Source organism: Tachypleus tridentatus, chromosome 3 (genome assembly GCF_004210375.1).
Source record: "Tachypleus tridentatus isolate NWPU-2018 chromosome 3, ASM421037v1, whole genome shotgun sequence".
Lineage (NCBI taxonomy): Eukaryota > Metazoa > Arthropoda > Merostomata > Xiphosura > Limulidae > Tachypleus > Tachypleus tridentatus.
This window is the reverse complement of record NC_134827.1, coordinates 113842233-113976415: the sequence shown is the minus strand read 5'-3', so window position 1 is coordinate 113976415 and position 134183 is coordinate 113842233. Positions and strand designations below refer to the sequence as shown.

Below are 134183 nucleotides of genomic sequence, written 5' to 3'. Positions count from 1 at the left end.
AAAGCCAGTTTCTAGCTTTATACGTCCACATACATAACGCCGTGCCACTGAGACATAAGTAATACTTTAAAACGTAAAAATACTGGTTTGTCTGGAATATCTCTTGGGTTCAAAACATGAAATTTAAGTATCTTTGGGGGTGAGTAGTAAAATTATATTTTAGTGAATTGTAGAATTAGTTTATTAATGTATAATAACTAACACCATGTGTGAATGTATCTTTCTTGTGATTACAGTTCAAGTAATAATGTGTACGGTTTGAAGAATAACTTTATGTAACACAAATTTTGTTTCTGGATAGTATGTGTTATTTCTTAATTACATATGTTGTTAAAGTACAGAAAATGACCATTATTCCCTTCAAACTTAGGTTAATTTCTAAATTTCATTATCCAGGTCACAAAACCAATTTTCTGTGTAAAATCGGACACATTTATACATTTGTATTTACATAAAGTCTGAATAAAACAACATATGAATCAAGATTTACTAAAGTTATACAAAAATGTTTAGAAGTGAGTAGTTTTTCGAGATTTGCGACTGTAATGTAAATAATTTTCACGTATCAACCCCCAATATAGTCTCTCATCATGTTTTCGTTATACGCTTCCAGGTCACAAAAGCAAAGTTTGAAGAGAAAAATAGGTCTTTTCCATTTTAGGCATAAGCAACTGGGAAATAACACTTTCTGCCCAGTAACAAGAAAAAGTAATCATTTTACATAGTGTAGTGGAAGTTTACTATAATTGTGAGGAAATTGTACGCGTGTATTCGATACACTGTGCATTCTTCAGATTCATGAAACTTGTATCATCCATGGCACTTTTACAAAGGATTCTATTAAGTTAGTTATCGATACAGAGAGAAGGGGTTTCCAAACTGCCTCAGCCCGAGGGCCCCACCCAACGAATCTCTACATACTAAATACGTGAACAGTCCCGAAAATTTCCTGGACAGCTAGAATATGGCTTGCAGATTTAGAACGAGTTTCGATACCCGTGGTGGGAAAAGTACAGATAGCCTATACTGTAACTTTGTGCTTAGCTACAGACAAACAAATGCCATATGAACGATACAGGAAGTTTGTGTTGGTGAAACCTCTGATACAAGCTCTCGCCTGCACAACAAACCAGTTTCTTCTTGGTCACGCGCCATACAAAGGTAGAATAAATGAACCGGATTAATGAAATGCCTTAAAAGTCCATACAAGCAGTATTTTACACGGGACTGATTAAGGCAGACGTGACCGTGAGCAGTTCGTGATTTGTTATGTCATTGTGACCAAAAAATGACTAACCCCTTCTGCTGTGCAGACTTGCTCTCTGAGCCTAAAACGTGGTTGTTTATATATTCTAAATGAAGGGGCCATGAAATACTCGTTTAATAGAACCTCTGAACGTGCATCTCAAAATAAACTGATGGATACAAATATAAAAAATGAGTTATTAAAATAATATAACAAATAAAATAATTAGATAAAAATGTTCTGTCATCAAAATGTACTTGTAATAAGAATAACTGTTAGGGGAGATGTTTTAATTACAAAATGTGTTAGATTCGGGTGAAGCACGATTATATTGGAGATATTTTTCTTTCACATCACCAATCTAGTTGACTGGACAACGAACACAAGTGTATGCAAATAAATCATACTATAATCATATACTAGACGTATAAACATATAGATCATACTATAACCATATACTAGACGTATAAACATATAGATCATACTACAACCATGTGCTAGACGTGTCTACATATAAATCACTACAACCATATCCTAGACGTGTGAACATATAAATGACACTGAATCCATGTACTAAACATTAGAAGAGTTGGCGGGACGAGTTTTAACCACAGTTTTACGGAGTAATTGTGAACTCTAACAATATAGTTATTGAAAAATAGAAACGACAGTAAAATACTATTGTGACGGACTGAAAGATTTCACGGGTCTGGGGACTGTGCATATGACGTCTACAGTATCCTAGCAACCCACAAAAAGAACACAAAACGTCTACACTCCTAGCATTATATCAGTGAAAAAAGTTCAACATGAAACATCCACAACAGTGGGGAAGTGTATGTGTATTAAACCAGTAATGTAGGTTAGAAATATGGGTATATCGTCGTTTAATGTAGTCTTTCTCAACGGGTAGGAGCGAGAAAATCTGGGTCACAGGTGAACAACATGGACAGGACTTATGGATGACTCACGAGGTTCGTCCACTGAAGGAGAGGATGAAACAAAAAATATAAACATTGAAATAACAATTTACAGATGAAATACTGCTCTCTTAGTTGTTATAAAGTATACAAAATAATGGATAAAAAATCTTCATTACGTACATCTGATTTCCTACTTCTATATATAATCCACACAATTTGTGATCTCTCGGTTCAGGTGTGGCCAACTGACTAGAATTGCCGCTCTGAGAATTTTAGGATCAACTCTTTATGGCTCATTTTTGCTAAATGCACTTAACGCTTTCGGGTCAAGGGTACGTTATAAGAGACGTGGTCAATTCGATCGAAGCGTTAGTAGTGGGCACTGTTGACCAGGCGTTTCATTTTCCTCCCATCCACCAATAGAAAATTAACAACGACTATGCGCGGATAGTCCGTGTGTATTACTGCGTTAAAAAAATTCTAAACAAAAATCGTTTGATCTCAGAATATTTGCAACCTGGAAAAATAAAATGTGTTTACAAAGGAAAGTAGACGCCATTATAAGTGTGAAAGTAACACTGAATTTTCAGCTTATGTTATTTATATCCTGGTCCATTCAAACGTACGAAATGTTCAGGCGTTGTTTTATATTAATATAAGTAAATTTATAAACTTACTATATGAACATGGGATATTTTTGTTAGGTAAACTCAAAGTTGCTTAACAATCTGAATGAAGATCATTTCTAAGAACAGTAATTAAAATTATGGACTAACTCTTAAATAAGAGAGAGAAATTGGAATGCACTATTTTCAGTACTTTAAGCTTCTTAATAATTAATGTTTTTGTTTTTAAGACAAAAGGATATCTGCGCTCTGCACACCACTGGTATCAAAACCCAAGTTCTTCATAACATTGTCCAAACTTAAAAACACAAAAGATCTTGAAAGATAGCTTATTATATCTATTTTTATACGAGTATATACCATTTGCTGGCTCAGTGTAAACTTGAGGGCTTGTGACGACGAAGTTCCGCGTTCGATCCTTGCGATAGGCACAGCAGAGAATGCACGTTGTGTGGTTTTTGTGCTTAACAACACATAAACGAAATGAAAGTGTAAAATGCCTTTATACGATTGAGGGGGTTATTTTGTGGCATTTTTTAGACTCGATATAACCTACACGTTGCCCGTGGGTACGTTATAAGAGTAGCGGTTAAATCATGCTATTGGATTAGAGTAGCCTGAAATCTGATGGTGAGAGCTATGTATCCATTAAAAGTTAGGGAAAGGTAACCTTCAAGTTGTTTTGCACGAAATTAAACAAACGAAACATTACCCGCCTGAAGTGTTTTACAGACTGAACATGTTGCAACGAATAGAATTAAAGGAACATGAGTTTAATTCTTAAAATCACTTTTCCTTCCATATTCGTTGTTTAACTTGTCTTTTTCAAGTAACTCACACCTTTTGTCTTTACATTTGTTTTTGATTCACTTGGCAAGGGCTTAAAATCGAGAGTAACTTAGTCATGCGGTAGAAAAACGTACAACTAATAAATTATTGTCTAAAATTACTCTAGAAACTAGAACTTGTTGCGATTCTGTCGCTAGTTGTTTTTGTTCTTTTTTAACAGATTGTTTTAGAGAATGTTTTTGTTTAGCTGTTTTGAATTTCACGTAATGTTATTCGAAGACTGTCTTTGCTAGCCGTCCCTAATTTTGAAGTAATAAACTAGAGAAAAGGTAGCTAGCTAGTCAACACCATCTACCGCCCACTCTTAGGCTACTTTTACCAACATAAAGTGGAATGGACCGTCACATTATAAATCTTCAAGGATTGAAAGAGCGAATATGTTCAAAGACGAGATTTGAACCTCTAATATTTGCACTGCGAGTCGAGTGCCCGAATCACCAGGATTCTAGAAAAGAGAAAATGCAATATTTGAAGAAATTTAAACACTATGGTAAAGAGAATTGAAGACGTGACCAATAAGCAAACCTTTCTTCTATAATGGCTGTTATATGACCCTTCCCTTTATTCAATAACTGCTCGTGTTTTGTTAAGTGGGACATTTTGAAGATTAACTTATGCTGTTAAGTTCTTAGGCCTTGAATATATGTCTAATTTAACAATAATCAGATTTTTGTGATGTGGAAAGTAATAACTAACCTTATTTCATTGAATTAAATATTTATTTAATTACTTCATTAAATAGTGATTGACATATGTTTTTTGATATTTTCTAGTTAGAGAACACTCTTCTAGGACATCGCCTTGCCCTTAATCTAGTGCGCTAAAAAGTACCACAGTGAGTCATTCACTGTCGCCTCTAGAGTTGTATAAGGTTTTCTACCCCTGCACCCCCTTCAAGCTTCGAAAGAATTTAATAACACGTATACCACAGCTGAAAGTAAAAACAAGAAATGGGCCGTTTTTCTTGTCTCCATTTTTGTTAAGGTCCCTTATCCTTGTAAAGTCTGTTGGTAACTCGCCCCCGCATCGAGGTCATAATTATCAGGTCACGAGTAAACAATGATTTATACACACGACATAGTAAGTAATACGTAAGTTTATAACAGTAACAATAAGATTTTGTAATTCCTGCGAATCAATAGAATAACAACTAATTTTTTTACAAAAATCCATTGTTAACTATATAAATGTTATTAGAGATTTTCTACATTTTCTAAAGTTTAATATCTGGTATTTTTTCATTATGAGTATTGTGAAATATAAGTCGAAACTCGAAAACTAAAAATTGTATCAGAAATTGTCGGGATTGTATGTAAAGTTTAAATTTAAATAATTTCACAACTAGTGTGATTTATGAATGAAAAATTGTATTTGTAGCAAAAGATCCAACAAAATATTGATTTAAACTGAAAATATTTTTTATTGAATGGATGTATTGTGGTAATCGAATTTTTTATTTCATTAGTTTCCTGTACTCTCAATTCAGTTTGTTAAATTATTTTCATTACCAATTAAGTTTATAATTACTTTCCATATCAGTGTTCAAGTTATTTTAATATGAATTTTCCTATTACTATATACGTATCAATTTTTGTTAACAGACGCAACTTAATGGGGAAGTAGATGTCGTCGAAAACAAGTTAGCGGGATTTGTAAGATGGCTTGTAACATAATTGTAAAATTATGTTTTTTGTTTGCTTTTGTAGAGCTAATTTTTAATTTACAATTTTTAAGATATGCCTAGATAGTTTTATTCTATTTCATTTTAACTTCTTATTATAACATGAATAGTTTTTTATCATCTGAGATTATCACCTCTTGTACCAGATTTAGGCTTAAATTTCAACTCTCGTTTGTCGATGGTACGTTTCCGTAATTTTCGTACAAGTAGTTGGATGACAAGATGAACAAGGCATAATTTTAGGTCGCTGAGAAAATGATGAAAGATACACGAACAAACACTGATCGAATTATTGCGAGTCATTGTGGCCATATTTCGTTTATCTTCAATACCCCCGTTACGTATATATGTAAATTTTCCTTATAGGCAATTTATGTTTTCGAAACAGCCACGAACTGGAAGGCATAATTTTTTGAAATAAATGTTTGTTGTTGAAAGAGCAAAATTTGTTAACTTATACTTTAAGGTTAAATCTGACATGTATTACAATCATAATTTCCCATATATTCATAATCCACATGAGTCCAAAAGTAGACATTAACTCCATGACTTTAGATAGGCCTGTTAAGAAGGAATGAAAGGAATCGTCGTAGTCAGTTTATAAAGTTACCATAAACTCACAGCTTAATAATAAATTTAAGTATGTTTATCAACAATTCCTAAGTGCCAAGACATAATTACTGCTAATATTTTGCATGGTCATGTGGTTAGGGCACACGGGTTATAATCTGTAGAGGGTGTGTTCGATTCTAGCGATCTAACATGCTCGTCAGGCGCTATAAAGTTATGACCAATCCCACTATTCGTTAGTAAAAGAGCAGCCCAAGAGTTTGCAGTAGGTGGTATTGACTAGCTGGCTTCCGTCTAGTCTATCACAACTAAACTGGTGATGAGTAGTGGAGATTGTTTGTTTTGAATTTCGCGCAAAGCTACTCAAGGGCTAGCCATCCCTAATTTAGCAGTGTAAGGCTAGAGGGAAAGCAGCTAGTCATCATCACTCACCGCCAACTCTTGGGCTACTCTTTTACCAAAGAATGTTATAACACTCCACGGCTGAAAGGGCGTGCAAGTTTGTTGCGACTGGGATTCGAACCCGCGACCCTCGAATTACGAGTCGAACGCCTTAACCCACCTGGTCATGCCGGGCCTAAGAGTGGTGCAGCTAGACCTCGAGTTTGTTTGTTTTTTAGCGAAGCTACACGAGGGATATTTGCGCTAGCTGTTCCTAATTTAACAGTGAAAGACTAGAAGGGACGCAACTAGCCAAAACTTTGGCTATTATTTTACCAACGAATAGTGTGATTGACCATTAATTTAAACGCTTTCACGGCTAAAAGGTCGAACAGTTTGGTGCGATGGGCCTAAACCTCGAATAGCTTTACGCGAAACTCTAACAAGACTAATATTTTGGATGTTCAAGGTTCTTTTACATGTTTCAATATCTTGAAACACTCTCGTCCAGCATGGCCAAGCGGTTAAGGCACTCAACTTCTAATCTGAGGGTCGCGGGTTCAAATCATCGTCACACGAAACATGCTCGTCCTTTTAGTCGTGAGTTGTAATGTGACGGTCAATCCCACTCTTCGTTGGTAAAAGAATAGTCCAAGAGTTGGCGGTGGATGGTGATGAGAAGATGCCTTCTCTCTAGTCTTACACTGCTAAATTAGCGATGGCTAGCGCAGATAGCCCTTGTCTAGCTTTGCGCGAAATTCAAAAACAAACAAACTTAAAATACGCCAACATTTCTTTAAGGTAATAATATACATCGTAAGGAATTGCAGAAAACTCTAACGTTCGGACGAAAAGTACCTTAAACAGTAAATATTTAGTTCAAACAACACTTTAAAACCTTTACTGTCCTCCAAACGGCATGTTTGTAACTTTATTATTCTCTTACCAGGTTACAACAGAAACATCTTTGTACATATGTATCTCAGATCGGCTGGTATGGATATCAGCACTTTTATTGATAAGGAGAGAACAACGTTTCGACCTTTCTGGGTCATCTCTCCTCAGCAGTTCTGAGATACATATTTATTTCAAGTGGGTTTCTCGTCATCAAGAATCTTTGTACATTGTAGTCAAACTTTTTGTGGAAGACTAAATAAAGTACTGAGAAGGCTGTAGTAGTATTTTAAAAGTCAATTTATTTCTTCTATCATAATTCTAGGGTAACCGATGTTATAACTACGTGTTTCTTACAGATATCTAGTGCTCCATTAAAATGCTTAAATACAGGATGAAACAGGAATTACCAACCACATAACAGAGGAACATTAGACAACTGTAACGTGTAACTGTAACTCAATGCTTTGTACAGTGTACAATCGGTATCTTTAGGAAGCCAACACCTGTATTATATGTGAAGTGAAGGACAAATAAAATATCAATACACATAATATTAAATGTTATTACAAACTTTCGTAGAATAATTACTTTATAAAACACAGAGGTCTCTTTAAAGCGATGTTTTAAACGTAAGTTTTGCTTGAAAACGTTGCTTTCCTATTGCTAACATTTTCTCAAGTGTTAATCGGGGTTTGTGTCTTATTCTAGGCATGCAATTGCCAATTCAAATCTATTGAATGTAGAGATATTTTAAACTATAAATACTCGTTATACTCAAAAACAAATATCCTGCTGCACCTAAACATTTCATTGAATCAATATTGTCAAATAGACAGTGGATACAATTAATCATCATGCACTGCACCAGCTATATTTATCATCATTACAATGTATACAATGAGGGTCTCATGCTGGGACAGCGGTAAGTCTACGGAATTACAACGTTAAAACTATGAGTTCGATTCCGCTCGGTGGACACGACAAATAGTCCGTTGTGGTTTTGTTTAACGAAAAAAAACCCAACAACAACACACGTCTATACGTATAAAGATAGCTACCATCGCAAACAAACATTGGCCAATAATTAAGTATACGAAACAAATTAAGAATTCAGCAACATGCAAACAGAAACGGTAAATAAATAAGGAAACAAGGTTGGAAGCAGGGTACACATTACCTACTTAAACTACAACGTTATTATGGGTCAAAAAGAGACGGTAAATAAAGTAAGGAAACAAGGTTGGAAACAGGGTACATATTACCTACTTAAACTACAACCTTATTATGGGTCAAATAGAGACGGTAAATAAAGTAAAGAAACAAGGTTGGAGTGAGTGTACACATTATTTAATAAAACTACAACCTTATTATGGATCAAATAGAGACGATAAATAAAGTAAGGAAACAAGGTTGGAAGCAGGGTACACATTACCTACTTAAACTACAACGTTATTATGGGTCAAATAGAGACGGTAAATAAAGTAAGGAAACAAGGTTGGAAACAGGGTACATATTACCTACTTAAACTACAACCTTATTATGGGTCAAATAGAGACGGTAAATAAAGTAAAGAAACAAGGTTGGAGTGAGTGTACACATTATTTAATAAAACTACAACCTTATTATGGTTCAAATAGAGACGGTAAATAAAGTAAAGAAACAAGATTGGAAACAGGGTACACATTATCTACTAAAACTACAACCTTATTATGGTTCAAAAAGAGAAACAAGGAAACAAGATCAAATGGATCAAATAGAGACGGTAAATAAAGTAAAGAAACAAGGTTGGAGTGAGTGTACACATTATTTAATAAAACTACAACGTTATTATGGTTCAAATAGAGACGGTAAATAAAGTAAGGAAACAAGATTGGAAACAGGGTACATGTTATCTTCGTAAACTACAACCTTATTATGGGTCAAATAGAGACGGTAAATAAAGTAAAGAAACAAGGTTGGAAACAGGGTACATATTATTTAATAAAACTACAACCTTATTATGGTTTAAATAGAGACGGTAAATAAAGTAAGGAAACAAGGTTGGAATGACAGTATACATTATTTACTAAAACTACAACCTTATTATGGTTTAAATAGAGACGGTAAATAAAGTAAGGAAACAAGGTTGGAATGACAGTATACATTATTTACTAAAACTACAACTTTATTATATGTCAAACAGAGACAGCAAATAAAGAAAGGAAACAAGGTTGGAATGACAGTACACATTATCTACTGAAACTACAACCTTATTATGGTTCAAATAGAGACGGTAAATAAGGTAAGGAAACAAGGGTGGAATAACAGTACACATTATCTACTGAAACTACAACCTTATTATGGTTCAAATAGAGACGGTAAATAAGGTAAGGAAACAAGGGTGGAATAACAGTACACATTATCTACTGAAACTACAACCTTATTATGGTTCAAATAGAGACGGTAAATAAGGTAAGGAAACAAGGGTGGAATGACAGTACACATTATCTACTGAAACTACAACCTTATTATGGTTCAAATAGAGACGGTAAATAAAGTAAAGAAACAAGGTTGGAGTGAGTGTACACATTATTTAATAAAACTACAACCTTATTATGGTTCAAATAGAGACGGTAAATAAAGTAAAGAAACAAGATTGGAAACAGGGTACACATTATCTACTAAAACTACAACCTTATTATGGTTCAAAAAGAGAAACAAGGAAACAAGATCAAATGGATCAAATAGAGACGGTAAATAAAGTAAAGAAACAAGGTTGGAGTGAGTGTACACATTATTTAATAAAACTACAACGTTATTATGGTTCAAATAGAGACGGTAAATAAAGTAAGGAAACAAGATTGGAAACAGGGTACATGTTATCTTCGTAAACTACAACCTTATTATGGGTCAAATAGAGACGGTAAATAAAGTAAAGAAACAAGGTTGGAAACAGGGTACATATTATTTAATAAAACTACAACCTTATTATGGTTCAAATAGAGACGGTAAATAAAGTAAGGAAACAAGGGTGGAATGAGTGTGTACATTATTTACTAAAAGTACAACTTTATTATATGTCAAACAGAGACAGCAAATAAAGAAAGGAAACAAGGTTGGAATGACAGTACACATTATCTACTGAAACTACAACCTTATTATGGTTCAAATAGAGACGTTAAATAAAGTTAGGAAACAAGGGTGGAATGAGTGTGTACATTATTTACTAAAAGTACAACCTTATTATGGTCCAAATAGAGACGGTAAATAAAAAAAGGAAACAATATTGGAATGACTATACACATTATTTACTAAAACTACAACCTTATTATGGTTCAAATAGAGACGTTAAAAAATGTAAAAAAAACAACAACGGTAAAATAGAGACGGTAAATAAAGTAAGGAAACAAGGTTGGAATGACAGTACACATTATTTGCTAAAACAACAACCTTTTTATTGTTCAACTAGAGACGGTAAAGTAAGTAAGGAAACATGGTTGGAATGACTGTACAAACAGTACAGGAACAAAGAGAACGAATACGACACATCATTGAGTATTAAAACGTAAATTGTATAAGCATTACAGAAAAAAAGAGAAATAATGGGACACATCATTAATTACTAAGCTGTAAAATGTAAAACACTACAGGAACAAAGAGAAACAATACGATACATCATTAAGTACCAAACAGTAAAATATACAAACACTACAGGTACAAAGAGAATTAATACGAGACATCAATAATCCGAAAAATGTACAAACTCTAGAGAAACAACGAGAAGTGATACGACACATCATTACATTCTGAACCGAAAAAATGTACAAACACTACAGGAACAATGATTTGTGTGTTTGTTTTGGAATTTCGCACAAAGCTACTCGAGGGCTATCTATGCTAGCCGTCCCTAATTTGGCAGTGTAAGACTAGAGGGAAGGCAGCTAGTCATCACCACCAACCGCTAACTCTTGGGCTATTCTTTTACTAACGAATAGTGGGATTGACCGTCCCATTATAACGCCCCCACGGGCGAGCATGTCTTTTTATGCTAACAATACCCAGTTTTAAAGTGATAGGCTAGAGAAAAGGCAGGAAACCGACACTACCCATTGCCAACTCTTAAGCTACTATTCTAACAATAAAAAGTGGGATTAACTATAATATCATAATGTTTCCAAGGCTAAAAGGGTGAGCATATTTTGTGAGGGGATTCGAGTCCAGGACATAAACTATCAAGATCTGTTTTTTCTTCTAAAGATAATATAATCGCACTTGCGCACTGCTATTTCATCTCGGACGAGAGTTCAAAGAGATACCATCCAAAGCTGGTAGGACATTTGGTTTCAGTACTCAAAGACTACGTGAAGCATGAGATCTGCTTACTTTGTTCTTTGACCAAGTATCTCGATCGTTAGAAAATTACGTGTACTAAATCTCAAGGCTGGAAGCTGCATCAGAAACTCTGACAGACCACCAATTGGAATCATCCTCGTGTTCACTGACTAATTCTGACCACCAATAAGAAGCATCCTCGTGTTCACTTACTTATTCTGTTTATTTTAAATCCACGCCCCAATATTTCATTTTGTTTTATAATTAAGGAACTTGTGAGTACACGTAAACATCCATCCATTTGATCGTGCTACAAAGAAATTAGTAATATTACTAGAGATAACTTAATCATTTTTGTTGAGAATACTTTAAATGTTTAAATGATTGTCTAAAGTTTTTATTATATTCTTGGAAGAATTTAAAAGACGGAAATAAACGCTGGTTAGGCTATGAGATAAGAAGCCTCTGACCTTCACAAATAAACCATATATCTTTTTTTGCTACAGGTTTTGTTTAAGAAGTTAACACACCGGATCACCTGAAAAAGTTGCAACTGGGTGTTGTTGGAAAGCATTTCTCTTTTATGGTATAACCTTATGGCAGTAAGTACAACTGACACAAAATCATTGTTATTGTAGCTCGTTTCTCTGTGGAACCCACCGTGATCTCATATCACATATTCCATGTGGCAGCTATTAGAGTTTTAAGTCTTAAAGGAGTAACAAAGAATTCGCTTGTGTCACATTCCTGTATCAATCAATATTGATTATATTCGGCTCTGAAAAATAAGAAAATGTAAACGGACCCGAACTATTTTAGGCTGGATTATATTTTACACATGTTCACCAAGCTCGGAATATCAGTTCGTTCTCTGGACATGCGCAATGTTTCTTTCTTTTTAAGTTTCTTCGCCTTTCAGTAACTTGTCACGTCTAAGATAAACATGAAATCTACATACTGAGGTATCATCCAATCTTTTTCTCGAAACTACTTGCTGAATGTTACACTACAACATGTTCACGATTATCCGTCAACATAAATATCAATTGAAAGTTATCTATAGCTTCCGAGAATATCCAGGGCCTGGGGCCACGTTATCAGGGTATAAAGTGAATTTCTCTTTTAAAATGTATTATATTTACCAGAAACAAACGCTTTATTAATAACCCTGAATGCGCGTGAGTGAGCTTCACTATATATTTATTTACAATATATTTGTTGTATATAAATAACAACTACATTTTCTGATAATAAACAATGAACATACTTACACATAACTTGGTAAATTATTGTTTGTTTTAGTGTTAAACACAATGAGTCAGTTGTGCTGTGCCCGTCAGCTTCAAGAGTTTTGTTAATTCATTCATTCCAAATGTCATAAATGTAAATCTAAAAATCATCATAACCTTACTATTAAATTAATTGAAATATTTTGACAATATCGAAATCGATATTGATACACAAAACTGGAATACTTTAAAACCACAAGCTCTGAAGTAAGACACACCAACGTAGTTTAATGAAATTTATTTGATTTTAACAGGGCATGAATCTTTAACTTATTGTTTTCTTTGTTTGTTTTTTGAATTTCGCACAAAGCTACTCGAGGGCTATCTGTGCTAGCCGTCCCTAATTTAGTAGTGTAATACTAGAGGGAAGACAGCTAGTCATCACCACCTACCGCCAATTCTTGGGCTACTCTTTTACCAACGCATAGTGGGATTGATCGTGACATTATAACGTCCCCACGGGCGAGCATGTCTAGCGCGACGGGGATGCGAACCCGCGACCCTCAAATTACGAGTTGTACGCCTTTACACGCTTGGCCATGCCGGGCCCTTTAATTTATTACTTATTTCTTATACATAGACTACGGAACCAAGGGCACTTGGGACGTGTATCAAAGTCATATTAATTATAATCATTAATTTTCATTCAGTAACTTTTTCCATAGATTTTTGCAAGGTACCAACTTGTTTACTTGGGTAAGGGAAGTTATTAATTAGCTCATTGAAACACTGGTCTTTGGCTTCAGTGAGACGAAACTGACCAGCGCGGTGACTCAAAAAATAAATAAACAGAACATTAATTCTTCTTTCTCTCTTCCCATTGACGTCTCTTTCTTTCTATTTTTGCGTGTGTGGATGTTTGTTTGGGGGCTTAGTGTTAGGTCTCGAAACATTTCTTCGAGATTTCGCTTTTAATTGTGTCAAATATTTTAACAAATTAATAACCGCAGCGTCATCTTTTTTACTGGGACACGTCTCCAATAATCGAAACAAACGTCCCTTTTAGAAATTTATATTTATTTCACTGGTGTGGTTTACGTTGTCCTAATGACCCTAACTAGACGTATCCATTTCCTGCTTTCTCTGTCAGTGATAGTCGCCTGAGTGTGTGAGAAGTAGAAGAGAAACCACAAAGTCATGAGACAGATGCAAACCGTGCAACCTATATACAGAAACATAAAAATAATGTTCGCATTTGGTTGATGATTTCTACAAATTAGAAATTTTATAATCAACTTGACGCTATAATCCGCCACGCTAAGCCTAAAATTATCACTGTTAGGACCTATGATACGATACAAGTAATGGCTGGTCTTTGTCAAGCCAGATACATCAATGCCTGCATTGAGGTAAGACTTATTAGATATTTCATGGCATAATGGGACATATTTCCTGATAAATTGACATCAGACTGGATCTTAGTGAAATACTATAGTTTGTGGATCTTCTAATGTTTGTTACGTAACCTGAAATGATGGACAACTAAACATACTGATAATAAGAATTTGTGTTGGACAGTTAAATGTAAAGATGACATAAGATGTCTTAAAATTTGGTAATTAATAACAATGATAACGTAAAATGTGTTCTACATTTATAGGTAATATACGATATTTTAAAATTGAAAATATGTTTGTTTTTGAAATTTGAAGTGAGCATGGATATTAGTTGGTTTTCTTTTTTACACGAGGGCTATCTGCTCTAGTCCTCCCTAATTTAGCACCACCCACCGCCATTCTTGGGCTACTTTTTTCACTAACGAATAATGGGAATGAACGTTACATTATAACGCCCAAACGGCTGAAGGGTTGAGCATGTTTGATGTGACGGAAATTCGAATCTGCGACCCTCGGCTTACGAGTCGAGTGTCTTAACCACCGATAAGACATGACAACAGACAACGGACAGTAGACACGATAAGGTTGTACAAGTCCAGGGTTATATAAGACGAATTAAAATTGGATAACTGAAAGGGTAGATGACGTCTTAATGTTGAATAAATGAGTGTATGAATAATAATACAGGTGTGTCACTAAATATACCAGAACTACACACATCATTCAAAGTGTTGAGATGAACATACCAAGTATTGGAGGTTAGGGATTGTGTATTACTAAATATACCAGAACTACATACATCATTCAAAGTGTTGAGATGAACTTACCAAGTATTGGAGGTTAGGGATTGTGTGTTACTAAATATACCAGAACTACACACATCATTCAAAGTGTTGAGATGAACTTACCAAGTATTGGAGGTTAGGGATTGTGTGTTACTAAATATACCAGAACTACACACATCATTCAAAGTGTTGAGATGAACATACCAAGTATTGGAGGTTAGGGATTGTGTGTCACTAAATATACCAGAACTACACACATCATTCAAAGTGTTGAGATGAACTTACCAAGTATTGGAGGTTAGGGATTGTGTATTACTAAATATACCAGAACTATATACATCATTCAAAGTGTTGAGATGAACATACCAAGTATTGGAGGTTAGGGATTGTGTATTACTAAATATACCAGAACTATATACATCATTCAAAGTGTTGAGATGAACATACCAAGTATTGGAGGTTAGGGATTGTGTGTTACTAAATATACCAGAACTATATACATCATTCAAAGTGTTGAGATGAACATACCAAGTATTGGATGTTAGGGATTGTGTGTTACTAAATATATCAGAACTACACACATCATTCAAAGTGTTGAGATGAACATACCAAGTATTGGATGTTAGGGATTGTGTGTTACTAAATATACCAGAACTACACACATCATTCAAAGTGTTGAGATGAACATACCAAGTATTGGATGTTAGGGATTGTGTGTTACTAAATATACCAGAACTACACACATCATTCAAAGTGTTGAGATGAACTTACCAAGTATTGGAGGTTAGGGATTGTGTGTTACTAAATATACCAGAACTACACACATCATTCAAAGTGTTGAGATGAACATACCAAGTATTGGAGGTTAGGGATTGTGTATTACTAAATATACCAGAACTACATACATCATTCAAAGTGTTGAGATGAACATACCAAGTATTGGAGGTTAGGGATTGTGTATTACTAAATATACCAGAACTACACACATCATTCAAAGTGTTGAGATGAACATACCAAGTATTGGAGGTTAGGGATTGTGTGTTACTAAATATACCAGAACTACACACATCATTCAAAGTGTTGAGATGAACATACCAAGTATTGGAGGTTAGGGATTGTGTGTCACTAAATATACCAGAACTACACACATCATTCAAAGTGTTGAGATGAACTTACCAAGTATTGGAGGTTAGGGATTGTGTATTACTAAATATACCAGAACTATATACATCATTCAAAGTGTTGAGATGAACATACCAAGTATTGGAGGTTAGGGATTGTGTATTACTAAATATACCAGAACTATATACATCATTCAAAGTGTTGAGATGAACATACCAAGTATTGGAGGTTAGGGATTGTGTGTTACTAAATATACCAGAACTATATACATCATTCAAAGTGTTGAGATGAACATACCAAGTATTGGATGTTAGGGATTGTGTGTTACTAAATATATCAGAACTACACACATCATTCAAAGTGTTGAGATGAACATACCAAGTATTGGAGGTTAGGGATTGTGTGTTACTAAATATACCAGAACTACACACATCATTCAAAGTGTTGAGATGAACATACCAAGTATTGGATGTTAGGGATTGTGTGTTACTAAATATACCAGAACTACACACATCATTCAAAGTGTTGAGATGAACATACCAAGTATTGGAGGTTAGGGATTGTGTGTTACTAAATATATCAGAACTATATACATCATTCAAAGTGTTGAGATGAACTTACCAAGTATTGGAGGTTAGGGATTGTGTGTTACTAAATATACCAGAACTATATACATCATTCAAAGTGTTGAGATGAACTTACCAAGTATTGGAGGTTAGGGATTGTGTGTTACTAAATATACCAGAACTATATACATCATTCAAAGTGTTGAGATGAACATACCAAGTATTGGAGGTTAGGGATTGTGTATTACTAAATATACCAGAACTATATACATCATTCAAAGTGTTGAGATGAACATACCAAGTATTGGAGGTTAGGGATTGTGTGTTACTAAATATACCAGAACTACACACATCATTCAAAGTGTTGAGATGAACATACCAAGTATTGGAGGTTAGGGATTGTGTATTACTAAATATACCAGAACTATATACATCATTCAAAGTGTTGAGATGAACATACCAAGTATTGGAGGTTAGGGATTGTGTGTTACTAAATATATCAGAACTACACACATCATTCAAAGTGTTGAGATGAACATACCAAGTATTGGAGGTTAGGGATTGTGTGTTACTAAATATACCAGAACTACACACATCATTCAAAGTGTTGAGATGAACACACCAAGTATTGGAGGTTAGGGATTGTGTGTTACTAAATATACCAGAACTACATACATCATCCAAAGTGTTGAGAAGGACTTACCAAGTATTGGAGGTTAGGTGACGTGTGTTACAATTATACAGGTGAACTGTTACAGGTACAATTATACCAGGTAAACTGACGTCAGGTTAGTAAAGATTCGTTGTTGTTGAGATATTTTAATTAGAAGGTACAATTATACCAGGTGAACTGACGTCAGATCAGTAAAGGTTCGTTGTTGTTGAGATATTTTAATTAGAAGGTACAATTATACCAGGTGAACTGACGTCAGGTTAGTAAAGGTTCGTTGTTGTTGAGACATTTTAATTAGAAGGTACAATTATACCAGGTGAACTGACGTCAGGTTAGTAAAGGTTCGTTGTTGTTGAGACATTTTAATTAGAAGGTACAATTATACCAGGTGAACTGACGTCAGGTTAGTGAAGGTTCATTGTTGTTAAGACATTTTACTTGGAAGGTACAATTATACCAGGTGAACTGACGTCAGGTTAGTAAAGGTTCGTTGTTGTTAAGATATTTTAATTAGAAGGTACAATTATACCAGGTGAACTGACGTCAGGTTAGTGAAGGTTCCTTGTTGTTAAGACATTTTAATTAGAAGGTACAATTATACCAGATGAACTGACGTCAGGTTAGTAAAGGTTCGTTGTTGTTAAGACATTTTAATTAGAAGGTACAATTATACCAGGTGAACTGACGCCAGGTTAGTAAAGGTTCCTTGTTGTTAAGACATTTTAATTAGAAGGCACAATTATACCAGGTGAACTGACGTCAGGTTAGTGAAGGTTCATTGTTGTTAAGACATTTTAATTGAAAGGTACAATTATACCAGGTGAACTGACGTTAGGTTAGTGAAGGTTCGTTGTTGTTGAAACATTTTAATTAGAAGGCACAATTATACCAGGTGAACTGACGTCAGGTTAGTAAAGGTTCATTGTTGTTGAGACATTTTAATTAGAAGGCACAACATTAAAGGTTCAAAAACTTTATTGTGAATAAACATTATTTAAAATGTTCATTCTTTTCTGAGACATTTAACTTAAAAGTTGTGATATGAACGTTTTCTCCTTGTAGTTTCGCCCAGATCTTGCTCTTGATTTAGAATCTGGTATGTAGTGTTAAATAATTTTGAAGTTGTGTGTATATTTCAACATTTGTCTCGATACTAAACATGTCCATAAATGATTCTTTCATCTCCGTCAAGGTTTGTAACAATGGTTTCTTCGATTGTAACTGTTTTAAATACGTAAAACTTTTGATACGAACGTCATTTTGAGTATGTTCTGACACCTGGAGGGAACTTCTGGCAGACGACAATTGCAGAGACGCCTTTGGTCGAGTATATTAATGACACAGTATTTAGTATTGATGATTGATATAAATATGGACTTGTTGTTGATTAATCGGAATACTGACTGTACTCTGTGCTTGTCCAAACACGTTTATCTCTATACATAACTTAGTTCATTATACATAACGTACACGACTCCATGGTGAAAACTTGTCTAAAATAATAATTGATTTTATTTACGAACATCAGCTTTGTTTGAAGGCCCTGGACTTGCCAGTACAATAGAATATGGTTGTGATATCCAAACGTTTTGTACCACTACTGTCAATTTCAGCAAAACAAGTTTCCTGGGTTCAAGTGTAAGCCTGAGTCAGCGGAAGATTCGAGCACTGAATAGTCTTTAACTCGTGTAACGACTGGGAGTGGTTGTTACAATGTTCTTCAGAGCACTGGTTTAGCGCTAGTCCATCTTATAGCTAGTCCTCCTTACTTGGTCGGGCTATCAGTACTTCGCTCGACTGCTGGAGAAGTCTCTCGTTGTGATACAAACTACGGGTTTTTAAACACCTCGGACACGTTTGATTGACACTAGTCAGAAGGCCAGTCCGTCACGTGATATCTTGTGTTAAGACTGGCTTGTGCGTGGGCCCATGGGACTGCTTTTCCACACGTGCTAGCGTTTTCAGTTTCAGTTCTCGCGTCTTTTTACGTGTTGCGGACACGAAACGCTTTGAGAGAAAAAAACAAAAGATTACTTACGTTTCTGTTAGTATAAACAATGATAGGTATTGCATAGAGGGCGCTATTTGTATTTTTTGTTGTGGATATTGATCCTTGGAATTAAAGGAATACGTCAAGTTTTGGAAGAACACAGAAAGGACCAACAATGTTGTAAGTTTCATTTTTTTTCTCTTAGTGTAACGGATCGAAAACTGATCTTGATGGAACGAGCGTCAGTGAAAGTTAACCTACAGCGATCACATCAGCTTCGAGAGTTGAAGTGACCCACATACGAATAACACATGGGTACAAATTAGCTGTTAAAACAATTATCGATTCACGAATCTTTTTAATTATTACGGTGACGAAAATAACGTGTAAAAAATATTGAATCTGTGTATTAAAAAGATACAGAAAATAACTTAAATTCGTTAAAATCTGACATAACAGCCACAGCACTGAGTGACGTAAGAATATGTGTCTGTGGGCTGAACTGTTTTTCACTTTGTAGATTCTGGGACAATATCTTGTTATAGTAAATAAAACAGTGTAAACAGAAACTTCTGAATATATGTAAGAATATGTGTCTGTGGGCTGAACTGTTTTTCACTTTGTAGATTCTGGGACAATATCTTGTTATAGTAAATAAAACAGTGTAAACAGAAACTTCTGAATATACGTAAGAATATGTGTCTGTGGGCTGAACTGTTTTTCACTTTGTAGATTCTGGGACAATATCTTGTTATAGTAAATAAAACAGTGTAAACAGAAACTTCTGAATATATGTAAGAATATGTGTCTGTGGGCTGAACTGTTTTTCACTTTGTAGATTCTGGGACAGTATCTTGTTATAGTAAATAAAACAGTGTAAACAGAAACTTCTGAATATACGTAAGAATATGTGTCTGTGGGCTGAACTGTTTTTCACTTCGTAGATTCTGGGACAGTATCTTGTTATAGTAAATAAAACAGTGTAAACAGAAACTTCTGAATATACGTAAGAATATGTGTCTGTGGGCTGAACTGTTTTTCACTTCGTAGATTCTGGGACAATATCTTGTTATAGCAAATAAAACAGTGTAAACAGAAACTTCTGAATATATGTAAGAATATGTGTCTATGAGCTGAACTGTTTTTCACTTCGTAGATTCTGGGACAATATCTTGTTATAGTAAATAAAACAGTGTAAACAGAAACTTCTGAATATATGTAAGAATATGTGTCTGTGGGCTGAACTGTTTTTCACTTCGTAGATTCTGGGACAATATCTTGTTATAGTAAATAAAACAGTGTAAACAGAAACTTCTGAATATATGTAAGAATATGTGTCTGTGGGCTGAACTGTTTTTCACTTTGTAGATTCTGGGACAGTATCTTGTTATAGTAAATAAAACAGTGTAAACAGAAACTTCTGAATATATGTAGTTCAATAAAATTAGAATATATTTATTTTTATATATATTTGTAAGTTATATGGACATTTCATTCGTATTTCGTTGTGCAACACTAAAACACGTCTTAAAAATGTGAAACACACAGAACTATTACACTGGTGTATTGTGAAGTAAGGGGTTCAGTTTCTTTAATAGTGTTTTCGCCTTAACGAGTTTCCCGTTCTAAGTATAAGATATCGTAGACACGTGTGTCTGTAACTAGAAATTATTTGAATAAACGCGAAGCTCTAAACGTTATGTAAACAAAAACGTGGATGCTTTAAGTAAATACATTTGTTATATCAACTACACTATCTTCGACAAAACCGTAGACATTCTGTCGCAGGCTTCAACGATTGATTTAAAACAGATGACAAACATTCATTATGTACGTTCAGAGTCACGGGAGAATGTGACTGATCTAGGTCCAGTGTCACGGGAGAATATGACTGGAACCACTGGTCTAGTCCAGTGTCACAGAAGAATATGGCTGGAATCCGCTGGTCTTCACCACAGCAGTTGTTACCGTGATGACTGTCTGATCATAAATGTTTGTACCAGTAGTTGTTACCGTGATGACTGTTTGATCATAAATGTTTGTACCAGTAGTTGTTACTGTCATTTTTGTCTGTACCAGTAGTTGTTACTTCATTACTTTATGATACTAAATGTCTGTACCAGTAACTGTTACCTTCATTACTTTATGATACTAAATGTCTGTACCAGTAGCTGTTACTTCATTACTTTATGATATTAAATGTCTGTACCAGTAGTTGTTACCTTCATTACTTTATGATACTAAATGTCTGTACCAGTAGCTGTTACCTTCATTACTTTATGATACTAAATGTCTGTACCAGTAGCTGTTGCCTCATTACTTTATGATACTAAATGTCTGTACCAGTAGTTGTTACCGTCACTACTGTCTGATCCTCCTGGTTGTAACAAGGTTTCTGATATTACACAATTATACGAACAACTGATAACTTGAATAACTGAGCACTTTGTTACTGATATTATGTGTTTCATTCTACAAACATCAGCACCAGCGTCCATAACAACGGTCTATGTAGTGGCAACAGATACGAGTTTTGTTATCAGTTAACTTGTTCCATCTATATAAAACAGAAAAACCCATGTTGATACACGTATTAAAACTTAGTTGAAGTCATGAACACGTAGAAAATGTCTCTATTGTGTAAGTTCTTGTAGCAAGTAAATTGAGCTGTTATTTGGTCTGTTAACGGAATGTCCGACAGTGGATGCAGTGGTGATATAAGGTGAACGTACGAAAAGATTAAAATTATATTGCAGTGTTTCAACTGTAAAGTGAAACTAGGCTTAGGAATAGCAACTTTTAATGGCTTCACTCCTACAAGCTGTAAGTTTAGCTGGACATGGTTATTCAGCAATAACGTTTTTTAAGACGAAGTAACTTGGTGTTTAATGAAGCCAGTGTGACGTCATACCAAGGTGCTTATTTTAAGTACCCCCTGCTAGTACAGCGGTAAGTCTACGGATTTACAACGCCAAACTCAGGGGTTCGATTCCCCTCGGTGGGCTCAGCAGATAGCCTGTTGTGGCTTTGCTAAAAGAAAAACACACAAAAACCCATTATTTTAAGTATTATTATAAGTAGGTGCTCATTCTATGACCGAACGAAATTTGACGTCATAAGGTGTTTATGAGCGTTTGTTTGCTTAAATTTAAGCACAACGCGGGCTTTCTTTACTCTGCCTACTACGGGTATTGAAATCTGATTTCTAGCGTTATAACTTAGCAGACATCGCTCTGTACCACTGGGGGCCACTGTAGCGACACGAAGTGTTATATTATAACTAGGTGCGTATTGCAGGATTGAGCGACATGTGACGTCTTAAGGAGGTGCTCATTGTACACTGGAGTGACATGTGACGTAATGGTTGCTTGGGAGCAAGAAGTACAATAACTCTATGTTGTAATTTTAATTTAGCTTTGAGTCAGTTTTTAAAGATATTGTGTTGACACGCTGATCTTTCTACTCGTCTAGTGACCAGTCTTGGTCCGCTGCCCTGAAGCCGCCGACCAGGAGATATGGTGGTAACCGGACTTGTACCGCGACTTCTCACTAAGACAGACCCGTTGGAGAACTCTCCCCACGCGTTTAGTGAGGCAACACGGCGTTGGCGAGCCTGCTTTATCAACATCTCACGTAAGGAAACTGCTAGTGCCAGCGACGACACCGGCCGTCACATCCGAGCGCTCGGAAAGTCGTCCTCCAAAGTGTACTCTAGCCTGAGACGGCGATTGGAGCACGCTGACCGCCAGTGGATAGAAGTGTTTCTCCAGAGTGACGGGCTAGCTCTGCTTCTGGATTCTCTCCATCGACTCTGTGAACGAGGTTACAGTGGGTTTTTAGAGGCTTATACTCAGCTGGAGTGTGTTAAGTGTGTGCGTGCCGTCATGGACTCTCGGATTGGTCTGGACTATATCGTGGAGAACAAGGAATACACCCAGAAGTTAGCCACAGGTAAGACCTGCACAAAAATGAGGGTTAGTTTTCATAAAGTCCGTATCATCAAGAGGTATTTATAACGAGATATAGTTTTCAGAGGATCCATGCTATCTTGAATTATTCATAATGAGAGGTATTTTCAGATGGTCCATGTTATCTTGAATTATTCATAATGAAAGGTATTTTCAGGGGATCCATGTTATCTTGAATTATCCATAATCAGAGGTATTTTCAGGGGGTCCATGTTATCTTGAATTATTCATAATGAGAGGTATTTTCAGGGGATCCAGGTTATCTTGAATTATTCATAATGAGAGGTATTTTCAGATGGTCCATGTTATCTTGAATTATTCATAATGAGAGGTATTTTCAGAAGGTCCATGTTATCTTGAATTATTCATAATGAGAGGTATTTTAAGGGGATCCATGTTATCTTGAATTATTCGTAATGAGAGGTATTTCCAGATGGTCCATGTTATCTTGAATTATTCATAATAAGAGGTATTTTCAGGGGATCCATGTCATCTTGAATTATTCATCATGAGAGGTATTTTCAGGGGGTCCATGTTAAATTGAATTATTCATAATGAGAGATATTTTCAGAGGGTCCATGTTATCTTGAATTATTTATAATGAGAGGTATTTTCAGAGGGTCCATGTTATCTTGAATTATTCATAATGACAGGTATTTTCAGAGGGTCCATGTGATCTTGAATTATTTATAATGAGAGGTATTTTCAGGGTCCATGTTATCTTGAATTATTCATAATGAGAGGTATTTTCAGATGGTCCATGTTATCTTGAATTATTCATAATGAGAGGTATTTTAAGGGGATCCATGTTATCTTGAATTATTCATAATGAGAGGTATTTTCAGGGGGTTCATGTTATCTTGAATTATTCATAATGAGAGGTATTTTCAGATGGTCCATGTTATCTTGACTTGTTCATAATGAGAGGTATTTTCAGGGGGCCCATGTTATTTTAATTTATTCATAATGAGAGGTATTTTCAGGGGATCCATGTTATCTTGAATTATTCATAATGACAGGTATTTTCAGGGGATCCATGTTATCTTGAATTATTCATAATGACAGGTATTTTCAGATGGTCCATGTTATCTTCAATTATTCATAATGAGAGGTATATTCAGGGGTCCATGTTATCTTGAATTATTCCTAATGAGAGGTATTTTCAGGGGGTCCATGTTATCTAGGATTATTTATAATGAGAGGAATTTTCAGGGGATTCATGTTATCTTGAATTATTCATAATGAAAGGTACTTTCAGGTGGTCCATGTTATCTTGAATTATTTATAATGAGAGGTATTTTCAGGGGGTCCATGTTATCTTGAATTATTCATAATGAGAGGTATTTTAAGAGGGTCCATGTTATCTTGAATTATTCATAATGAGAGGTATTTTCAGGGGATCCATGTTATCTTGAATTATTCATAATTAGAGGTATTTTTTGGGGGTCCATGCTATCTAGAATTATTCATAATGAGAGGTATTTTCAGGGGATCCATGTTATCTTGAATTCGTCATAGTGAGAGGTATTTTCAGGGGATCCATGTTATCTTGAATTATTGATAATGAGAGGTATTTTCAGGGGGTTCATGTTATCTTGAATTATTCATAATGAGAGGATCTTTCAGATGGTCCATGTTATCTTGAATTATTGATAATGAGAGGTATTTTCAGGGGATCCATGTTATCTTGAATTATTCATAAGGAGAGGCATTTTCAGGGGGTCCATGTTATCTTGAATTATTCATAATGAGAAGAATTGTCAGGGGTCCATGTCATCTTGAATTATTTATAATGAGAGATATTTTCAGATGGTCCATGTTATCTTGAATTATTCATAATGAGAGGTATTTTCAGGGGTCCATGTTATCTTGAATTATTCATAATGAGAGGTATTTTCAGAGGGTCCATGTTATTTTGAATTATTCATAATGAGAGGTATTTTCAGGGGATCCATGTTATTTTGAATTATTCATAATGTGAGGTATTTTCAGAGGATCCATATTATCTTCAATTATTCATTATGAGAGGTATTTTCAGATGGTCCATGTTATCTTGAATTATTCATAATGAGAGGTATTTTCAGGGGTCCATATTATCTTGAATTATTCATAATGAGAGGTATTTTCAGGGGATCCATGTTATCTTGAATTATTTATAATGAGAGGTATTTTCAGGGGATCCATGTTATTTTGAATTATTCATAATGAGAGGTATTTTCAGGGGGTCCATGTTATTTTGAATTATTCATAATGAGAGGTATGTTCAGGGGATCCATTTTATCTTGAATTATTCATAATGAGAGGTATTTTCAGGGGATCCATGTTATGTAGAATTATTCATAATGAGAGGTAATTTCAGAGAGTCCATGTTATCTTGAAATATTCATTATGAGAGGTATTTTCAGGGAATCCATGTTATCTTGAATTATTCATAATGTGTGGTATTTTCAGGGGATCCATGTTATCTTGAATTATTCATAATGAGAGGTATTTTAAGGGGGTTCATGTTATATTGAATTATTCATAATGAGAGGTATTTTCAGATGGTCCATGTTATCTTGACTTGTTCATAATAAAAGGTATTTTCAGCGGGTCCATGTTATCTTGACTTATTCATAATGATAGGTATTTTCAGATGGTCCATGTTATCTTGAATTATTCATAATGAGAGGTATTTTCAGAGGTCCATGTTATGTTGAATTATTTATAATGAGAGGTATGTTCAGGGGATCCATGTTATCTTGAATTATTCATAATGAGAGGTATTTTCAGATGGTCCATGTTATCTTGAATTATTCATAATGAGAGGTATTTTTAGAAGGTCCATGTTATCTTGAATTATTCATAATGACAGGTATTTTAAGGGGATCCATGTTATCCTGAATTATTCATAATGAGAGGTATTTTAAGGGGTCCATGTTATCTTGAATTATTCATAATGAGAGGTATTTTCAGGGGATCCATGTTATGTTGAATTATTCGTAATGAGAGGTATTTCCAGATGGTCCATGTTATCTTGAATTATTCATAATAAGAGGTATTTTCAGGGGATCCATGTCATCTTGAATTATTCATCATGAGAGGTATTTTCAGGGGGTCCATGTTAAATTGAATTATTCATAATGAGAGGTATTTTCAGAGGGTCCATGTTATCTTGAATTATTTATAATGAGAGGTATTTTCAGAGTGTCTATGTTATCTTGAATTATTCATAATGAGAGGTATTTTCAGAGGGTCCATGTTATCTTGAATTATTCATAATGACAGGTATTTTCAGAGGGTCCATGTGATCTTGAATTATTTATAATGAGAGGTATTTTCAGGGTCCATGTTATCTTGAATTATTCATAATGAGAGGTATTTTCAGATGGTCCATGTTATCTTGAATTATTCATAATGAGAGGTATTTTAAGGGGATCCATGTTATCTTGAATTATTCATAATGAGAGGTATTTTCAGGGGATCCATGTTATCTTGAATTATTCATAATGAGAGGTATTTTCAGATGGTCCATGTTATCTTGACTTGTTCATAATGAGAGGTATTTTCAGGGGGCCCATGTTATTTTAATTTATTCATAATGAGAGGTATTTTCAGGGGATCCATGTTATCTTGAATTATTCATAATGACAGGTATTTTCAGGGGATCCATGTTATCTTGAATTATTCATAATGACAGGTATTTTCAGATGGTCCATGTTATCTTCAATTATTCATAATGAGAGGTATATTCAGGGGTCCATGTTATCTTGAATTATTCCTAATGAGAGGTATTTTCAGGGGGTCCATGTTATCTAGGATTATTTATAATGAGAGGAATTTTCAGGGGATTCATGTTATCTTGAATTATTCATAATGAAAGGTACTTTCAGGTGGTCCATGTTATCTTGAATTATTTATAATGAGAGGTATTTTCAGGGGGTCCATGTTATCTTGAATTATTCATAATGAGAGGTATTTTAAGAGGGTCCATGTTATCTTGAATTATTCATAATGAGAGGTATTTTCAGGGGATCCATGTTATCTTGAATTATTTATAATTAGAGGTATTTTTTGGGGGTCCATGCTATCTAGAATTATTCATAATGAGAGGTATTTTCAGGGGATCCATGTTATCTTGAATTCGTCATAGTGAGAGGTATTTTCAGGGGATCCATGTTATCTTGAATTATTGATAATGAGAGGTATTTTCAGGGGGTTCATGTTATCTTGAATTATTTATAATGAGAGGATCTTTCAGATGGTCCATGTTATCTTGAATTATTGATAATGAGAGGTATTTTCAGGGGATCCATGTTATCTTGAATTATTCATAAGGAGAGGCATTTTCAGGGGGTCCATGTTATCTTGAATTATTCATAATGAGAAGAATTGTCAGGGGTCCATGTCATCTTGAATTATTTATAATGAGAGATATTTTCAGATGGTCCATGTTATCTTGAATTATTCATAATGAGAGGTATTTTCAGATGGTCCATGTTATTTTGAATTATTCATAATGAGAGGTATTTTCATGGGGTCATGTTATGTTGAATTATTTATAATTAGAGGTATTTTTTGGGGGTCCATGCTATCTAGAATTATTCATAATGAGAGGTATTTTCAGGGGATCCATGTTATCTTGAATTCGTCAAAGTGAGAGGTATTTTCAGGGGGTGCATGTTATCTTGAATTATTGATAATGAGAGGTATTTTCAGGGGGTTCATGTTATCTTGAATTATTCATAATGAGAGGATCTTTCAGATGGTCCATGTTATCTTGAATTATTGATAATGACAGGTATTTTCAGGGGATTCATGTTATCTTGAATTATTCATAATGAGAGGTATTTTCAGGGGGTCCATGTTATCTAGGATTATTTATAATGAGAGGAATTTTCAGGGGATTCATGTTATCTTGAATTATTCATAATGAAAGGTACTTTCTGGTGGTCCATGTTATCTTGAATTATTCATAATGAGAGGTATTTTCAGGGGGTCCATGTTATTTTGAATTTTTCATAATGAGAGGTATGTTCAGGGGATCCATGTTATCTTGAATTATTCATAATGAGAGGTATTTTCAGGGGATCCATGTTATGTAGAATTAGTCATAATGAGAGGTAATTTCAGAGGGTCCATGTTATCTTGAAATATTCATTATGAGAGGTATTTTCAGGGAATCCATGTTATCTTGAATTATTCATAATGTGTGGTATTTTCAGGGGATCCATGTTATATTGAATTATTCATAATGAGAGGTATTTTCAGATGGTCCATGTTATCTTGACTTGTTCATAATGAGAGGTATTTTCAGGGGGTCCATGTTATCTTGACTTATTCATAATGATAGGTATTTTCAGATGGTCCATGTTATCTTGAATTATTCATAATGAGAGGTATTTTCAGGGGTCCATGTCATCTTGAATTATTTATAATGAGAGATATTTTCAGATGGTCCATGTTATTTTGTATTATTCATAATGAGAGGTATTTTCAGGGGGTCCATGTTATTTTGAGTTATTCATAATGAGAGGTATTTTCAGGGGATCCATGTTATCTTGAATTATTCATAATGAGAGGTATTTTCAGGGGATCCATGTTATCTTGAATTATTCATAATGAGAGGTATTTTCAGAGGATCCATGTTATCTTCAATTATTCATAATGAGAGGTATTTTCAGATGGTCCATGTAATCTTGAATTATTCATAATGAGAGGTATTTTCAGGGGTCCATATTATCTTGAGTTATTCATAATGAGAGGTATTTTCAGGGGATCCATGTTATCTTGAATTATTTATAATGAGAGGTATTTTCAGGGGATCCATGTTATTTTGAATTATTCATAATGAGAGGTATTTTCAGGGGGTCCATGTTATTTTGAATTATTCATAATGAGAGGTATGTTCAGGGGATCCATGTTATCTTGAATTATTCATAATGAGAGGTATTTTCAGGGGATCCATGTTATGTAGAATTATTCATAATGAGAGGTAATTTCAGAGGGTCCATGTTATCTTGAAATATTCATTATGAGAGGTATTTTCAGGGAATCCATGTTATCTTGAATTATTCATAATGTGTGGTATTTTCAGAGGATCCATGTTATCTTGAATTATTCATAATGAGAGGTATTTTAAGGGGGTTCATGTTATATTGAATTATTCATAATGAGAGGTATTTTCAGATGGTCCATGTTATCTTGACTTGTTCATAATGAGAGGTACTTTCAGGGGGTCCATGTTATCTTGACTTATTCATAATGATAGGTATTTTCAGATGGTGCATGTTATCTTGAATTATTCATAATGAGAGGTATTTTCAGGGGTCCATGTTATGTTGAATTATTTATAATGAGAGGTATGTTCAGGGGATCCATGTTCTCTTGGATTATTCATAATGAGAGGTATTTTCAGATGGTCCATGTTATCTTGAATTATTCAAAATGAGAGGTATTTTCAGATGGTCCATGTTATTTTGAATTATTCATAATGAGAGGCATTTTCATGGGGTCATGTTATGTTGAATTATTTATAATTAGAGGTATTTTTTGGGGGTCCATGCTATCTAGAATTATTCATAATGAGAGGTATTTTCAGAGGATCCATGTTATCTTGAATTCGTCATAGTGAGAGGTATTTTCAGGGGGTGCATGTTTTCTTGAATTATTGATAATGAGAGGTATTTTCAGGGGGTTCATGTTATCTTGAATTATTCATAATGAGAGGATCTTTCAGATGATCCATTTTATCTTGAATTATTCATAATAAGACGTATGTTCAGATGGTCCATGTTATCTTGAATTATTGATAATGACAGGTATTTTCAGGGGATTCATGTTATCTTGAATTATTCATAATGAGAGGTATTTTCAGGGGGTCTGTGTTATCTTGAATTATTCATAAAAAGAGATATTTTCAGGGAATCCATGTTATCTAGGATTATTTATAATGAGAGGAATTTTCAGGGGATTCATGGTATCTTGAATTATTCATAATGAAAGGTACTTTCTGGTGGTCCATGTTATCTTGAATTATTTATAATGAGAGGTATTTTCAGGGGGTCTGTGTTATCTTGAATTATTTATAATGAGTGATATTTTCAGGGGGTCCATGTTATCTAAGATTATTTATAATGAGAGGAATTTTCAGGGGATTCATGTTATCTTGAATTGTTCATTATGAGAGGTATTTTCAGAGGGTCCATGTTATCTTGAATTATTCATAATGAGAGGTATTTTCAGGGGATCCATGTTATCTTGAATTATTTATAATGAGAGGTATTTTCAGGGGATCCATGTTATCTGGAATTATTTATAATTAGAGGTGTTTTCAGGGGATCCATGTTATCTTGAATTATTCATAATGAGAGGTATTTTCAGGGGTTCCATGTTATCTTGAATTATTCATAATGAGAGGTATTTTCAGGGGGTCCATGTTATCTAGGATTATTCATAATAAGAGGTATTTTCAGGGAATCCGTGTTATTTTGAATTATTCATAATGAGTGGTATTTTCAGGGGATCCATGTTATCTTTAATTGTTAATAATGAGAGGTATTTTTAGATGGTCCATGTTATCATGAATTATTCATAATGAGAGGTATTTTCAGGGGATCCATGTTATTTTGAATTATTTATAATGAGAGGTATTTTCTGGGGATCCATGATATCCTGCATTATTCATAATGAGAGGTATTTTCAGGGGTCCATGTTATCTTGAATTATTTATAATGAGAGGTATTTTCAGGGGATCCATGTTATCTTGAATTATTCATAATGAGAGGTATTATCAGGGGTTCCATGTTATCTTGAATTATTCATAATGAGAGGTATTTTCAGGGGGTCCATGTTATCTTGAATTATTCATAATGAGAGGTATTTTCATGGGGTCTATGTTATCTTGAATTATTTATAATGAGAGGTATTTTTTGGGGTCCATGTTATCTTGAATTATTCATCATTAGAGGTATTTTCAGGGGGTCCATGTTATCTTGAATTATTCATAATGAGATGTATTTTCAGATGGTCTATGTAATCTTGAATTATTCATAATGAGAGGTATTTTCAGGGGGTCTGTGTTATCTTGAATTATTCATAATGAGAGGTATTTTCAGGGGTTCATTTTATCTTGAATTATTCATAATGAGATGTATTTTCAGGGGGTCCATGTTATCTTGAATTATTCATAATGAGAAGTATTTTCAGGGCGTCCATGTTATTTTGAATTATTCATAATGAGAGGTATTTTCAGTGGGTCCATGTTATCTTGAATTATTTATAATGAGAGGTATTGTCAGGGGTCCATGTTATCTTGAATTATTCGTAATGAGAGGTATTTTCAGAGGGTCCATGTTATTTTGAATTATTGATAATGAGAGGTATTTTCAGGGAATCCATGTTATCTTGAATTATTGATAATGAGAGGTATTTTCAGGGGATCCATGTTATCTTTAATTATTCATAATGAGAGGTATTTTCAGGGGTTCATGTTATCTTGAATTATTCATAATGAGAGGTATTTTCAGCTGGTCCATGTTATCATGAATTATTCATAATGAGAGGTATTTTCAGGGGGTCAATGTTATTTTGACTTGTTCATAATGAGAGGTATTTTCAGGGAATCCATGTTATTTTGAATTATTCATAATGAGAGGTATTTTTAGAGGGTCTATGTTATCTTGAATTATTTATAATGAGAGGTATTTTCAGGGGTCCATGTTATTTTGAATTATTTATAATGAGAGGTATTTTCAGGGGATCCATGTTATCTTGAATTATTCATAATGAGAGGTATTTTCATGTGGTCATGTTATGTTGAATGAATTATTTATAATTAGAGGTATTTTCAAGGAATCCATGTTATCTTGAATTATTCATAATGAGAGGTATTTTCAGATGGTCCATGTTATCTTGACTTGTTCGTAATGAGTTATTTTCAGGGAATCCATGTTATTTTGAATTATTTATAATGAGAGGTATTTTAAGGGGATCCATGTTATCTTGAATTATTCATAATGAGATGTATTTTCAGGGGTCCATGTTATCTTGAATTATTTATAATTAGAGGTATTTTCAAGGAATCCATGTTATCTTGAATTATTCATAATGAGAGGTATTTTCAGATGGTCCATGTTATCTTGACTTGTTCGTAATGAGTTATTTTCAGGGAATCCATGTTATTTTGAATTATTTATAATGAGAGGTATTTTAAGGGGATCCATGTTATCTTGAATTATTCATAATGAGATGTATTTTCAGGGGTCCATGTTATCTTGAATTATTTATAATGAGAGGTATTTTCAGGGGATCCATGTTATCTTGAATTATTCATAATGAGAGGTATTTTCAGATGGACCATGTTATCTTGAATTATTCATAATGAGAGGTTTTTTCAGATGGTCCATGTTATTTTGAATTATTCATAATGAGAGGTATTTTCATGTGGTCATGTTATGTTGAATTATTTATAATTAGAGGTATTTTCAAGGAATCCATGTTATCTTGAATTATTCATAATGAGAGGTATTTTCAGATGGTCCATGTTATCTTGACTTGTTCATAATGAGAGGTATTTTCAGGGGGTCCATGTTATCTTGAATTACTCATAATGAGAGGTATTTTCAGATGGTCCATGTTATCTTGAATTAATCATAATGAGAGGTATTTTCAGGGGTCCATGTTATCTTGAATTATTTATAATGAGAGGTATTTTCAGATGGTCCATGTTATTTTGAATTATTTATAATGAGAGGTATTTTCAGGGTGTTCATGTTATCTTGAATTATTCATAATGAGAGGTATTTTCATGTGGTCCATGTTATCTTGAATTATTCAGAATGAGAGGTATTTTCAGGGGTCCATGTTATCTTGAATTATTCATAATGAAAGGTATTGTCAGGGGTCCATGTTATCTTGAATTATTGATAATGAGAGGTATTTTCAGGTGATTCATGTTATCTTGAATTATTCATAATGAGAGGTATTTTCAGGGGTCTATGTTATTTTGAATTATTTATAATGAGAGGTATTTTCAGGGGATCCATGTTATCTTGAATTATTCATAATGAGAGGTATTTTCTGATGGTCCATGTTATCTTGAATTATTCATAATGAGAGGTATTTTCAGATTGTCCATGTTATCTTGAATTATTCATAATGAGAGGTGTTTTCTGGGAATCCATGTTATCTTGAATTATTCATAATGACGGGTATTTTCAGGGGATCCATGTTATGTTTAATTATTCATAATGAGAGGTATTTTCAGGGGATCCATGTTATCTTTAATTATTCATAATGAGAGGTATTTTCAGGGGTTCATGTTATCTTGAATTATTCGTAATGAGAGGTATTTTCAGGTGGTCCATGTTATCTTGGGGGTCGTTTCTTATGATATCCTCTTTTGTGTCGAGGTACATAGTTAATCTGTGTAATATATCCAAAGAATTTGGGCAACCAGTTCCATTTATGAAAATGTCCTAAAAACGTTTTTCGTGTTCTCTGCGTGATCTCGGTGGTTTTTAAAATTCTTGGACCCTTTAAAATTTCAAACCACACAAATACGATGCTTTATAAATATATATTGTTTCATTGTTATTGTATAGCTAGTTAATATTTATAATAACACGGTGCTGAACATTAGATTTATGGATAGAGTCAATAATTTATCGTGACACCTGAGATCTTTCATTAGACTGAATGGTTAAACCATTTAACGATTTATAATAAATTCCTCTTTTTTTGTTCTTACAAGTTCATTGGGGTGAGCATTCTCAATTTGACAAGTTTCAGTATTTATTAGATTGTTGAATGTTGATTTCAATACACTATTAGATTGTTGAATGTTGATTGAAATGCATTGTTAGATTGTTGAACGTTGATTTAGGTACACTGTTAGATTGTTCAGTGTTGATTTCAATACGCTGTTAGATTGTTGAATGTTGATTTAAATACTTTGTTAGATTGTTTAGTGTTGTTCTCAACACACTATTAGATTGTTGAATGTTGATTGAAATGCATTGTTAGATTGTTGAACGTTGATTTAAATACACTGTTAGATTGTTGAGTTTGATTTCAGTACGCTGTTAGATTGTTGAATGTTGATATAAATACACTGTTAGATTGTTCATTGTTGATTTCAATACACTATTAGATTGTTGAACGTTGATTTAAATGCATTGTTAGATTGTTCATTGTTGATTTCAATACACTATTAGATTGTTGAACGTTGATTTAAATGCATTGTTAGATTGTTGAATGTTGATTTAAATGCACTGCTAGATTGTTCAGTGTTGATTTCAATACAGTATTAGATTGTTGAATGTTGATTTAAATGCATTGTTAGATTGTTGAACGTTGATTTAAAAGCATTATTAGATTGTTGAATGTTGATTTAAATACAGTTAGATTGTTCAGTATTGATTTCAATACATTTAGATTGTTGAATGTTGATTGAAATGCATTGTTAGATTGTTCAGTGTTGATTTCAATACACTATTAGATTGTTGAATGTTGATTGAAATGCATTGTTAGATTGTTGAATGTTGATTTAAATACACTTAGATTGTTGAACGTTGATTTAAAAGCATTATTAGATTGTTGAATGTTGATTTAAATACTCTGTTAGATTGTTCAGTGTTGATCTCAATACAGTATTAGATTGTTGAATGTTGATTGAAATGCATTGTTAGATTGCTCAGTGTTGATTTCAATACACTATTAGATTGTTGAATGTTGATTGAAATGCATTGTTTGATTGCTGAACGTTGATTTCAATAGACTATTAGATTGTTGAATCTTGATTTAAAAGCATTATTAGATTGGTGAATGTTGATTTAAATACACTGTTAGATTGTTGAATGTTGATTTAAATACACTGTTAGATTGTTCAGTGTTGATTTCAATACACTATTAGATTGTTGAATGTCGATTGAAATGCATTGTTAGATTGTTGAACGTTGATTGAAATGCATTGTTAGATTGCTGAACGTTGGTTTAAAAGCATTATTAGATGGTTGAATGTTGATTTAAATACACTGTTAGATTGTTGAATGTTGATTTAAATACACTGTTAGATTGTTCAGTGTTGATTTCAATACAGTATTAGATTGTTGAATGTTGATTGAAAGGAATTTTAGATTGTTGAATGTTGATTGAAATGCATTGTTAGATTGTTGAACGTTGATTTAAAAGCATTATTAGATTGTTGAATGTTGATTTAAATACACTGTTAGATTGTTGAATGTTGATTTAAATACGCTGTTAGATTGTTCAGTGTTGATTTCAATACACTATTAGTTTGTTGAATGTTGATTTAAATACACTGTTAGATTGCTGAACGTTGATTTGAATAGACTATTAGATTGTTGAATGTTGATTGAAATGCATTGTTAGATTGTTGAACGTTGATTTAAATGCACTGCTAGATTGTTCAGTTTGATTTCAGTACGCTGTTAGATTGTTGAATGTTGATATAAATACACTGTTAGATTGTTCATTGTTGATTTCAATACAGTATTAGATTGTTGAATGTTGATTTAAATACACTGTTAGATTGTTCAGTTTGATTTCAGTACGCTGTTAGATTGTTGAATGTTGATATAAATACACTGTTAGATTGTTCATTGTTGATTTCAATACACTATTAGATTGTTGAACGTTGATTGAAAAGCATTATTAGATTGTTGAATGTTGATTTAAATACACTGTTAGATTGTTGAATGTTGATTTATATACACTGTTAGATTGTTCAGTGTTGATTTCAATACACTATTAGATTGTTGAATGTTGATTGAAATGCATTGTTAGATTGTTGAACGTTGATTCAAATGCATTGTTTGATTGCTGAACGTTGATTTGAATAGACTATTAGATTGTTGAATCTTGATTGAAATACACTGTTAGATTGTTGAATGTTGATTTAAATACACTGTTAGATTATTCAGTGTTGATTTCAATACACTATTAGATTGTTGAATGTTGATTGAAATGCATTGTTAGATTGTTGAACGTTGATTTAAATACACTGTTAGATTGTTCAGTGTTGATTTCAATACGCTGTTAGATTGTTGAATGTTGATATAAATACATTGTTAGATTGTTTAGTGTTGATTTCAATACACTCTTAGATTGTTGAATGTGTGATTGAAATGCATTCAATACGCTGTTAGATTGTTGAATCTTGATTGAAATACACTGTTAGATTGTTGAATGTTGATTTAAATACACTGTTAGATTATTCAGTGTTGATTTCAATACACTATTAGATTGTTGAATGTTGATTGAAATGCATTGTTAGATTGTTGAACGTTGATTTAAATACACTGTTAGATTGTTCAGTGTTGATTTCAATACGCTGTTAGATTGTTGAATGTTGATATAAATACATTGTTAGATTGTTTAGTGTTGATTTCAATACACTCTTAGATTGTTGAATGTGTGATTGAAATGCATTGTTAGATTGTTGAATGTTGATTTAAATACACTTAGATTGTTGAACGTTGATTTAAAAGCATTATTAAATTGTTGAATGTTGATTTAAATACACTGTTAGATTGTTTAGTGTTGATTTCAATATACTATTAGATTGTTGAATGTTGATTGAAATGCATTGTAACAATTGTTACATTGTTGAACGCTGATTCTAATACACTATTAGATTGTTTAGTGTTGATTTGAATACACTATTAAATTGTTGAATGTTGATTGAAATGCATTGTTAGATTGCTCAATGTTGATTTCAATACACTATTAGATTGTTGAATGTTGATTGAAATGCATTGTTTGATTGCTGAACGTTGATTTCAATAGACTATTAGATTGTTGAATCTTGATTTAAAAGCATTATTAGATTGGTGAATGTTGATTTAAATACACTGTTAGATTGTTGAATGTTGATTTAAATACACTGTTAGATTGTTCAGTGTTGATTTCAATACACTATTAGATTGTTGAATGTCGATTGAAATGCATTGTTAGATTGTTGAACGTTGATTGAAATGCATTGTTAGATTGCTGAACGTTGGTTTAAAAGCATTATTAGATGGTTGAATGTTGATTTAAATACACTGTTAGATTGTTGAATGTTGATTTAAATACACTGTTAGATTGTTCAGTGTTGATTTCAATACAGTATTAGATTGTTGAATGTTGATTGAAAGGAATTTTAGATTGTTGAATGTTGATTGAAATGCATTGTTAGATTGTTGAACGTTGATTTAAAAGCATTATTAGATTGTTGAATGTTGATTTAAATACACTGTTAGATTGTTGAATGTTGATTTAAATACGCTGTTAGATTGTTCAGTGTTGATTTCAATACACTATTAGATTGTTGAATGTTGATTTAAATACACTGTTAGATTGCTGAACGTTGATTTGAATAGACTATTAGATTGTTGAATGTTGATTGAAATGCATTGTTAGATTGTTGAACGTTGATTTAAATGCACTGCTAGATTGTTCAGTTTGATTTCAGTACGCTGTTAGATTGTTGAATGTTGATATAAATACACTGTTAGATTGTTCATTGTTGATTTCAATACAGTATTAGATTGTTGAATGTTGATTTAAATACACTGTTAGATTGTTCAGTTTGATTTCAGTACGCTGTTAGATTGTTGAATGTTGATATAAATACACTGTTAGATTGTTCATTGTTGATTTCAATACACTATTAGATTGTTGAACGTTGATTGAAAAGCATTATTAGATTGTTGAATGTTGATTTAAATACACTGTTAGATTGTTGAATGTTGATTTATATACACTGTTAGATTGTTCAGTGTTGATTTCAATACACTATTAGATTGTTGAATGTTGATTGAAATGCATTGTTAGATTGTTGAACGTTGATTGAAATGCATTGTTTGATTGCTGAACGTTGATTTGAATAGACTATTAGATTGTTGAATCTTGATTGAAATACACTGTTAGATTGTTGAATGTTGATTTAAATACACTGTTAGATTATTCAGTGTTGATTTCAATACGCTGTTAGATTGTTGAATGTTGATTTAAATACTTTGTTAGATTGTTTAGTGTTGTTCTCAACACACTATTAGATTGTTGAATGTTGATTGAAATGCATTATTAGATTGTTGAACGTTGATTTAAATACACTGTTAGATTGTTGAGTTTGATTTCAGTACGCTGTTAGATTGTTGAATGTTGATATAAATACACTGTTAGATTGTTCATTGTTGATTTCAATACACTATTAGATTGTTGAACGTTGATTTAAATGCATTGTTAGATTGTTCATTGTTGATTTCAATACACTATTAGATTGTTGAACGTTGATTTAAATGCATTGTTAGATTGTTGAATGTTGATTTAAATGCACTGCTAGATTGTTCAGTGTTGATTTCAATACAGTATTAGATTGTTGAATGTTGATTTAAATGCATTGTTAGATTGTTGAACGTTGATTTAAAAGCATTATTAGATTGTTGAATGTTGATTTAAATACAGTTAGATTGTTCAGTATTGATTTCAATACATTTAGATTGTTGAATGTTGATTGAAATGCATTGTTAGATTGTTCAGTGTTGATTTCAATACACTATTAGATTGTTGAATGTTGATTGAAATGCATTGTTAGATTGTTGAATGTTGATTTAAATACACTTAGATTGTTGAACGTTGATTTAAAAGCATTATTAGATTGTTGAATGTTGATTTAAATACTCTGTTAGATTGTTCAGTGTTGATCTCAATACAGTATTAGATTGTTGAATGTTGATTGAAATGCATTGTTAGATTGCTCAGTGTTGATTTCAATACACTATTAGATTGTTGAATGTTGATTGAAATGCATTGTTTGATTGCTGAACGTTGATTTCAATAGACTATTAGATTGTTGAATCTTGATTTAAAAGCATTATTAGATTGGTGAATGTTGATTTAAATACACTGTTAGATTGTTGAATGTTGATTTAAATACACTGTTAGATTGTTCAGTGTTGATTTCAATACACTATTAGATTGTTGAATGTCGATTGAAATGCATTGTTAGATTGTTGAACGTTGATTGAAATGCATTGTTAGATTGCTGAACGTTGGTTTAAAAGCATTATTAGATGGTTGAATGTTGATTTAAATACACTGTTAGATTGTTGAATGTTGATTTAAATACACTGTTAGATTGTTCAGTGTTGATTTCAATACAGTATTAGATTGTTGAATGTTGATTGAAAGGAATTTTAGATTGTTGAATGTTGATTGAAATGCATTGTTAGATTGTTGAATGTTGATTTAAAAGCATTATTAGATTGTTGAATGTTGATTTAAATACACTGTTAGATTGTTGAATGTTGATTTAAATACGCTGTTAGATTGTTCAGTGTTGATTTCAATACACTATTAGTTTGTTGAATGTTGATTTAAATACACTGTTAGATTGCTGAACGTTGATTTGAATAGACTATTAGATTGTTGAATGTTGATTGAAATGCATTGTTAGATTGTTGAACGTTGATTTAAATGCACTGCTAGATTGTTCAGTTTGATTTCAGTACGCTGTTAGATTGTTGAATGTTGATATAAATACACTGTTAGATTGTTCATTGTTGATTTCAATACAGTATTAGATTGTTGAATGTTGATTTAAATACACTGTTAGATTGTTCAGTTTGATTTCAGTACGCTGTTAGATTGTTGAATGTTGATATAAATACACTGTTAGATTGTTCATTGTTGATTTCAATACACTATTAGATTGTTGAACGTTGATTGAAAAGCATTATTAGATTGTTGAATGTTGATTTAAATACACTGTTAGATTGTTGAATGTTGATTTATATACACTGTTAGATTGTTCAGTGTTGATTTCAATACACTATTAGATTGTTGAATGTTGATTGAAATGCATTGCTAGATTGTTGAACGTTGATTCAAATGCATTGTTTGATTGCTGAACGTTGATTTGAATAGACTATTAGATTGTTGAATCTTGATTGAAATACACTGTTAGATTGTTGAATGTTGATTTAAATACACTGTTAGATTATTCAGTGTTGATTTCAATACACTATTAGATTGTTGAATGTTGATTGAAATGCATTGTTAGATTGTTGAACGTTGATTTAAATACACTGTTAGATTGTTCAGTGTTGATTTCAATACGCTGTTAGATTGTTGAATGTTGATATAAATACATTGTTAGATTGTTTAGTGTTGATTTCAATACACTCTTAGATTGTTGAATGTGTGATTGAAATGCATTCAATACGCTGTTAGATTGTTGAATCTTGATTGAAATACACTGTTAGATTGTTGAATGTTGATTTAAATACACTGTTAGATTATTCAGTGTTGATTTCAATACACTATTAGATTGTTGAATGTTGATTGAAATGCATTGTTAGATTGTTGAACGTTGATTTAAATACACTGTTAGATTGTTCAGTGTTGATTTCAATACGCTGTTAGATTGTTGAATGTTGATATAAATACATTGTTAGATTGTTTAGTGTTGATTTCAATACACTCTTAGATTGTTGAATGTGTGATTGAAATGCATTGTTAGATTGTTGAATGTTGATTTAAATACACTTAGATTGTTGAACGTTGATTTAAAAGCATTATTAAATTGTTGAATGTTGATTTAAATACACTGTTAGATTGTTTAGTGTTGATTTCAATATACTATTAGATTGTTGAATGTTGATTGAAATGCATTGTAACAATTGTTACATTGTTGAACGCTGATTCTAATACACTATTAGATTGTTTAGTGTTGATTTGAATACACTATTAAATTGTTGAATGTTGATTGAAATGCATTGTTAGATTGCTCAATGTTGATTTCAATACACTATTAGATTGTTGAATGTTGATTGAAATGCATTGTTTGATTGCTGAACGTTGATTTCAATAGACTATTAGATTGTTGAATCTTGATTTAAAAGCATTATTAGATTGGTGAATGTTGATTTAAATACACTGTTAGATTGTTGAATGTTGATTTAAATACACTGTTAGATTGTTCAGTGTTGATTTCAATACACTATTAGATTGTTGAATGTCGATTGAAATGCATTGTTAGATTGTTGAACGTTGATTGAAATGCATTGTTAGATTGCTGAACGTTGGTTTAAAAGCATTATTAGATGGTTGAATGTTGATTTAAATACACTGTTAGATTGTTGAATGTTGATTTAAATACACTGTTAGATTGTTCAGTGTTGATTTCAATACAGTATTAGATTGTTGAATGTTGATTGAAAGGAATTTTAGATTGTTGAATGTTGATTGAAATGCATTGTTAGATTGTTGAACGTTGATTTAAAAGCATTATTAGATTGTTGAATGTTGATTTAAATACACTGTTAGATTGTTGAATGTTGATTTAAATACGCTGTTAGATTGTTCAGTGTTGATTTCAATACACTATTAGATTGTTGAATGTTGATTTAAATACACTGTTAGATTGCTGAACGTTGATTTGAATAGACTATTAGATTGTTGAATGTTGATTGAAATGCATTGTTAGATTGTTGAACGTTGATTTAAATGCACTGCTAGATTGTTCAGTTTGATTTCAGTACGCTGTTAGATTGTTGAATGTTGATATAAATACACTGTTAGATTGTTCATTGTTGATTTCAATACAGTATTAGATTGTTGAATGTTGATTTAAATACACTGTTAGATTGTTCAGTTTGATTTCAGTACGCTGTTAGATTGTTGAATGTTGATATAAATACACTGTTAGATTGTTCATTGTTGATTTCAATACACTATTAGATTGTTGAACGTTGATTGAAAAGCATTATTAGATTGTTGAATGTTGATTTAAATACACTGTTAGATTGTTGAATGTTGATTTATATACACTGTTAGATTGTTCAGTGTTGATTTCAATACACTATTAGATTGTTGAATGTTGATTGAAATGCATTGTTAGATTGTTGAACGTTGATTGAAATGCATTGTTTGATTGCTGAACGTTGATTTGAATAGACTATTAGATTGTTGAATCTTGATTGAAATACACTGTTAGATTGTTGAATGTTGATTTAAATACACTGTTAGATTATTCAGTGTTGATTTCAATACACTATTAGATTGTTGAATGTTGATTGAAATGCATTGTTAGATTGTTGAACGTTGATTTAAATACACTGTTAGATTGTTCAGTGTTGATTTCAATACGCTGTTAGATTGTTGAATGTTGATATAAATACATTGTTAGATTGTTTAGTGTTGATTTCAATACACTCTTAGATTGTTGAATGTGTGATTGAAATGCATTGTTAGATTGTTGAATGTTGATTTAAATACACTTAGATTGTTGAACGTTGATTTAAAAGCATTATTAAATTGTTGAATGTTGATTTAAATACACTGTTAGATTGTTTAGTGTTGATTTCAATATACTATTAGATTGTTGAATGTTGATTGAAATGCATTGTAACAATTGTTACATTGTTGAACGCTGATTCTAATACACTATTAGATTGTTTAGTGTTGATTTGAATACACTATTAAATTGTTGAATGTTGATTGAAATGCATTGTTAGATTGCTCAATGTTGATTTCAATACACTATTAGATTGTTGAATGTTGATTGAAATGCATTGTTTGATTGCTGAACGTTGATTTCAATAGACTATTAGATTGTTGAATCTTGATTTAAAAGCATTATTAGATTGGTGAATGTTGATTTAAATACACTGTTAGATTGTTGAATGTTGATTTAAATACACTGTTAGATTGTTCAGTGTTGATTTCAATACACTATTAGATTGTTGAATGTCGATTGAAATGCATTGTTAGATTGTTGAACGTTGATTGAAATGCATTGTTTGATTGCTGAACGTTGATTTCAATAGACTATTAGATTGTTGAGTCTTGATTGAAATGCATTGTTAGATTGTTGAACGTTGGTTTAAAAGCATTATTAGATGGTTGAATGATGATTTAAATACACTGTTAGATTGTTGAATGTTGATTGAAAGGAATTTTAGATTGTTGAATGTTGATTTAAATACACTGTTAGATTGCTGAACGTTGATTTGAATAGACTATTAGATTGTTGAATGTTGATTGAAATGCATTGTTAGATTGTTGAACGTTGATTTAAATGCACTGCTAGATCGTTCAGTTTGATTTCAGTACGCTGTTAGATTGTTGAATGTTGATATAAATACACTGTTAGATTGTTCATTGTTGATTTCAATACAGTATTAGATTGTTGAATGTTGATTTAAATACACTGTTAGATTGTTCAGTTTGATTTCAGTACGCTGTTAGATTGTTGAATGTTGATATAAATACACTGTTAGATTGTTCATTGTTGATTTCAATACACTATTAGATTGTTGAATGTTGATTTAAATGCACTGCTAGATTGTTCAGTTTGATTTCAGTACGCTGTTAGATTGTTGAATGTTGATATAAATACACTGTTAGATTGTTCATTGTTGATTTCAATACAGTATTAGATTGTTGAATGTTGATTTAAATGCATTGTTAGATTGTTGAACGTTGATTTAAAAGCATTATTAGATTGTTGAATGTTGATTTAAATACACTGTTAGATTGTTCAGTATTGATTTCAATACATTTAGATTGTTGAATGTTGATTGAAATGCATTGGTAGATTGTTTAGTGTTGATTTCAATACACTATTAGATTGTTGAATGTTGATTTAAATGCATTGTTAGATTGTTGAATGTTGATTTAAATACACTTAGATTGTTGAACGTTGATTTAAAAGCATTATTAGATTGTTGAATGTCGATTTAAATACTCTGTTAGATTGTTCAGTGTTGATCTCAATACACTATTAGATTGTTGAATGTTGATTGAAATGCATTGTTAGATTGTTGAACGTTGATTTTAATACACTGTTAGATTGTTGTATGTTGATTGAAATGCATTGTTAGATTGTTGAACGTTGATTTTAATACACTGTTAGATTGTTGAATGTTGATTTAAATACACTGTTAGATTGTTGAATGTTGATTTAAATACACTGTTATATTGTTCAGTGTTGATTTCAATACACTATTAGATTGTTGAATGTTGATTTAAATACACTGTTATATTGTTCAGTGTTGATTTCAATACACTATTAGATTGTCGAATGTTGATTGAAATGCATTGTTAGATTGTTGAACGTTGATTGAAATGCATTGTTAGATTGTTGAACGTTGATTGAAATGCATTGTTTGATTGCTGAACGTTGATTTCAATAGACTATTAGATTGTTGAATCTTGATTGAAATGCATTGTTAGATTGTTGAACGTTGATTTAAAAGCATTATTAGATTGTTGAATGTTGATTTAAATACACTGTTAGATTGTTCAGTGTTGATTTCAATACACTATTAGATTGTTGAATGTTGATTGAAAGGAATTTTAGATTGTTGAATGTTGATTGAAATGCATTGTTAGATTGTTGAACGTTGATTTAAATACACTGTTAGATTGTTTAGTGTTGATTTCAATACGCTGTTAGATTGTTGAATGTTGATATAAGTACACTGTTAGAATTTTTAGTGTTGATTTCAATACACTATTAGATTGTTGAATGTTGATTGAAATGCATTGTTAGATTGTTGAATGTTGATTTAAATACACTTAGGTTGTTGAACGTTGATTTTAAAGCATTATTAAATTGTTGAATGTTGATTTAAATACACTGTTAGATTGTTCAGTGTTGATTTCAATATACTATTAGATTGTTGAATGTTGATTGAAATGCATTGTAACAATTGTTACATTGTTGAACGCTGATTTAAATACACTATTAGATTGTTTAGTGTTGATTTCAATACACTATTAAATTGTTGAATGTTGAATGAAATGCATTGTTAGATTGCCGAACGTTGATTTCAATGGATTAATAGATTGGTGAATGTTGATTGAAATGCATTGTTAGATTGTTGAACGTTGATTTAAAAGCATTATTAGATTGTTGAATGTTGATTTAAATACTGTTGGATTGTTGATTGTTGATATAAATACACTGTTAGATTGTTCAGTGTTGATTTCAATACATTTAGATTGTTGAATGTTGATTGAAATGCATTGTTGGATTGTTGAACGTTGATTTAAATACACTGTTAGATTGTTGAATGTTGATATAAATGCATTGTTAGATTGTTGAATGTTGATATAAATACACTGTCAGATTGTTCAGTGTTGATTTCAATACACTATTAGATTGTTGCATGTTGATTGAAATGCATTGTTAGATTGTTGAACGTTGATTTAAATACACTGTTAGATTGTTGAAAGTTGATATAAATACACTGTTAGATTGTTCAGTGTTGATATAAATTCACTGTTAGATTGTTGAATATTGATATAAATACATTGTTAGATTGTTCAGTGTTGATTTCAATACACTGTTAGATTGTTGAATGTTGATTTAAATGCATTGTTAGATTGTTGAGCGTTGTTTTAAATACTCTGTTTGATTGTTTAATGTTGATTTCAATATCCTGTTAGAATGTTGATTGTTGATATAAATATACTGTTAGATTGTTGAATGTTGATATAAATACACTGTTAGATTGTTCAGTGTTGATTTCAATACACTATTAGATTGTTGAATGTTGATCGAAATGCATTGTCACATTGTTGATTGTTGAGTTAAATACACTGTTAGTGTTGAATGTTGATTTTAATACACTGTTAGATTGTTGAATGTTAATTTAAATACACTGTTACATTGTTGAAAGTTAATTTAAATACATTGTTAGATTGTTGAAAGTTAATTTAAATACATTGTTAGATTGTTGAACGTTGATTTAAATGCACTGTTAGATTGTTGAATGTTGATTTAAATACACTGTTAGATTGCTGAACGTTGATTTAAATGCGTTGTTAGATTGTTGAACGTTAATTTAAATACATTGTTAGATTGTTGAAAGTTGATATAAATACACTGTTACATTGTTGAACGTTGATTTAAATACATTGTTAGATTGTTGAATGTTGATTTAAATGCACTATTAGATTGTTGATTGTTGAGTTAAATACACTGTTAGTGTTGAATGTTGTCTTTAATACAATGTTAGATTGTTGAATATTGATTTAAATACACTGTTAGATTGTTGAATATTGATTTAAATACACTGTTAGATTGTTGACTGTTGATTTCATTATGCTGATAGTTTTTTGAATGTTGATTTAAATACACTTCGATTGTTCAATGGTGACTTCAGTACAATGTTAGATTGTTGAATGTTGGTTTATGTATACGATTATATTGTTGAATGTTGATTTAAATACAGTGTCAGATTGTTTAATATTGACTTATATTCTAAAGCGTGTTTTGTTGTTAAAACTTATGTACATGAGTATGTTTACACTAAGTTTGAAAACCACATATCTGTTTTAAAACTGTTGTTTTTGAATGTAAGAATCTGTGAGTTGTAACAATGGATGTTAAAAGCTGAAACTGCCACTTGCCACATTAGTTATAGTGTTTATGATACTGACGCCATTTTGTAGCTACCGAAGGGTAGAGATATAATTTAGTTTTATAAATGTAATGTGTGTTTAACATGTTAGAGTAATGACAGTAAAGCCAGCCAGTACTCTTATGCAGTTTAACACCGTATTTAATATTAGTTAAATATGTATTACCTTTACTTTTAACATCAACACTAACGAAAGACACGAACTCCAGTGGTCGACATAAAAACTAGTATTTAATGATAAAGACTACGTTAGAGACCTGTAGTGTTCAGATGATTGTTGCTGGTTGGAGATAGAGTTCCTCTCAATATTCGTGTCCCTTGTGTGGAAGTGTTCTGTGTACCCCGTTAAGCGTTCGATCTTCTCCCAGGATATCCTGATTACAGAACTGATTCAGAGATTGCTCTATCGTGGTTAAATTGAATAGTTTCTTAGAGTTTAGTATAATCGTTTCCTGATTATGGTATGACTGTTAAACTGTTTGTTTACAAGTGGGACGCGATGTTTCATTGCTGATAAAAATCTATAGTATTATATACGTATTTCTTTTACCAATTAAACCCCCATCTTTCTTTCAACCTCTAAGCTTAAGAACTATTGATAATCGGGTAAGCCGCCCTGCAGGGTGTGTACCAGGGGCGTCTCTGGATTGTGTCAGCGCCCTCACAGTCAACTTTCGTATTCGGAAGATTAGAAGTATAGAAATGACTTTCAGGTTTTTGATTTGTTCGTTTGTTTGTAGGTGACCACAAAGCTACACAGAGGGCTATCTGTGCTATGCCCACCACGGGTATCGAAAACCGTTTTCTATCGTTGTAAGTCTGCAGACATAACACTGTGACACTGGATGGTGTTAAGGTGTTTGGTAATGGGTGTGTTACAGTCTAATTGTGAAGAATATTGTAATGTTAGTAATCTTAAAGTAATCTTTCTGACACCAGGTGGTATCTGTATGTATTGTTTTAATCATTGTGACGTAATTTTGTAATACGAAATATTAACTACAATACCTTTCCTAGTTATATATGTAATTCTGTAATACAAAATATTAACTACAATACCTTTCGTAGTTATATATGTAATTCTGTAATACAAAATATTAACTACAATACCTTTCGTAGTTATATATGTAATTCTGTAATACAAAATATTAACTACAATACCTTTCCTAGTTATATATGTAATTCTGTAATACAAAATATTAACTACAATACCTTTCCTAGTTATATATATCTATTTCTAATATTATCTCGATTTTAAAGAAAAGATTTCAAACATCGGTTGTTGATTATTGTAACTTATTTCTAAATAAAGAAGTCTTTATATCACATGACCAACTAAAACATGTTTTTAAAATGATTCACAGACGATATTTGTGAGTGAGTTATTTCCACGTTGATAACAAGAGTTCACCACAACGTAACTTGTGAACTTGTAGTGGACCATGTGATTCTGGACTGGTATAATTAGGTGTTAAAAGCAGAGCAAGGTTTCTGGACTGATGCGTCTCTGGTGTGTTTGTTTTACACATACATGTAATTTGAATGAATTATATTAAACGCTAAGAAAGTAAAATGAATCCTATGATGTTTTCACTTCACTATTCTTTTCTTATGAATGCGCTACCTTGTGTTTTTTATCGGCATTTATTTTATTTCAGAAGATAATAAAGTTTAACTGCACGGTAACATATGAGTTGTTTTTAAAACAATAGTGGGAAACTTCAGTCTCCAAACATTCTATAAATGTCATTGTTACTGGACGTTAACAAACTCAACATACGTGTAACCCTGTTTTCTTAAAGCGACCGTTTCTTGCTACGTATTTTCTTTCTATAGTTTGTATTTGATGCGCTCTGTCTGCTACAGATATCTAACCCCGGATTTTTAGCATTCTAAACTTACTGCTGACTCATTGCGGGGGTCGACTTTAATCTTAAAATTTTATAGGCATAAGTTTTTTATATCTCCATGTTTCTAATACTACGTTTAATTTATCATGAAATTAGTGTTAGCGGAGACTGTAAGTTACACAGCTTTGTTTTACAAAGGAGATTCTAACTGATCGCATCGCGTGACAAGGTCACAGAACACAAGCGCCACCTTCAACACAAGTGATGTTGGAAACAGACAGATGAACATTTGTTCATTTAACTAGTGAATGAATTTAACTAGTGGACTTACACTGTTTATCGTTAAAACTATCAAGAGATATTTCTAAATAAAAATTACTTAAAAAATTATATTTATTTTACATTACTTTAGGGTAAAAAAGATTTATTTAGAATTTAAAAATTCCGACAACTTTACAAGGATATATCAATAAATATTAAGAGAGAGCCCAAAGCAGAGCAGATAAAAATTCCTTGTAGGGACTCTCTCTTAGCTGTGTTCTAAATGAATTGAGAAAGCGACCGAAAGAGAAAATTATCACCTGTTGCTACGTGAGCCACAGTCGAAACCTTTGAAAGATGATAGTGCAATAAAGATTACAAGATAAATTGTAGGTGTCGCTTACTCTTGTTACGGAGCTCTTAATACAAAGTTATAACGATGTTATGGGTTCGTATTATAATGTTTTAATGAAGATATAATTAAGTTGTTAATGGTATAGGTTTGTATAATAATGTTTTAATGAAGATATAATTAATTTGTTAATGGTATAGGTTTGTATAATAATGTTTTAATGAAGATATAATTAATTTGTTAGTGGTATAGGTTTGTATTATAATGTTTTAATGAAGATATAATTACGTTGTTAGTGGTATAGGTTTGTATAATAATGTTTTAATGAAGATATAATTAATTTGTTAGTGGTATAGGTTTGTATTATAATATAAGTTAATATTATTATAAGTTTCAATCATAAACTTGTAACTATAATATGACCAGTCTGTTACAGACACTAACATATGGTTATTGTGTTAAAAATATCTCAAAACCCAAAGTGTAAGAGAAGATTTTATGTGCGCCTACCAGCTGAAGACAACTAAAACTTAGTGTTAGAGTACAATCGTTCATTACAATATCTGTTATGTTAGACGAAATCAAACTTCCTACAGAATGATGGAAGTCACCCTTACTATATTCACAAGATATGAACTTGTGGTCATTAGCCGTGTTTTACGGAGTTTTGATTTTGTCATCACAACACTCTTGTGTAAAGTTAAAACAACAAGTCTCCTATTAGATTAACAGTTGGAATACCACTCGCTGGTGGGTTTAAGGCGCGTCCCTAATCCAGTTTTCTCCTTTCCGTGAAATTGTTCGTGCATGTTTGTGGTTTCCCCATAACGAGAATATATTACGTCACGTCACCCACGTGCAGCTTTCGTTGTGTCTCTTTCATACGTTCTTTTTTGGGGTCATTTATGATGTGACCTGTCTTCTTCTTCTATCTTTATTTTTTCTCTAAATTAGGGTTGGACATCCTTTACTGTTATTAGAGTTTTCCTTTTATTGTTGTACTGGGAAGGAAGTTGCAATATTTGTTTGTCTAAAGTTTGATGTTGGTACTAGCTGTGAGGGAAAGACAAGCGTTTCGATGTACTTAAACCATGAAATATCCGTCTGTTAGAAGTAGATGTTGATGCCAGATATGTGTGTCTCTCTTTCCTTTATAATCAGTAAACATATTGGTACGAGAGAATTAGTTGATAAAAGCTAGGACTCTGATACTCATCTTACCATAGCCTCGTACCAGGAGATTAAAGGACAATAATCAGTGTTGCCAACATCTTTACAACAAGACAATAACCGTAAAGAACATGGGGAAGTTTAAATTGAATAACACAAGAGATAGTTACGTTTGTTTTTTTTATGTTGGTAAAGAAGTTAATATTAAAGGTAACCGGTAGATACAATTATATTGTAAAACAAGAATAACATTGTTATAGAGACACAGTTATATTGTAAAACAAGAATAACATTGTTATAGAGACACAGTTATGTTGTAAAACAAGAATAACATTGTTATAGAGACACAGTTATGTTGTAAAACAAGAATAACATTGTTATAGAGACACAGTTATGTTGTAAAACCAGAATAACGTTGTTATATAGACAGTTATATTGTAAAACAAGAATAACATTGTTATAGAGACACAGTTATGTTGTAAAACAAGAATAAAATTGTTATAGTGAAACAGTTATGTTGTAAAACCAGAATAACATTGTTATAGAGACACAGTTATGTTGTAAAACCAGAATAACATTGTTATAGTGACACAGTTGTGTTGTAAAACTAGAATAACATTTATGTAGAGACACAGTTATGCTCTAAAACAAGAATAACATTGTTACAGAGACACAGTTATGTTGTAAAACAAGAATAACATTGTTATAGAGACACAGTTATGTTGTAAAACAAGAATAACATTGTTATAGAGACACAGTTATGTTGTAAAACCAGAATGACATTGTCATATAGACAGTTATATAGTAAAACAAGAATAACAATGTTATAGACACAGCTATGTTGTAAAACCAGAATAACATTGATAAAGAGACACAGTTGTACTGTAAAACAAGAATAACATTGTTACAGAGACACAGTTATGTTGGAAAACCAGAATAACATTGTTATATAGACACAGTTATATTGTAAAACAAGAATAACATTGTTATAGAGAAACAGTTATGTTGTAAAACCAAAATAACATTGTTATAGTGACACAGTTATGTTGTAAAACCAGAATAACATTGTTATATAAACACAGTTATGTTGTAAAAGAAGAATAACATTGTTATAGATACACAGTTATGTTATAAAAGAAGAATAACATTGTTATAGAGACACAGTTATATTGTAAAACCAGAATAACATTGTTATATAGACAAAGTTATGTTGTAAAACAAGAATAACATTGTTATAGAGACACAGTTATGTTGTAAAACAAGAATAACATTGTTATAGAGACACAGTTATGTTGTAAAACCAAAATAACATTGTTATAGTGACACAGTTATGTTGTAAAACCAGAATAACATTGTTATAGTGACACAGTTATGTTGTAAAACAAGAATAACATTGTTATATAAACACAGTTATGCTGTAAAACAAGAATAACATTGATATAGAGACACAGTTATGTTGTAAAACAAGAATAACATTGTTATATAAACACAGTTATGCTGTAAAACAAGAATAACATTGATATAGAGACACAGTTATGTTGTAAAACAAGAATAACACAGAGACACAGTTATGTTGTAAAACAAGAATAACATTGTTATAGAGACACAGTTATGTTGTAAAACCAAAATAACATTGTTATAGTGACACAGTTATGTTGTAAAACCAGAATAACATTGTTATAGAGACACAGTTATGCTCTAAAACAAGAATAACATTGTTATAGAGACACAGTTATGTTGTAAAACCAAAATAACATTGTTATAGTGACACAGTTATGTTGTAAAACCAGAATAACATTGTTATAGTGACACAGTTATGTTGTAAAACCAGAATAACATTGTTATAGTGACACAGTTATGTTGTAAAACCAGAATAACATTGTTATAGTGACACAGTTGTGTTGTAAAACTAGAATAACATTTATGTAGAGACACAGTTATGTTGTAAAACCAGAATAACATTGTTATAGTGACACAGTTGTGTTGTAAAACTAGAATAACATTTATGTAGAGACACAGTTATGCTCTAAAACAAGAATAACATTGTTATAGAGACACAGTTATGCTCTAAAACAAGAATAACATTGTTATAGAGACACAGTTATGTTGTAAACCAAGAATAACATTGATATAGAGACACAGTTATATTGTAAAACCCGAATAACATTGTTATATAGATACAGTTATGTTGTAAAACAAGAATAACATTGTTATAGAGACACAGTTATGTTGTAAAACAAGAATAACATTGTTATAGAGACACAGTTATGTTGTAAAACCAGAATAACATTGTTATATATACAGTTATATTGTAAAACAAGAATAACATTGTTATAGAGACACAGTTATGTTGTAAAACAAGAATAAAATTGTTATAGTGACACAGTTATGTTGTAAAACCAGAATAACATTGTTATAGAGACACAGTTATGTTGTAAAACCAGAATAACATTGTTATAGAGACACAGTTATGTTGTAAAACCAGAATAACATTGTTATAGTGACACAGTTGTGTTGTAAAACTAGAATAACATTTATGTAGAGACACAGTTATGCTCTAAAACAAGAATAACATTGTTACAGAGACACAGTTATGTTGGAAAACCAGAATAACATTGTTATATAGACACAGTTATATTGTAAAACAAGAATAACATTGTTATAGAGAAACAGTTATGTTGTAAAACCAAAATAACATTGTTATAGTGACACAGTTATGTTGTAAAACCAGAATAACATTGTTATAGTGACACAGTTATGTTGTGAAACCAGAATAACATTGTTATAGAGACACAGTTATGTTGTAAAACCAGAATAACATTGTTATAGTGACACAGTTATGTTGTAAAACCAAAATAACATTGTTATAGTGACACAGTTGTGTTGTAAAACTAGAATAACATTTATGTAGAGACACAGTTATGCTCTAAAACAAGAATAACATTGTTACAGAGACACAGTTGTGTTTTAAAACAAGAATGACATTGTTATATAGACACAGTTATGCTGTAAAACCAGAATAACATTGCTATAGAGACACAGTTATGGTGTTAAACAAGAATAACTTTGTTATAGTGACACAGTTGTGTTTTAAAACAAGAATGGCATTGTTATATAGACACAGTTATGCTGTAAAACCAGAATAACATTGCTATAGAGACACAGTTGTGTTGTAAAACCAGAATATCATTTTTATACAGACACACTTATGTTGTAAATCATTATTACATAAACACAGTTATGTTGTTCAAACTAATATAACACTATTTACGTTGTTTATTATAAGATGGTAATATTGTTTACTGTAAGATGTCAGTATTAGTTACGTTGTTTGTTATAAGATGGTAATATTGTTTACTGTAAGATGTCAGTATTAGTTACGTTGTTTGTTATAAGATGGTAATGTTGTTTACTGTAAGATGTCAGTATTAGTTACGTTGTTTATTATAAGATGGTAATGTTGTTTACTGTAAGATGTCAGTATTAGTTATGTTGTTTATTATAAGATGGTAATATTGTTTATTGTAAGATGTCAGTATTAGTTACGTTGTTTATTATAAGATGGTAATATTGTTTATTGTAAGATACCAGTATTAGTTACGTTGTTTATTATAAGATGGTAATATTGTTTATTGTAAGATGTCAGTATTAGTTACATTGTTTATTATAAGATGGTAATATTGTTTATTGTAAGATGTCAGTATTAGTTACGTTGTTTATTATAAGATGGTAATATTGTTTATTATAAGATGTCAGTATTAGTTACGTTGTTTATTATAAGATGGTAATATTGTTTATTATAAGATGTCAGTATTAGTTACGTTGTTTATTATAAGATGGTAATATTGTTTATTGTAATATGTCATTATTATTTATAAAATGCTAGGGTTGTTTACGAGTTTCATAAACTTTAATTTGAGATGTTTTCCTAGAGACAAACGGAAATAGCTGGTGTACATTGGTACGATATAAACTGTAACTTTAGCATCGATCTAATTTAGTGACACGCTCTACTTGTACTAATTCTTGTTTTTAACGCTTTCCTCTAAATTAGTAAGATTTTAATTAATTATGGTAAAAATGCTTGAGACATCTTATATTCCTCTTTGTTGTCTCCCACCCACGACACTCTTGTAATGTGTTAATCAGATGTTACGAGCTGGTTTGAAAATTGCGTAAGCATAGGCAGCCACTGTCAGCCACATCACTTTCCTTGGCGCCTTGACTACCGTCGTCTGCTTGTCTGGCGCACCCCTTCGAGCCCAAAACGGGTCAGGAGGACACAAGGGGGGTCGGGTGGCCTGCGGTGATACCTAGGCCCTGGCCTCTTTAGTATGTTACACCAAACAGAAGGTTTAGTGTGTCTTTATGTGCTCCTAGTTCATGTTCCACTCTCTCACTGACACCTTCACTGTTTGGGTCTATACGATAGACACGATACTTTACCAACTTCCAACAAGCCTGTTTTCACAAATCGGATTACACACGGATCTTTGGAATTCAGGAAGAAAACTTGTTACATAACTCATATACCTTATACTATTCTCTCAAAAAGGTATTAGAATATCATAAATAGGGAAAAATAGGGAAAAACAAACAAGGAATATTGGAAATTTATTAGAGCTACTTATATAACGACCCATTAACTAACAGTTATAGAACTATCCATTAACTGACAGTTATAGAACTACCCATTAACTAACAGTTATAGAACTACCCATTAACTAACAGTTATAGAACTACCCATTAATTGACAGTTATAGAACTACTCATCAACCAACAGTTATAGAACTACCCATTAACCAACAGTTATAGAACTACCTATTAACTGACAGTTATAGAATTACCCATTAACTGACAGTTACAAAACTACCCATTAACTAACAGTTATAGAACTACCCATTAACTGAGACTCATCAACCAACAGTTATAGAACTACCCATTAACCAACAGTTATAGAACTACCCATTAACTTACAAAACTACCCATTAACTGACAGTTATAGAACTACCACTTAACTAACAGTTATAGAACTACCCATTAACCAACAGTCATAGACCTAATAGACCTACCCATTAACTGACAGTTATGGAACTACCACGTAACTAACTGTTACAGAACTACCCATTAACTAACAGTTATAGAACTACCCATTAACTAACAGTTATAGAACTACCCATTAACTGACAGTTATAGAACTACCCATTAACTGACAGTTATAGAACTACCCATTAACTAACAGTTATAGAACTACCCATTAACTGACAGTTATAGAACTACCCATTAACTGACAGTTATAGAACTACCCATTAACTAACAGTTATAGAACTACCCATTGTCTGACAGTTATAGAACTACCCATTAACTGACAGTTATAGAACTACCCATTAACTGACAGTTATAGAAATACCACTTATCTGACAGTAATAGAACTACCCATTAACTGACAGTTATAGAACTACTCATTAACTGACAGTTATAGAACTGCCCATTAACTGACAGTTATAGAACTACCACTTAACTAACAGTTATAGAACTACCCATTAACTGACAGTTATAGAACTACCCATTAACTAACAGTTATAGAACTACCCATTAACTAACAGTTATAGAACTACCCAGTAATTGACAGTTATAGAACTACCCATTAACTGACAGTTATAGAACTACCCATTAACTGACAGTTACAAAACTACCCATTAACTAACAGTTATAGAACTACCCATTAACTGACAGTTACAAAACTATCCATTAACTAACAGTTATAGAACTACCCATTAACTGACAGTTATAGAACTACCACTCAACTAACAGTTATGGAACTACCCATTAACTGACAGTTATAGAACTATCCATTATCCAACAGTTATAGAAATACCACTTATCTGACAGTTATAGAACTACCCATTAACTGACAGTTATAGAACTACCACTTAACTAACAGTTATAGAACTACCCATTAACTGACAGTTATAGAACTACCCATTAACTGACAGTTATAGAACTACCCATTAACTAACAGTTATAGAACTACCCATTAACTAACAGTTATAGAACTACCCAGTAATTGACAGTTATAGAACTACCCATTAACTGACAGTTACAAAACTACTCATGAACTAACAGTTATAGAACTACCCATTAAATGACAGTTACAAAACTACCCATTAACTAACAGTTATAGAACTACCACTTAACTAACAGTTATAGAACTACCCATTAACTAACAGTTATAGAACTACCCAGTAATTGACAGTTATAGAACTACCACTTAACTAACAGTTATAGAACTACCCATTAACTGACAGTTATAGAACTACCCATTATCCAACAGTTATAGAACTACCCATTAACTGAATGTTAAAGAACTACCCATTAACTGAATGTTAAAGAACTACCCATTAACTGAATGTTAAAGAACTACCCATTAACTGAATGTTATAGAACTACCCATTAACTAACAGTTATAGAACTACCCATTAACTGACAGTTATAGAAACACCACTTAACTGACAGTTATAGAAATACCACTTAACTAACAGTTATAGAACTACCACTTTGTTGGACTTCCCTGATACATCCACTCCCAGTTTTCACAGCTTGATGGTCTTTTAATGTATACATTCACTCCCAGTGTTCACAGCTTGATGTTCCTTTAATACACACATCCACTCCCAGTGTTCACAGCTTGATGTTTTTTAGTACACACATCCACTCCCTGTTTTCACAGCTTGATGTTCCTTTAATTTATACATCTACCCTAAGTGTTCACAGCTTGATGTTCCTTTAATTTATACATCCACTTTAAGTGTTCACAGCTTGATGTTCTTTTAATGTATACATCCACTCCCAGGGTTCACAGCTTGACTTTCCTTTAATACACACATTCACTCCCAGTGTTAACAGCTTGATGCTCCTTTAATTTATACATCCACTCCCAGTGTACACAGCTTGATGTTCCTTTAATACACACATCCACTCCCAGTGTTCACAGCTTGATGTTCCTTTAATTTATACATCCACTCCCAGTGTTCACAGCTTGATGTTTCTTTAATTTATACATTCACTCCCAGTGTTCACAGCTTGATGTTCCTTTAATGTATACATCCACTCCCAGTGTTCACAGCTTGACTTTCCTTTAATACACACATCCACTCCCAATGTTCACAGATTGATGTTCCTTTAATTTATACATCCACTCCCAGTGTTCACAGCTTGATGTTCCTTTAATTTATACATCCACTCCCAGTGTTCACAGTTTGATTTTCCTTTAATGTATACATCCACTCCCAGTGTTCACAGCTTGATGTTCCTTTAATACACACATCCACTCCCAGTGTTCACAGCTTGATGTTCCTTTAATACACACATCCACTCCCAGTGTTCACAGCTTGATGTTCCTTTAATACACACATCCACTCCCAGTGTTCACAGCTTGATGTTCCTTTAATTTATACATCCACTCCCGGTGTTCACAGCTTGATGTTCCTTTAATTTATACATCCACTCCCAGTGTTCACAGCTTGACGTTCTTTAATACACACATCCACTCCCAGTGTTCACAGCTTGATGTTCCTTTAATACACACATCCACTCCCAATCCGTGGTGTTAAAGGTATGTTAGTAAAAAGATGAGTCCAGTAGAACACTGGTATGTTGAATTGGTTTATTTGTGATCAGAAGAGTCCAGTAGAACACTGGTATGTTGTATTGGTTTATTTGTGATCACAAGAGTTCAGTAGAACACTGGTATGTTGTATTGGTTTATTTGTGATCACAAGAGTTCAGTAGAACACTGGTATGTTGTATTGGTTTATTTGTGATCACAAGAGTCCAGTAGAACACTGGTATGTTGTATTGGTTTATTTGTGATCACAAGAGTTCAGTAGAACACTGGTATGTTGTATTGGTTTATTTGTGATCACAAGAGTTCAGTAGAACACTGGTATGTTGTATTGGTTTATTTGTGATCACAAGAGTTCAGTAGAACACTGGTGTGTTGTATTGGTTTATTTGTGATCACAAGAGTTCAGTAGAATACTGGTGTGTTGTATTGGTTTATTTGTGATCACAAGAGTTCAGTAGAACACTGGTATGTTGTATTGGTTTATTTGTGATCACAAGAGTTCAGTAGAACACTGGTATGTTGTATTGGTTTATTTGTGATCACAAGAGTTCAGTAGAACACTGGTATGTTGTATTGGTTTATTTGTGATCACAAGAGTTCAGTAGAACACTGGTGTGTTGTATTGGTTTATTTGTGATCACAAGAGTTCAGTAGAACACTGGTATGTTGTATTGGTTTATTTGTGATCACAAGAGTTCAGTAGAACACTGGTATGTTGTATTGGTTTATTTGTGATCACAAGAGTTCAGTAGAACACTGGTATGTTGTATTGGTTTATTTGTGATCACAAGAGTCCAGTAGAACACTGGTATGTTGTATTGGTTTATTTGTGATCACAAGAGTTCAGTAGAACACTGGTATGTTGTATTGGTTTATTTGTGATCACAAGAGTTCAGTAGAACACTGGTATGTTGTATTGGTTTATTTGTGATCACAAGAGTTCAGTAGAACACTGGTATGTTGTATTGGTTTATTTGTGATCACAAGAGTCCAGTAGAACACTGGTATGTTGTATTGGTTTATTTGTGATCACAAGAGTTCAGTAGAACACTGGTATGTTGTATTGGTTTATTTGTGATCACAAGAGTTCAGTAGAACACTGGTATGTTGTATTGGTTTATTTGTGATCACAAGAGTCCAGTAGAACACTGGTATGTTGTATTGGTTTATTTGTGATCACAAGAGTTCAGTAGAACACTGGTATGTTGTATTGGTTTATTTGTGATCACAAGAGTTCAGTAGAACACTGGTATGTTGTATTGGTTTATTTGTGATCACAAGAGTCCAGTAGAACACTGGTATGTTGTATTGGTTTATTTGTGATCAGAAGAGTTCAGTAGAACACTGGTATGTTGTATTGGTTTATTTGTGATCACAAGAGTCCAGTAGAACACTGGTGTGTTGTATTGGTTTATTTGTGATCACAAGAGTTCAGTAGAACACTGGTATGTTGTATTGGTTTATTTGTGATCACAAGAGTTCAGTAGAACACTGGTATGTTGTATTGGTTTATTTGTGATCAGAAGAGTTCAGTAGAACACTGGTATGTTGTATTGGTTTATTTGTGATAAGAAGAGTCCAGCAGAACACTTGTATGTTGTATTGGTTTATTTGTGATCAGAAGAGTCAAGTCGAACACTGGTATGTTGTATTGGTTTATTTGTGATCACAAGAGTCCAGTAGAACACTGGTATGTTGTATTGGTTTATTTGTGATCACAAGAGTCCAGTAGAACACTGGTATGTTGTATTGGTTTATTTGTGATCAGAATAGTCCAGTAGAACGCTTGTATGTTGTATTGGTTTATTTGTGATCACAAGAGTCCAGTAGAACACTTGTATGTTGTATTGGTTTATTTGTGATCAGAAGAGTCCAGTAGAACACTTGTATGTTGTATTGGTTTATTTGTGATCCCAAGAGTCCAGTAGAACACTGGTATGTTGTATTGGTTTATTTGTGATCAGAAGAGTCCAGTAGAACACTGGTATGTTGTATTGGTTTATTTGTGATCAGAAGAGTCCAGTAGAACACTGGTACGTTGCATTGGTTTATTTGTGATCAGAAGAGTCCAGTAGAACACTGGTACGTTGTATTGATTTATTTGTGATCACAAGAGTTCAGTAGAACACTGGTACGTTGTATTGGTTTATTTGTGATCAGAAGAGTTCAGTAGAACACTGGTATGTTGTATTGGTTTATTTGTGATCACAAGAGTTCAGTAGAACACTGGTATGTTGTATTGGTTTATTTGTGATCACAAGAGTTCAGTAGAACACTGGTATGTTGTATTGGTTTATTTGTGATCACAAGAGTTCAGTAGAACACTGGTGTGTTGTATTGGTTTATTTGTGATCAGAAGAGTCCAGCAGAACACTTATATATTGTATTGGTTTATTTGTGATCACAAGGGTTCAGTAGACACTGGTATGTTGTATTGGTTTATTTGTGATCACAAGAGTCCAGTAGAATGCTTGTATGTTGTATTGGTTTATTTGTGATCACAAGAGTCCAGTAGAACACTGGTATGTTGAATTGGTTTATTTGTGATCAGAAGAGTCCAGTAGAACACTAGTATGTTGTATTGGTTTATTTGTGATCGGAAGAGTCCAGTAGAACATTGGTATGTTGTATTGGTTTATTTGTGATCCGAAGAGTTCAGTAGAACACTTGTATGTTGTATTGATTTATTTGTGATCACAAGAGTCCAGTAGAACACTGGTATGTTGTATTGGTTTATTTGTGATCACAAGAGGTCAGTAGAACACTGGTATGTTGTATTGGTTTATTTGTGATCAGAAGAGTTCAGTAGAACACTGGTATGTTGTATTGGTTTATTTGTGATCAGAAGAGTCCAGTAGAACACTGGTATGTTGTATTGGTTTATTTGTGATCGGAAGAGTTCAGTAGAACACTGGTATGTTGTATTGGTTTATTTGTGATCACAAGAGTTCAGTAGAACACTGGTATGTTGTATTGATTTATTTGTGATCAGAAGAGTCCAGTAGAACATTGGTATGTTGTATTGGTTTATTTATGATCACAAGAATCCAGTAGAACATTGGTACGTTGTATTGGTTTATTTGTGATCACAAGAGTCCAGTAGAACACTGGTATGTTGTATTGGTTTATTTGTGATCGGAAAGTTCAGTAGAACACTGGTATGTTGTATTGGTTTATTTGTGATCCCAAGAGTCCAGTAGAACACTGGTATGTTGCATTGGTTTATTTGTGATCAGAAGAGTTCAGTAGAACACTGGTATGTTGTATTGGTTTATTTGTGATCACAAGAGTTCAGTAGAACACTGGTATGTTGTATTGATTTATTTGTGATCAGAAGAGTCCAGTAGAACACTTGTATGTTGTATTGGTTTATTTGTGATCACAAGAGTTCAGTAGAACACTGGTATGTTGTATTGGTTTATTTGTGATCACAAGAGTTCAGTAGAACACTTGTATGTTGTATTGGTTTATTTGTGATCACAAGGGTTCAGTAGACACTGGTATGTTGTATTGGTTTATTTGTGATCACAAGAGTCCAGTAGAACGCTTGTATGTTGTATTGGTTTATTTGTGATCACAAGAGTCCAGTAGAACACTGGTATGTTGAATTGGTTTATTTGTGATCAGAAGAGTCCAGTAGAACACTAGTATGTTGTATTGGTTTATTTGTGATCGGAAGAGTCCAGTAGAACACTTGTATGTTGTATTGATTTATTTGTGATCACAAGAGTCCAGTAGAACACTGGTATGTTGTATTGGTTTATTTGTGATCACAAGAGGTCAGTAGAACACTGGTATGTTGTATTGGTTTATTTGTGATCAGAAGAGTTCCGTAGAACACTGGTATGTTGTATTGGTTTATTTGTGATCAGAAGAGTTCAGTAGAACACTGGTATGTTGTATTGGTTTATTTGTGATCAGAAGAGTCCAGTAGAACACTGGTATGTTGTATTGGTTTATTTGTGATCGGAAGAGTTCAGTAGAACACTGGTATGTTGTATTGGTTTATTTGTGATCACAAGAGTTCAGTAGAACACTGGTATGTTGTATTGATTTATTTGTGATCAGAAGAGTCCAGTAGAACATTGGTATGTTGTATTGGTTTATTTGTGATCACAAGAATCCAGTAGAACATTGGTACGTTGTATTGGTTTATTTGTGATCACAAGAGTCCAGTAGAACACTGGTATGTTGTATTGGTTTATTTGTGATCGGAAAGTTCAGTAGAACACTGGTATGTTGTATTGGTTTATTTGTGATCCCAAGAGTCCAGTAGAACACTGGTATGTTGTATTGGTTTATTTGTGATCAGAAGAGTTCAGTAGAACACTGGTATGTTGTATTGGTTTATTTGTGATCACAAGAGTTCAGTAGAACACTGGTATGTTGTATTGATTTATTTGTGATCAGAAGAGTCCAGTAGAACACTTGTATGTTGTATTGGTTTATTTGTGATCACAAGAGTTCAGTAGAACACTGGTATGTTGTATTGGTTTATTTGTGATCACAAGAGTTCAGTAGAACACTTGTATGTTGTATTGGTTTATTTGTGATCACAAGAGTTCAGTAGAACACTGGTATGTTGTATTGGTTTATTTGTGATCACAAGAGTTCAGTAGAACACTGGTATGTTGTATTGGTTTATTTGTGATCACAAGAATCCAGTAGAACACTGGTACGTTGTATTGGTTTATTTGTGATCAGAAGAGTCCAGTAGAACACTGGTACGTTGCATTGGTTTATTTGTGATCAAAAGAGTCCAGTAGAACACTGGTATGTTGTATTGGTTTATTTGTTATCAGAAGAGTCCAGTAGAACACTGGTACGTTGTATTGATTTATTTGTGATCACAAGAGTTCAGTAGAACACTGGTATGTTGTATTGGTTTATTTGTGATCAGAAGAGTCCAGTAGAACACTGGTATGTTGTATTGGTTTATTTGTGATCACAAGAGTTCAGTAGAACACTGGTGTGTTGTATTGGTTTATTTGTGATCAGAAGAGTCCAGTAGAACACTGATATATTGTATTGGTTTATTTGTGATCACAAGGGTTCAGTAGAACACTGGTATGTTGTATTGGTTTATTTGTGATCAGAAGAGTCCAGTAGAACACTGGTATGTTGTATTGGTTTATTTGTGATCACAAGAGTCCAGTAGAACACTGGTATGTTGTATTGGTTTATTTGTGATCAGAAGAGTCCAGTAGAACACTGGTATGTTGTATTGGTTTATTTGTGATCAGAAGAGTCCAGTAGAACACTGGTACGTTGCATTGGTTTATTTGTGATCAGAAGAGTCCAGTAGAACACTGGTACGTTGTATTGATTTATTTGTGATCACAAGAGTTCAGTAGAACACTGGTATGTTGTATTGGTTTATTTGTGATCAGAAGAGTCCAGTAGAACACTGGTATGTTGTATTGGTTTATTTGTGATCACAAGAGTTCAGTAGAACACTTGTATGTTGTATTGATTTATTTGTGATCACAAGAGTCCAGTAGAACACTGGTATGTTGTATTGGTTTATTTGTGATCAGAAGAGTCCAGTAGAACACTGGTACGTTGCATTGGTTTATTTGTGATCAGAAGAGTCCAGTAGAACACTGGTACGTTGTATTGATTTATTTGTGATCACAAGAGTTCAGTAGAACACTGGTATGTTGTATTGGTTTATTTGTGATCAGAAGAGTCCAGTAGAACACTGGTATGTTGTATTGGTTTATTTGTGATCACAAGAGTTCAGTATAACACTGGTGTGTTGTATTGGTTTATTTGTGATCAGAAGAGTCCAGCAGAACACTGATATATTGTATTGGTTTATTTGTGATCACAAGGGTTCAGTAGAACGCTGGTATGTTGTATTGGTTTATTTGTGATCAGAAGAGTCCAGTAGAACACTGGTATGTTGTATTGGTTTATTTGTGATCACAAGAGTCCAGTAGAACACTGATATGTTGTATTGATTTATTTGTGATCAGAAGAGTCCAGTAGAACACTGGTACGTTGTATTGGTTTATTTGTGATCACAAGAGTCCAGTAGAACACTGGTATGTTGTATTGGTTTATTTGTGATCACAAGAGTCCAGTAGAACACTGGTATGTTGTATTGGTTTATTTGTGATCACATGAGTCCAGTAGAGCACTGGTATGTTGTATTGGTTTATTTGTGATCAGAAGAGTCCAGTAGAAGACTGGTATGTTGTATTGGTTTATTTGTGATTACAAGAGTCCAGTAGAACAGTGGTATGTTGTATTGGTTTATTTGTGATCAGAAGAGTCCAGTAGAACACTGATATATTATATTGGTTTATTTGTGATCACAATGGTTCAGTAGAACACTGGTGTATTGTATTGGTTTATTTGTGATCACAAGAATTCAGTAGAACACTGGTGTGTTGTATTGGTTTATTTGTGATCAGAAGAGTCCAGTAGAACACTGGTATGTTGTATTGGTTTATTTGTGATCAGAAGAGTCCAGTAGAACACTGATAGTTTATATTGCTTTATTTCTGACAAATGAACTATCACGAATTGATTTCTGTCCTTGAGCAAGTGAAGAGCATACCACGCCCTCTCTCCGTGAAAACAGGTTTGTTCGAAAAATCAAGACAAAAGACATAAACTGGTCTTATAAGTAAATATTGCTATTAAGATTCATCGTATGCATAATAGTACACACAGAACACATACAACTTTATTGATAAAACGGAAACCGAATCCTTTGATATAAATGACCTATACTTCTAACTTTAACTGCTGATGTACTGCACATATGACCTTTGACACGGATGACCTTCACATCATTCACTGATGATGTACTACACATATAGTCAGGTTTACTTAAGTTTCGTCTCCAAAATGGTTTGAGCTTATATACCAAGGTTTAGTCGACTATAAAATTATGGTTCTCTCAGTTGCTAGATTCACGGATGAATAGACACAAGGATAGAAAAAAAACTGAAACAGATAACTTGATGGAACGAATATATTGACATAAGAATGACGCTAATGTAGTTGTTGTACAACGGTATGGGTTGGGTCTGTTATGAATATGTGGAGTTAAATGTGAAATATCATAATAGGTCATACAGAATATCATACATTAATAAAGGTCGCAGAGTAGGAATAACAGGTCATTCAGAATATCATACATCAATAAAGGTCGCAAAGTAGGAATGACAGGTCATTCAAAATATCATACATTAATAAAGGTCGCAGAGTAGGAATGACAGGTCATTCAGAATATCATACATTAATAAAGGTCGCAGAGTAGGAATGACAGGTCATTCAAAATATGATACATTAATAAAGGGCACAGGGCAGGAATGACAGGTCATTCAAATATATGATACATTAATAAAGGTCACAGGGCAGGAATGAAATTTATAATAATAATTAAATAGACAATATACGACTTCTGCTCTCACCTCATACCAACCGTTGGTTTTGTCGGTTCAACAGTTGACCATATACCATCAACCACTGTCACATTATTTTAACATTTGACCATATCATCAACCATTGTCACTTTATTCACATCTGATTACATCCTCAACCATTGTCACTTTATTCTATCATCTGATCATATCTTCAAAGAATGTCTCTTTATTCTAACATCTGATCACATCCTCAACCATTGTCACATTATACTAACATTTGTAGTGTCTTCCATCATCTCACATTCAATACCAATACATTCTGTGTATCTAAGAATGATAGTTGAGGTAATACTGGACCAATATATTGCAGCTATTTCTTCACAATTTAATGTAATAGTTACGCCTTCAGCTTCGTATTTAACCCAAATTTAGTATGTATGTGTATTTGAGGAGCGTTTGTAGTTTGTTTGTCTGTAGGCCTTTTAGTTGTCACGTCATCTTTCATAAGGTGTTTATTTATCTTCTGGATAGTTAGTTGTAATGCCACTTTTCAAAGGGTCATTTTTTATGTAGGTGTTGTTTTACTTTTCACAAGGACAGTTTGTGTGTTTCTTATATTACCTTTCACAAGAACAGTGTGTGTTTTGTGTTTCTTATATTACCTTTCACAAGAACAGTTTGTGTGTTTTGTTTCTTATATTACCTTTCACAAGAACACTTTGTGTGTTTCTTATATTACCTTTCACAAGAACAGTTTGTGTGTTTTGTTTCTTATATTACCTTTCACAAGAACACTTTGTGTGTTTTGTTTCTTATATTACCTTTCACAAGAACAGTTTGTGTGTTTTATGTTTCTTATATTGCCTTTCACAAGAACAGTTTGTGTGTTTTGTTTCTTATATTACCTTTCACAAGAACACTTTGTGTGTTTTGTTTCTTATATTACCTTTCACAAGAACAGTTTGTGTGTTTTGTGTTTCTTATATTGCCTTTCACAAGAACAGTTTGTGTGTTTTGTGTTTCTTATATTACCTTTCACAAGAACAGTTTGTGTGTTTTGTTTCTTATATTACCTTTCACAAGAACACTTTGTGTGTTTTGTGTTTCTTATATTACCTTTCACAAGAACAGTTTGTGTTTTGTTTCTTATATTACCTTTCACAAGAACACTGTGTTTTGTGTTTCTTATATTACCTTTCACAAGAAAACTGTGTGTTTTGTGTTTTTTGTGTTACCTTTCACTAAATCACTCTGTGTTTCTTATATTACCTTTCACAAGAACACTTTGTGTGTTTCTTATATTACCTTTCACAAGAACAGTTTGTGTGTTTTGTTTCTTATATTACCTTTCACAAGAACACTTTGTGTGTTTTGTTTGTGTGTTTTATGTTTCTTATATTGCCTTTCACAAGAACAGTTTGTGTGTTTTGTTTCTTATATTACCTTTCACAAGAACAGTTTGTGTGTTTTATGTTTCTTATATTGCCTTTCACAAGAACAGTTTGTGTGTTTTGTTTCTTATATTACCTTTCACAAGAACACTTTGTGTGTTTTGTTTCTTATATTACCTTTCACAAGAACAGTTTGTGTGTTTTGTGTTTCTTGTATTGCCTTTCACAAGAACAGTTTGTGTGTTTTGTTTCTTATATTACCTTTCACAAGAACACTGTGTTTTGTGTTTCTTATATTACCTTTCACAAGAAAACTGTGTGTTTTGTGTTTCTTGTGTTACCTTTCACTAAATCACTCTGTGTTTCTTATATTATATTTCACAAGAACACTTTGTGTGTTTTGTGTTTCTTATATTGCCTTTCACAAGAACAGTTTGTGTGTTTTGTGTTTCTTATATTACCTTTCACAAGAACAGTTTGTGTGTTTTGTTTCTTATATTACCTTTCACAAGAACACTTTGTGTGTTTTGTGTTTCTTATATTACCTTTCACAAGAACAGTTTGTGTTTTGTTTTTATATTACCTTTCACAAGAACACTGTGTTTTGTGTTTCTTATATTACCTTTCACAAGAAAACTGTGTGTTTTGTGTTTTTTGTGTTACCTTTCACTAAATCACTCTGTGTTTCTTATATTACCTTTCACCAGAACACTTTGTGTGTTTCTTATATTACCTTTCACAAGAACAGTTTGTGTGTTTTGTTTCTTATATTACCTTTCACAAGAACACTGTGTTTTGTGTTTCTTATATTACCTTTCACAAGAAAACTGTGTGTTTTGTGTTTCTTGTGTTACCTTTCACTAAATCACTCTGTGTTTCTTATATTATATTTCACAAGAACACTTTGTGTGTTTTGTGTTTCTTATATTGCCTTTCACAAGAACAGTTTGTGTGTTTTGTGTTTCTTATATTACCTTTCACAAGAACAGTTTGTGTGTTTTGTTTCTTATATTACCTTTCACAAGAACACTTTGTGTGTTTTGTGTTTCTTATATTACCTTTCACAAGAACAGTTTGTGTTTTGTTTTTATATTACCTTTCACAAGAACACTGTGTTTTGTGTTTCTTATATTACCTTTCACAAGAAAACTGTGTGTTTTGTGTTTTTTGTGTTACCTTTCACTAAATCACTCTGTGTTTCTTATATTACCTTTCACCAGAACACTTTGTGTGTTTCTTATATTACCTTTCACAAGAACAGTTTGTGTGTTTTGTTTCTTATATTACCTTTCACAAGAACACTTTGTGTGTTTTGTTTCTTATATTACCTTTCACAAGAACAGTTTGTGTGTTTTATGTTTCTTATATTGCCTTTCACAAGAACAGTTTGTGTGTTTTGTTTCTTATATTACCTTTCACAAGAACACTTTGTGTGTTTTGTTTCTTATATTACCTTTCACAAGAACAGTTTGTGTGTTTTGTGTTTCTTATATTGCCTTTCACAAGAACAGTTTGTGTGTTTTGTGTTTCTTATATTACCTTTCACAAGAACAGTTTGTGTGTTTTGTTTCTTATATTACCTTTCACAAGAACACTTTGTGTGTTTTGTGTTTCTTATATTACCTTTCACAAGAACAGTTTGTGTGTTTTGTTTCTTATATTACCTTTCACAAGAACACTGTGTTTTGTGTTTCTTATATTACCTTTCACAAGAAAACTGTGTGTTTTGTGTTTTTTGTGTTACCTTTCACTAAATCACTCTGTGTTTCTTATATTACCTTTCACCAGAACACTTTGTGTGTTTCTTATATTACCTTTCACAAGAACAGTTTGTGTGTTTTGTTTCTTATATTACCTTTCACAAGAACACTTTGTGTGTTTTGTTTCTTATATTACCTTTCACAAGAACAGTTTGTGTGTTTTATGTTTCTTATATTGCCTTTCACAAGAACAGTTTGTGTGTTTTGTTTCTTATATTACCTTTCACAAGAACACTTTGTGTGTTTTGTTTCTTATATTACCTTTCACAAGAACAGTTTGTGTGTTTTGTGTTTCTTATATTGCCTTTCACAAGAACAGTTTGTGTGTTTTGTGTTTCTTATATTACCTTTCACAAGAACAGTTTGTGTGTTTTGTTTCTTATATTACCTTTCACAAGAACACTTTGTGTGTTTTGTGTTTCTTATATTACCTTTCACAAGAACAGTTTGTGTGTTTTGTTTCTTATATTACCTTTCACAAGAACACTGTGTTTTGTGTTTCTTATATTACCTTTCACAAGAAAACTGTGTGTTTTGTGTTTCTTGTGTTACCTTTCACTAAATCACTCTGTGTTTCTTATATTATATTTCACAAGAACAGTTTGTGTGTTTTGTGTTTCTTATATTACCTTTCACGAAGTCAGTTTATGCATTTCTTGTATTACCTTTCACGAAGTCAGTTTGTGTTTCTTATATTTCACAAGGACAGTTTGTGTTTTGTTTCTTATATTAACTTTCACAAGAACACTTTGTGTGTTTTATGTTTCTTGTATTACCTTTCACTAAGTCAGTTTGTGTTTCTTATATTACCTTTCACAAAGTCAGTTTGTGTTTCTTATATTACCTTTCACGAAGTCAGTTTGTGTGTTTTTTATATTACCTTTCAGTTTGTATGTTTCTTATATTACCTTTCAGTTTGTATGTTTCTTATATTACCTTTCAGTTTGTGTGTTTCTTATATTACCTATCACAAGGTCAGTTTGTGAGTTTAAAGCTGACCTGTCAGTAAGGGCTTGTCAGTATTTGTTTTATGTAGGGATCATAAGTACGTAAAACCAACAAACAGGTTGCCAGGATACTTAGTCGACTATAGTTAATAGTAAGAGTTGTAAAATTAGTTCATTGTTATTTATAGAAATAAACATCGTCAAGTTTTATATTTTTATTACACTCATTACCATTCTGACCTAATTTTTATTTAATTTTTCTGTTTTATCTAAAAAATTCCTAAGTTACAAAGTAGACAATAAATTCATTCAATGTTCAGAATTTATCAACCCAGGCGTAAGTACTGAACCCCTGGTGGCCTTGAAATATCCTTCCCGTTTCGCGCCACAGGCTGAACCTTGTCGACAGTGCAGTGATTACCTGGCTACCTTATAAGGCAAACCTATCGTTCGTTTTAAATTGCCAATTTACATTACAGGAGTATTGACTGGACGAACAGTCTCCATGATCAGAATCCGTGCGGGGGCGCTGGTGTCAAGCCTTAGGCTGTTTCACCAGCCTGAGTCCAAACAGGTGGAATAAGTGATGAAGAAAGCGGACTAAATACGTGTAGCTGTGAAGATAACTGACATAGAACTATGTCACATATGTATTATTTATAGAACAGTTACAAGCTAGAAATGGTAACATTACACTTCTGAGGAGCCTGTCAGGCTTAATATAATACATTTATTTTAGAAACTCTATACCATATAGTTTCTGTTATGAATGGGTGTTAAATATTACAGGAAAAAACCAGAGCAAATATTCCAAAAATAAACTTATTTTTATATTTTACACTTTAAAAGAAATCCAAAGCGCCCAACCAGAGTGGTCTTGAACTATGTACAAAACTAACTCTTAATGAAACATTATACGGTCCAGGATTCCTTGAACTAAAGTATACAACAGTATAATGTGACAGTAGAAGAGATGTATTTTATTAGAAAACTTTATCACGAGTATGATCTGTTAAGTGTATGAACGTATCAGTGTTAATATTTCAGACGAAATAAATCACATATTACCTCGGATCCAGGATGAAGAATGTCGCATATCGTGACACAGAAAGAATGAGCAGGACAAACACCATCCTCTGTTGTCATGTTTCATTTCAAACATTGAATTCATTATAGTAACGTAATATGAAACATAACATATACAAGTAGTAACATCTACGCGTTGTATATTAATAGTAGTCGTATCTACACGAAGTAGACTATATATTAATAGTAGTCGTATCTACACGAAGTAGACTATATATTAATAGTAGATGTATTTACACGTAGTAACTGTATATTATCAGTAGTAGTATCTACAGGTAGTAGACTGTATATTATCAGTAGTAGTATCTACAGGTAGTAGACTGTATATTACCAGTAATAGTAACTATGTACTATATCAGTTTCTGATTTAATTAATATTTTTGATGAGTGAAATAAAATTTTATTTCTTTTTGTGTGATAGATGTTTCTTAATTAAAGAATGCTATTATTGTATGTAGAGAATTGTTTGTGTATCTCAGCTTTAGATACCAACAATGTGACTGTTAAGAAACAAGTGTTCGAACTACTGTCTGCCCTCTGTGTTTACAATGTGGAAGGATATCACCGTTGCTTGGAAACTTTACAACATTACAAGGTAGGTAGACGACATATTATTTATATAGACAATGTCACGTGCTGATTTAGTTGTCACTTGGAAACGTTACAATCTTATAAGAGAGACAGATGTGAACTCTGCATCGTATTTCATATGGACATGAACATGTTCGAATAAAACCGTTGCTAGGAAACGTTAAGAAACTATAAGTACACGTGTTTAGATTCTGGTTTAGATTAATTTGTTATTTGGAAATCAGAAACTGAATAACAGTTTTTTGGTTCTAGTCTTTAATCAGGAACTATTAGTTATTCATGTTTTGTTTTGCTGTAAACCTAGGAGCAAAAAAATGAAAGGTACAGATTTAAGATGATTATCGAAGAACTGAAAAAGGCCAAAAATGTGGAATACCAGACGGCGCTGTTGGCATTTGTAAACTGCGTGATCATCTCTGCTCCTTCTACGAAAAAGCGAATCCGAATCCGAAACGAATTTATTGGTAAATGAAGCTTTTTTGCTATCTCTGTTTAACGTAAGACTATATGCAGATACTCTGGAAATTATAAAACCACTTAATGTTAACCCAACAGAATTAGCTTCAAAACTTCAAATATAACTCAGCAAATATAACTCTTAAAAGGGTAATTATAACAAAGATGTTACCTGAGATGGGTTACGTATTAGATAAATTGATTAGATGTAATAGATAAATTAATTATCTAAAAACTAAACTAATGAGGATTCTTATAACTAAAGCAGTTATTTAATGTTCAAGTGTTATAAAATATTTGTATATTTAAAATAGGTATGAATCATTCTCTGTGACTTTTTCTCTAAGAATGTAGAAATTTAAAACAGCAAGAAACATAGCAATAAAACAGCTCAGAGGATTCAGAGTTGGATCTCACTTGTATACCAGTAATCAGTTGATTATTCTTAAATATTGTGTTGGCCAGATATTAGTAAGTATATATACTTAGATTATGAACAATGACTATATATACCAAAATGATGAGGACTGTGTAGTTTACAATGACTATATATACTAGAATGATGAGGACTGTATAGTTTACAATGACTATATATACCAGAATGTTGAGGACTATATAGTTTAGAATGACTGTATATATTAGAATGATGAGAACTATATAGTTTACAATGACCATATATACTAGAATGATGAGGACTGTATAGTTTACAATGACCATATATACCAGAATGATGAGGACTGTATAGTTTACAATGACTATATATACCAGAATGATGAGGACTGTATAGTTTACAATGACTATATATACCAGAATGATGAGGACTGTATAGTTTACAATGACTATATATACTAGAATGATGAGGACTGTGTAGTTTACAATGACTATATATACTAGAATGATGAGTACTGTGTACTTTACAATGACTATATAAACCAGAATGATGAGGACTATATAGTTTACAATGACTATATATACTAGAATAATGAGGACTATATAGTTTACAATGACTATATATACTAGAATGATGAGGACTGTGTAGTTTACAATGACTATATATACTAGAATGATGAGGACTATATAGTTTACAATGACTATATATACTAGAATGATGAGGACTGTGTAGTTTACAATGACTATATATACTAGAATGATGAGGACTGTGTAGTTTACAATGACTATATATACCAGAATGTTGAGGACTATATAGTTTAGAATGACTGTATATATTAGAATGATGAGAACTATATAGTTTACAATGACCATATATACTAGAATGATGAGGACTATATAGTTTACAATGACCATATATACCAGAATGATGAGGACTGTATAGTTTACAATGACTATATATACCAGAATGATGAGGACTGTATAGTTTACAATGACTATATATACCAGAATGATGAGGACTGTATAGTTTACAATGACTATATATACTAGAATGATGAGTACTGTGTACTTTACAATGACTATATAAACCAGAATGATGAGGACTATATAGTTTACAATGACTATATATACTAGAATAATGAGGACTATATAGTTTACAATGACTATATATACTAGAATGATGAGGACTGTGTAGTTTACAATGACTATATATACTAGAATGATGAGGACTGTGTAGTTTACAATGACTATATATACTAGAATGATGAGGACTGTGTAGTTTACAATGACTATATATACTAGAATGATGAGGACTGTGTAGTTTACAATGACTATATATACCAGAATGATGAGGACTATATAGTTTACAATGACTATATATACTAGAATGATGAGGACTGTGTAGTTTACAATGACTATATATACCAGAATGATGAGGACTGTATAGTTTACAATGACTATATATACTAGAATGATGAGGACTGTGTAGTTTACAATGACTATATATACTAGAATGATGAGGACTGTGTAGTTTACAATGACTATATATACCAGAATGATGAGGACTATATAGTTTACAATGACTATATATACTAGAATGATGAGTACTGTGTACTTTACAATGACTATATAAACCAGAATGATGAGGACTATATAGTTTACAATGACTATATATACCAGAATGATGAGGACTATATAGTTTACAATGACTATATATACTAGAATGATGAGGACTGTGTAGTTTACAATGACTATATATACTAGAATGATGAGGACTGTGTAGTTTACAATGACTATATATACTAGAATGATGAGGACTGTGTAGTTTACAATGACTATATATACTAGAATGATGAGGACTGTGTAGTTTACAATGACTATATATACCAGAATGATGAGGACTATATAGTTTACAATGACTATATATACTAGAATGATGAGGACTGTGTAGTTTACAATGACTATATATACTAGAATGATGAGGACTGTGTAGTTTACAATGACTATATATACTAGAATGATAAGGACTGTGTAGTTTACAATGACTATATATACCAGAATGATGAGGACTATATAGTTTACAATGACTATATATACCAGAATGATGAGTACTGTGTACTTTACAATGACTATATATACTAGAATGATGAGGACTGTATAGTTTACAATGACTATATATACTAGAATGATGAGGACTGTGTAGTTTACAATGACTATATATACTAGAATGATGAGGACTGTGTAGTTTACAATGACTATATATACTAGAATGATGAGGACTGTGTAGTTTACAATGACTATATATACCAGAATGATGAGGACTGTGTAGTTTACAATGACTATATATACTAGAATGATGAGGACTGTGTAGTTTACAATGACTATATATACTAGAATGATGAGGACTGTGTAGTTTACAATGACTATATATACTAGAATGATGAGGACTGTGTAGTTTAAATGGCTATATACACTTGGATGAGGACTGTATAGTTACAGCATCTATACTAGGATGACGAGGACTGTGTAGTTACAATGATTATACTAGGATGACGAGGACTGTATAGTTACAGTAACTATACTAGGATGATGAGGACTGTATAGTTACAGTAACTATACTAGGATGAAGAGGACTGTATAGTTACAGTGACTATACTAGGATGACGAGGACTGTATAGTTACAGTGACTATACTAGGATGACGAGGACTGTATAGTTACAGTGACTATACTAGGATGGTGAGGACTGTATAGTTACAGTGACTATACTAGGATGACGAGGACTGTATAGTTACAGTGGCTGTACTAGAATGACGAGGACCGTATAGTTACAGTGACTATACTAGGATGATGAGGACCGTATAGTTACAGTGACTATACTAGGATGACGAGGACCGTATAGTTACAGTGACTATACTAGTATGATGAGGACCGTATAGTTACAGTGACTGTACTAGGATGACGAGGACCGTATAGTTACAGTGGCTGTACTAGGATAACGACGACTGTATAGTTACAGTGACTATACTAGGATGACGAGGACTGTATAGTTACAGTGGCTGTACTAGGATGACGAGGACTGTATAGTTACAGTGACTATACTAGGATGATGAGGACTGTATCGCTAGAGTGACTATACTATGATGATGAGGACTGTATAGTTACAGTGACAATACTAGGATGACGAGGACTGTATCGCTACAGTGACTATACTATGATGATGAGGACTGTATAGTTACAGTGACTATACTAGGATGACGAGGACTGTATAGTTACAGTGACTATACTAGGATGACGAGGACTGTATCGCTACAGTGACTATACTATGATGATGAGGACTGTATAGTTACAGTGACTATACTAGAATGACGAGGACTGTATAGTTACAGTGACTATACTAGGATGATGAGGACTGTATAGTTACAGTGACTATACTAGGATGACGAGGACTGTATAGTTACAGTGACTATACTAGTATGACGAGGACTGTATAGTTACAGTGACTGTACTAGGATGACGAGGACTGTATAGTTACAGTGGCTGTACTAGGATAACGAGGACTGTATAGTTACAGTGACTATACTAGGATGACGAGGACTGTATAGTTACAGTGGCTGTACTAGGATGACGAGGACTGTATAGTTACAGTGACTATACTTGGATGATGAGGATTGTATGGTTACAGTGACTATACTAGAATGATGAGGACTGTGTAGTTTACAATGACTATATATACCAGAATGATGAGGACTGTGTAGTTTACAATGACTATATATACTAGAATGATGAGGACTGTGTAGTTTACAATGACTATATATACTAGAATGATGAGGACTGTGTAGTTTACAATGACTATATATACTAGAATGATGAGGACTGTGTAGTTTAAATGGCTATATACACTTGGATGAGGACTGTATAGTTACAGCATCTATACTAGGATGACGAGGACTGTGTAGTTACAATGATTATACTAGGATGACGAGGACTGTGTAGTTACAATGATTATACTAGGATGACGAGGACTGTGTAGTTACAATGATTATACTAGGATGACGAGGACTGTATAGTTACAGTAACTATACTAGGATGATGAGGACTGTATAGTTACAGTAACTATACTAGGATGAAGAGGACTGTATAGTTACAGTGACTATACTAGGATGACGAGGACTGTATAGTTACAGTGACTATACTAGGATGACGAGGACTGTATAGTTACAGTGACTATACTAGGATGGTGAGGACTGTATAGTTACAGTGACTATACTAGGATGACGAGGACTGTATAGTTACAGTGGCTGTACTAGAATGACGAGGACTGTATAGTTACAGTGACTATACTAGGATGATGAGGACTGTATAGTTACAGTGACTATACTAGGATGACGAGGACTGTATAGTTACAGTGACTATACTAGTATGATGAGGACTGTATAGTTACAGTGACTGTACTAGGATGACGAGGACTGTATAGTTACAGTGGCTGTACTAGGATAACGACGACTGTATAGTTACAGTGACTATACTAGGATGACGAGGACTGTATAGTTACAGTGGCTGTACTAGGATGACGAGGACTGTATAGTTACAGTGACTATACTAGGATGATGAGGACTGTATCGCTACAGTGACTATACTATGATGATGAGGACTGTATAGTTACAGTGACAATACTAGGATGACGAGGACTGTATCGCTACAGTGACTATACTATGATGATGAGGACTGTATAGTTACAGTGACTATACTAGGATGACGAGGACTGTATAGTTACAGTGACTATACTAGGATGACGAGGACTGTATCGCTACAGTGACTATACTATGATGATGAGGACTGTATAGTTACAGTGACTATACTAGAATGACGAGGACTGTATAGTTACAGTGACTATACTAGGATGATGAGGACTGTATAGTTACAGTGACTATACTAGGATGACGAGGACTGTATAGTTACAGTGACTATACTAGTATGATGAGGACTGTATAGTTACAGTGACTGTACTAGGATGACGAGGACTGTATAGTTACAGTGGCTGTACTAGGATAACGAGGACTGTATAGTTACAGTGACTATACTAGGATGACGAGGACTGTATAGTTACAGTGGCTGTACTAGGATGACGAGGACTGTATAGTTACAGTGACTATACTTGGATGATGAGGATTGTATGGTTACAGTGACTATACTAGGATGATGAGGACTGTATAGTTACAGTGACTATACTAGGATGATGAGGACTGTATGGTTACAGTGACTATACTAGGATGACGAGGACTGTATAGTTACAGTGACTATACTAGGATGATGAGGACTGTATAGTTACAGTAGCTGTACATCACTTCTTACTGAGAAAGATTTATGTTGTTTCTCTTTTCGTAGTAACAAGAACTTTGACCCCATTTTTGTTTCTTTTAGTAATACAATTATGAAAACAATTCTAAGTCAAGTGTTAAATAAACGTGTTCGTTCATTATACGTACAGGTATAATCTTATCTGGAAACAAATAATATAGATTTGTTGGAACGTTTTAATGTCGAGTGTCATCAAGAGGACGTAGCTGTGTTTTTAACAAAGTTGTGAAGTTAACGTTGAACATAAGAATAGAACGGTCACTTGGCCTCAACAACAGCTTGCTTTATCCATATTTGTGACACAAATATAATAAATATTTATAACTAATTCGTAACGTTTTGCCTCACACTGGTGTGAATAAGTCAGCATTAAGCTTGACTTCAGGTTAACTATAGCTTACTGACATAATGAGTCAACATTAAGCTTGACTTCAGGTTAACGTTAGCTTACTGACATAATGAGTCAACATTAAGCTTGACTTCAGGTTAACTATAGCTTACTGACATAATGAGTCAACATTAAGCTTGACTTCAGGTTAACGTTAGCTTACTGACATAATGAGTCAACATTAAGTTTGACTTCAGGTTAACGTTAACTTACTGACATAATGAGTCAACATTAAGCTTGACTTCAGGTTAACTATAGCTTACTGACATAATGAGTCAACATTAAGCTTGACTTCAGGTTAACGTTAGCTTACTGACATAATGAGTCAACATTAAGCTTGACTTCAGGTTAACGTTAACTTACTGACATAATGAGTCAACATTAAGCTTGACTTCAGGTTAACTATAGCTTACTGACATAATGAGTCAACATTAAGTTTGACTTCAGGTTAACGTTAGCTTACTGACATAATGATCAACATTAAGCTTGACTTCAGGTTAACGTTAGCTTACTGACATAATGAGTCAACATTAAGCTTGACTTCAGGTTAACGTTAGCTTAATGACATAGTGAGTCAACATTAAGCTTGACTTCAGGTTAACGTTAGCTTACTGACATAATGAGTCAACATTAAGCTTGACTTCAGGTTAACGTTAGCTTAATGACATAATGAGTCAACATTAAGCTTGACTTCAGGTTAACGTTAGCTTAATGACATAATGAGTCAACATTAAGCTTTACTTCAGGTTAACGTTAGCTTACTGACATAATGAGTCAACATTAAGCTTGACTTCAGGTTAACGTTAGCTTACTGACATAATGAGTCAACATTAAGCTTGACTTCAGGTTAACGTTAGCTTACTGACATAATGAGTCAACATTAAGCGACTTCAGGTTAACGTTAGCTTACTGACATAATGAGTCAACATTAAGCTTGACTTCAGGTTAACGTTAGCTTACTGACATAATGAGTCAACATTAAGCTTGACTTCAGGTTAACGTTAGCTTACTGACATAATGAGTCAACATTAAGCTTGACTTCAGGTTAACGTTAGCTTAATGACATAATGAGTCAACATTAAGCTTGACTTCAGGTTAACGTTAGCTTACTGACATAATGAGTCAACATTAAGCTTGACTTCAGGTTAACGTTAACTTACTGACATAATGAGTCAACATTAAGCTTGACTTCAGGTTAACTATAGCTTACTGTCATAATGAGTCAACATTAAGTTTGACTTCAGGTTAACGTTAGCTTACTGACATAATAAGTCAACATTAAGCTTGACTTCAGGTTAACGTTAGCTTAACGACATAATGAGTCAACATTAAGCTTGACTTCAGGTTAACGTTAGCTTAACGACATAATGAGTCAACATTAATCTTGACTTCAGGTTAACGTTAGCTTACTGACATAATGAGTCAACATTAAGCTTGACTTCAGGTTAACGTTAGCTTAATGACATAGTGAGTCAACATTAAGCTTGACTTCAGGTTAACGTTAGCTTACTGACATAATGAGTCAACATTAAGCTTGACTTCAGGTTAACGTTAGCTTACTGACATAATGAGTCAACATTAAGCTTGACTTCAGGTTAACGTTAGCTTACTGACATAATGAGTCAACATTAAGCTTGACTTCAGGTTAACGTTAGCTTACTGACATAATGAGTCAACATTAAGCTTGACTTCAGGTTAACGTTAGCTTACTGACATAATGAGTCAACATTAAGCTTGACTTCAGGTTAACGTTAGCTTAATGACATAATGAGTCAACATTAAGCTTGACTTCAGGTTAACGTTAGCTTACTGACATAATGAGTCAACATTAAGCTTGACTTCATGTTAACGAGTCAACTGTATACTTAACTGAAATAATTCAGTGCATGCTAAAATTAGTTTAATGAACAAAGAGTATTACTTAACATTAGCTTAACTAGATAATAATACAATTATAGGCTTGATTTTATCTTAATGAATTAACTGTATCCTTAACAATGGTTTACCTAACATTAGTTTAGTGAGTCATGGTTTTACTTAAGATTAATTTTCTGGGTGAAGAGTTTACCTAACATTAGTTTAGTGAGTGATAGTAAACCTTACTTAGTATAGATTGTTTAAACAAAGTTATAGTAAACCTTGGTGAAGTTATATTGTTTAAACAAAGTTATAGTAAACCTTGGTGAAGTTATATTGTTTAAACCAAGTTATAGTAAACCTTGGTGAAGTTATATTGTTTAAACAAAGTTATAGTAAACCTTAGTTAGTACAGATTGTATAAACAAAGTTATAGTGAACCTTAGTTAGTACAGATTGTATAAACAAAGTTATAGTAAACCTTAGTTAGTACAGATTGTATAAACAAAGTTATAGTGAACCTTAGTTAGTACAGATTGTATAAACAAAGTTATAGTAAACATTAGTTAGTACAGATTGTATAAACAAAGTTATAGTAAACCTTAGTTAGTACAGATTGTATAAACAAAGTTATAGTAAACCTTAGTTAGTACAGATTGTATAAACAAAGTTGTAGTAAATCTTGGTGAAGTTATATTGTTTAAACAAAGTTATAGTAAACCTTGGTGAAGTTATATTGTTTAAACAAAGTTATAGTAAACCTTAGTTAGTACAGATTGTATAAACAAAGTTATAGTGAACCTTAGTTAGTACAGATTGTATAAACAAAGTTATAGTGAACCTTAGTTAGTACAGATTGTATAGACAAAGTTATAGTAAACCTTAGTTAGTACAGATTGTATAAACAAAGTTATAGTAAACCTTAGTTAGTACAGATTGTATAAACAAAGTTGTAGTAAACCTTGGTGAAGTTATATTGTTTAAACAAAGTTATAGTAAACATCAGTTAGTACAGATTGTATAAACAAAGTTATAGTAAACATTAGTTAGTACAGATTGTATAAACAAAGTTATAGTAAACATTAGTTAGTACAGATTGTATAAACAAAGTTATAGTAAACCTTGGTGAAGTTATATTGTTTAAACAAAGTTATAGTAAACCTTAGTTAGTACAGATTGTATAAACAAAGTTATAGTGAACCTTAGTTAGTACAGATTGTATAAACAAAGTTATAGTGAACCTTAGTTAGTACAGATTGTATAGACAAAGTTATAGTAAACCTTGGTTAGTACAGATTGTATAAACAAAGTTATAGTAAACCTTAGTTAGTACAGATTGTATAAACAAAGTTGTAGTAAACCTTGGTGAAGTTATATTGTTTAAACAAAGTTATAGTAAACATCAGTTAGTACAGATTGTATAAACAAAGTTATAGTAAACATTAGTTAGTACAGATTGTATAAACAAAGTTATAGTAAACATTAGTTAGTACAGATTGTATAAACAAAGTTATAGTAAACCTTGGTGAAGTTATATTGTTTAAACAAAGTTATAGTAAACATTAGTTAGTACAGATTGTATAAACAAAGTTATAGTAAACATTAGTTAGTACAGATTGTATAAACAAAGTTATAGTAAACATTAGTTAGTACAGATTGTATAAACAAAGTTATAGTAAACATTAGTTAGTACAGATTGTATAAACAAAGTTATAGTGAACCTTGTTAGTACAGATTGTATAAACAAAGTTATAGTAAACATTAGTTAGTACAGATTGTATAAACAAAGTTATAGTAAATTTTAGTTAATGTAGATTGTTTAGTAATCGATATTTATTTATTCATAATGTATCAAAGCATCGGTTTGTTTTCTTTGTGTATTTTAGGTTTGAAGCTATTAGAAGCCATCAGCCAACTAAGGTAAACCTGAAAATTAGTTTTCTTTTTACAATTTGATTCACGATAACAAGAGAAAACAAACCACGCTATGTCGAGATAATATTAGTCAGATATATGTCATTGTGAACAGTATGATTACTTTGGGTTAATGAAGTTCTGTTGAGTAGGAAATGTTGTATGTTGTACAAAATTCAAATCACGATAGTTAATAAATATGGAATGTTGTATGCTGTATAAAATTCAATCACGACGGTCAATAAATATAGAATGTTGTATGTTGTACAAAACTTAATTCACGACGGTTATTAAGTATGGAATGTTGTATTTTGTACAAAATTCAAATCACGATAGTTAATAAATATGGAATGTTGTATGCTGTATAAAATTCAATCACGACGGTTATTAAGTATGGAATGGTGTATGTTGTACAAAACTTAATTCATGACGGTTATTAAGTATGGAATGTTGTATGTTGTACAAAATTAAAATCATGACAATTAAGTATGGAATGGTGTACGAGGGCTGCTCAAAAAATACGCGGACTGACGTCATAAAACAAAATGTACTTTATTTAGAAGTTACAGGTCTGGGACCCCTTCAAAGTACTCTCCTCCCCAACGCACACACTTGTCGCAACGGTGTTTCCACTTGTTGAAACAGTCCTGGTACGCTTCTTTTGTAATGTCCTCCAGCTCCTTCGTCGCATTTGCCTTAATCTCGGGAATCGTCTCAAATCTTCTTCCTTTCAAGGGTCTTTTGAGTTTGGGGAACAAGAAAATATCTCAAGGGGCAAGGTCAGGTGAGTAGGGGGGTGGGGAAGAAGAGTGATCGAGTGTTTGGCCAAAAACTCGAGTTCTGAGGCAGAAATTTCGCAGCAACGCGGTGCATCTTCAATTTTTCGGTCAAAATCTCGTAACAAGATCCAACTGATATCCCACACTCTTCAGCAAGCTCCCTGACAGTCAGACGTCGATTTGCCCGCACCAGGGTGTTGATTTTGTCGACGTGTGGGTCGTCAGTTGACGTGGAAGGACGTCCAGGACGCTCATCATCTTCAATGGACTGTCGACCATCCTTAAAACGTTCATGTTACTTGAAACATGCCGTACGTTGCTTCATAGCAACATCACCGTAAGCCGTGTTAAGCATAGCAAAAGTTGCAGTTGCAGATTTTCCAAGTTTAACACAAAATTTCACAGCAAGTCGTTGCTCCTTTAGGTCATTCATTCTAAAATCCGCCAAACGAAAAAATCGCACTTCACTTAAAACCGCGTAGCTAATACACAAATGAAGATATCTGCAATCGGGAAATGGCGTCGTAATCAGCTGATCTGTGCAAACCTAGCGACACCAAGCGGATTTCCCTGGAACCAACTGGAGCCGCGCAATTAAAACAGTCCGCGTATTTTTTGAACAGCCCTCGTATGTTGTACAAAATAAAAATTACGACGGTTATTAAGTATGGAATGTTGTATGATGTACAAAACGTAATTCACAACGGTTATCAAGTATAGAATGTTGTACGTTGTAGAAAATTAAAATCTCGACGTTTATCAAGTATGAATGTTATACTATTATACAGTAACAGAAGCATTACATTCCTGATAATGGTGGAATATTAATACAGTAACGGAAGCATTGTTTTAACATTCCTGGTAATGGGATAACAATGATACAGTAACAGACGCATTGTTTTAACATTCCTGATAGTGGTGGAACATTGACACAGTAACAGAAGCATTGTTTTAACATTCTTAACAGTGGTGGAACATTCATACAGTAACAGAAGTATTGTTTTAACATTCCTGGTAATGGGGAACAATGATACAGTAACAGAAGCATTGTTTTAACATTCCTGATAGTGGTGGAACATTGATACAATAACAGAAGCATTGTTTTAACATTCCTGATAGTGGTGGAACATTGATACAATAACAGAAGTATTGTTTTAACATTCCTGATAGTGGTGGAACATTGATACAATAACAGAAGTATTGTTTTAACATTCCTGATAGTGGTGGAACATTGACACAGTAACAGAAGCATTGTTTTAACATTCCTGATAGTGGTGGAACATTGATACAATAACAGAAGTATTGTTTTAACATTCCTGATAGTGGTGGAACATTGATACAATAACAGAAGTATTGTTTTAACATTCCTGATAGTGGTGGAACATTGATACAATAACAGAAGTATTGTTTTAACATTCCTGATAGTGGGGTAACATTGATACAGTAACAGAAGTATTGTTTTAACATTCTTGGTAATGGAGGAACATTGATACAATAACAGAAGTATTGTTTTAACATTCCTGATAGTGGTGGAACATTGACACAGTAACATTCCTGAAGTGGTGGAACATTGTTTTTGTTTTAACATTCCTGATAGTGGTGGAACATTCCTGATACAATAACAGAAGTATTGTTTTAACATTCCTGATAGTGGTGGAACATTGATAACAAAGTATTGTTTTAACATTCCTGAAGTGGTGGATTGATAACATTCCTGATAGTGGTGGAACATTGATACAATAACAGTATTGTTTTAACATTCCTGATAGTGGTGGAACATTGATACAATAACAGAAGTATTGTTTTAACATTCCTGATAGTGGTGGAACATTGATACAATAACAGAAGTATTGTTTTAACATTCCTGATAGTGGTGGAACATTGACACAGTAACAGAAGCATTGTTTTAACATTCCTGATAGTGGTGGAACATTGATACAATAACAGAAGTATTGTTTTAACATTCCTGATAGTGGTGGAACATTGATACAATAACAGAAGTATTTGTTTTGTCGTTTTAGTTACCTATTTTCACCTTCTAAGAATCTGTTCTGATATTTCATTTGTGTGGTAACCTTTTGCTTTTTTCTTTTATTAGTAGCGTAACTAGGTGTTTACTCTTTAAGTTATAACTGTATTCTGTGGAGACGGTATTTTTTGTTGTGACCTAGAAAAACGTTGTCCAATGATTTAGGTTAATCAGTCGAGCTATCGCCTGTTATTATGTATGACTGCAACATTAACTATGCCTCTAGTAATCTAAGTGTTAATAAATACCACAGGAGAGAATGTTCAGAGAGCGGATCAGAGTCAGACTTGACAGTCCAGCTGGATGTGTTTGAGGAACAGAGGTACACAGACGAAGGCCAGCTTACTGGACCAGATGGAGTCGACCTCAACTCACACTTGGACGTTTTTTATGCTATCTTGAGACAGGTGAATAAAACTAACAGGAATAGAAAAAACTTGCGAATTCTTATAAAACAAACTGGCAACGAAACGTAACATAAAACACAGTTACCTTTAACAAAGTGGCAACGAAACGTAACATAAAAAAGGTTGCCTTTAACAAACTGGCAACCAAACGTAACATAAAAAAAGGTTGCCTTTAACAAACTGGCAACGAAACGTAACATAAAACACAGTTACCTTTAACAAACTGGCAACAAAACGTAACATAAAACACAGTTACCTTCAACAAACTGGAAACGAAACGTAACATAAAACACAGTTACCTTTAACAAACTGGCAACGAAACGTAACATAAAACACAGTTACCTTTAACAAACTTGCAACGAAACGTAACATAAAACACAGTTACGTTTAACAAACTGGCAACGACACGAAACATAAAACACAGTTACGTTTAACAAACTGGTAACGACACGAAACATAAAACACAGTTACCTTTAACAAACTGGTACTATTTAGTTTCCTGTTATGATTATTTCATGCTACAAGTAGTTCTACATATTAGTTTTATGTTATCATTATTTCATGCTACAACAAGTTCTACAGCTTAGTTTTATGTTATCATTATTTAACTGCAACAACAAGTTCAACTGTTTAGTTTTATGTTATCATTATTTAATGCTACAACACGTTTTACACCATAGTTTTACGTTATCATTATTTCATGCTACAACTAGTTCTACAGCTTAGTTTTTGTTATCATTATTTAATGCTACAACAAGTTCTACAGCTTAGTTTTTGTTATCATTATTTAATGCTACAACAAGTTCAACTGTTTAGTTTTATGTTATCATTATTTAATGCTACAAGTAGTTCTACAGCTTAGTTTTTGTTATCATTATTTAATGCTACAACAAGTTCAACTGTTTAGTTTTATGTTATCATTATTTAATGCTACAAGTTCTACAGCTTAGTTTTTGTTATCATTATTTAATGCTACAACAAATTCAACTGTTTAGTTTTATGTTATCATTATTTAATGCTACAGCAAGTTCTACAGCTTAGTTTTATGTTATCATTATTTAATGCTACAACTAGTTTTACAGCTTAGTTTTATGTTATAATTATTTAATGCTACAACAAGTTCTACAACCTAGTTTTATGTTATCATTATTTAATGCTACAACTAGTTCTACAGCTTAGTTTTACGTTATCATTATTTAATGCTACAACAAGTTCTACAGCTTAGTTTTATGTTATCATTATTTAATGCTACAACAAGTTCTACAGCTTAGTTTTTTGTTATCATTATTTAATGCTACAACTAGTTCTACAGCTTAGTTTTATGTAATCATTATTTAATGCTACAACAAGTTCTACAGCTTAGTTTTTGTTATCATTATTTAATGCTACAACAAGTTCAACTGTTTAGTTTTATGTTATCATTATTTAATGCTACAACTAGTTCTACAGCTTAGTTTTTGTTATCATTATTTAATGCTACAACAAGTTCTACAGCTTAGTTTTTGTTATCATTATTTAATGCTACAACAAATTCAGCTGTTTAGTTTTATGTTATCATTATTTAATGCTACAACTAGTTCTACAGCTTAGTTTTATGTTATAATTATTTAATGCTACAACTGGTTCTACAGCTTAGTTTTTGTTATCATTATTTAATGCTACAACTAGTTCTACAGCTTAGTTTTTGTTATCATTATTTAATGCTACAACAAGTTCAACTGTTTAGTTTTATGTTATCATTATTTTATGCTACAGCAAGTTCTACAGCTTAGTTTTATGTTATCATTATTTAATGCTTCAACTAGTTCTACAGCTTAGTTTTTATCATTATTTAATGCTACAACAAGTTCAACTGTTTAGTTTTTTGTTATCATTATTTAATGCTACAACTAGTTCTACAGCTTAGTTTTTGTTATCATTATTTAATGCTACAACAAGATCTACAGCTTAGTTTTTGTTATCATTATTTAATGCTACAACAAGTTCTACAGCTTAGTTTTATGTTATCATTATTTAATGCTACAACAAGTTCTACAGCTTAGTTTTTGTTATCATTATTTAATGCTACAACAAGTTCAAGTGTTTAGTTTTATGTTATCATTATTTAATGCTACAACAAGTTCTACAGCTTAGTTTTTGTTATCATTATTTAATGCTACAACAAGTTCTACAGCTTAGTTTTATGTTATCATTATTTAATGCTACAACTAGTTCTACAGCTTAGTTTTATGTTATCATTATTTCATGCTACAACTAGTTCTACAGCTTAGTTTTATGTTATCATTATTTAATGCTACAACAAGTTCTACAGCTTAGTTTTATGTTATCATTATTTAATGATACAACAAGTTCTACAGCTTAGTTTTATGTTATCATTATTTAATGCTACAACAAGTTCTACAGCTTAGTTTTATGTTATCACTATTTCATGCTACAACTAGTTCTACAGCTTAGTTTTATGTTATCATTATTTAACTGCAACAAGTTCTACAACTTACTTTTATGTTATCATTATTTCATGCTACAACAAGTTATACAGCTTAGTTTTATGTTATCATTATTTCATGCTACAACTAGTTCTACAGCATAGTTTTATGTTATCATTATTTCATGCTACAACAAGTTTTACAGCCTAGTTTTTGTTATCATTATTTAATGCTACAACAAGTTCTACAGCTTAGTTTTATGTTATCACTATTTCATGCTACAACTAGTTCTACAGCTTAGTTTTATGTTATCATTATTTAACTGCAACAAGTTCTACAACTTACTTTTATGTTATCATTATTTCATGCTACAACAAGTTATACAGCTTAGTTTTATGTTATCATTATTTCATGCTACAACTAGTTCTACAGCATAGTTTTATGTTATCATTATTTCATGCTACAACAAGTTTTACAGCCTAGTTTTTGTTATCATTATTTAATGCTACAACAAGTTCTACAGCTTAGTTTTTGTTATCATTATTTAATGCTACAACAAGTTCTACAGCTTAGTTTTTGTTATCATTATTTAATGCTACAACAAGTTCAACTGTTTAGTTTTATGTTATCATTATTTAATGCTACAAGTAGTTCTACAGCTTAGTTTTATGTTATCATTATTTCATGCTACAACTAGTTCTACAGCTTAGTTTTATGTTATCATTATTTCATGCTACAACAAGTTTTACAGTTTAGTTTTTGTTATCATTATTTAATGCTACAACAAGTTCTACAGTTTAGTTTTTGTTATCATTATTTAATGCTACATCAAGTTCTACAGCTTAGTTTTATGTTATCACTATTTCATGCTACAACTAGTTCTACAGCTTAGTTTTATGTTATCATTATTTAACTGCAACAAGTTCTACAACTTACTTTTATGGTATCATTATTTCATGCTACAACCAGTTCTACAGCTTAGTTTTATGTTATCACTATTTCATGCTACAACTAGTTCTACAGCTTAGTTTTATGTTATCATTATTTAACTGCAACAAGTTCTACAACTTACTTTTATGTTATCATTATTTCATGCTACAACTAGTTCTACAGCCTAGTTTTACGTTATCACTGTTTCATACTACAAGTAGTTTTACAGATTAGTTTTATGATGTTATCATGCTATTATATCTTTCTTCTATGTTTGCTTTAATATACTATATTAGCTTCTTTGTTGTGATAACATATAATTATCTTTGTTATGATAACCTTTCTTTGTATTTGTTATAATAATCTCTCCCTGTGTGAGTTATAATAACCTTTACCTGTGTTGATTATGATAACCTTTACCTGTATTTGTTATGATAACCTTCACCTGTATTTGTTATAATAACTTTTGCCTGTGTTTGTTATAATTACTTTTACCTGTGTTTCTTATAATAACCTTTACTTGTGTTTGTTGTAATAACCTCTCGTGTGTGAGTTATAATAACCTTTACCTGTATTTGTTTTGATAACCTTTAACTGTATTTGTTATGATAACCTTCACCTGTATTTGTTATAGTAACTTTTACCTGTGTTTGTATGATAACCTTTATCTGTGTTTGTATGATAACCTTTATCTGTGTTTGTTATGTTAACCTTTATTTGTGTTTCTTGTAATAACCTTTACTTGTGTTTGTTGTAATAACCTCTCGTGTGTGAGTTATAATACCCTTTACCTGTATTTGTTTTGATAACCTTTAACTGTATTTGTTATGATAACCTTCACCTGTATTTGTTATAGTAACTTTTACCTGTGTTTGTATGATAACCTTTAACTGTATTTGTTATGATAACCTTCACCTGTATTTGTTATAGTAACTTTTACCTGTGTTTGTATGATAACCTTTATCTGTGTTTGTTATGTTAACCTTTATTTGTGTTTATTATAATAACCTTTACTTGTGTTTGTTATAGTAACTTTTACCTATGTTTGTTTGATAGATAACCTTTATCTGTATTTGCTATTATAACATTTATTTGTGTTTGTTATAATAACCTTTACCCATTTTTGTTATGAGAACCTTTAGTTTTGTTGGTTATGATAATGTTTATCTGTGTGTGTTATGATAACCTTTACCTGTGTTTGTTATGATAACCTTTACCTGTATTTGTTATGATAACTTTTACATGTGTTTAATATTAAACACTTCATCAGGCAGAGTTTGTATAGGTGCTGTAGGAAGTATCTATATTGGTATAGATGTTCAGCAGGTGATTTTTATCTGTATTTGTTAGGATAACCTTTACCTGTGTTTAATATTAAACGCTTTATCAGGCAGAGTTTGTATAGGAGATGTAGGAAGTATCTATATTGGTATAGATGTTCAGCAGGTGATTTTTACCTGTGTTTGTTATGATAACCTTTGCATGTGTTTAATATTAAACACTTTATCAGGCAGAATTTGTGTAGGTGTTGTAGGAAGTCTCTATATTGGTACAGATGTTCAGCAGGTGATTTTTATCTGTATTTGTTAGGATAACCTTTACCTGTGTTTAATATTAAACACTTTATCAGGCAGAGTTTGTATAGGTGCTGTAGGAAGTCTCTATATTGGTATAAATGTTCAGCAGGTGATTTTTATCTGTATTTGTTAGGATAACCTTTACCTGTGTTTAATATTAAACACTTTATAAGGCAGAGTTTGTATAGGAGATGTAGGAAGTCTCTATATTGGTATAAATGTTCAGCAGGTGATTTTTATCTGTATTTGTTAGGATAACCTTTACCTGTGTTTAATATTAAACACTTTATCAGGCAGAGTTTGTATAGGAGATGTAGGAAGTCTCTATATTGGTATAGATGTTCAGCAGGTGATTTTTATCTGTATTTGTTAGGAAAACCTTTACCTGTGTTTAATATTAAACACTTTATCAGGCAGAGTTTGTATAGGAGATGTAGGAAGTATCTATATTGGTATAAATGTTCAGCAGGTGATTTTTATCTGTATTTGTTATGATAACCTTTACCTGAGTTTAATATTAAACACTTTATCAGGCAGAGTTTGTATAGGTGCTGTAGGAAGTCTCTATATTGGTATAGATGTTCAGCAGGTGATTTTTATCTGTATTTGTTAGGATAACCTTTACCTGTGTTTAATATTAAACACTTTATCAGGCAGAGTTTGTATAGGTGCTGTAGGAAGTCTCTATATTGGTATAGATGTTCAGCAGGTGATTTTTATCTGTATTTGTTAGGATAACCTTTACCTGTGTTTAATATTAAGCACTTTATCAGGCAGAGTTTGTATAGGAGATGTAGGAAGTCTCTATATTGGTATAGATGTTCAGCAGGTGATTTTTATCTGTATTTGTTAGGATAACCTTTACCTGTGTTTAATATTAAACAATATATCAGGCAGAGTTTGTATAGGAGATGTAGGAAGTGTCTATATTGGTACAAATGTTCAGCAGGTGATTTTTATGAACAGGTGGCTGAAACTCCTCAGGAGATTCCATTCCTTCACATTCTTCAACACTTGCTGCGCGTGGATTCATCCCAGCCCATCTCTGATGTCATCTGGGACACAGCTGAGCGGCTTGTGCACAGAGCCACCTTGTTGGAGTCTAAGGAGGACTCGGAGAAGTTGCTTGTCTCCCGTAATTCCCACTTGAATCTGAATAAACTTCGTTTGATGGAGACCCGTTGTCAGTGTTCCTGCCACAGGTCCGAAGAGGCGGAGGGCAGAGGTAGGAAACGGACGCTTATGCAACTTTCTTTCGAGGGATGCAGAACTCCTGGAATCTTGTCTCCCACCTCCTCTAACAATCCATTCTCCCAACCCTTAGCTGAAGAATCAGAAAACACGCCATCTTCCTCTTATCAAATAGCCCCAACTCCACCTCCTGGTGTTGTTCCACCCCCACCTCCACCTCCGCCTGGTGTTGTTCCACCCCCACCTCCACCTCCGCCTGGTGTTGTTCCACCCCCACCTCCACCCCCTCTCCCCGGGATTGTTCCACCCCCACCGCCACCCCCTCTCCCTGGGATTGTTCCACCCCCACCTCCTTTACTAAACGGAACAACTGGTGTACCCCCTCCACCCTCAGTAGGAGGACCGCCTCCTGTGAGAGGTGCGTCACCTCTGCCCAACCAAAATGAACAGATAATGTTACCTCAACAAGACACCCCTAAGCCTAAGAACAAAATGAAAACCCTGAACTGGAACAAGATCCCTAGTAACAAAGTCGTTGGTAAAAAGAATCTGTGGACATTGGTGGCCAAGACACACGACAGTAGTTTAAACGATCTGGACTTTGACGTAATGGAAGGACTATTCTGTCAACAAAGCAGTGCCGCCACTAACATGAGCGGACAGGCCTCTCCAAGAATGGGTGCAAGAGACAGCACGGATAGCGTGGAAAGAAAGAAAAAGGAACCCCAAGAGGTGAGAGGTCATTCGTTTTATCTTTCTTGTAACTTAGACCATTCTTGCGGGATTATACTTGCCGAAAACTAAACTGGCTGATATTCGCCAGCTTATATTACAGACTAGTTTTGTTGTGGTGCAACAGAACATGGAAGACTTGTGAAGAATGACACAGCCCAATCGCTCAAATGACTCATCCTATCTTACCTAATCAGGTGGGAGATATTTCATGGTTAATTACCAACTCCATATTTATTTCGATCACCGAGACCCTATGTCTACGTGACGAACTTGGTGTACACCGCGCTGAAAGGTCATAAAGATTATATCTACATTCAGCCTTCTCCTGCACACCCTTGTTTGGTGCTGATCGCATAACTTAGATTCTAATGAAAGTAACTAAACTGTAAATAAAGATGTATATTTAATCTGAGTTTCAGTACATTGATGTGCGAGGTTTTCTGTAAATATTTAGCAAACTATTAATAAATGTTATACACATTTTATTGTTTTTGTTTTTCACAGATAAATCTACTCGATGGTAAAAGAAGTCTAAACGTCAACATCTTTCTGAAACAGTTCCGTAGGTATGTACGTTCACACCGTGTAATGTAGTAACATTCAACTTCTGTAAACAGTTCCGTAGGTATGTACGTTCACACTATATAATGTAGTAACATTCAACTTTTGTAAACAGTTCCGTAGGTATGTACGTTCACACCGTGTAATGTAGTAACATTCAACTTTTGTAAACAGTTCCGTAGGTATGTACGTTCACACCGTGTAATGTAGTAACATTCAACTTCTGTAAACAGTTCCGTAAGTATGTACGTTCACACTATATAATGTAGTAACATTCAACTTTTGTAAACAGTTCCGTAGGTATGTACGTTCACACCGTGTAATGTAGTAACATTCAACTTTTGTAAACAGTTCCGTAGGTATGTACGTTCACACCGTGTAATGTAGGAACATTCAACTTCTGTAAACAGTTCCGTAAGTATGTACGTTCACACTATATAATGTAGTAACAGTCAACTTCTGTAAACAGTTCCGTAGATATGTACGTTTACACCGTGTAACGTAGTAACAGTCAACTTCTGTATACAGTTCCGTAGATATGTACGTTCACACCGTGTAATGTAGTGACATTCAACTTCTGTAAACAGTTCCGTAGGTATGTACGTTCACACCGTGTAATGTGGTAACATTCAACTTTTGTAAACAGTTCCGTAGGTATGTACGTTCACACCGTGTAATGTAGTAACATTCAACTTCTGTAAACAGTTCCGTAGGTATGTACGTTCACACCGTGTAATGTAGTAACATTCAACTTCTGTAAACAGTTCCGTAGGTATGTACGTTCACACCGTGTAATGTGGTAACATTCAACTTTTGTAAACAGTTCCGTAGGTATGTACGTTCACACCGTGTAATGTAGTAACATTCAACTTTTGTAAACAGTTCCGTAGGTATGTACGTTCACACCGTGTAATGTAGTAACATTCAACTTCTGTAAACAGTTCCGTAGGTAGGTACGTTCACACCGTGTAATGTAGTAACATTCAACTTCTGTAAACAGTTCCGTAGGTAGGTACGTTCACACCGTGTAATGTAGTAACATTCAACTTCTGTAAACAGTTCCGTAAGTATGTACGTTCACACCGTGTAATAGAACGATGTTTTAGTGGAATGACGATACGACAGTGTTTTTAATAGGATCACGCTACGACAGTGTTTTAATGGGATGGCGATACGACAGTTTTTAGTGTGATCGCCATGTGATAGTGTTTTTAATAGAATAACGGTATAACAGTATTTTTAGTAGGATGACGATACGACAATGTTTTTAATATTATAACGATACGACAGTGTTTTTAGTAGGATGACGATACGACAGTGTTTTTAATATTATAACGATACGACAGTGTTTTTATTTTATAACGATACGACCATGTTTGTAATATTATAACGATACGACAGTGTTTTTAATATTATAATGATACGACCATGTTTTTTATATTTTAACGGTACGACCATGTTTTTAATATTATAACGATACGACCATGTTTTTAATATTATAACGGTACGACCATGTTTTTAATATTATAACGATACGACAGTGTTTTTAATATTATAACGATACGACCATGTTTTTAATATTATAACGATACGACAGTGTTTTTAATATTATAACGATACGACCATGTTTTTAATATTATAACGATACGACCATGTTTTTAATATTATAACGGTACGACCATGTTTTTAATATTATAACGGTACGACAGTGTTTTTATTTTATAACGGTACGACCATGTTTTTAATATTATAACGATACAACAGTGTTTTTAGTAGGGTAACAGTGAACTTTCTTTTGCTTTACTACTTTAAGTGACAGTTCTAGTCCTATAACTGAAACTGTTTTCTCAATATAAAACAGCCTGTCTTACAGAACATTACGTAATAACGTATTCCATTTCTATACAGTTCCAACAACGCCATCCTTGACATCCTCCGCCAGGGAGCTCACGAAGAGATGGGGGCAGAAAAACTCCGTGGTTTGATGAAAATTTTACCAGAACCTGATGAGGTGTGAATCGGTTATAATTTGTAACCTCACATTAAAACATGTTCATCCTGACATTACTTAAACACAACACTTAAGTAAATCCTGACATCATATTAACACGTCTCTAAGAACATTCTGACACCGTATTAGCACATCTTTAAATACATTCTGACGTCACATTGACATATAATAAGTAATTCCTGACGTTACAGTGACACATGCCTTAAGTAATTCTTAACATCATATAACATGTGTTAAATAAATTCTGACACGACATTAACACATGTCTTAAGTAAGTCTTGAAACCACATTTACACATTGTAATTAAAACCTGACACTACATAAACGCATGTCTTAAGTAAATCCTGACACCTTATTAACATGTCTTAAGTAGATCTTAACACCACATTAACACATGTCTTAAGTAAATCCCGACACCTTATTAACATGTCTTAAGTAGATCTTAACACCACATTAACACATGTCTTAAGTAAAGGCTGACACCATATCAATAAATCATAATTTGTTACTTCTTAGTACCACGATGAACTAGTGTTACTTTTTGATACCATGGTACATTGTATCATGTTAGCTGTTAATACTGTGTTACAAATTAACCTGTTGAATCCTGATAGTGATGTAACATAACTAGCTACATGTTCGTACCGTGATGTAAAATATCTTGTTATATGTTAATAATAGTCCATGTATATATTTTGTTACAGGTAGAAATGTTACGAGGATTCGACGGTGACAAACAACGTTTGGGAAAAGCTGAAGAATTTTTGTTGCAGTTAGTTCAGTTACCAAGGTAAGTTATTCTGTGTTACTACTGTTAGTTCAGTTACCAAGGTAAGTTATTCTGTGTTACTACTGTTAGTTCAGTTACCAAAGTAAGTTATTGTTGTTTGTTATTACAGTTAGTTCAGTTACCAAAGTAAGTTATTCTGTGTTACTACTGTTAGTTCAGTTACCAAGGTAAGTTATTCTGTGTTACTACTGTTAGTTCAGTTACCAAAATACGTTATCATTGTGTGTTACTACAGCTAGTTCAGTGGCAAAATGAAGTTACTATTGTGTGTTATTACAGTTAGTTCAGTTACCAAAGTACGTTATTCTGTGTTACTACTGTTAGTTCAGTTACCAAAGTAAGTTATTTTGTGTTACTACTGTTAGTTCAGTTACCAAAGTAAGTTATTCTGCGTTACTGCTGTTAGTTCAGTTACCAAAGTAAGTTATTCTGTGTTACCACTGTTAGTTCAGTGACCAAAGTAAGTTATTCTGTGTTACTACTGTTAGTTCAGTTACCAAAGTAAGTTATTCTGTGTTACTAGTCTTAGTTTAGTTACCAAGGTAAGTTATTCTGTGTTACTACTGTAAGTTCAGTTACCAAAGTAAGTTATTCTGTGTTACTAGTCTTAGTTCAGTTACCAAGGTAAGTTATTCTGTGTTACTAGTCTTAGTTCAGTTACCAAGGTAAGTTATTCTGTGTTACTACTGTTAGTTCAGTTACTAAGGTAAGATATTCTGTGTTACTACTGTTAGTTCAGTTACCAAAGTAAGTTATTCTGTGTTACTACTGTTAGTTCAGTTACCAAAGTAAGTTATTTTGTGTTACTACTGTTAGTTCAGTTACCAAAGTAAGTTATTCTGCGTTACTGCTGTTAGTTCAGTTACCAAAGTAAGTTATTCTGTGTTACCACTGTTAGTTCAGTGACCAAAGTAAGTTATTCTGTGTTACTACTGTTAGTTCAGTTACCAAAGTAAGTTATTCTGTGTTACTAGTCTTAGTTTAGTTACCAAGGTAAGTTATTCTGTGTTACTACTGTAAGTTCAGTTACCAAAGTAAGTTATTCTGTGTTACTAGTCTTAGTTCAGTTACCAAGGTAAGTTATTCTGTGTTACTAGTCTTAGTTCAGTTACCAAGGTAAGTTATTCTGTGTTACTACTGTTAGTTCAGTTACCAAGGTAAGTTATTCTGTGTTACTACTGTTAGTTCAGTTACCAAAGTAAGTTATTCTGTGTTACTAGTGTTAGTTCAGTTACCAAGGTAAGTTATTCTGTGTTACTACTGTTAGTTCAGTTACCAAGGTAAGTTATTTTGTGTTGCTACTGTTAGTTCAGTTCAGTTACCAAACTAAGTTATTCTGTGTTACTACTGTTAGTTCAGTTACCAAAGTTAAGTTATTCTGTGTTACTACTGTTAGTTCAGTTCAGCTACCAAAGTAAGTTATTCTGTGTTGCTACTGTTAGTTCAGTTCAGTTACCAAACTAAGTTATTCTGTGTTACTACTGTTAGTTCAGTTACCAAAGTAAGTTATTCTGCGTTACTGCTGTTAGTTCAGTTACCAAAGTAAGTTATTCTGTGTTACCACTGTTAGTTCAGTGACCAAAGTAAGTTATTCTGTGTTACTACTGTTAGTTCAGTTACCAAAGTAAGTTATTCTGTGTTACTAGTCTTAGTTTAGTTACCAAGGTAAGTTATTCTGTGTTACTACTGTAAGTTCAGTTACCAAAGTAAGTTATTCTGTGTTATTAGTCTTAGTTCAGTTACCAAGGTAAGTTATTCTGTGTTACTACTGTTAGTTCAGTTACCAAGGTAAGTTATTCTGTGTTACTACTGTTAGTTCAGTTACCAAAGTAAGTTATTTTGTGTTACTACTGTTAGTTCAGTTACCAAGGTAAGTTATTCTGTGTTACTACTGTTAGTTCAGTTACCAAGGTAAGTTATTCTGTGTTGCTACTGTTAGTTCAGTTCAGCTACCAAAGTTAAGTTATTCTGTGTTACTACTGTTAGTTCAGTTACCAAGGTAAGTTATTCTGTGTTACTACTGTTAGTTCAGTTACCAAAATACGTTATCATTGTGTGTTACTACAGCTAGTTCAGTCACAAAAAGAAGTTACTATTGTGTGTTATTACAGTTAGTTCAGTTACCAAAGTAAGTTATTACAGTTAGTGCACTTACCAAAGTAAGTTATTACAGTTAGTGCACTTACCAAAGTAAGTTATTACAGTTAGTTCACTTACCAGAGTAAGTTATTGTTGTTTGTTATTACAGTTAGTTTAGTTACCAAGGTATGTTATTGTTGTGTGTTATTACAGTTAGTTCAGTTACCAAAGTAAGTTTTTGTTGTTTGTTATTACAGTTCAGTTACCAAAGTAAGTTATTCTGTGTTACTACTGTTAGTTCAGTTACAAAAATACGTTATCATTGTTACTACAGCTAGTTCAGTCACAAAAAGAAGTTACTATTGTGTGTTATTACAATTAGTTCAGTTACCAAAGTAAGTTATTACAGTTAGTTCACTTACCAAAGTAAGTTATTGTTGTTTGTTATTACAGTTAGTTCAGTTATCAAAGTAAGTTATTGTTGTTTGTTATTACAGTTAGTTCAGTTATCAAAGTAAGTTGTTGTTTATTATTACAAATCAGATACCAAAGTAAGTTATTGTTGTGTGTTATTACAGTTAATTCAGTTACCAAGGTAAGTTATTGTTGTTTGTTATTACAGTTAGTTTAGTTAACAAGGTAAATTATTGTTGTTTGTTATTGCAGTTTGTTCAGTTACCAAGGTAAGGTTTTGTTGTTTCTTATTAGAGTTAGTTCAGTTACCAAGATAAGTTATTGTTGTTTGTTATTACAGTTAGTTCAGTTACCAAAGTAAGTTATTGTTGTTTGTTATTGCAGTTTGTTCAGTTACCAAGGTAAGGTTTTGTTGTTTGTTATTACAGTTAGTTCGGTTACCAAAGTAAGTTATTGTTGTGTGTTATTACAGTTAGTTCAGTTACCAAAGTAAGTTATTCTGTGTTACTACTGTTAGTTCAGTTACCAAGGTAAGTTATTCTGTGTTACTGCTGTTAGTTCAGTTACCAAGGTAAATTATTCTGTGTTGCTACTGTTAGTTCAGTTCAGCTACCAAAGTAAGTTATTCTGTGTTACTACTGTTAGTTCAGTTACCAAGGGAAGTTATTCTGTGTTACTACTGTTAGTTTAGTTCAGCTACCAAAGTAAGTTATTCTGTGTTACTAATCTTAGTTCAGTTACCAAGGTAAGTTATTCTGTGTTACTACTGTTAGTTCAGTTACCAAAGTAAGTTATTCTGTGTTACTATGGTAGTTCAGTTACCAAGGTAAGTTATTCTGTGTTACTACTGTTAGTTCAGATCCCAAAATACGTTATCATTGTGTGTTACTACAGCTAGTTCAGTCAAAAAAAGAAGTTACTATTGTGTGTTATTACAGTTAGTTCAGTTACCAAAGTAAGTTATTACAGTTAGTGCACTTACGAAAGTAAGTTATTACAGTTAGTTCACTTACCAAAGTAAGTTATTGTTGTTTGTTATTACAGTTAGTTCAGTTACCAAGGTATGTTATTGTTGTGTCTTATTACAGTTAGTTCAGTTACCAAAGTAAGTTTTTGTTGTTTGTTATTACAGTTCAGTTACCAATGTAAGTTATTCTGTGTTACTACTGTTAGTTCAGTTACCAAGGTAAGTTATTCTCTGTTACTACTGTTAGTTCAGTTACCAAAATACATTATCATTGTGTGTTACTACAGCTAGTTCAGTCACAAAAAGAAGTTACTATTGTGTGTTATTACAATTAGTTCAGTTACCAAAGTAAGTTATTACAGTTAGTGCACTTACCAAAGTAAGTTATTACAGTTAGTGCACTTACCAAAGTAAGTTATTACAGTTAGTTCACTTACCAAAGTAAGTTATTGTTGTTTGTTATTACAGTTAGTTCAGTTACCAAGGTATGTTATTGTTGTGTCTTATTACAGTTAGTTCAGTTACCAAAGTAAGTTATTGTTGTTTGTTATTACAGTTCAGTTACCAAGGTAAGTTATTCTGTGTTGCTACTGTTAGTTCAGTTACCAAAGTAAGTTATTCTGTGTTACTACTGTAAGTTCAGTTACCAAAGTAAGTTATTCTGTGTTACTAGTCTTAGTTCAGTTACCAAGGTAAGTTATTCTGTGTTACTACTGTTAGTTCAGTTACCAAGGTAAGTTATTCTGTGTTACTACTGTTAGTTCAGTTACCAAAGTAAGTTATTTTGTGTTACTACTGTTAGTTCAGTTACCAAGGTAAGTTATTCTGTGTTACTACTGTTAGTTCAGTTACCAAGGTAAGTTATTCTGTGTTGCTACTGTTAGTTCAGTTCAGCTACCAAAGTTAAGTTATTCTGTGTTACTACTGTTAGTTCAGTTCAGCTACCAAAGTAAGTTATTCTGTGTTACTACTGTTAGTTCAGTTATCAAAGTAAGTTATTCTGTGTTACTACTGTTAGTTCAGTTACCAAGGTAAGTTATTCTGTGTTACTACTGTTAGTTCAGTTACCAAGGTAAGTTATTCTGTGTTACTACTGTTAGTTCAGTTACCAAAATACGTTATCATTGTGTGTTACTACAGCTAGTTCAGTCACAAAAAGAAGTTACTATTGTGTGTTATTACAGTTAGTTCAGTTACCAAAGTAAGTTATTACAGTTAGTGCACTTACCAAAGTAAGTTATTACAGTTAGTGCACTTACCAAAGTAAGTTATTACAGTTAGTTCACTTACCAGAGTAAGTTATTGTTGTTTGTTATTACAGTTAGTTTAGTTACCAAGGTATGTTATTGTTGTGTGTTATTACAGTTAGTTCAGTTACCAAAGTAAGTTTTTGTTGTTTGTTATTACAGTTCAGTTACCAAAGTAAGTTATTCTGTGTTACTACTGTTAGTTCAGTTACCAAAATACGTTATCATTGTGCGTTACTACAGCTAGTTCAGTCACAAAATGAAGTTACTATTGTGTGTTATTACAATTAGTTCAGTTACCAAAGTAATTTATTACAGTTAGTTCACTTACCAAAGTAAGTTATTGTTGTTTGTTATTACAGTTAGTTCACTTACCAAAGTAAGTTATTGTTGTTTGTTATTACAGTTAGTTCAGTTATCAAAGTAAGTTATTGTTGTTTGTTATTACAGTTAGTTCAGTTATCAAAGTAAGTTATTGTTGTGTGTTATTACAGTTAGTTCAGTTACCAAAGTAAGTTATTCTGTGTTACTACTGTTAGTTCAGTTACCAAGGTAAGTTATTCTGTGTTACTACTGTTAGTTCAGTTACCAAAGTAAGTTATTCTGTGTTACTACTGTTACTTCAGTTACCAAGGTAAGTTATTCTGTGTTACTACTGTTAGTTCAGTTACCAAAATACGTTATCATTGTGTGTTACTACAGCTAGTTCAGTCACAAAAAGAAGTTACTATTGTGTGTTATTACAGTTAGTTCACTTACCAAAGTAAGTTATTACAGTTAGTTCACTTACCAAAGTAAGTTATTACAGTTAGTTCACTTACCAAAGTAAGATATTGTTGTTTGTTATTACAGTTAGTTCAGTTACCAAGGTATGTTATTGTTGTGTCTTATTACAGTTAGTTCAGTTACCAAAGTAAGTTTTTGTTGTTTGTTATTACAGTTCAGTTACCAATGTAAGTTATTCTGTGTTACTACTGTTAGTTCAGTTACCAAGGTATGTTATTGTTGTGTTTTATTACAGTTAGTTCAGTTACCAAAGTAAGTTTTTGTTGTTTGTTATTACAGATCAGTTACCAAAGTAAGTTATTCTGTGTTACTACTGTTAGTTTAGTTACCAAAATACGTTATCATTGTGTGTTACTACAGCTAGTTCAGTCACAAAATGAAGTTACTATTGTGTGTTATTACAATTAGTTCAATTACCAAAGTAAGTTATTACAGTTAGTTCAGTTACCAAAGTAAATTATTTTGTGTTACTACTGTTAGTTCAGTTACCAAGGTAAGTTATTCTGTGTTACTACTGTTAGTTCAGTTACCAAGGTAAGTTATTCTGTGTTGCTACTGTTAGTTCAGTTCAGCTACCAAAGTTAAGTTATTCTGTGTTACTACTGTTAGTTCAGTTCAGCTACCAAAGTAAGTTATTCTGTGTTGCTACTGTTAGTTCAGTTCAGTTACCAAACTAAGTTATTCTGTGTTACTACTGTTAGTTCAGTTACCAAAGTAAGTTATTCTGTGTTACTACTGTTAGTTCAGTTACCAAGGTAAGTTATTCTGTGTTACTACTGTTAGTTCAGTTAACCAAAATACGTTATCATTGTGTGTTACTACAGCTAGTTCAGTTACCAAAGTAAGTTATTACAGTTAGTTCACTTACCAGAGTAAGTTATTGTTGTTTGTTTTTACAGTTAGTTCAGTTACCAAGGTATGTTATTGTTGTGTGTTATTACAGTTAGTTCAGTTACCAAAGTAAGTTTTTGTTGTTTGTTATTACAGTTCAGTTACCAAAGTAAGTTATTCTGTGTTACTACTGTTAGTTCAGTTACCAAAATACGTTATCATTGTGTGTTACTACAGCTAGTTCAGTCACAAAATGAAGTTACTATTGTGTGTTATTACAATTAGTTCAGTTACCAAAGTGAGTTATTACAGTTAGTTCACTTACCAAAGTAAGTTATTGTTGTTTGTTATTACAGTTAGTTCAGTTATCAAAGTAAGTTATTGTTGTTTGTTATTACAGTTAGTTCAGTTATCAAAGTAAGTTATTGTTGTTTGTTATTACAGTTAGTTTAGTTACCAAGGTAAGTTATTGTTGTTTGTTTTTTGCAGTTTGTTTAGTTACCAAAGTAAGTTATTGTTGTTTCTTATTAGAGTTAGATCAGTTACCAAGATAAGTTATTGTTGTTTGTTATTACAGTTCAGTTACCAAGGTAAGTTATTCTGTGTTACTACTGTTAGTTCAGTTACCAAAATACGTTATCATTGTGTGTTACTACAGCTAGTTCAGTCCCAAAATGAAGTTACTATTGTGTGTTATTACTGTTAGTTCAGTTACCAAAGTAAGTTATTACAGTTAGTGTACTTACCAAAGTAAGTTATTACAGTTAGTTCACTTACCAAAGTAAGTTATTGTTGTTTGTTATTACAGTTAGTTCAGTTACCAAGGTATGTTTTTGTTGTTTGTTATTACATTTCAGTTACCAAAGTAAGTTATTCTGTGTTACTACTGTTAGTTCAGTTACCAAAATACGTTATCATTGTGTGTTACTACAGCTAGTTCAGTCCCAAAATGAAGTTACTATTGTGTGTTATTACAATTAGTTCAGTTACCAAAGTAAGTTATTACAGTTAGTTCACTTACCAAAGTAAGTTATTGTTGTTTGTTATTACAGTTAGTTCAGTTATCAAAGTAAGTTATTGTTGTTTGTTATTACAGTTAGTTCAGTTATCAAAGTAAGTTATTGTTGTTTATTATTACAAATCAGTTACCAAAGTAAGTTATTGTTGTGTGTTATTACAGTTAGTTCAGTTACCAAGGTAAGTTATTGTTGTTTGTTATTACATTTAGTTCAGTTACCAAAGTAAGTTATTGTTGTCTGTTATTACAGTTAGTTCAGTTATCAAAGTAAGTTATTGTTATGTGTTATTACAGTTAGTTCAGTTACCAAAGTAAGTTATTGTTGTGTGTTATTACAGTTAGTTCAGTTACCAAGGTAAGTTATTATTGTTTGTTATTACAGTTCAGTTACCAAAGTAAGTTTTTGTTGTTTGTTATTACATTTCAGTTACCAAAGTAAGTTATTCTGTGTTACTACTGTTAGTTCAGTTACCAAAATACGTTATCATTGTGTGTTACTACAGATAGTTCAGTCCCAAAATGAAGTTACTATTGTGTGTTATTACAATTAGTTCAGTTACCAAAGTAAGTTATTACAGTTAGTTCACTTACCAAAGTAAGTTATTGTTGTTTGTTATTACAGTTCGTTCAGTTATCAAAGTAAGTTATTGTTTTTTATTATTACAAATCATTTACCAAAGTAAGTTATTGTTGTGTGTTATTACAGTTAGTTTAGTTACCAATGTAAGTTATTGTTGTTTGTTATTACAGTTAGTTTAGTTACCAAGGTAAGTTATTGTTGTTTGTTTTTTGCAGTTTGTTCAGTTACCAAAGTAAGTTATTGTTGTTTCTTATTAGAGTTAGATAAGTTACCAAGATAAGTTATTGTTGTTTGTTATTGCAGTTTGTTCAGTTACCAAAGTAAGTTTTTGTTGTTTGTTATTACAGTTCAGTTACCAAGGTAAGTTATTCTGTGTTACTACTGTTAGTTCAGTTACCAAAATACGTTATCATTGTGTGTTACTACAGCTAGTTCAGTCCCAAAATGAAGTTACTATTGTGTGTTATTACAATTAGTTCAGTTACCAAAGTAAGTTATTACAGTTAGTTCACTTACCAAAGTAAGTTATTGTTGTTTGTTATTACAGTTAGTTCAGTTACCAAGGTAAGTTATTATTGTTTGTTATTACAGTTAGTTCAGTTACCAAAGTAAGTTATTGTTATGTGTTATTACAGTTAGTTCAGTTACCAAGGTAAGTTATTATTGTTTGTTATTACAGTTAGTTCAGTTACCAAAGTAAGTTATTGTTATGTGTTATTACAGTTAGTTCAGTCACCAAAGTAAGTTATTGTTGTGTGTTATTACAGTTAGTTCAGTTACCAAGGTAAATTATTGTTGTTTGTTATTACAGTTAGTTTAGTTACCAAGGTAAGTTATTGTTGTTTGTTTTTGCAGTTTGTTCAGTTACCAAAGAAAGTTATTGTTGTTTCTTATTAGAGTTAGATCAGTTACCAAAGTAAGTTATTGTTGTTTGTTATTGCAGTTTGTTCAGTTACCAAAGTAAGTTATTGTTGTTTGTTGTTACAGTTAGTTTAGTTAACAAGGTAAGTTATTGTTGTTTGTTATTGCAGTTTGTTCAGTTACCAAGGTAAGGTTTTGTTGTTTTTTATTAGAGTTAGTTCAGTTACCAAGATAAGTTATTGTTGTTTGTTATTACAGTTAGTGCACTTACCAAAGTAAGTTATTACAGTTAGTTAACTTACCTAAGTAAGTTAATGTTGTTTGTTATTGCAGTTTGTTCAGTTACCAAGGTAAAGTTTTGTTGTTTGTTATTACAGTTAGTTCAGTTACCAAAGTAAGTTATTGTTGTGTGTTATTACAGTTAGTTCAGTTACCAAAGTAAGTTATTGTTGTTTGTTATTACTGTTAGTTCAATTACCAACGTTAACTATCGTTTCGTATTGTTCTGAGATAGAACAATTCCCTTTGTGTTTTTATATATAATAACTAAGTGTAGTTAGCTACTTATCAAATCAAAGACTAGTGAGTTAATTTATTATTTCTCTAAGTGTTTTTATTAAATTACTTGGTGCAAAAAATTGAAAGTCCAGGTAACATAAGGATAACAAATTAAGTTCTTCAATTCTTAATGTGTGATGTGTACTACGGACATTTTTACCACACATTGTTAGACCAAAGTCCATATATTACTTTCTCTGTTGAAATAAACTGTTCCTATTTCTGTTAAACAGAACTGTTCTTACTTCTGTTTAAATAAAACTGTTTGTGTTTCTCTATTAAAATAAACTGTTCCTATTTCTGTTAAACAGAACTGTTCTTACTTCTGTTTAAATAAAACTGTTTGTGTTTCTGTATTAAAATAAACTGTTCCTATTTCTGTTAAACAGAACTGTTCTTACTTCTGTTTAAATAAAACTGTTTGTGTTTCTCAATTAAAATAAACTGTTCCTATTTCTGTTAAACAGAACTGTTCTTACTTCTGTTTAAATAAAACTGTTTGTGCTTCTCTATTAAAATAAACTGTTCCTATTTCTGTTAAACAGAACTGTTCTTACTTCTGTTTAAATAAAACTGTTTGTGCTTCTCTATTAAAATAAACTGTTCCTATTTCTGTTAAACAGAACTGTTCTTACTTCTGTTTGAATAAAACTGTTTGTGTTTCTCTATTAAAATAAACTGTTCCTATTTCTGTTAAACAGAACTGTTCTTACTTCTGTTTAAATAAAACTGTTTGTGTTTCTCTATTAAAATAAACTTCCTATTTCTGTTAAACAGAACTGTTCTTACATCTGTTTAAATAAAACTGTTTGTGTTTCTCTATTAAAATAAACTGTTCCTATTTCTGTTAAACAGAACTGTTCTTAGTTCTGTTTGAATAAAACTGTTTGTGTTTCTCCATTAAAATAAACTGTTCCTATTTCTGTTAAACAGAACTGTTCTTACTTCTGTTTAAATAAAACTGTTTGTACTTCTCAATTAAAATAAACTGTTCCTATTTCTGTTAAACAGAACTGTTCTTACTTTGTCTGTTTAAATAAAACTGTTTGTGCTTCTCTATTAAAATAAACTGTTCCTATTTCTGTTAAACAGAACTGTTCTTACTTCTTCTGTTTAAATAAAACTGTTTGTGCTTGCTCTGTTAAAATAAACTGTTCCTATTTCTGTTAAACAGAACTGTTCTTACTTCTGTTTAAATAAAACTGTTTGTGTTTCTCTATTAAAATAAACTGTTCCTATTTCTGTTAAACAGAACTGTTCTTAGTTCTGTTTGAATAAAACTGTTTGTGTTTCTCCATTAAAATAAACTGTTCCTATTTCTGTTAAACAGAACTGTTCTTACTTCTGTTTAAATAAAACTGTTTGTACTTCTCAATTAAAATAAACTGTTCCTATTTCTGTTAAACAGAACTGTTCTTACTTTGTCTGTTTAAATAAAACTGTTTGTGCTTCTCTATTAAAATAAACTGTTCCTATTTCTGTTAAACAGAACTGTTCTTACTTCTTCTGTTTAAATAAAACTGTTTGTGCTTGCTCTGTTAAAATAAACTGTTCCTATTTCTGTTAAACAGAACTGTTCTTACTTCTGTTTAAATAAAACTGTTTGTGTTTCTCTATTAAAATAAACTGTTCCTATTTCTGTTAAACAGAACTGTTCTTACTTTGTCTGTTTAAATAAAACTGTTTGTGCTTCTCTATTAAAATAAACTGTTCCTATTTCTGTTAAACAGAACTGTTCTTACTTCTTCTGTTTAAATAAAACTGTTTGTGCTTGCTCTGTTAAAATAAACTGTTCCTATATTATACCGTCTGTATTGTTTCTAGTTACAAGTTAAGAGTGGAAGGAATGTTATTGAAAGAAGAGTTTGCAGCAAATATGAACTTCTTGGAACCTGCGATAGACATCATAAAGTTAGCAGCACAAGGTATGTGTTCTGTTTATGTGTTTCAACTATGGTGTAAGTGTTCTGACTGTGGTATAAAGTACAGAACAAATATGAACTTCTTGGAACCTGCGATAGACATCATAAAGTTAGCAGCACAAGGTATGTGTTCTGTTTATGTGTTTCAACTATGGTGTAAGTGTTCTGACTGTGGTATAAAGTACAGAACAAATATGAACTTCTTGGAACCTGCGATAGACATCATAAAGTTAGCAGCACAAGGTATGTGTTCTGTTTATGTGTTTCAACTATGGTGTAAGTGTTCTGACTGTGGTATAAAGTACAGAACAAATATGAACTTCTTGGAACCTGCGATAGACATCATAAAGTTAGCAGCACAAGGTATGTGTTCTGTTTATGTGTTTCAACTATGGTGTAAGTGTTCTGACTGTGGTATAAAGTACAGAACAAATATGAACTTCTTGGAACCTGCGATAGACATCATAAAGTTAGCAGCACAAGGTATGTGTTCTGATTATGTGTTTCAACTATGGTGTAAGTGTTCTGACTGTGGTATAAAGTACAGAACAAATATGAACTTCTTGGAACCTGCGATAGACATCATAAAGTTAGCAGCACAAGGTATGTGTTCTGTTTATGTGTTTCAACTATGGTGTAAGTGTTCTGACTGTGGTATAAAGTACAGAACAAATATGAACTTCTTGGAACCTGCGATAGACATCATAAAGTTAGCAGCACAAGGTATGTGTTCTGTTTATGTGTTTCAACTATGGTGTAAGTGTTCTGACTGTGGTATAAAGTACAGAACAAATATGAACTTCTTGGAACCTGCGATAGACATCATAAAGTTAGCAGCACAAGGTATGTGTTCTGTTTATGTGTTTCAACTATGGTGTAAGTGTTCTGACTGTGGTATAAAGTACAGAACAAATATGAACTTCTTGGAACCTGCGATAGACATCATAAAGTTAGCAGCACAAGGTATGTGTTCTGTTTATGTGTTTCAACTATGGTGTAAGTGTTCTGACTGTGGTATAAAGACATCATAAAGTTAGCAGCACAAGGTATGTGTTCTGTTTATGTGTTTCAACTATAGTGTAAGTGTTCTGACTGTGGTATAAAGACATCATAAAGTTAGCAGCACAAGGTATGTGTTCTGTTTATGTGTTTCAACTATGGTGTAAGTGTTCTGACTGTGGTATAAAGTACAGAACAAATATGAACTTCTTGGAACCTGCGATAGACATCATAAAGTTAGCAGCACAAGGTATGTGTTCTGTTTATGTGTTTCAACTATGGTGTAAGTGTTCTGACTGTGGTATAAAGACAGAACAAATCATAAAGTTAGCAGCACAAGGTATGTGTTCTGTTTATGTGTTTCAACTATGGTGTAAGTGTTCTGACTGTGGTATAAAGTACAGAACAAATATGAACTTCTTGGAACCTGCGATAGACATAATAAAGTTAGCAGCACAAGGTATGTGTTCTGTTTATGTGTTTCAACTATGGTGTAAGTGTTCTGACTGTGGTATAAAGTACAGAACAAATATGAACTTCTTGGAACCTGCGATAGACATAATAAAGTTAGCAGCACAAGGTATGTGTTCTGTTTATGTGTTTCAACTATGGTGTAAGTGTTCTGACTGTGGTATAAAGTACAGAACAAATATGAACTTCTTGGAACCTGCGATAGACATCATAAAGTTAGCAGCACAAGGTATGTGTTCTGATTATGTGTTTAAACTATAGTGTAAGTGTTCTGACTGTGGTATAAACAGAACAAATATGAACTTCTTGGAACCTGCGATAGAGTTAGCAGCACAAGGTATGTGTTCTGTTTATGTGTTTCAACTATGGTGTAAGTGTTCTGACTGTGGTATAAAGTACAGAACAAATATGAACTTCTTGGAACCTGCGATAGACATCATAAAGTTAGCAGCACAAGGTATGTGTTCTGTTTATGTGTTTCAACTATGGTGTAAGTGTTCTGACTGTGGTATAAAGTACAGAACAAATATGAACTTCTTGGAACCTGCGATAGACATCATAAAGTTAGCAGCACAAGGTATGTGTTCTGATTATGTGTTTCAACTATGGTGTAAGTGTTCTGACTGTGGTATAAAGTACAGAACAAATATGAACTTCTTGGATAATAGTTAGCAGCACAAGGTATGTGTTCTGTTTATGTGTTTCAACTATGGTGTAAGTGTTCTGACTGTGGTATAAAGTACAGAACAAATATGAACTTCTTGGAACCTGCGATAGACATCATAAAGTTAGCAGCACAAGGTATGTGTTCTGTTTATGTGTTTCAACTATGGTGTAAGTGTTCTGACTGTGGTATAAAGTACAGAACAAATATGAACTTCTTGGAACCTGCGATAGACATCATAAAGTTAGCAGCACAAGGTATGTGTTCTGATTATGTGTTTCAACTATGGTGTAAGTGTTCTGACTGTGGTATAAAGTACAGAACAAATATGAACTTCTTGGAACCTGCGATAGACATCATAAAGTTAGCAGCACAAGGTATGTGTTCTGTTTATGTGTTTCAACTATGGTGTAAGTGTTCTGACTGTGGTATAAAGTACAGAACAAATATGAACTTCTTGGAACCTGCGATAGACATCATAAAGTTAGCAGCACAAGGTATGTGTTCTGTTTATGTGTTTCAACTATGGTGTAAGTGTTCTGACTGTGGTATAAAGTACAGAACAAATATGAACTTCTTGGAACCTGCGATAGACATCATAAAGTTAGCAGCACAAGGTATGTGTTCTGTTTATGTGTTTCAACTATGGTGTAAGTGTTCTGACTGTGGTATAAAGTACAGAACAAATATGAACTTTCTGGAACCTGCGATAGACATAATAAAGTTAGCAGCACAAGGTATGTGTTCTGTTTATGTGTTTCAACTATGGTGTAAGTGTTCTGACTGTGGTATAAAGTACAGAACAAATATGAACTTCTTGGAACCTGCGATAGACATAATAAAGTTAGCAGCACAAGGTATGTGTTCTGTTTATGTGTTTCAACTATGGTGTAAGTGTTCTGACTGTGGTATAAAGTACAGAACAAATATGAACTTCTTGGAACCTGCGATAGACATCATAAAGTTAGCAGCACAAGGTATGTGTTCTGTTTATGTGTTTCAACTATAGTGTAAGTGTTCTGACTGTGGTATAAAGTACAGAACAAATATGAACTTCTTGGAACCTGCGATAGACATCATAAAGTTAGCAGCACAAGGTATGTGTTCTGTTTATGTGTTTAAACTATAGTGTAAGTGTTCTGACTGTGGTATAAAGACATAATAAAGTTAGCAGCACAAGGTATGTGTTCTGATTATGTGTTTCAACTATAGTGTAAGTGTTCTGACTGTGGTATAAAGTACAGAAGTGTTTTAACTATAGTTTAATGTACAGAAGTGTCTTAACTGTGGTATAAGGAACAGAAATGTCTTAACAATGGTATAAGATACAGAAATGTCTTAACTGTGGTATAAGATACAGAAGTGTCTTAACTATGGTATAAGATACAGAAATGTCTTAACTATGGTATTGGGTACAGTAGTGTCTTATGTATGGTATTAGGTACACAAGTGTCTTTAGTATGGTATAAGGTACAGAAGCGTTTTAACTATGGTTTAAGGTACCGAAATGTCTTAGCTATGGTATTAGGTACAGAAGTGTCTTAACTATGGTATAAGGTACAGACGTGTCTTAGCTATAGTTTAAGGTACAGAAGTGTCCTAGCTGTGGTATAAGATACAGAAGTGTCTTAACTATGGTATTAGGTACAGAAGTGTCTTAACTATGGTATAAGGTACAGACGTGTCTTAGCTATAGTTTAAGGTACAGAAGTGTCCCAGCTATGGTATAAGATACAGAAGTGTCTTAACTATGGTATAAGGTACAGAAGTGTCTTAGTTATAGTATAAGTTACAGAATTGTCTTATCTATGGTATAAGGTACAGAAGTGTCTTACCAAAAGTTTAAGGTACAGAAGTGTCCTAGCTATGGTATAAGGTACAGAAGTGTCTTAACTATGGTATGAGTTACTAACATATAAGATACCAGTGAATGACCGTAGGTCAGTGGTTTCAGTGCGGTACTGACCACTGTTGTTTTTTCTACAGAAATCAAGGAATGTCACTGTCTCCATGAAGTTTTGTATCTGGTGCTTGTCGCTGGCAACTTTCTGAACGCAGTAAGTTGGTGTTACTTGTTGTCATTACTTTCTAAAACGAACATTCTTTTTATGGATGTTTTGGTGCTGTAGCCCGCGGAAGTTCAAGTACATTTGACCTTTTTCTGTCTCCTAGTAGATGGTTTTTAAAAATTGTTAAATTAATTACAACATGGATAAGTGCAAGATTCCATGACCCCTATGTCCATGTACATAGGTATTGTGATATTCTTGTGAATAAACATATATTATATTCATTCGTTGTTGCAAAGGTCCGGCATATGGCGGGCAATTTTACGTTATCGACAACGAATTTACACAAAAACATTTCTATTAAATAAAATAAAGTAAAATAGCCCTCTAGTGGGCGAACAATGTACTAAGGTAGTTGTTTAAATATAGAAGTATTATTTCTGTTTGTCACGATGTGACACACCATCTGAAAGAAAGATGAATTCCGATGATGTGTTTATTTCCAGTTCTTAACGGCTAAAATCTACTGTGACGGCATAACGTATTTTCCGCCTAATAAGCCGAATTTCTAGCCCTAAATTTTGGACCTGATTTTTGGGGGTCGGCTTATTGGCCGATCACTCCTTTCGGAAATTTCTTCCTCTTAGGAAATGTTTTTCTGTTGAAAATTACCATTGGCGGTAATTTTGTCCAATCAGCAAAGCACGTTAAGTGAAACGTTGTTTCTGGAATTTCATTGGTTACCTAATTACAGTGAGTGGAGCCAATAACGAATGACATATTGATTCCATCTCTGTCTCAATACGACACGTTCTGCTTTACTACAGAACGCCAATGATTACACACAACATGCATGCTGACGCTGAAACGAGACTAAGAAATCATTTTGAAGAAACTTGTCACTTCTTAAAAATGGCTTCGGCTTATTGGGCGGTAATAAGCAAAAACCCTCATTTTCAGAGCTGAAAATTGGCATCGGCTTATTAACCGGAAAATACGGTAATTTAAAAGAAATTAACACATCCTGGGACAGGAAAAAAAATGTGTGTTTAATTTTAGCACTCGACTTTTGTTTGTTTGCTTGTTTTGAAAGTTCGCACCAAGCTGCACTAGGGCTATCTGTGCTAGCCGTCCCTAACTTAGCAGTGCAAGACTAGAGGGAAAGCAGATGGTCATCACCACCCACCACCAACTCTAAGGTGGGTGAGTGAGTGGGTTTGGCATTTTTATGTCGCAATCAACTCTTGGGCTACTCTTTTACTAACAAATAGTGGGATAACCGTTAGTTATAACGCCCTCACGATTGAAAGGACAAGCACGTTTGGTGCGACGGAGATTCGAACCCACGACTCTCAGATTATGAGTCGAACGCCTTAACTACCTGGCCATGCTGGACCCACTCCTTGAGATTATGAGTGCATTACAACAGTGAAGTCAAGACTTACTGTTCAATCATATCAGAATAGCTCAACAGATGGCGATGGATGTTTGTAACTAGTGCTTTCTTTCAAGCTACAGTTTCAAAATGGGGTTTTCTGGGATATTATGAAACAAAAAACAGTATCTCTTAGAAATTTAACAAATAAATTCCATTATTTTATAATATAACTACTTATTTTCAACTGTTACTGTTTTATAGCCTAGAGCAAGGATCGTAACAGTTTAGATTGAATCAGAAAGTAAGACAGAGAATGGTTTATTCACTGTGGTTCTACGTGTGATAAAACAGTTAAAATGGATTTATTATGTTTCCTTTATGAGTGACGAAGCAACTCTGTTTCTCTTCTAGGGTGGTTATGCTGGAAATGCAGCTGGGTTTAAAATGATGTCTCTACTGAAGCTAACAGACATTAGGGCTAATAAACCCGGAATGAACCTCATTCACTACGTGGCGCTGGTAAGGAAGCAGTACAACCTATACATTATTTGTCATTCTTTGATTTAAGAAGATTTAAACTCACATCCGTGTTAAGATCCATGTTAACATCCAAGAACTACAACTGTTATAAAAGTGTGTTTACAGCGTGGAGAAAACATGTTACATTTCTCTCCATGAAATCTTATATTTAACTTGCTTTGGTGTATTATGTCCTACATATAACTTTCTTCTATGTACTCTATAGTATACTTAACTCTGTTTTGTGTACTCTATCCTATATATAACTTTCTTCTATATTCTCTATACTATATATAACTTTCTTCTATATTCTCTATACTATATATAACTTTCTTCTATATTCTCTATACTATATATAACTTTCTTCTACATTCTCTATACTATATGTAACTTTCTTCTACATTCTTTATACTATATATAACTTTCTTCTATATTCTCTATACTATATATAACTTCTACATTCTCTATACTATATATAACTTTCTTCTGTATACTCTATACTATATATAACTTTCTTCTGTATACTCTATACTATATATAACTTTCTTCTACATTCTTTATACTATATATAACTTTCTTCTACATTCTTTATACTATATATAACTTTCTTCTGTATACTCTATACTATATATAACTTTCTTCTATATTCTCTATACTATATATAACTTTCTTCTACATTCTCTATACTATATATAACTTTCTTCTACATTCTATACTATATATAACTTTCTTCTGTATACTCTATACTATATATAACTTTCTTCTGTATACTCTATACTATATATAACTTTCTTCTATATTCTCTATACTATATATAACTTTCTTCTACATTCTCTATACTATATATAACTTTCTTCTGTATACTCTATACTATGTATAACTTTCTTCTATATTCTCTATACTATATATAACTTTCTTCTATATTCTCTATACTATATATAACTTTCTTCTACATTCTCTATACTATATATAACTTTCTTCTGTATACTCTATACTATGTATAACTTTCTTCTTCTATATTCTCTATACTATATATAACTTTCTTCTATATTCTCTATACTATATATAACTTTCTTCTATATTCTCTATACTATATATAACTTTCTTCTGTATACTCTACCCTATATTAAACTCTCTTCTGTATACTCTATACTATATATAACTTTCTTCTATATTCTCTATACTATATATAACTTTCTTCTATATTCTCTATACTATATTAAACTCTCTTCTGTATACTCTATACTATATATAACTTTCTTCTATATTCTCTATACTATATATAACTTTCTTCTATATTCTCTATACTATATATAACTTTCTTCTGTATTCTCTATACTATATATAACTTTCTTCTATATTCTCTATACTATATATAACTTTCTTCTATATTCTCTATACTATATATAACTTTCTTCTATATTCTCTATACTATATATAACTTTCTTCTACATTCTCTATACTATATATAACTTTTTTCTTCTGTATACTCAACCCTATATTTAACTCTGTTCTGTGTACTCTATCCTCTATTTAACATGTTCTATGTACTCTATCCTCTATTTAACATGTTCTATGTACTCTATTCTATATTTAACTCTGTTCTATGCACTCTATCCTATACTTAACTATGTTCTATGTACTCTATCCTCTATTTAACTCTGTTCTATGTACTCTGTCCTATATTTAACTCTTTTCTATATACTCTAGCCTATATATAATTCTGTTCTATATATTCTATCTTATATATAATTTTCTTCTATATACTTTATCCTATATTTAACTCTGTTCTGTGTTCTCTACCCCACATTTAACTGTCTTATATATATACTCTATCTTATATATAACTTTCTTCTATATACTGTATCCTATATTTAACTCTCTTCTTTGTACTCTGTCCTATATTTAACTGTTCTATGTACTCTGTTCTATGCACTCTATCCTATGTATAACTTTCTTCTATATACTGTATCTATATTTTGACTCTGTTTTATATACTCTAGCCTATATTTAACTCGTTTCTATGTACTCTATCTTATATATAACTTTCTTCTATGTACTCTATCTTATATTTAACTCGTTTCTATGTACTCCATCCTATAATAAACTCTCTTCTATGTACTCTATCCTATATATAACTTTTTCTATGCACTCTGTCCTATATTAAACTCTTTTTTTATGTACTCTAACTATTCCAGACAGTTGTTCTACTATTCCTGTTTATTTTTATAGTACTTGTGATAACATGTTTCATATTTGATGTGTAATTCATTCAGAGGGTTGATAGTTGTAATGTTTTTGTGTTTCTATTTTGTTTTAGGAGGCAGAGAAGAAAAATCCTGATTTACTAAAGTTTAGTGACAAAATGCCAACTTTAGAAGAAGCCATGAAGTAGGTTACTGTGACAGTGATATAAACAACAAGAGAAGTTCATAAAACATATTTTCTTATCTAATTATCTATTGTTTTTTTTACCTACTTCTTACCTATGTATATAGATATATATATATGTATGTCGTATGTGTTTTTCCAGTGTAGTGTTTGTACCCAGTTGTTGTGTTACCTGTGTAATTGACAGTTAATACTATTAAATAACATGATACGTTTTCTAAGGTCCATTTTTATCATAATTTTCCTTATAGACTATCCATTGATAATCTAAAAACGGAGGTCAACATCCTGAGAGACAAAGTGACCAAGGTTTCTAAACAGGTCATGAATGCTGACGTTCAAATAAGAGAACAAATGGAAGATTTCTTAAAGGTCAGAGTTTGTTTCAGTATCTCATATGTCGCTGGTCGATATTAAAATGTTCTGTGTATTATGTCCTACTGTTGGACACTGTTTATGTGTTAGAACTATGAAACCATTAAAACGTTCTGTGTATTATGTCCTACTGTTGGACACTGTTTATGTGTTAGAACTATGTAACCATTAAAACGTTCTGTGTATTATGTCCTACTGTTGGACACTGTTCATGTGTTAGAACTATGAAACCATTAAAACGTTCTGTGTATTATGTCCTACTGTTGGACACTGTTCATGTGTTAGAACTATGAAACCATTAAAACGTTCTGTGTATTATGTCCTACTGTTGGACACTGTTTATGTGTTAGAACTATGAAACCATTAAAACGTTCTGTGTATTATGTCCTACTGTTGGACACTGTTTATGTGTTAGAACTATGTAACCATTAAAACGTTCTGTGTATTATGTCCTACTGTTGGACACTGTTCATGTGTTAGAACTATGTAACCATTAAAACGTTCTGTGTATTATGTCCTACTGTTGGACACTGTTTATGTGATAGAACAATGAAACCATTAAAACGTTCTGTGTATTATGTCTTACTGTTGGACACTGTTCATTTGTTAGAACTATGAAACCATTAAAACGTTATGTGTATTATGTCTTACTGTTGGACACTGTTCATGTGTTAGAACTATGAATCCATTAAAACGTTCTGTGTATTATTATGTCTTACTGTTGGACACTGTTCATGTGTTAGAACTATGAAACCATTAAAACGTTTTGTGTATTATGTCTTACTGTTGGACACTGTTCATGTGTTAGAACTGTGAAACCATTTAAACGTTCTGTGTGTTATGTCCTACTGTTGAACACTGTTCATGTGTTAGAACTATGAAACCATTAAAACGTTCTGTGTATTATATCTTACTGTTGGACGCTGTTCATGTGTTAGAAATATGAAACCATTAAAACGTTCTGTGTATTATGTCCTACTGTTGGACACTGTTCATGTGTTAGAACTATGAAACCATTAAAACGTTCTGTGTATTATGTCTTACTGTTGGACACTGTTCATGTGTTAGAACTATGAATCCATTAAAACGTTCTATGTGTTATGTCCTACTGTTGGACACTGTTCATGTGTTAGAACTATGAAACCATTAAAACGTTCTGTGTATTATGTCTTACTGTTGGACACTGTTCATGTGTTAGAACTATGAAACCATTAAAACGTTCTGTGTGTTATGGCCTACTGATGGACGCTGTTCATGTGTTAGAACTGTGAAACCATTAAAACGTTATGTGTATTATGTCTTACTGTTGGACACTGTTCATGTGTTAGAACTATGAAACCATTAAAACGTTCTGTGTGTTATGTCTTACCGTTGGACACTGTTCATGTGTTAGAACTATGAAACCATAAAAACGTTCTATGTGTTATGTCCTACTGTTGGACACTGTTCATGTGTTAGAACTATGAAACCATTAAAACGTTCTGTGTATTATGTCTTACTGTTAGACACTGTTCATGTGTTAGAACTATGAAACCATTAAAACGTTCTGTGTGTTATGGCCTACTGATGGACACTGTTCATGTGTTAGAACTGTGAAACCATTAAAACGTTATGTGTATTATGTCTTACTGTTGGACACTGTTCATGTGTTAGAACTATGAAACCATTAAAACGTTCTGTGTGTTATGTCTTACCGTTGGACACTGTTCATGTGTTAGAACTATGAATCCATTAAAACGTTCTATGTGTTATGTCCTACTGTTGGACACTGTTCATGTGTTAGAACTATGAAACCATTAAAACGTTCTGTGTATTATGTCTTACTGTTGGACACTGTTCATGTGTTAGAACTATGAAACCATTAAAACGTTCTGTGTGTTATGGCCTACTGATGGACACTGTTCATGTGTTAGAACTGTGAAACCATTAAAACGTTTTGTGTGTTATGTCCTAATGTTGGAGACTGTTCATGTGTTAGAACTATGAAACTATTTTACGTGACTAATATTGTATTGATGGATATATTTGCATACCTTTCTTATTACCGTAGTTTTTCTGTAAACTGTATAGTTTCGTTAACATTTATTTTGTAAACGATAATACCAGGATTCGACACCAGATATTCTGATAGTGCAAACTCTACAGTTCTTTGATTACAGAGGGCGCTTTTCATTCAGTCACTCGTAAAAATGCATCTCAAGACGGCTGGTGTAGGTGCTAAAACTTTTATTAAAATAAAGTAGAGAACAAGTTTTGACCTTCTAACGTTGTCCTCTGCTTTATTTTAATAAAAGTTTTAATACCCATACCAGCCGTCTTGAAATACATTTTTACTTCAAGTGAGTTTCTTGTCATCACGAATTACAGTCACTCGTAAATCGATCGCAATGAGTTAGAGGGCGTAGAATGATTCGAAATAAAACAGTAAAATAAATAATATGAGTGACATAAATTTGTTTTTCTAAAGAAGTGTATAAATTAATACGGTATACCATATGATCGCTTACAATAATAGACGTTTAAGGGTTATTAATAAACACGTTAAACATATGGACTGATATCTGACTTATAACAACTGTCGTAATAGAATTAGTTAGCAGGTTAGCTTGAAGGTTTAAAACGCAAAAATTGTAGTTCTGACGCCAGATAATTCATTGTGTCATTGTTTTTAGTAAAACGTACACAATGTTTATCTGCGCTCTATCCACTACATGGAACTGAACCCCGAACACACATAATTATGTACCATAACGCTCAGGAACCAAACAAGCCGGGCTGAATGGAATCGTTGTCAGAAATTTAAAAAAACAATAATATCGAATTAAGTAAGCTAAATCTATTCTAAAACTCGGCCAAGATCCCACTAGTAACTGAATAGCTAAGCCTTTCTATAAATGAACGTTCCAACTTCTCTTGATCTTAAATAGTTTGAATTTCACGAAAAGCTACACGAGCGTCACCTACGTTAGTGTTCCCTAATATATCAGCGAACAACAGGGAAGACAGTCTGTCACCATCGACAGCTTTTGAGCTACTTTTATACTTAAGAAAAGTTGGACTGACTATCACATTATAATGTATCTGCGTCTCAAAGGACGAGCATGTATGATTGGACAAGGGGATTAGAATTCCCGACCCGAGTCGAGCGCCCTGATCCTATCTCTAACCATGCTAAGCTGTACTTAAAGAGCTGTATGTTTTTTATTAGTTTCGGAACCAAAATTATTGGAAGAAAAACTCATGTATTATTGCTACACTTCTCTTGAAGTTCACTAGTAATTCAACTCTTGTATTGGTTTTAATTCGACTTATCGTCGAATTAAATATAACATTGTAGATGTCTTCGGAAATCACAAAACTAAAAGCCCGACGTTTACTTTAATAAGTATCAATTGGTTTCGGTTGCAGGTTGCAGAAGAGGATGTTGTCGATGTTGCAAAAGATATAGAAGCTCTCGAAGAAGTCCGCGTGGATCTAGCAGAGTTTCTATGCGAAGATAAAGCAACTTTTAAGCTAGAAGAATGTTTCAAAGTTTTCCAGAATTTTTGTCATAAATTCAAAACAGCGATTGAGGTAAGTAAGTCATTAATTATATACGAGTAAGTATATAATTCAACAAGAAATAAGATTGAAGGGAAATATATAAGACAATGTCTATCACAAACCGTACAATTGTTGCTGTAGTAATGTTATGTTCAGTTTGATTACCAAACCTAATTTGTATTCTGTACAGGAGAATGAACGTCGTCACCAGCAGGAGAAAAAAGCAGAAGCCAGACGTAGACAAAGGGAGGAACAGTTGGCATTGAAGAGGCGAAGTTCTGGAGGTAAGACACACACCAGTTTGAACTTCTGTAACGAACTATAAAACTACCACAATCGGTCTTAGAGAGGCGAAGCTCTGGAGGTAAGACACACACCAGTTTGAATTTCTGTAACGAACTATAAAACTACCACAATCGGTCTTAGAGAGGTGAAGTTCTGGAGGTAAGATACACACCGCTTTGAACTTCTGTAATGAACTATAAAACTACCACAATCGGTCTTAGAGAGGCGAAGTTCTGGAGGTAAGACACACACCAGTTTGAATTTCTGTAACGAACTATAAAACTACCACAATCGGTCTTAGAGAGGTGAAGTTCTGGAGGTAAGATACACACCGCTTTGAACTTCTGTAATGAACTATAAAACTACCACAATCGGTCTTAGAGAGGCGAAGTTCTGGAGGTAAGACACACACCAGTTTGAATTTCTGTAAAGAACTATAAAACTACCACAATCGGTCTTAGAGAGGTGAAGTTCTGGAGGTAAGATACACACCGCTTTGAACTTCTGTAATGAGCTATAAAACTACCACAATCGGTCTTAGTGAAGCGAAGTTCTGGAGGTAAGACACACACCAGTTTGAATTTCTGTAACGAACTATAAAACTACCACAATCGGTCTTAGAGAGGTGAAGTTCTGGAGGTAAGATACACACCAGTTTGAATTTCTATAACGAGACGTAAAACTTCCATAATCGGTCTTAGAGAGGTGAAATTCTAGAGGTAAGACACACACCAGTTTGAACTTCTATAATGAGCTATAAAACTACCACAATCAGTGTTAGAGAGGTGAAGTTCTAGAGGTAAGACACACACCAGTTTGAACTTCTATAACGAACTATAAAACTCCCACAATCGGTCTTAGAGAGGTGAAGTTCTAGAGGTAAGACGCGCATTAATTTGAACTTCTATAACGAACTATAAAACTACCACAATCGGTCTTAGAGAGGTGAAGTTCTAGAGGTAAGACACACACCAGTTTGAACTTCTGTAACGAACTATAAAACTACCACAATCGGTCTCAGAGAGGTGAAGTTCTGGAGGTAAGACACACACCAGTTTGAATTTCTATAACGAGATATAAAACTACCACAATCGGTCTTAGAGAGGTGAAGTTCTAGAGGTAAGACACACACCAGTTTGAATTTTTATAACGAACTATAAAACTACCACAATCAGTGTTAGAGAGGTGAAGTTCTAGAGGTAAAATACACATCAGTTTGAATTTCTATAACGAACTATAAAACTGCCACAATCGGTCTTAGAGAGGTGAAGTTCTAGAGGTAAGATACACATCGGTTTTAATTTCTATAATGAACTATAAAACTACCACAATCGGTCTTAGAGAGGTGAAGTTCTAGAGGTAAGATACACATCGGTTTTAATTTCTATAATGAACTATAAAACTACCACAATCAGTGTTAGAGAGGTGAAGTTCTAGAGGTAAGATACACATCGGTTTTAATTTCTATAACGAACTATAAAACTACCACAATCGGTCTTAGAGAGGTGAAGTTCTAGAGGTAAGACACACCAGTTTGAACTTCTATAATGAGCTATAAAACTACCACAATCGGTCTTAGAGAGGTGAAGTTCTAGAGGTAAGATACACATCAGTTTGAATTTCTATAACGAACTATAAAACTACCACAATCGGTCTTAGAGAGGTGAAGTTCTAGAGGTAAGACACGCATCAATTTGAACTTCTGTAACGAACTATAAAATTACCAAAATCGATATATTTGGTTTGTTAACATATTTTTAAGTAGGAATGCATTGTAACAATACCTGCTGTTACCACACTTTAAGACGTGTAACAATGCCTGCTGTTACCACACTTTAAGACGTGTAACAATGCCTGCTGTTACCACACTTTAAGACGTGTAACAATGCCTGCTGTTACCACACTTTAAGACGTGTAACAATACCTGCTGTTACCACACTTTACGACGTGTAATAATACGTTTGATATGTTATCAGTGTTTTTTTTAATTAGTGTTATTCCTTGTCGTTCTACAGCGTCTGATTTGCGCCCTAGTTCAATGTCTGGAAGTGAGAGTGACAATCATATAATGGACACACTGCTTGGTGACATCCGGAATGGATTTTCTCAAAACCGTCTTGGTGACAATAAGTTCAAAGTTCAAAAAGTAAAAAAGGCGACTTTGGACCATTCGTCAGATCTCAATCGACTCAACAGTCTAAACAGCAGTCTGCCATCAGAAGAAGAGTACATGAGTTCTCCAAGAGTGGTTCGACGACGTATTGGTTCAATTACATCAATAACCAATGGTCAAGATAACATAGACACTGGAGAATTATCTGACGTTACCCCTACTGGCAGTCTTCGGAGGAGAAGAAGTCGCCTTTCTTCAGAAGATCAAGACGTGGAACTCATAGATTACTTAAAACATACTTCTGAGTTAGAGGCCAAAGATCGTAAGTCTTTGGGAAGCATAGATGGTGGATCTTTGGACAGATCTCTGCTCCGGCGATCTGGAAGACGAAGACGCCAGGATTTGTTGGCTGTTGAGCTGAACGAAAGAGAACGGCCAGCCTCACCAATTTCTCCAACTATGGAAAGAGTCATGACTATACAAGAGAATAATACAGAAGTGAAACCAAAGCAATGGAGAAGAAAAATTGAAGACTGGTTACAAGAAAATGAAAGAGAGGAAGAAAAGGAGAAGAAGTTAAAAGATCGGATGCTTCTGGAACGACGAAGACGCCAAGAATTAGAACAGAGGGAGTCTGATGTAGGTTTTTATGGTCAAGAAAAGGTTGATGAAGACAATCGATCTTCTAACCTAGGAACTCTTCACGAGGCCAAGACTGATTCTGAAATGTACACCAAAAAACTTAAAAATGCAATGCCCAGTACAGATATAGAAAAGGTTATGGAAACTGTGGAAAGTGCTCAAGTGAAAGACAAGTCTAGATGGAGAAAGAGCACATTAAATGTGGCCAATAGTTTCGAGTCAGTAGATGACGATCGTAGAAAATATCGTAGTCGACGGTCTACAAATTCGTTGGATGGTTCAAAGAGCAGTTTGGGTAAAGAAAGCAGTAAGGAAACATTAACGCTGTACGTCAGAAGACCATCAGCTGATTCGGAATTAGGTAAAGATGTTGTCTCCCCAACCCAGACCAGTGTGGAATCCAAAGTACAACAAAACATTTCATCTGGAATGACCAGGAATAACAACAACACATCAGCTAGCATTGTGGAGAGAGAAGATAATAGAACTGTAACATCAAGATCAAGGCAAAGCCCGAGAGAAACCTTACCTGAAGAAGTAATCAACAACAAAAGTTCTATAGAAAACCCCTTGAACCATCCAACTTCAGAGAAAACTATTACTAAAGAGACATTACCCTTACCTATAGAAACTCCAGACCTTATTTCAAGTGAGCGAGTTGCTGAATCTGTACAAGAACTTACGTCACCAAATCATGTAGATGGAGACTTTAGTAACGAGATAAGCCTTGCGACACCTATTGATTCTGTCTCAAACATTGCACCGCCGAGAAGAAATAGGCTTTACACGAGCATGAGAGAATCTGTTCCTAAATCCAGACCATCTAAAGTTGTGGAATCAACAGAAGATGATTTAGCAACAGTTTATAAGCCAAGAGGTCAACATAAGGGTGACGATGTCAAAAAATCAGATGTTGATATAAGTCTAGATAAGCCTGAGAAGGATTCACATAAGCCCAAGCAATTTTCAAATACAAACCCTGGTGGATCATTCGAGAACAAAGACTCAGTGACACAAGAAGAGGTCGACATGGAAGGTGAAGGGAATTTTGATCGTTTTTCTCTGATAAGGAAAACTACGAGAAGAAGTCGTCCAAACCAGAAGAACCTTGGAAATGGAAAAGCTAAACAATCTAAAGATGATTATGAACAGGATAAGACAGTAAAAACTGACCAACAATCAGTTGAAGTACGCGACAATGACCAAGAGTTTATTGAAGGTGCATTGAAAGATATTAGTTTGGCAAGTCAAGAAATCCAACAACTGAATTATTTTACCAATCCTAGACCTAAACAGGACAACCTGGAGGTACAGGATATCAAATCACGAGAGAACAAAACTCAAAAAGATGAACAGGATCCTTCAGATGGTAAAAAGAAGTCCACGTCTCTTCGTGCTAGGTTAGCCAAACGTTGGAGTTCCCTGACCGAAAACTTTAAGAAGACCTCTGAAGCAATAGGAAAGCAAACTCAAACTGGAGAGATATCTCCAGAACCTTCCTATAATGTCAGTAGAGCCAGTAATGGGTGTACTACAGAGAAACCAGATGAAACTGTATGCCTTTCGAATGTTGAAGTGGTCCAAAGCTCTTCAGTAAACCAAGATTCACGAGCAGTTCCACTAACAAATGATGGTAAAAGTACAGAAATTCTTCAAGAAGACAAGCATCAGAAGGGCACTTACTCTCGTCCTAGTCCAGTACAGATTCAAACTCCTGTCACTGAATCAACAAACAGGCTGTTGCAGGTAAGAAACTCATTGTCTGACCCAAAATGCCTAGATACACAAAGCAGTCCTACCGAACGGACACAAGTAAACGAGGACCCTTTTCATACAAGAAGAGGTCATACACCACTTAGTTCATCACCAATGTTTAAGAGGAAGATTACAGAAGAACACGAACACGATGAAGGATTTGAAGAAACACAGTCTCTTGTAAGTGAGACATTATCTCAAGGTGCATCTTCTGCAGGAGCTTACGACACGGACTTAGTGGATTCACCAAGAAGTCTGAGACAAACTGTACCTAACAGCTTGTTGGAGGAACCAGAGAACAGCTTTGACAAGTGTGACACTCTACCAAAAATCACAGTTCCCAAAATATCCCTGCCTGAAAAATCTAAAAATGTGGAAAAAATAAAACCCCAGATGAACCATTCAGGAGGACGAATGGAGGCTGTTAAAACACCTGTCAACACTTTCGAACGATCAAGTAACAGCCAACTAACGGCAAGAAGCAGCTTGGGCAAACAAGGCACTCAACCTTTTTCTAGAAGTTCGACCCGGAGTGCTGCAGGCAGGATTCAGAGAACGGAAAGTCATTCTTCGACTACATCTGACACCAAGAGAACCTCTCGAGGTCCACAGTCTAGCTCTAAAACCAGTTCAAGAACTAGCCTAGGAAGTTCCAAAAGTAGCTTAACAGGAGAATCGGTGTTGCCAAAACCGAGAACAAGAACTCGGGAAGGAAGCCAAAGAAAAGAGGAATCCATAGTTACAAAAGACAGAGTGGGGGGTTATTCAAAGAACATGAGAAACATCACCCAGAATGTGGCTAAGGCAAGAGGTGTGTCGGACAGTTACAATGTGTCTTCGTCAACACGTCCAAACACAGAAAGTAAGAAGGTCCTGAATGTCCCGTCAAGAGATTTAAAGTCATCCCAAAGAGCCATATCTAGTTCTTCAGTAAATAGGTCACTTTCTCCCAGTTCTCGGTCCAGCGAACAATCCTTATCTCGAAGATCCAGCGAAAGATCGTTAACCTTATCCAAATCTAGTGAGTTGTCAGTGGCCACTGTCAAGGCTGCTACTCAGGTAAGCACTCCAAACCAACAGCTTCCCAGCAATCCATCTAGAGCTGTGAGAAAGGAAGTGTCTTCTGTCCCTGGAAGACTAAGAGAAAGAAATGGTCAGTCAAATCAAAGTGATTCAGTTGTGAAACGAACCTCTTCCATTACCAGAAACGGTGCAGTGTCAGGAAAGCAACCAGTAGCTGGAACTGCCCGAAGAGATACGTCACAACCCAAGAGGTTTGGCTTTATGAAAGCCACATCAGCTTCATCTGCGAAAGGAAAGTCAGGCCTTGGAGAGAAATCGGAACCACAAGTTCAACGAGTGCGGGTCACGGCGTCACAGATAAGTCCATCCAGGACAAGGATGGTGTCAGCTACCAATAAGAGACAAACTAAGTAAGTGACCACGAGTACAAAACAATCCTGTAACAAACCAAACGTGTTTCGAAATGAGAACCACGTTCAACTAGTGGCAAAACGATAAAAACGAGAGCTTACAATAGAACTAACGACGTTGAACTGTCTGAAACCGACAAAGAATGACTGTGTCACTATTGACGTCAAAGCGTTGCTCTGTCCAGTTTTTAACTGTTACAGTCTACCTCTGTCCACTTTGACCTGTCCATCTCACGTGGGCGTTCTTTTGAACTAAACATTATTTTTAACACGTTTTGATTTTCACAAGAAACTGAATATGTGTTCAAAGACCTTTAATTTCGCGAGATTTTAGGGCTACTGACCTGTGCTAAATCCAGAACGTCTGTCTGGAGGTATATTACTCTTAGAGAAAAGAGGATAATTATTGTCTTTTGGGGTCTTAATACTTTCTGGTGCTATTGTTGTTGACTAAATAACATATCTGGAAATTATATGACAATTTCAAAAAGGTTTCTTTGTAAGATTATTTGAAATTATTAGGTTTTTATAAAGAATACCAAAAAGCTTTTTTATAAATAATAAATACGGCTTAAAATATATGTCATTAAAATGAAGGGTCAATGTTTAGGTTAATTTGCTACTAATATTTGTTGCCACTATCTTTGTAGAACATATGACTGTTTCCAAACGTTTCGTTAAGTAACGAAGAGTATATTAGAAAGATTCTTAATGACGTCATGGAAAACGGGTATGGCGCCCTCTTGTTTTCAGAAATTAAAAGTTACAATGGAAACTAAAGTTACTTATGAAACAATAAAACATTTGCTTTAATACTTTTGTATATTACTTTATTCATTCTAATTATCTGTAAGAAAGTTTTACAAACTGCGGATAATGTTTTTGAAAACAGCCAAAAAGTGATAAATTACGAATATCGTCTGAAGCGCCACCCAGCGTGAGAATGAAACGTGATTCACTGTCAAGCAGAAGGGTTTTTGCCTCGAACTTTATCGCTATTTCTAAGTGTAACATTAGAAGTATCGATATTTGGAACCTTTCGTTCCAACGTGCCATTTCTACTGACGATCAGTTTACCAATCATATTGAACTTTTACAACTTGGGTCTTAACCCTAAGGACTCGAACGTCCAAGAATAATGTATCGAAAACGTTGAGAAACAGACTAGATGTGGTTACGATTTGTTTAAAAAATTAATATTTTGTTAATCCAACAGTTACACTAAATAAAATGGCTACAATATTTGTATTAATGCTTTTGTTATTGTTGTGTACTAGTAGAATTGCACCGTGTATTAAATGTGCACCTTGTCTGAATATATTTGTGTTTTAATTAAAACTATTATAAACCTTAGAAGTTTGTGCTCTGTAACAATTTCGAAGTGACTTATAATTATTCTTACAAAGAATATCCAAGCATTTTGTTTTTAAGCTTTGCTTTGAAGCAAACGCAAACGAACTTGGAAAGGGTTTAGTTTAGAGAGAGAGAGAAGTCTGAGGAATTCTCTCCCCTACAGGGGTGATCAGGAACGTTGTGGTTTAGTTTAGAGAGAGAGAAGTCTGAGGAATTCTCTCCCCAACAGGGGTGGTCAGGAACGTTGTGGTTTAGTTTAGAGAGAGAGAGAAGTCTGAGGAATTCTCTCCCCTACAGGGGTGATCAGGAACGTTGTGGTTTAGTTTAGAGAGAGAGAAGTCTGAGGAATTCTCTCCCCAACAGGGGTGATCAGGAACGTTGTGGTTTAGTTTAGAGAGAGAGAAGTCTGAGGAATTCTCTCCCAACAGGGTGATCAGGAACGTTGTGGTTTAGTTTAGAGAGAGAGAAGTCTGAGGAATTCTCTCCCAACAGGGTGATCAGGAACGTTGTGGTTTAGTTTAGAGAGAGAGAAGTCTGAGAATTCTCTCCCAACAGGGTGATCAGGAACGTTGTGGTTTAGTTTAGAGAGAGAGAAGTCTGAGGAATTCTCTCCCCAACAGGGGTGGTCAGGAACGTTGTGGTTTAGTTTAGAGAGAGAGAGTCTGAGGAATTCTCTCCAACAGGGTGATCAGGAACGTTGTGGTTTAGTTTAGAGAGAGAGAAGTCTGAGGAATTCTCTCCCCAACAGGGGTGATCAGGAACGTTGTGGTTTAGTTTAGAGAGAGAGAAGTCTGAGGAATTCTCTCCCCAACAGGGGTGGTCAGGAACGTTGTGGTTTAGTTTAGAGAGAGAGAAGTCTGAGGAATTCTCTCCCCAACAGGGGTGTTCAGGAACGTTGTGGTTTAGTTTAGAGAGAGTGAAGTCTGAGGAATTCTCTCCAACAGGGTGTTCAGGAACGTTGTGGTTTAGTTTAGAGAGAGAGAAGTCTGAGGAATTCTCTCCCCAACAGGGGTGGTCAGGAACGTTGTGGTTTAGTTTAGAGAGAGAGAGAAGTCTGAGGAATTCTCTCCCCTACAGGGGTGATCAGGAACGTTGTGGTTTAGTTTAGAGAGAGAGAAGTCTGAGGAATTCTCTCCCCAACAGGGGTGGTCAGGAACGTTGTGGTTTAGTTTAGAGAGAGAGAGAAGTCTGAGGAATTCTCTCCCCTACAGGGGTGGTCAGGAACGTTGTGGTTTAGTTTAGAGAGAGAAGTCTGAGGAATTCTCTCCCAACAGGGTGGTCAGGAACGTTGTGGTTTAGTTTAGAGAGAGAGAAGTCTGAGGAATTCTCTCCCCAGGGGTGATCAGAACGTTGTGGTTTAGTTTAGAGAGAGAGAAGTCTGAGGAATTCTCTCCCCAACAGGGGTGGTCAGGAACGTTGTGGTTTAGTTTAGAGAGAGTGAAGTCTGAGGAATTCTCTCCCCAACAGGGGTGTTCAGGAACGTTGTGGTTTAGTTTAGAGAGAGAGAAGTCTGAGGAATTCTCTCCCCAACAGGGGTGATCAGGAACGTTGTGGTTTAGTTTAGAGAGAGAGAGTCTGAGGAATTCTCTCCCCAACAGGGGTGGTCAGGAACGTTGTGGTTTAGTTTAGAGAGAGAGAAGTCTGAGGAATTCTCTCCCCAACAGGGGTGGTCAGGAACGTTGTGGTTTAGTTTAGAGAGAGTGAAGTCTGAGGAATTCTCTCCCCAACAGGGGTGTTCAGGAACGTTGTGGTTTAGTTTAGAGAGAGAGAAGTCTGAGGAATTCTCTCCCCAACAGGGGTGATCAGGAACGTTGTGGTTTAGTTTAGAGAGAGAGAAGTCTGAGGAATTCTCTCCCCAACAGGGGTGGTCAGGAACGTTGTGGTTTAGTTTAGAGAGAGAGAAGTCTGAGGAATTCTCTCCCCAACAGGGGTGGTCAGGAACGTTGTGGTTTAGTTTAGAGAGAGAGAGAAGTCTGAGGAATTCTCTACCCAACAGGGGTGGTCAGGAACGTTGTGGTTTCTTTTCATCCCTTCACGTGAAAGATTATTGAACTTTGCTTGGGAATTTACCCGTATTTTACTTTGACTTGTTTAAGGTGATGAAGTGCAGTGGGGCATTATAAAAATGACATGTGAGAAATGGGAAGCGACACAAGAGAGGTGAGCCAGGCCAGAGCCCTCAGTTTGATAAGACGATTAGATATCAACTTGAAACGGATCGATCCAGGGCTAAGCAAAAATATTGTTGTCTTGGTTGTGATCTAAAGATCCAATGCCTGAGATTTGGATGTGAGGGTAAACGGGACTACCCCGAGAAAACCCACTTTCACGGGACAGGTGCTGAAAATTTTACCAGTCCTGTGCCTGATCTGAAAGAAAATACATATAAATTTAAGCCTATATTCACCTTATTTGTGATTGTGTTTCTTTGTTGAAATACGTTACATGGTGAAATGTATTATGTAGGTGTACTGGATAATTTACATAATGATGTAGTTAGTTGAATTCTGTGTTCTCGTTTTAAATAACATTTGTATGATATTTCTGTGAACCTGTTTCTAAGAGTTGGTAGGTTACTGATTTGGTGTATATAGTTTACGTGTGTGTATGATGGTAGTCTGTTTGATGCTCTTAGTATTTTGTTTTGTTGTACTTGGATTTCCTGTAGTGTGTTGTTAGACATATTATATGTAACTTGACATCCGTATTCTATTAACGCACAGATTTAAGCCTTGTATATTTGGATGATAGTTTCTGGTGAGCAGTTTGAGTGTTTGTTAGATATGGTCATTAAATGTGCAATACGTGTTTTGATAGATGAGTGTATGTTGTTAACATGTTTTTCCCATGTTAATCTTGAGTCAAAAGTGATGCCAAGGCATATAATATGCTTGTTCATGATGATAGGCGTATTGCCAAGTGTGATGTTTTTCTGTGTCTTTTTAATTTTTATAAAAAGTGATTGCTTGTGTTTTGTTGGATTTAAAACTACTCTCCACTTGTTGATCCAGCTCAAAACAGTGTTTAGTGTTTCTTGAACGCGAGACATGGTCATTAGCGGATTTCCTAAAAATACTGCAGATAGCAATGTTGTATGCGTATTGTGAATTGTAAGTTAGACTAGGAAAAGTTATATCACTGACCAAAATGACGTACAGGAGTGGCGACAGGACGGATCCTTGTAGCACCCTTACAGTTATATTGAAAGATTCTGAAGAGGCTGACTTGAGCTGTTCTATCTGTTAGGAAGATTGAAATCCATTTAATAAAAGTGTGATTTACTTTCAAATTAGTCAGTTTATACTTAATGGCGTTATGTGTAAAATCCTTTTTTAACATCTAAAAATACCCTTATGGTTACCTGATTGTTATTAAATGTTTTGTAAACTGATTCAGTGAGTCGTGTGAGGTGATCTATTGTTTGTCGGGTAGGGTGTCATTTATTTCACAGAAATGGAACAGTCGATTTGAAATGATTTTCTCTATCAGTTTTCCAAGACAACTTAACAGACTGATGGATCGGAAGTTATCAGGATTTGTCCTGTTTGTTTCTTTGGTGTCGTAGTGATAATGTTTTTTTTCATTTGTTGGGGTAATAACCAGTTGCTATTTGTTGATGTTGTGAGATGTTGTAATAGAAGACTGGAACCTTTCTTGACAATAATATTTGATCATGTCCGGGTGAAGTGTTTTTCAAGTTTCTAATGTTAATTTTGAGTTCAGTGGTGGTGATTTTTCTATTAATTTAAGTTTTGTTGCTCATGTCAAAATATATTACATGAGCAACAATATAATGATAACACACAACAAATACATCGCAAAAAAAAAAGTAGGTAGCGCCATCTCTGAGGCATCTTAATCTCAAACATATTTTATTAATTTTCTTTTTTCAATCATTCTCAGGTAATCTCGTTAGTCGGTTCAAAAACACTTGTAGCGACAAGTAACTTCTTTCTTGTTAGCAGTTCATTTTATCTGTGCCACAAAGTTTTTGACTTCATCGTTTAATTACATACAGGCAAGCTGCTACCTAATTTGTAAATATAAATCTTATAATTACATACAGGCAAGCTGCTACCTAAGTTGTAAATATAAATCTTATAATTACATACAGGCACCTAATTTGTAAATATAAATCTTATAATTACATACAGGCAAGCTGCTACCTAATTTGTAAATATAAATCTTATAATTACATACAGGCAAGCTGCCTTATAATTACATACAGGCAGTTGTAAATATAAATATTATAATTACATACAGGCAAGCTGCTACCTAAGTTGTAAATATAAATCTTATAATTACATACAGGCAAGCTGCTACCTAAGTTGTAAATATAAATCTTATAATTACATACAGGCAAGCTGCTACCTAAGTTGTAAATATAAATCTTATAATTACATACAGGCAAGCTGCTACCTAAGTTGTAAATATAAATCTTATAATTACATACAGGCAAGCTGCTACTTAATTTGTAAATATAAATATTATAATTACATACAGGCAAGCTGCTACCTAAGTTGTAAATATAAATCTTATAATTACATACAGGCAAGCTGCTACCTAAGTTGTAAATATAAATCTTATAATTACATACAGGCAAGCTGCTACCTAAGTTGTAAATATAAATCTTATAATTACATACAGGCAAGCTGCTACCTGAGTTGTAAATATAAATCTTATAATTACATACAGGCAAGCTGCTACCTGAGTTGTAAATATAAATCTTATAATTACATACAGTCCAGCTGCTACCTACGTTGTAAATATAAATATTATAGTTTCCTACAAAAGCACAAGTAATAATGAAAAGTATATTTCATAATAAGGAAGTTAAAGTGAAATAAAGTTTTTATTTTTGATTTGAACTACACTTCAGATTTCACTAACTTACAGTTCTGAAGACATTGAGTCTACAACTGTTATATCTCTGGGCTGAATTTTACAGATTCACGTCGTAATTATATTGTAGAAAGAAGTGACAATTTCTTTTAAGCCGTATGAATTATACTAATAGCGTTTTCATTTTTTGATTTGGGTCAGACGAAGTTTATTATTCAGTATCCTTGGACGGTGCGTGACTTGTCGCTACATAAACACGCTCCCTACTTTAAAGCAATGGGTGGCGTTGACCAGCTGTCTTCACTCTAAACTATCACAAGCAAATGTTACGTTATTTACAGATTAATGCTTTCAATACCGACTACTTCTGCCATCTTTAGTCCTTCAGTGAAATTAGTGATGACTTTTTTTATTTTTCTTATGTGCAGTACTAGCACGGCCGTATTAACGGTTTCATAGGTGTGGTTTGTTTTTGAATTTCGCACAAAGCCATATGAGAGGTACCTGCGCTAACTGTCCATAATTTAGCAGTGTAAAACAAGAGGGAAGGCAACGAATAGTGGGATTAACCGTCACATTATAACGACTGAAAGGACGAGCATGTTTAGTATAACACAGATTCGAACCCGCGCCCCTCAGATTAGGAGTCGCGTCCCTTAACCGCCGGGCCAGTTTCATAAGACAAGAACAAAACGAGATGACATATCTTTAGTTATAAACTTTAGCCAAATGCATTGTAAAAATTATACTCTATGCCTCCTCTCACTAAGGCATATAATATTGAATTCATGTTCATTTTAGAAGAAAAAAACAAAAAAAAATTTCAATTACTTTGAGAAAATAAAATGTTTTTTATTTGATAAAACAAAAACCTATCCGGTATGACCTAGCATGACGTATCCGTGACGCTTATAAAATATGGCCAAGCGTTCGACTCGTAATCCGAGGGTCGCGGGTTCGAATCCTGGTCGCACCAAACATGCTTGCCCTCCCAGTGGGGGCGTTATAATGTGACGGTCAATCCCACTATTCGTTGGTAAAAGAGTAGCCCAAGAGTTGGCGGTGGGTGGTGATTACTAGCTGCCTTCCCTCTAGTCTTACACTGCTAAATTAGGGACGGCTAGCGCAGATAGCCCTCGAGTAGCTTTATGTGAAATTTAAAAACAAACAAACAAACAAACTTATAAAACATTCAGTCAAAAACCTTATTTTAAATATAAAATTCAGCATGCACATACATTGCTTTTAAAATTTGGTTGATTGATAAAAGGAAGTAAAGTTTTACTTTCTATTGTTTGAATTTAATATTGTGTAATTATATAACCAAATTTTAATGCACTTTGCCTACATATCAATAATTAGATAATTATTACTGAGCCTAGATGTTGTTATAACTAAGTCTTATGTTTCTAAATTCATAGTGTTTGTGAATGCATTACTTATAACACATATTTGCGAGGCTTTAACGTGTTTTCGGTTGAAATATACAATTTACGAAAAAGCGGATGTATTTTATGAAATTAATCACCAGTAGTTTACGCGATGTAAAACAGATAGAAGTTTCGTCGCTATAAGAGATAAATTACCATCATAATAAATGTGAAAATTAAAATTGACTCAGGCCTATCCATCTGAACGTGACCAAATTCGGTAAACTATTTTTAAATTGAACTACGATACGCATGGAAATTAAACATTTCCACAGTGCCTAGTGAATGATCCGACTCTGCGCAATATATTCAATATTTCTTAACAACGTAATTTTCATTTATAAATACTTAAGCGCAATATAGTTTCATTGTGCAACTCTGGCAGGAGATAGGACAGGGAATAAAAATGATCTATCGATGTAATCTCGATGTAGATTTATCGATACAAGATCAGCACTATTAAAAAAATGATAATGAAATCGTACAAAAAATCAAAATAAGTTTATTATTTCAATAATTTATTAAGATTAAATATAATATTATGTACTTAAAATAAATTAAATTATTTGAAGATGAAACAACCAACAGTGAATTACATACAACGAAAAATTATTCCCAACAATGGTTGGTATTTTGTTGGTTGTGCCGTCTAGTGGCAGCTAAGTGATTTTGTCCGCAAGATTTTTGGTTTATTATTTAAATTTCCCAAAGATGATTGATTAAGTAATATATTACACATTTTAGAAGATAAACTGACCAAAATATTAAAATTTGAACAGGTAAAATTAAAAATAAAAACGTTAAATTGCACCAACAAACTTTCTAGAAATTCTCATGTATTATTTTTTTCTGTTGTAGAAACTTGATAAATATAAGAACTCCGTAGAACAAACTACTAATTAGGGTTAACAACTTCAAGTAACTTCACAAAAACTTAAAATGTAAACTAGAGTATCTAGGTGGAACTACGTTTTATAATGTATTACGCAAGATACACTTATGATAATGTTTTTACTTACTCTAAACCAATTGTATTTTCTCATAGAAAATTAATCAGAGATAAATAGAAATCCAGAAACAGCGAGAAGTAAACTTTCAATGTCAAAATATCACATATCACTGCTTATTCGTGGTTAATTAAAATGAAATGAGTTAATTTATCAATTAATTAATGGTGATTATAATAATAATAAAAATATAATTTATTTTTACTCATCTTTAAACACCAGAACTGCTGTTTTTTATTCATGATGGCGAGAAACCTACTTGAAGTAAAAATGTATTCTCAAGACAGCTGGTATGGGTATTAAAACTTTAATTAAAATAAAGTACAGAACAACGTTTCAACCTTCTTAGGTCATCTTCAGGTTAACAAACAGAGTTTGCTGGGCACATGTCTTAGGGTCGAGAGGGTAAATCCACACCAGCCATCTTAAGAATACATTTTTGCTTCAAGTGGGTTTTTCGCCATCAGGAATTACTTCACCGCGGTGATTAGACGAGAAGTGTAAGTCTGTAGTGTTTTTCTGTGTACTGTGTTATCTGTTTAAATTCCATTATGCCTGAACTCACCTACATTACAACATTGTTAACCGTACATAGTCGTGTGAGCCTAATGAAACTAAGAAACTTTAACCAAAAAATTATTAACAGAAGAAATGGCACCCAATACTGCCGATAGCAGAAACTGGTCTCTAATTTTGTGAAGGTAAAAGTATCCACAAATTCTAACCAGTGTACAAACATTATCCATAATTTATAGAAAAAATTACTGAAATTTATGTTTAACTCAAAATACAAAGAACTAGATGACTTGTAGAAACAAAAAACAAGTCTAGATCATTAACTGGCCTGCTGCATTCAATCATGGATT

The 134183-nt window shown here is 33.2% G+C and overlaps 1 protein-coding gene across 3 annotated transcripts; it reads left to right on the top strand.

Annotated features, from left to right (window-relative positions):
* The first annotated feature begins 13826 nt into the window (after nt 1-13826).
* On the top strand, nt 13827-125898 carry LOC143247809 (uncharacterized). Of its 3 annotated transcripts, none has more exons than XM_076496309.1 (18): nt 13827-14122; nt 22718-23197; nt 70934-71049; nt 71350-71509; nt 81382-81415; nt 84471-84624; nt 90524-91480; nt 91988-92049; nt 93953-94055; nt 94760-94845; nt 106011-106111; nt 110229-110299; nt 112041-112148; nt 114469-114539; nt 114791-114911; nt 118323-118487; nt 118648-118741; nt 120758-125898. In XM_076496309.1, the coding sequence occupies exons 2-18, from the start codon at nt 22762-22764 to the stop codon at nt 124687-124689; spliced, it is 6771 nt and encodes a 2256-aa protein (XP_076352424.1). In that variant the 5' UTR covers nt 13827-14122; nt 22718-22761; the 3' UTR covers nt 124690-125898. The 3 variants fall into 3 exon arrangements, with proteins under 3 accessions (XP_076352424.1, XP_076352422.1, XP_076352425.1); XM_076496307.1 differs by lacking the exon at nt 13827-14122 and adding an exon at nt 18961-19426; XM_076496310.1 differs by lacking the exon at nt 13827-14122 and adding an exon at nt 21221-21238.
* The last annotated feature ends 8285 nt before the right edge of the window (nt 125899-134183 follow it).

Coding starts and splice junctions, on each gene's coding strand:
- LOC143247809 (XM_076496309.1), top strand. CDS start 22,762: ATGGTGGTAACCGGACTTGTACCGCGACTTCTCACTAAGACAGACCCG. Junction 92,050..93,952: donor TTTCTGAAACAGTTCCGTAG/GTATGTACGTTC, acceptor ATTTCTATACAG/TTCCAACAACGCCATCCTTG. Junction 106,112..110,228: donor CATAAAGTTAGCAGCACAAG/GTATGTGTTCTG, acceptor TTTTTTCTACAG/AAATCAAGGAATGTCACTGT.